Source organism: Macrotis lagotis, chromosome 1 (genome assembly GCF_037893015.1).
Source record: "Macrotis lagotis isolate mMagLag1 chromosome 1, bilby.v1.9.chrom.fasta, whole genome shotgun sequence".
NCBI lineage: Eukaryota > Metazoa > Chordata > Mammalia > Peramelemorphia > Peramelidae > Macrotis > Macrotis lagotis.
In genome coordinates this window covers 602158098-602302276 of record NC_133658.1, presented here as the reverse complement: position 1 = coordinate 602302276, position 144179 = coordinate 602158098, and the positions used below count along the sequence as shown (strand labels likewise).

At 33.4% G+C, this 144179-nt stretch overlaps 1 long non-coding RNA gene and 1 pseudogene across 1 annotated transcript; one reads left to right on the top strand and one right to left on the bottom strand.

Moving 5' to 3' along the window:
* Positions 1-39101: 39101 nt before the first annotated feature.
* On the bottom strand, positions 39102-130406 carry LOC141521847 (uncharacterized). The gene is made up of 3 exons (XR_012478071.1): positions 130322-130406; positions 44752-44838; positions 39102-41529 (listed from the first exon to the last, which is right to left on the bottom strand). It is a non-coding gene; the product is annotated as an uncharacterized LOC141521847 (long non-coding RNA).
* Positions 108224-119720, top strand: LOC141508374 (ubiquitin-conjugating enzyme E2 N-like; annotated as a pseudogene).
* Positions 130407-144179: the final 13773 nt, after the last annotated feature.

Genomic DNA, 144179 nt, shown 5'->3' with positions numbered 1-144179 from the left:
TGGAATACTATAGAAAGAGAGGGAGATAGTATACTTAGAGGGACTAAGCATAAAAATATCATGAAGAGCTATGCTGTGCTTGATGTTGTGGCTAAAACTGAAGGGAGTATACTTGGGGAGGGGGTCTATAAATAGCTCATGAAATGATTTGGCTTTGCATGATGCATGAGTTCATGAGGATGTATAACTTCATGAGGATCCATGGAGAGTACCTGAAAAGGGGATAAGGTATAAAGTCATTATAATTTGATGTGACTCATGACACTTGAGAAATGTATTTCTAATGTGAGAGAAGAGGAGAGCATACATTATGACTATGAGGCAATTCTGCTTATGAATCAAGCAAGCATTCAATCAATCAACATTTGAGACTAGTACTTCTATCAGGTCAGTTAAAAGAAGTATATTTTGATAAAGGGGATGTAAGCACAAGAAAGGGTTAAAAAATTAAAAACATGATAAGAAAGATTATACTAGGAGAAGGCTAGGCATTAAAATAACACTAAGTAAAAAGTAAAAAAATCTATTACAAAAGAAAGAAAGAAGGAACAATATGAACACTGAGTAAATTCTATATCTATTTGGTCTAGAAAGGGAATAATTTACATTCCCAATAGGGTTTAAAAATCTATACTACCATACAGGGAAAGAGAAAGTAAAGGAAAGAAGGAACTTATAAAAGGGAAGATAAAGGTATAAGTGAAAGCAAACTTAAAGGCAAAATTTTAAAGAAAAGTTAAAGGGGAAAGGGAGAAAAACATAAGTAAGGTGGCATAAGAGGAAAGGAGAGGAAAAAATACAAATTAGGAAAGTTAACATGGAGGGGAAATAAAGAATTAGTAATCTTAACTGTAGATGTAAATGGAATGAACTCTCCCATAAAACAGAAGCAGATAGCAGAATGCACTAAAAAACAGAATCCTAAAATATGTTGTTTGTAAGAAATATGTTTGAAGAAAGTAAAAGAAGGTAAAAGGCTGGAGCAAAGTTTATCAGGCTTCAGCAGATGAAAAAAAAAAAACAGGGGTAGAAATCCTGATCTCAGATAAAGAAAAAAAGCAAAAATGGTCTCATTAAAGGGGAAAAGGAAGGAAACTAGATCTTCTTAAAAAGCACTATAGATGGGGCAGCTAGGTGGTGTAGTGTATCGACCACCAACCCTGGATTCATGAGGACCTGAGTTCAATTCTGGCCTCAGACACTTAATAATAGCCTAACTGTGTGACCTTGGACAAGTCACTTAACCCCATTGTCATAAGTAAATAAAAAATAAAAATAAAATAAAAAGCACTATAGGCAATGAAGTCATATCATGATTAAACATATTTGCACCTAATGGTATAGCACCCAAATTCTTAGATTGAATTCTTAGATAAATTGAATAAATTGCAAGGAGATAGAGAAAGCAAAACTCAACTCCCCTCTCTCAGAACTAAATAAATCTAATCACAAAATAAAGAAGGAAGGTAAAAATATGAAAAAAAAATCTTAGAAACCTCAGATATGACAGACTTCTGCAGAAAACTAAATGGGGATACAAAAGAATATACATTTTCCTCTGCAGTACATGACACCTATACAAAAATTGACTCAGAACAAGGGCATAAAAAAACATAATCAAAAGGAGAAAGGTAGAAATAATAAATGCATACTTTTTAGATCATGATGCAATAAAAATTACACATAATAAAGAATCTTGGAAAGAAACATGAAAAACTAATTGGAAACTAAATAGCTTCAATTTACAGAATGAATGGATCAAACAGCAATTCAAAGAAATAATCAATCATCTCATCCAAGAAAATAACCAGGAGACAGTTCATCAAAATTTTTGGGATACAGCCAAAGCAGTTTTTAGGGGAAATTGTATATCTCTAAATGCTTATATGAAGGAGTGAAAGATGAGATAAATGAATTGGGTATGCCACTTAAAAAACTAGAAAAAGAACAAATTAAAGATCCCCCAATAAAATACCAAATGTAGAACTTAAGAAAATCAAAGGAGAAATTATAAAATAGAAAGCAAGAAAATTTTTGGTCAAATAAACAAAACTGAGTTGGTTTTATGAAAAAAAATAATAAAATAGATAAATCTTTATTTAATCTGATTTTTAAAAAAGAAAGAAGAAAACCAAATCACTAGTATCAAAAATGCAAACACCAATGAGGAGGAAATTAAAAACATAATTTGGAACTATTTTGCCCAAGTATTTGCCCTAAATTTGATAACCTGTATGAAATAAATGAACATTTAAAAAATTCTAACTACCCCAAATTAACAGAGGAAATAAAATACTTAACCTCATTTCAGAAAAAAAAAAAATTAAAGAAACCATCAATAAACTCCGAAGAAAAAGTCTCAGGTACAGTTAGATTAATGTTCTCTCAGACATTTAAGGAACAGTTAATTCCAATTCCACATAAACTATTTTTAAAAAAATAGAAGGAAGAATTCTTCCAAATTCCTTTTATGATACCAATATGATGATAATACCTAAACCAAGAAGCTCAAAACACACAAAGACAATTTTAGACTGATCTCCCTAATGAATATTGATGCTAGAATCTTAAATAAAGTTTTAGTAAAGAGATTACAGTAAATCATTACTGGAATAATACAGCATGAACAGGCAAGATTTATACCAGGTAAGCAAAGATGGTTCAGCATTAGTAAAACACTCAACATAATTGAATAAATCAATAACAAAACCAACAAAATTCATATGATTATCTTAATAGATGCTGAAAAATAATGTTTAACATTTTCAGATTATTCTCTGATGAGAAATTAGGATTAGAGAAAAGAAAGGAAAGCATGGTACTAGATGGAAAAACATGAGACTTTTTGAAAAAGTGAACATGGTATGCATTCAGATTCCATAGTTTGTTGGGGGAGGGGTTTGGGGGGGTTGATTTTCTAATCTGTAAACATGTTAAACACAAATGTATATGTATAATGCGCACCAGATTGTTTGCCTCTGAGAGGAGGGAGTAGGAAGGGAGGATGGAAGGAAGCTATGTAAAATAAATATGCATATGCATGTCAATGAATGTTTACAAAAACTATTGTAACATGTAATCAGAAAAATAAAATAAAATGAAGTATTGTTTAGGAAAAAAAGAAAGGCTTCGAGGCAATTAGGTGCTCTAGAGTCAGGAGGACCTAAGTTAAAAGCTGGCTTCAGACTCTTAATAATTGCCTAACTGTATGATCTTGGGCAATCACTCTTAAACCCATTGCCTTAAATAAATTAATAAAAACTTAAAAAAGAAAGGCTTTATTCAGAATATTTTATTTATCTTGAAGAGAGGGATTAAATGTGACAGTGTGATTATGTATTTAGAGCATTGGAATATATATAGAGAGCAAAGACACAGAGATGGAAAATGGAGTATCATATTTGAAGGAAAAAATAAAACCAATGTGGCTGCAACATATAGTGAAGGAAGAGGAAAAATATGAAATGAAACTGCAGATATAGGTTACTCTTAGCCAATAAAATATAAAACTTAAAAAAAGATGAGTTTATCATTTACCCCAGAGGAAAAGGGGAATTAATGGACCTTATTGAGTAGGGGAGTCACATGGTCAGATCTGGGTTTAAAGGAAAAAAAAATCTTTGAGAGTAATGAGGAATGATTTGAGGAAGGGAGATTAGTCCATAATTGCAATAAACTAGGTGATGGGTCATTAGAGTCATAAGGTTTTAGCCATATGAATGGGAAGAAGAGATTAGATGTTGTAAAGATATAAAAAATAAATTTGGAACAGATTGGACATGTGGGATGAAGATTTCAAGATAATGCTGAGGATTTGAAATTGGAAACCCAGATTGATGGTGATGCCTTCAACAGAAATATAGGAGATTAGAGGAGGCAATTTGGGGAGGGGGATAATAAAGTTTTTGATACATTGAATTTAAGATATTTATTATGCTGTTATTGAGTGCTTCATTATGAAATAACTGTACTAACGTAGCTGCAAAAAAGTGCCATTTCTGAATATCTGGAGTTTAATATGAATAGATAACATAGAGGGAAATGGCCAATGAAAAAGGCTAAAGTACCAGTGATGGTGAGTAAAACTATAGGATAGTCAAACACACACCCTTTTCAGAAGCAAAGGTTATTCCTATAGCAAGAGTTGGAAAGCAATGGAGAGTAGGTTGCATGAGGGTAGATATACAGCAGCAAGATGATGAAATGATGAAATAATGAGAAACACTGCATGAAGACTTGATATGACAGAAGTTTCTTAAAATTGTTACATTATGTACATTTTCATGTAAAAAGATGTTATAGAAAAAATAAAATAATATAACAAAAAGTAAAAATTAACTATCACTTAACATACAGGAAAAGAACTTGTTATTTATGTGGGGAAACAGGCTATATCAGACTGCTGACTTAGAAAAAAATAGAATTACTGAAAAGCTAGAAGAAAGAATAATACTGGGAAAGCTAGGTTGTGTAATTTCAGTCATAATCCTGAATATTTTCATAAGTAATTGATAAAAAAATAATATAAATGATAAAGAGATAAAAAACTGATTATAATCATGTCAGAGTACTCTAAGCAAGGTAAATACATTTCCATTACAAAAAGACCAAATGAACTGCAGAAGTGTTAGTGTTAAAATTCATTTTTTAAAAATTAAAAGCAAACATATAAAAGAGAAAAAAATGTTCAACAACTTCTGATTCATCAAATTAATCATAATATAATTGAGGGAGATAAATACTAAAGGGATTCATCACTGGTATCAGGGAGACCCAGGGAAATCAAATGGAATAAAGATTTCCTATGTATTACTATGTTGCTCTGTGTGAATCATAATGATCTGGTGGTGACAAGTCAGAAGATCAGACAGTATCCTAAATGAAATCCATAACAAATAAATAGAATTTCATTTATCCATTTCTGCAAACCAAATACATGAAGAGTATCTGTTGTTAAGATCATGATTCAAAGTTTTCATTAAAAGAGTTACTAGGACTTTAACCAAAGTTGCAAAAATCATAGGAACTTCATAAAATTTGTGTCATTTTTGTGGACTGGAATAAACTCTTACTTTCCCACCACATCTCAGTCTCCAGGAAAAACAACACTACATTGTTGTCAAGGATTTCCATAAAAACCGACACTGACACACATACACACACACACACATAATTTGTTGAATTGAATGAAAGTGAAAGGAACATATCATTTTCATTCAGTTCTTCTAAAACTGTTTTCTCTTGATGTAGGGTTATGAGTTAATTGTGTGTGTTTGTGTGTGTGTGTGTGTATTCCTTAAAAATGACTACTATAGATAAGAGGTTTTGGTGAATGTTTAGGGACATAAATAATTACATATTTACCAAGATAATTAAGAAAATAAAATGTATTTATCTCCTTTTTTCCAATAAGGAAATTTGGAAGTTTGGTGAAAGGATACCAAGATGGTTTATACTTTCTAACAGGACAATGCTTTCTTCTACATACTCTGTAGAAAAGAGTTGACTTCTACTGAAACTGAAATGATTTTATCATGTTCCCACCTGTAAGACTGTAATCATTATGGAGATGTTTTAAGTCTCTTTCTATTAAATACAAAAATTTATCTTCAGCACACAACCCTCCTTCAACTCACAAAATTTGCAACAGGAGAAAGTAGAAAATATATCAGAACAAAAAAACCTTACTTTTTAGGTTTACAGAACATGGCCCCTAGGGGTCTAATTCAATTCAATACACATTTGTTAAGTACTTATTATATGCAAGACACTGAGCTAAGTACAGGGAATACAAAGAAAAAAAAATTTAAAAATCCAGTCCTTGCCCAAAAGGAGTTTACAATATAATGGAAGAAGATAAGCAAAAGCTAGAAAACTGCAGAGGGGAAAAGTTTGGAATTCTGGTTTTTGTGCCTCCTGGAGGTCTAACCAAACAGAAATAAACATGGAAATGAGAGAAAGGGTGGAAAGTCCAGGTCCCTGCCCTATATAAAGGAAAGCATAGGGGGAAGGGGGGATTTAGTGCCCTACTCTCCTGACCTCTAATTAGAAAGGACACTGAGGGAATTGGGAATGTGCAGTTTCAAAGAATTGAAATTATACAGTATGATGAAGAAGAAGATAACCTTATCCTGGGAGAGGAATCTTGTTTGTAGTTCCAATCCAGAACTGCAGATGGAAAGTGAAGGGTGAGCTATTTAGGAAGTAGTGAAAAACTACACTAAAAGTAACTGAAGATAGAAGCATTTATCTAAGTAATTAAGTCAAAGAAACTTCAATTTGGGAGGGTACTAGGAGGGAAAGCATATAATTTTCATCATGTTGGGTCCAGATTTCTTGTTTTCATTTTTTTGCATTTACTGAAGAATTGCTCATTTTATCTGTGGAATATTTCATTTATTCAATAAGTCAAAGTGAAAGAAAAAAGAGATAAAACAACATACTCATTCCTCTGACTTGCAATGAACATTTAACTCATACTTTCCAAATTATAATAAATTTTGTCTTTACTTAATATAAGAAGATAATATACAAAAATTGAGTATTATAAAACATACATTCTAAACAAAACTTTTGATATTTCCAAATTTATTAAGGAGAGGATGACATGAGGGACATAAATAATTGCATATTTATCAAGATAATTAAGAAAAGAAAATGTATTTATCTCCTTTTTTTCCAATAACCTTATACATACTAAAATAGGGAAATCTGACACATGATAGTGTGCCAAAGAAAACTCAATCATGAATGAATATAAAGAATTTCTTAAATGAGAAAATAGCATTGAATTTGCATTAAACCTAGGACCATGGAATTAATCAATGAGGCAGAGAGAACACTGATTGGGCCAGAGAGAGAAGGCTGACCTCAAAGGAAGCTCCAACACAGGTTTTATAGTCTTGCTATTTATGGGACACTGAGGGCAAAAGGAGGATTCCCCAGGGAAGCTTGGAGGGATTTGCATTAACTGATTCTGAGTGGGATGAGCAGAACCAGAAAAACAGTGTACACCATAACAGCAACAAGAGAAGGACAATCAACCTTGATGGACTCGCTCATTCCATCAGTGCAAAAGTCAGGGACAATTTGGGGCTGTCTGCAATGGAGAACCATCTGTATCTAGAGAAATAACTGTGGAGTTTGATCAAAAACCAAGGACTATTAACTTTAATTTAGAAAATAAAACTGATATTGTCTGATCTTGCCATCTCTTATACTTTATGTTTCTTCCTTAAGGATATGATTTCTCTCTCACCACATTCAATTTGGATCAATGTAAACCATGGAAACAATGTAAAGATTGGCAAATTGCCTTTGGGGAGGGAGGGAAGTAAGATTGGGGGAAAATTGTAAAACTCAAATTAATAAAATCTTTAACAGTTAAAAAAATATAATGGAGCGGCTAGGTGGCACTATGGATAGAGCATTGACCCTGGAGTCAGTAGTACCTGAGTTTAAATTCGGCCTTAGACATTTAATAATTACCTGTGTGGCCTTGGGCAAGCCACTTAACCCCATTGCCTTGCAAAAACTGAAAGAAAAAAAAAGGAGAATCCTCTTCAGCTTACATGATCGGAATCAGGTAGAGGGTTGAATACTGAGGAGATCAGTATATAAATTTTATATTAAACAATGAAATAATGGGAATAAAACTACATCTCAAGATGTAAATTTAACATTGAACAAAATTTAACAGCATTTTAAGATAATGGAATTTTGTTTCTGTTGCTTTCATAATTCTCTGCATGATAAACATCCCACAATGCACTGATAAGGGAAGAAATTCAATGTAGGTTATATTTGTATAGTCATAATAAGATTTGTGGTGAAAAAAAAATAGACCAAAAAAACTCAAGAAAAATAAAGTTTAAAAAAAAGTATAAACACACTGCATTTGGTACTATTAGCTCTTTCTCTGGAATTGGATAAAATTTTTTATTTAAGTCCAGTGTTGTTGGATCATTATATTGCTGGGAATAGCTGTCATTCATAGTTAATGTTTTTAATATTGCTGATACTTTTTACATAGCACATTTCATTTTGTATCAGCTTATGTATTTCTAGGTTTTTCTGGAATAATATTCCATTATATTCCAAATAGATCACATTTTCACATGGCACAAACTTTTCAGTCATGCAATGAATAGTTGCTTTTCCTTTTTTAAAATCTCTTTTGGAATACAGACCATGTAGGGATTGCACTAAATCACAGGGTATGCAGGTTTTATAGCTCTTTTGGCAAAATTTCAAATTGTTCTACAAAACAATTGATTCAGTTCACAACTTCACCCACAATGTATTAATTTCTTATTTTCTCTACTCTCCAACTTGTCATTTTCTTTTTTTCTGTCCTGTCAGTCAATCTATTAAATATGAAATAGTAATTCAGAATTGTTTTAATTTAATTCTCCAATCAATTGAGAGTCATGGCATTTTTACATGGGTATAGATAGGTTGTTCATATCTTTTGGTCCCTTGTCAAATAGGGAATGGCAACCGTTTTTAGAAATCTGACTCAATTTTCTCTATATTTGAGAAATTAAGTCTTTATAAGGGAAATTTGCTTCATTTTTTTCTGTTACTAATTAACTATTTCCTTTCATTCTTTTCCCCATTGCCTATTCTATTTACTTTCTCCTTTCATCCCTTCACCAATCTGGACTCTCTCCCACTTCTCTTATTACTCTACCATACTTCTTTCCTGTAGGGTAAAATAGATTTCCACTTCTATCTGAGTGTGTTTATTAGTCACTATTTGAGGTTATTCTGATGACAAAAAAGGGTTTACTCATTCACTCTCACCTCCCCTGTCTTTTCCTTCCCTGTAAAAGTTTTTTCTTACCACTTTTATTTTTAAGGTTTTTGCAAGTCAATGGGGTTAAGTGGCTTGCCCAAGGGCTACACAACTAGGTAATTATTAAGTGTCTGAGGGCAGATTTGAACTAAGATACTCCTGACTCTGGGGCTGGTGCTTTTCCACTGTGCCACCTAGCCACCCCTCTTACCTCTTTTACATGAGATAATTTATTGTAGTCTATCTCTAGACCTTCCACCCTTTCACTTCTTTCTTTGTTATTTTAAATACCATCCCTTCATATTCAACTCACATCTGTACCCTATAACTATATGGTTGGTTCTTGTCCTTCATTATTGAAGAAGACCAAAATGACATCACTATGTTTGAGACAAATTATGGTGTGTCCTACTTTGGCTGATCAGATTGGTAATCCATGTGAAAACCTGAAGTGGGTACTCTAAACTTTTGTATGTCATGTTTCCTTTGAGATACTTCAATTCTGCCTTACTCATAGAGTGCAGCTCCCTCACAAATGAGGGCATGCCATGCAGGGTGGTCCTGTGCCAGGGTCTCCCATGCTGTCAAATCAATTCTAAAGTTTTTCAATGAGACCTTCTGGGTATCATAGTATCACTTCTTCTGACTCCTGTGTGAGCATTTGCCCTGTGCAAGTTCTCCATAAAATAGTTTTATTGTCTTTTTTTTTTTTTGGCAAGTGTACATCTGTCATTCTAACAACATGCCCAGCCTATCATAGTCTCACTCTCTGTAGTAATGTTGGAATGCTAAGCAGTTTAGCTTGAGAAAGGGCCTCACTGTCTGGTATCTTCTCCTGCCAAGTGATCTTCAGAATCTTTCTAAGACAATTTAAATGGAAGTGATTCAGTTTCTTGACATGGTGCTGGTAGACTATCCAGGTATCACAGGCATATAGCAATGGGTTCAGTACACCAGTACTGTAGACCTTCAGTTTGGTAGTCTAATACCTCTTCTCTTCCATTCTTTCTTTTGGAGCCTCCTAAATACTGAGCTAGCTCTGGCAGTGCAAGTGTCAAGCTCATTGTCAATGTGTTCCTCATTGGAAAGGACACTGCCAAGGTAAGTGAACTTAGTCCATAGTATTCAAAACTTCTCATTTGCTGAAATCGATTGTTCTACATATGGATGGTGTGGTGCTAGCTGATAGAGCAGTTGGGTTTTCTTGGTTTAAATGCTAGACCAAAATTAGCACAAACAGCAGAGAATCAATCCAGCTCAGCTTCAGAGGCTGCATTGAGTACACAGTCATCTGCAAACAGAAGATCATGCACCAATACTCCCTCCACTTTGGTCTTGGCTTATAGCTTTTACAAGTTGAAGAATTTGCCATCAGTGTAATAACTGACCTTGAGACCATGTTCATTCTCAGTGAAGGCATTTGATAACATGGCTGAAAACATAATGCTATAAAGTATGGGACCAAGGACACATTCTGTTTCACTGTATTGGTGACCAGCAAATCTCGAGAGCATTGTCCACTATCCAGAACCTGGGCATGCATACTGTCATGAAAGTGATGTACAATACTGGTAAACTTCTCCAGGAAAGGAAATTTTGACTTCATTTTCCATAAGCCCTCATAACTGATGATATGAAAGGTCTTTTTCCAATTCATAAACATTGTACATAAACTGCTCTGTTCTTCGCATTTTTCCTGGAATTGTCAGGCAGCTAATATTGACTGTTCCTCAACCTTTACCACCTTTACCGAAGCTACACTGGCTCTAAGGGAGGTGACCATCTTCCAGGAGAATGATCATATTCAACTCCCATCTGTACCTTATATCTATATCTGCTTCTTCTAACTGCCCTAATAATGAGAAAGTTCTTATGAGTTATCAGTATAATCTTCCCTTTCAGGAATGTAAATAGTTTAACCTTATTAAGTCTTGTGATATCCTTTTCCTGTTTATATTTTTAATGTTTCTCCTGAGTGTTGTATTTGAAGATCGAATACTCTGGTCAGTTCTAGTCTTTTTCATGAGAAAAATTTGAAAGTTCCCCTATTTAATTGCATATTTATCCCCCCCAAAACAAAACCTATGCTAATTTTTGCTAGGTAGGATATTTTTGATTGTAATATAAGATCTTTTGTCTTTCAGAATATCATTATTGCAAGCCCTTCAATCTTTTTAATATAGAAACTTCTAAATTCTCTACTATCCTTACTGTGGTTCCAAAATACTTAATTTCTTTCTGGCTGCTTGTAATATATTCTCCTTGACTTGGGAGTGCAGAAATTTGACTCTAATATTCCTGGGAATTTTAATTTTAGTATTTTCAAGAGTTCTTTCTATTTCTATTTTAGCCAGAGTTCAAGAATATCAGATCAATTTTCCATGATAATTTCTTGAAATATGATGTCTGGGTTCTTTTATTTTTTTACCATGGCTTTCAGGCAATCCAAAATTTTTTAAATTATTTCTCAGATATATGTATATATATATATATATATATATATATATATACATATATATATATATATATATACACACACACATATATATATTTTAGAGAGGAGTTATTTTCAAATGAGATATTTCTACATTCTCTTCATTTTTTGTTATATTACTGTTTCTTGAGTTCTCAAAAAGTTTTTAACTTCTATTTTTTTTCAATTTTTTTATAATTTATCTATTTTTTTTCATTCATTTATATCTCCAAGTTTCAAAATTGTCTTCTACCCTCCCTGCCTGCCCCCCCTCCCCTCAGCAGGGAACAGTCAGGGTAGCATTTTATATACATATTTTGTTAAACATGTTTACAAATTAGCAAATTTCAGCATGAGAAATTAGTATTAAGGGAAAGAGATATATGAAATAACTTTTTATTAAAGTGTGCATCAAATTCAGAATTTTTTTTATTTGTGTATGTTTTGTTTTGTTTTGTTTTTCTCCCTCTGCATAGGGATAATAAAGTCCATAGCCAGTCTAATACAGTTTTCCTAACTCTGGACTGCTGAGAGGAGCTGCTTCCTTCAAGGTTGTTCAGCTCATAATGTTGCTGATGTGTACATTGATCTCTTGGTTCTACTCCCCTCACTTAGCATCAGATCACTTAATTTATTCTATGCTCTTCTAGAGTCCAACCTTTTATGGTTTCTTATAGAACAATAGTAATCCATAGTATTCATGTACATAACTTCTTTAGCTATTCCCCAATTGATGGGCATCCCCTCAACTTTCAGTTCTTTGCCACTACAAAAAGAGCTTCTATGAATATTTTGGAACATGATGGCCTTTTCCCATTTTCATAATTTCTTCTGGACATAGATCTAGATTTTGAATTGCTGGGTCCAAGGGTATAAGAAGTTTTATTTCTCAACTCTAATTTTAAAAGAAGTATTTTCTTCATTGAGGTTTTTCCATTTGGTCAATTTAACAAAGTTTTATTTTTTTCTTCAATGAATTCTTGTGTTTCTTTTTTTTTTTAATTTGGTCAATTCTGCTTTTTTTTCATTTGATCAATTCTCCTTTTCTATTTGATCAGTTCTTCTCTTCTACTCCTTTACTTTCTGTACTCTTTATTATTTGGCCTAATCTATTTTTTAAGGTATTATTTTCTTCAGTAATTTTTATGTCTCCTATAACAAGCTATTGTCTCGTTTTTCATGATTTTCTTGTATCACTCTCATTTCTCTTCCCAATTTTTCCTCTAGCTTTCTTACTTGATTTTCTAAATCCTTTTTGAACTCTTCCATGACCTGAGAACAATTCATATTTTTTTGGAGTCTTTGGATGTAGGAACTTTGACTTTATTATCTTATTCTGAGTATATGCTTTCATTTTCCTTGTCACCTTGGTAATTTCCTTTAGTCAGGATATTTTTCTGTTGTTTGCTCACTTCCCAGCCTATCAGTTGACTTTTAGCTCTTTGCTAAAATAGACTCTGCTTCCAGCACGGAAGACATACTGTACCATGCTTCTGAAGTTTTGTACAGCTGTCTTCACAAATACAGAAAGTTTTCAGTTCTTTCAGGGTGGTTTGAGTTAAAGAGAGGTGTGTTTACTACTCTCCTGGCATGACTTATGGTTTGTGAGTGACCACAGTCACCCTTTTAAAATACCTTGGAACTTTGTAGAATATCCCTGCTCCTCATGTGACTAAGGTAGTGGAGTTCCTGTCTCAGTGCTAGCAAAGAGACCCCCATAATATCCTTTTAATCTATTCTTCAAAACATAGTTTCTTCAGTTGATCCATTCACTCCAAAACCCTCTTCCTTGTTTGCTTGGTTGCAGTCTATGCTGAACTGTGAGCCTCTTTCCCCTGGTGATACCAATCTTTCTTATTGATCTTCCAAGTTGTTTCTGGAGTCTGTGGGCTGAAAGGTCTAAAAGTAGTTACTGTACTTTTGATTCAGTCATCCCAAGACATAATCCTTGCTTGGCCTAGTCTGTGCTCTTCTCTCACCCTGGTTCAGTAGACTTCCATTCAATCTTCCAAGTTGTCTTACGCTAGAAAATTGTTTCACTTCATCTTTTTATGAGGTCTCCTGCTCTAGAATTTGCCATTATTTAATAATATGTCGAGGAATTTCAAGGGAGAGCTCAGGCGTGTTCCTACCCTTGCTCCCTTGGTATATCTTTACATTTTGTTTAATATTTTTCCTAATGTCAGTAACATTACAATTTGTATTTTTGAAGTTTAAATTTGATTTTAATAAAGTCTTATTTTACAAAGAAAAACAAATAACTTTCTAGTTAATATACATTATAGTTATGACATTATTTATGTAATGTTCATGAAATATATTAGTAAAATTATATAGTAGTAGATTTATAAGTGCTATATAAAATCAGATCTTGTGATCATATATATGTACCTATATTAGGTCAATAGGCATCACCTGCTGATATTTATAAGAATTAAACATATTGTGCCTATAAGCAATAAAGTAAGCCACTTGGGGCATATCTTATAAATTCTGTTCCAATTCCCATATGACAATACATAGTCCCAAATGCATCATAGTGCTTAGGGAAGAAACCTTATAAACTAATTATATTATCATAGTGACAAAGAACAAGACTGAAATTCTTATAGGATTTTTGAGGTTATCAGATAAGCATAGGAATTTTAGGGCCACTGAAAGATGAACGAATTCACACATTCACTTTGGGATGTTAAAACTGCTCAGGATGTTAATTATTAGTAGATATTAAGTAGTAATTAGTAAATTAGTAAATAATAAATAAAAATAGTAAATTATTACAAATACATAGATTAAAACTCCTAGAAAAGCAATAACCACTTCAAGAATGGGCTAGGCAAAGTTTGAGTGAGTGAGACAAGGGGCGGGGGGGGGGGAGAATGAGAGAGAGAGAGAGAGAGAGAGAGAGAGAGAGAGAGAGAGAGAGAGAGAGAGAGAGAGAGAGAGAGAATATTTTAAGAAGAGAAATAGGGGTGGCTAGGTGGCACAGTGGATAAAGCACCGGCCCTGGAGTCAGGAGTACTTGGGTTCAAATCCAGGCTCAGACACCTAATAATTACCTAGCTGTGTGGCCTTGGGCAACCCACTTAACCCCACTTGCCTTGCAAAAACATGAAAAAAAAGAAATAAAGACTCAATCTTGCTTCACGTAGTGATTTGGTAGAAAAGCTAAAATTTCAGGCTTGTAGAATACATTCTGCACATGGCATACAATGCTAAAATTTTAACAACCAGCTTTTTCAAATAAATACACACACACGCACAAATCTATTTTAATTTTGATCTACATTTTTAAATTTTTCTCCATGTTCTTAAGTCTATACAATCTGGGGGGGGGGAATATCTGAGTTCTGATTTCTAGCACTTAGCTATTTCTGAGGGCTAAAAACTCACTCTGAATTTTAACAATCAGCTCTCCTGAACTGGATAGATCTGGCTTCAGGACACTCCTAATTCCATTGGCTTTGAAAGAAGAACTATGTTCTTTCCAAGGCCAATCTTCCCCATAGCATGAATACCATCAAGGGAAGCATTAGGGAAACAGGACTTTCATTTCACTTCGAGGTATGTATTTACACCTTGTTTTCCTGACATCTTTTATTTATAACTAAGCATAGTGAAGCACCATCTTGGGAAGATTGTCATCAAGCCTGGGATTTATAGCAACAAGTACTGACAAAGCAGCTGCTGAATTAGCAGGCTTATTTCCCAGGGAGGGTTGGCTCAGTGGATTTACACAGAAGACATGTTTTCTATTCTCTTGCTTTGGGGTTACTGTGTGTCTCAGGGGTCAGTGTATAATCTTCGATTTGGTTTGAGTAAATGGAATCCAGGGAAGAATGTATAGGAAGGTGGGGACTAGGGATTTCCTAAGGAAGGAAATCAAAGCAAAACTTTGTCAAAGTCTGTTCTTAGTACCCCTTCCTCTTTCAGTACCACTTTCTTCACTTATGCAACTTCACTTGCACAAGATCTTTGATATAATCTCTTCCCTTTTCATTATAAAGTCCAACAAGAATTTGGCTCAACCAATTCAGAGGAACCTAATAAACTCATTTAAATTCATTGTAAAGTACTTAATGGCATAATTTATATTTTGTTTTGTTTTGTTTTGAAGGGGAAGGTGTCTACATATATTTAAGAGAAAATTGAAGACTGTGATACCTATCTTAACTATGAGAATGTTCTGAAATTTCTGGAGTCCTTGATAAGGAGGATGTAGGATTGGAAATTGTTTGATGAATGAACTGGTTTGGGACAAAGGATGGTTTGTATCAAGTACTGACCAGGGATTTGAAGATGTCTTTTATGTGTTGTTAAAATTGCTATATTCCTACAGGTACCTATCCTTCAAATGATCTCTGACAAGACACATTCTAATCTGTTGCTATGATCTGATCCAATTCTAAGTTCAAATATTGACTTATAAAACTACATTACTATATTGAATTTGTTTGCTTAGAACCCATTTCTGCTCTGATTGTAGTTCCCCCATACTCTATCTGCTTTAAGTTCAGACTCCAACCTAATCATTCCATTCCCTGAGGAAGAATGGAACTAAGAGTCAGGCAGTATTTTTTCCTGTTGCTAGTAATTCAGTTTGGTTCCTACCTTGTATCTACCTATTAAACAGGGAAACACAGTCAAATATATTAGTTTAATTTTTGATATGTCTCTAGTTTGAGTGATGTTGAGGTATCCATGGAGAATTGTACCTTTGCAGAACAACAAAGTTCTATGTCTCTTTCAGTGGAGTTTATCCTTTCTGAATATGCTAGTATAGAGTACAATCTAAAGAAGACAGTTTAGCTTTGACAATTCTGACTATGTATGGAATCATTTGGACCTCCTATATTCAAAAGGTTAAAGAAATTCTTCTTTTTGTTTTGGGAGCCCCTGTTCATTATCAGGGGCCCCATAAAGTTCAAAGTATTCTGGGTTTAACCTTTGAATGGGAGGTCATAGATGATTTCATGCACAGTCAGAATTGTCAAAGCTAAACTTCCATCTCTAAACTAGAGTCAGTGCTTTTATATTCATAAAGGATAAACTTCCCCCTAAAAAAACAGAACTTTGCTATTCTTTTCCTCCAGTCAAAATATTATTGTTTAATCATTCATTTGCAGAGCCAAAGGAGAAAGTATCATTAGTTCCCTTCAAACCCAGACTAGCCCATAGCTTTGCAAAACTCTTTTTTAAACTTCCCCCTCTTCTTTCAGCATTTACTCCAATTTTAGCTTCCTTTTGTGTATTATTGTGCATGATTTTTTTGTTTGCATACGATTGTGTATTCAACACAAACTTTAAAACTGAGATGAAGCAAAGTACAAATACATTTTCTGCTGCTTGTGCTTAATTTTGACTTAACACTAAGAAAACACAGGTGCTCTACCAACCAGTAGACACCATCCATATGTGGAACCAATGGCCATAGGAAATGGTGGAATTCTGAATACTATGGATTAGATCACTTGTCTTGACAATGTTAATGAACTTCATACACCCATTGGCAGAGATAGATCATTGTTTGCTCCAAGGGAGAGTGTGAGAGAGAAAAGGTATTAGATTGTCTAACAAACTGAAGGTCTACAGGACTGTTGTGCTCATCTCATTATTATATGTCTGTGAAACCTGGATAGTATACCAGTGCCTTGCCAGGAAACTGAATTACTTCTGTTTGAATTACCTTGGGAAGATTCTCAAGATCACCTGGCATAATTAGGGACCAGACACTGAAGTCCTTTCTCAAACAAAACTGCCAAACATTCAAACTCTACTGTAGGAAGTACAAATCTGATGGGCTGGTCTGTAGTTCAATTGTCGAATATACATTTGCCTATAAGTCCATTTTATGAAGAACTAATTCAAAGCAAGGGCTCACATGATGGTCCAAAGAAGCACTACAAGGACAAACTGATTGTGTGATATGGGTGAAGAGGGCAAAGAACCACCTGGCAGGGCATAGTCACATCAAAGAAGGCTCTATGAACAAAGCAGAATTGAAATAGTTCAGAAGAAACATGAGATGCAAGAATTTAGGGACTCCATCCCAAATATTCACATGGAGTATTTTTGTTTGACCTATTTAGAACATTTCTAACTAAAATTGGTCTGCATGCTACAGTTAGACACAATGTATATTGATTCTAACCTAGTATATCAATCTGCTTCTCTTTGAGAACAAAGGAGAGCAAATAACCAAACATTCTTCCCCTGACTAGTAAAAGAAATTTTCTATGGCAGGGATTTTTTTTTATTTTACTTAGATTTTCATTCTCTACATTTAGTACAGTGCCTGGAACATAATAAATCCTTCATAAATGCTAATTATATATCATCTAGCTACTTTACTTCAGTGATATTGTGTTGCCCAGTCAAACAGATTTGAAAATATGAAATAATCACTTACTAGAGCTATGACAGATCATTTGTGCACCAAAGGGATACGTCCTGTGACTATCTAGGACTCAGAATTGATGATAATTCATTCAGAAGAAACTGTTGGGAAAGTCTTAAATCAGGGGTTTGGTGATGATATAGCAGCTGATTAGACTGGAAATTCTCCTCTCTCAAAGCCCCTGACTGGTATGCAATTTCTAGATTATAGAAAACTAATCACTTAAATATCAGTAGTATGAAAAATGAGAGAAATAATTACTTCTCTCTTATATTAACAACCCACTAATATTGGGGGGATACAAGTTTCCCCACTCCCTTCTTATTTTCTCATTCTCTACTAGGTCAAATCATCTTGTGAAGAACAGGTCTGGTGATGAGACTGAATTTGACTTTCTATTCAATCTTCATCAGGACTTCAGCCATTGAAGGCAAGCTTAAGTAGAAGGAGAACCCTTTATCTAGATTGCATAAAATAGACAGTAATATACATAAATAGAAATAACATTGACAAAATCAAAGTCACATACTCCAGTTTCTCATTAGAATAGCTTCAAATCTTATTATAATATTCATTCTCTCATTAATTGTTAAATAATCAGAGATAATTGCTGCTTGTAAGAAATAATACTGCTTCCAAGGGCGCATAAGCATTGAGAAGTATACATAATTCCATTTTGGTTTACAAGGGAAAACCATATTACCATCCTTTTATTAAATATTCACTAGTAATAATTAATAAAATGATTAACTATCCAGAAATTATCTCTCAAACTTTTTATACATCACAGAAATACTAAATCATTGGATGAGGTCAATGGTAAGCAAATCATTAATGATTTTTCAGCCAAGTGACTAGGGGTTATCTCTCATGAGTTATCACTAAATATATCTAGAGTTGGAGAACTATTCACCCTTGATGATTGTCTAGGATGTTTCTAAATTCATTGAATACACTGCTATCTAGATCCAAAGTACGTTTGTTAAAATATTTAAACTTTATAGTCAAGATCATGTTACTTTCTTTCTTTCCTCCCCCCTCCTTCTCTCTCTCTCTCTCTCTCTCTCTCTCTCTCTCTCTCTCTCTCTCTCTTTCTTTTTCTTTCTTCCTTTCTCATTTTTTGCTGTTTTTAGGATCTTGGAATTGGCAAAAAATGGCTGTAAGCACCTATAGAAATGCCAAAAGTGGAGACCAAAAAAGTCACTTTGGATTCCCATTTACATTTAGGTAGCTTTCCTATAACTACAGTAATAATATTTCATTTTGATCTTATAAGCAAAAGGAGTGGTTTGTTCACTCAGGCAAGGAATTTTTCTGGAGCATCAGCAAATTAATTCCTCAATTGTGTAAGAATACCTAGTATTTATATACTTCTTTAAGATTTACATGGGGGCGGCTAGGTGGCGCAGTGGATGGAGCACTGGCCCTGGTACCTCAGTTCAAATCCGGCATCTGACACTTAATAATTACCAATCTGTGTGGCCTTGGGCAAGCCACTTATCCCCATTTGCCTTACCAAAAAAACCTAAAAAAATATTTAAAAAGTATTTTATATATGTAAACTCAAGTGATCTCCATAATGGGGAGACAGGTGCTATTATTATTATAATTGTTATTCCCCTTTTACAGATGAGAATTTGAGACACAGTTAAGTGATTTGCTAATTTAATAAGTATCTGAAATATAATTTACTTCTTAGATTTTGATTTCTATGTATTTTGGGGTATCTATATTGCTATTATTCTTCCTGTGCTGTAATTGCTCTTTTATTAAGTTTAATGGTTTTTCTCTCTTTCCCCGCCATTTATTCTCAAAAGGACCATCATGGGAGCACTTGCTAAGTTGATTCTCCAAATGTGGCAAATATGTGACACTCAAACAATATGGTCCTCCCATTGGAGTTGCTTTCTCTGTAATATTAATTAAAATATTATATATATGAATATGCATGTATGTATGCATATATGTGTTTGTTTGTATGTATGCATATATATATATATATAATACATATATCTATGTATGTTGATGGTAAGAAGGAAATCAGACATTGGGTAGGTCTACTTGCTCATATAGATGACGTGATAATAGATTAGAAAAAAGAAAACAAAACTATTTTTATCTTATTTTGCTTCCATTATATCTTTGAAGGAGAATGATCTTTAGACTGAAAAAAGGTTAGAAAACAAATTTGTAAAAAACTGGAGAGTACTGTAGATTAAGATTAATGAAAAGATGCAAATAGGACAATGAACAGCTTTCAATGACTTCAAGACACTTGATCTGAAAGTACTAAAATCAATGATCCTGAAAAAATTGTACATGCATATGATTGCTGAGACTATATTTCTAACCTTGAAAAGATCATAACCGGTGATTTCTAAAAATAGAATAATGTTCTAAAAACAATACATGAGCTTGACTTTAATTCGGGCAAAATTCTGGAGCTTATCATTAAAAAAGATGATTTGTGTGCATTTAGAAAGGGAAGCAGTGATCTTCAAGAGCCTGAGAAGCATCATTACTGTCAAGATTGTCTAAACTTATTTCTGCCTGTGAAGGGCTACCAGACTATTAGATAGAAGACTGATGGAGACACAGTATAACCGAATTTCATCAGAAAATCTGAAAACCACTTTCATTCTCTCCTGGCAGGAAAGAAGGAGAGATATAGGTTAGATACAGTGGGGTAATTTGAAATTGGTGGAATAAAGAGACCCAAAAGAATAGTGATTAATTAATATGTCAATATCAATTTGGAAGAAATTCTCCAGGCATACACTTCAATGATCTGTCTCATTAATTGATTTAATGATAATTTAATCCTTCAGAAGGCAGAGGAACCAATAAGAGGAGCTGTTACTCTGGTTTGATTTCTCAGTGACAATAAGAAACTTGATGAGGGATCACATTGTCTAGAATTCTGCTAAAGGATTTGGTCAAGAAGCCTGGAAATATCCAAGTAAAACTGAAGATTAAAAAGAAACAATTATATGTAGGATGAACTTATGAACTTTCCTGAAAAGGGTAACAGTAGAAATATACCAGAAATCCTTTGAGCAACTTAGATTTTGATAATAATAATTAAAATATTATCTAGAATTTATCTTACAGAGATTATGTATCAATCACTGTACTAAACACTTTACAAATATTTTCTCATTTGATCATTCAAAAAATCTAAAAGTTACTTGCTACCGTTATCCTAATTTGGGGTTTGAGTAAAATGAGTTAAACTAAAGTTAACTGACTTGGTCAAAGTCATATAGATAATAACGTCTGAGACCGAATTTGAACTTGTTTTCCTTATCCCAGTACCCTCTATGCATGACCTAACAAATGAAGGAAATAAAATAAGGAAATAGAGGATGAATTTTAAAATTCTGCCATAATGCTCTAAGGAAATTGTTGTGAATGTTAATCAGAATGAGCAGAAACTAGCAGTATTAAAGGAAAAAAATTGTAGTTGTTCTGTTTTTAGGTTGTAGGAAAGAGAAGGATTGAGAAATCAAAGTATCACTGCTCGCATGACAATGCATGATGTGCAAAGGGCAGATCTACTTAACTCTTATTTAGTTTCCATTTCTCATGCAAGAAGAAGGAATTTTTCAATAGGATGGCTAGAAAAATGTATGCATTATAACAGGAAGGATAGAAATATAAGATAAAAAAAGAGATATTAACAGATCACCAGCTGTCCTTAATTATTTTGCATCATGAGGTCTTAAGTAACTAAAAGAAAACAGTATAGAATTTGATTGCTGAGCCACTTCCAATAATCTGGTAAAGAGAAAGCGAGAGAGAGAGAGAGAGAGAGAGAGAGAGAGAGAGAGAGAGAGAGAGAGGGAGAGAGAGAAATGGACAGAGAGACAAACAGACAGAGAGACAAACAGAGACAGAGACTGAGATGGAGAGACAGATGGGCAGAGACAGAGATATACCAAAAAAAAAAGAGAAAATGACAGTGAAAAAGATAAACAGAGTAACCAGAGAAAGAATGTTATAAAAACTACAAGCCACGCCATTAAATTTGAGTGTATTCACGTCAAAATTTTTAAATGGAATTTTTAATACACATACTACAAAGGAAGTAGTATTCAAAAATAATCATTTTGTATTCAATGATGTAGGTTGTCACAGACTTTTTTCTTCTTATGCAGATTTTTTCTGCAAATGCTTTCATATCATTATTTTCTTCTGAGTTTTTGTCATGCTTCTCTATCATCATCCTTTTTTAATAAAAAAAGTATTACTAGGCATACATATTTATGTTTTGGCAAATCATTTGATAAAATCTCTCAGGTGATTACTATGGAAACCATGGAGTGATGAGGGTCAGATGTTAGTAAAACTAAGTGAGTTTGGAACTGACTGAATGACCAGATCTAAAGATGAATATTATTGGCTCAATTTTAACTTGAAGGAAATAATCATTAGAATTTCCCAAGAATGCAAGGTTTGTTCTGTACTGCTTAATATTTTTATCAATGACTTGGACAAAGGCATGGATAATATATATTTATGAAATATGCAGATTACAGTAGTAGTTAACTTTGATTTGTCATTTTAAAGTTTGCAAAGCATTCAAAATTTCATCTCATTTGATGCCCACAACAACCCTGTGAGTTAGGTACTATTCGTAAACTATTTCTGCTCAAAGATGAAGAAATGAATGCCGAGAGGCAAAATTACTTGTCTAGGGCAAATATTATTCATATGTCTGAAATAGGATTTGAACTCATATATAATGCTCTATCCACTTTTCCTCAGGTATTTATACTATACAAAGGGCATATGAAACTATAAAATAACTATGGCTGTTGACTGGTTAAGATGTAAACACAAAATGTTAAACTACTATAAGGGAATAGACAAAGGAAAGAAAAATTTTGATGAAGTGATGAGATAGAAAAAGCACTTCATTATAAGGCATGACCAGTATTCTTATAGGGTGAAAATGGAGAGAAGTTAGCTTCTGGGGGTTAACATGAAATTAAAGACACTGGGATGTTTGGGCCAGTTTGGACTGTTTTAGAACATATTGAAAAATAGCACTGAATTTGACAGGAAACTTGAATTCAAGTCTTGAATCTTCTATTTGGGAGCATGTGTGGTCTTGTGTCATAAACTTTACTCCTGTGAATCTCAGTTTTATTTGTTTTGGAATTTTTTTTCATGGCTAAAATGCTAGTGGTGAAATACAAGATTTTCAAGATCCCTCTGATATGAGATTTCAATATCCTAATCTGTCTAGCTTTTAGCAAAGATTTTCTGGGTGTTTGTATTTTCATATATTATGAAACTTTGAAATAAAAACCCCCAAATTTCCTGTGAGATATGCTTATTTGATATGACACATGTTTTAAGTAAGAATTATCATAAAACTCTTCAAAGCATCAAATTTTTTAGGCCAGTATAATTAGATCTTAATCAGACAAAAGTCTTTAAGAGAGCTATGCTTTATAGGAATTAAATCAAAGTGAAGAAATGGGATATTTTCTATTGTGGGAATCACCTAGGTTGATGGAAAAAAGTGTGACTTTATTAATCATTTACTTTTTGGTAACATTTTGGTTTTTACAAACCATGTATATGTCTCATGAAATATTAGACTGATTATTTCAAGAATCATATGTACATAAATTCCTCAGTCTTCCATTCATGATGCTTGGCCACATGTTCAAGGAAATTTGGAATGGGATGTGAACAGAAGATATGAAGATTTAGTATTGACAGGATAGTAGGGAGGGGACCAAGAGGGCAAGAGAAACGATGAGATATAGTAATCAAGGAGAATGACTATTAGGGAAGCTAAAATCTCCCTCTAACTCTTGAAGAAGACAAGGATCCATCTAGATTCAGTGTGTTTGAGACACCCCAGAAGAATGAAATTCTTCCTATTCAAAACAAGTCTTTCTGAGAATGGGATGTAATGAACAATGCTTCAACTCACTAGAGTAGAGATGAGGAGAAACTTGGCAGTTTCTAAATAATTCTGAATCTAAATAATTCTCTGAAAACTAAATTATTCTTGCAATAAGCTCAATAATTATCTTACATGCTCCATATTTCTACCTTCATCCAAATTATTACTGCTCCAAACATGAAGAAGATATTACTGAACATTAGGCTTTAATGTCCTTAGATTTATAAGCAAAGGAAGCTACCTATTCCTGTAATTACTAATAAAACAAATTTATTTCATCCATTTATTTCTTGGCATTATATTAAGAAAATTCAAAAGGAAATTATTTCAAAAGAAACTTTCATTAAAAAATAATTCACTTAAATATTAACCCTTATTCCTATACATCTTATTTTCAATCAAAAACATAGAAATCTAAGAGAACACCCAAAACACAAACTCTCTCTCTCCTCCCCATTTCTCTTTCTTTTATTTTGCAAGGCAATAGGTTTAAGTGACTTTCCCAAGGTCACACAGCTAGTCAATTATTAAGTGCCTGAGGTCATATTTGAACTCAGGTCCTCCTAACTCCAGGGCTGATGCTCTATCCACTGCACCACCTAGCTGCCCCTAACTTTCTCTAAAGCAGGTTTTTATAAAGCATTGGAGCCTGAACACATGAAAGAAGAGAGGAAGAAGTACACTACTATTTGAAAAATATGTAATGCTGTATAGAAGGAAACAGTGAATCAAAAGGAGTGAAATTAGGCAGAATGGAAATCAACTACAAATGGTTCTCAAAGTTTTCCTTCATCAATATCACAAAGAATTTTCTTTTGTCACCATCTTGAGCAGATCTGTGTCAGCCCCAGAACTAAAGAAAATCAACCAAAGAGAGGAGAATGTAGTACATAGGGTTAAGAAAAATTAATATATAATGGCATCTTGGAGTCTTCCTGTAGCAGTGTCCCTACAGGTCACTCTCAAACCTTGAAGGTCATAGGTATCATAATACTTTCATGACCTGAGAAGGAAGCAGGTCTGAGGAAGGAAACCAAAAGCCTTTCTTCTAAATAATAAAAAGGCTATTGTTATACAAACATATTTTTCAAGAAGTAAAAAAAAAAGAAAAGAATCTTCAGAGTGACAAATAAATACAAATATCTGACAGGTAGTTGAATGAATAATAAAAGAGCAGTTTAAATCAACTTATTTTGCAGCCAAGTAAATTGAGCTACTCCTTGCCCCCAAAGAAATTGTGGTACAGTGGTTAAAGTTCTGGTACTGGATTCAGGAAATCCTGCCTTCAAATCAGACCTCAGAAACTCCCAGGTGTGTAACCCTAGGCAAGTCACTTAACCTATGCTTGCCTTACATTCCAGTAAAGTGCTAAGGGCACTGCATCTCATATAGTGCTATATAAACATTAGCACTTATTATTAAGTTATAATGGGAAATCTCTGAGATTCCATAATAATACCAATAGAAAAATGAAGTAAAGATATCAAATAAGTTCTTAAGGAAGATATCAACAATTCTTTCAATACTATAGGAACTAAATACCTTTATACCATACCTTTATTATGACTTTAAACAAATTCTAGATCATCAGAATTCACAAAATGTGTAAAGCAATTTTCCAGCCCAAGACAACTTAGAAAGACAGAAGGAAAGAATTGTTACACTAGCATGAAACAGGAGCACAGTCCAGTAGCAAAGGTAGCAGTGAAGACCAGGTTCCACCAAACTAGGAGTATGCCTTGGAATGGTAGAATCAGTGGCAGTTTCCACACCTATAAGCTAATGTATACTAAAGACAAGTTAGAAGGCCAGCAGGGTGGGAGTTGAGTCCAATCCAACAAGGCTGAAGGTGACAGCACAAACTAAGCCTCAGCAAATCAGATACAAAGAAATGTGTTGTGTACAAAACATGAGTAATATTGTGAGATGATCAGCTGTGAATGACTTAACTATTCTCAGCAATACAATACCCCAAGACAACTCTGAAGAACCTTTGGTGAAAAATGATATCTATCCCCAGGTAAAGATCTGATGGTGTTTGATTATAAACCGGAGACATTTTTATTTTATTTTTCTTGAGATATTTTCAGTTTTTTAACAATATGACTAGTATGGAAATATTTTGCATGATTAAAGATGTTTAATCTATTTCAAATTGCTTTCTTTCTCAGTGGGGGATGGTTGGAAGGAAAGAGAAGAGGAAAGAATTCAGAACTAAAAGTATTAAAAATGAATATTTAAAATTGTTTTTACAGGTAACTAGGGAAAAATAAAAAAAATAAATAAAAACTGTCACTTTACATCTCTGGGTATTCATTTCCTCAAATATTTAACAATAGTGGTTGTATTATTTTGAATACCCTTTTGGTTCTATATTTCTGATTTATAGATAATTAATGAGACAAAAGCATAAAGGAAGTTGTAGTATTACTAGATGTCAAATTGTACATTTAAATAATGGCCACCAAACCTATTTGGCAATAGATTTTAAAAACAGTAATGTAAATCAGTAGAATAGACCTGATAAGCGCAAGATAAAAGTAATAAAATATAGTGCAATGTCTGATAAACCAAATAACATAAATTACAAAACAAAAGACTGTCTTTTTGAAGAGAAATAGCAGAAGAAATAGAAACATCTTTGTAGAAATTAAATATAACTTTGCATTATTAATTGTGTATTATAATGAGTTCAAAATGAATATTCAGTCTGAATGTGAAAGGTTACATCATTAAATGACAATAAAAATGAAACAAAACAGAACATTAATGACTATAGCTGGGGGGGATTCTTAATCAAACAAGAAATAGAGATAATGAATTTTTTAACAGAGCATATTTGAGTAAATTGGATTAAAAATATTTTCATGGACAAAATTGTCAATGAAAAAGTTAGGAAGTAGGAGGAATCAATTAGGAAAGTTATTTGCATCAAATGTCCATGACAAGTCAAGACAAAACCCAATATATGTGTGTGGAAACCAACCCAACTATTTATACTAAATGAGTTTTTTTTTTAATTTATTGTCAAGAAATATAAATTTTAAAAAACTATAAACTATAAATATGCATACATGTTTCAAATAATTAATTACAAGAGAAAAATAAATTAAAGCAACTCTGAAATTTTACTTCATAGCATTTAGATTAAGAAAAGATGATGGAAAAAATGAAACAGTTGATATTGGACTATCCTGAGGTGGACAGACATACTATTATACTTTTATATTATATTTATTTCAAATTTTACTTTTTTAATTCCAAATTCTCTACTTTCCTTAAACCCTCTCCCACTTATTGTAAAGGAAAGAAACAGAAAATCCATTATTCAATAAAAGTTCAGAAAAATAGATTACCTTGTTAGTCATGTTATTGGAAAATAAAGTGGAAGAAAGAAAGAAGAAAAGAAAGGAAGGAAAAAAGAAAGAGAAGGAAAGGAAATAAGGAGGAAAAGAAGGATGGAGGGAAGAAGTAAAGGAAGGAGGGAAGGAAGAAAGGGAAAGAGGATGGAAGGAAGGAGGAGTGGAGAGAAGGAAGACAGGAAAAGGAAGGCAAGAGGAAAGGAAGGAAAGAAGGAAGGAAGGAAGGAAGGAAGGAAGGAAGGAAGGAAGGAAGGAAGGAAGGAAGGAAGGAGGGAAGGTGGGAAGGAGAGAAGAAGGGAAGTAGGAAGGAAGGAGGAAGGAAGGAAAGTTCTGCAAAGTACATTCTGAGACCATTAGTTCTCTATCTGGGGAGAAGTATAGCATTTTAACCATATAAGCTTTTTAGAGTTGTAGTGAATCACTGTATTAGTCAAAATTATGAAGTCTTTCACAATTGATTATCCTTAAAATATTTTTGTTTTGCCTTATAAATTATTCTCATTATGCTCAATTCATTTGCATCAATTCATGTGAGTTGACTCAGGTTTTTTTTGAAACCATCACTTCTTATAACAGAATTGTATTCCATGAAATTTATATACCATAACTTATTACGCCATTCCCAATTTACAGGCATCCCCTCAATTTCCAATTCTTTGCTACCACAAAAAGAGTTGCTATAATTTTGTGCTTGAGTATGTGTGTACATGTATATCTGTGTATATGGGTCCTTTTTCTTTTCTCTTGATGTCATTAAGGTATAATTCTAGTTTTGTTATTACTAGATCAAAGGGTAAACATATATTTATAGTTCTTTGGACATTGTTTCAAATTATCCTCCAGAATGGCTTCTTTTGAACCTTAGGTCTGAATGACAAATTTCCTATACAGCTTTTGTATTTTCATCAGGAATGAGTGAAATTCCTCTATTTCATCAAATATTCCTTTCCCTTCCCTATAGAATGCATGTTTGTAATTTTAGCCACTGTGCCTCCTCCAGAAAATCATAATCCAAATCCTCCAATCCTTAATAGTGTTAGATACAAAATTTCCTATAATCATGACTATACCTCTGTAGCATTATTTTTTGCCTTATTTTCTCCCTGACCTAGGACATTTGTATATTGACAATAATGTTTCTGGCAGTTTTCATTTAGGAATTTTTTAAGGATATTATTTGTATATTTTTCACTTTCTATTTTACACCCTCATTTCCAAGATATCTGGACAATTTTGTTTATTGAAATATGATATCTTTGCTCTTTTTAAAAAAATCAGGACTATTAGATATTTTTATTATTTCTAATTATTCTTTCTTCAAAGTATCTACCAGATCAGTTTTTCCCTATAAAATAATTTATATTTTCTTCTATTTTTTTAAAAAGTCTTTCATTTTGTTTTATTATTTATTAATGTCTCATTAGGTCATAAACTTTCACTTGACCAATTATAATTATTAAGGATTTAGTTTTTTAAGTGCATTTTTACTATTTACCCAACATTCATTCATTTAAATAAATATTCTTTATTTGAGTAAATATTTTTTCAATAGCATTACATCTATTTTCTTTTAAAATTTTGAGTTTGAAATTCTCTCCTGCCCCATCCCCCATTCTATTGAGAAAGCTAGCAATGTGATATTGATTATATGTATATAGGCATGTAAATTTATTCATATAATATCCATGTTGAAAAGAATACACACACACACACACACACACACACACACACACACACACACACACACATACATACACAAGGAAAACAGAAGCTTAAAAAAAACTGTAGGCTTCAATCTGAAACCAGTATTTATCAGTTCTCTCTGGAGGTATATGGCATTTTTTTCATCATAAGTTATTGAAATTGTCTTGAATTATTGTCTTGATCACAGTAGTGATCTTTCAAAAGTCTTTCACATTTCATCATCTGCACAATGTTACTATTATCATGTACAATGCACTCCTAGTCCTGCTCATTTTACTTTGCATAAATTCATCATTTCTTATAGCAATATAGTATTCCATCATAATCATATACCACAACTTGTTTAGCCATTCCCCAGTTGAAGGACATCTTCTCAACTTTCAATTCTTTGCCAAAAAAAAAAGAGGGCTATAAATATTTTTGAACAAAGTTTTCTTTGAACTTTTTGGCACTCATATCTAATAGCAGTATTGGGTCAAAAGATATGTACTGTTTGATAAGCTTTTTGAACATATTTCAAAATTGTTCTATAGGATGGTTATACTTTGTTCACAATTCCACCAAAGTATATTAAAGTTCCAATTTTTCCACAAATGCTCCAGTATTTGTCATTTTCCTTTTATTGTGTTAATCAATTTGATAGGTAGTTGGTACTTAAGTTGTTTTAATTTGCATTTCTCTCATCAATAGTGACTTCAAGTAGTTTTTCATGTGACTATTGGTCTTTCTATTGAAAAATCACCTCTTTTTACTGAAGAATGGCTCATTTTTGATAAATTTGATAAAAATAATCCAACATTTGACAAACACAGATTTCAAAGCTTGATAAAAGAAATTGATAATGCATAAAACTGTCAATAGGTGAAATATAGAGTATGACTTGACACTTTAAAATGGTTTTTGAGTGATATAGGGAGAATTTGGCAAAAAAGTACTGACTTCACACAGCCATATTCCTCTGTAATAGCTACACTATCATTGGAGATGGTTGTTTCTCAAACAATATTGTACATTAATTTGAAATTATGAAAGGAAAATGACAATTATCTATTACATTTGACTAGTGATTCCACTTCAAGAAATATTCCCAAGAAAGACAAAGGAAAAGAAATTCATGACATTAAAAAATTCTCATAGTAGCACTACCAGTCATCAAAAAGAACTTACAAACAACAGGTATGTTTCAAAATAATTGTTATATTTTTGTAATAGAATATTGATATCTAATAATAAACAATTTATATGATAATTTCCCAAGAAAGATGGAAAGATTTGTATAATAATAAATATGTGTCGGTTTCATTTGTTGACATATATTTAACCAAAATAGACCCTAATAATTGCTTTAATTTTGGGACACATGCATACATTTCATTTTTATAAAGTCAATTTTTTTATCTTTCCTTTTAAAATAAAATTAACCAACAATTTCTTTTTTATATTTTACGCAACCAGATCCTAGTCTATTTATTAGTTCAATTTTTTCATCTTCTATTTTATTAATCTATCTTCATTTTTAGGAATTCAATTTCAATTTTTAATTGAGGATTGTTTTGTTATTTTCCTGCTTTTTAGTTACATGCTTACTTCATTGATCTGCTTTTTCTTTCTTTTGGTGATATAAGCATTTTGAGATATAAAGTATTGATTTGGCTGCATGCCCCAAATCTTGTTATGCTTTTTCATCATTATCACAATCTTAAATGAAATTATCAATAGCTTCTATGATTTTGTTTTTTGACCAACTCTTTCTTTATGATTGGATTATTCAATTTTCAATTTATTTTTAATCAATGCTTCCAAGGAAATTTGTTGAATTATCATTATGATATGGTCTGAAAAGTATGCATTTAATATTTCTACCTTTCTGCTCTTGCTTGTGAGGTTTTTATACTCTCATATATAGTCAATTTTTGTGAAAATGCCATAAAAAATTGAGGAAAAAGATTATTTTCTATTTCCAGTTTTCTTTAGAAGTCCATTATGGGGGCGGCTAGGTGGCGTAGTGGATAAAGCACCAGCCTTGGAGTCAGGAGTACCTGGGTTCAAATCCGGTCTCAGACACTTAATAATTAACTAGCTGTGTGGCCTTGGGCAAGCCACTTAACCCCATTTGCCTTGGAAAAACCTAAAAAACAAAACCAAACAGAAAGAAGTCCATTATGCCTAACTAATCTAAAATTCTATTCATATGATTATATTCATCTTATTCTAAGAGGGATAAATTGTATTTGCCCCTTAAGTATAATTTTACTGTTATCCTCTTTAATTCATTTAACTTTTCATTTAAGACTTTGGACACTGGCTTTTGGTGCATATGTTTTTATTGATATTAGTTCATTGTCTATTGTACAATTTGGTAAAAACTAATTTTCCCTGATAATCTCATTTAAATATTCCTTTTTATTTCTGTTTTCTCTGAGGTCATGATTGCTACCTCTGTCTTTTTAACTTCAGGTAAACCATAAACAGACTCTGCTCCAGCACCTCATTTTAACTGATTCTTTTTTTTTGTAAAAAATTATTGTTGGAATCTGATTTCTTAACCACTTTTGTATCATCTTTCATTTTATAGTTGATTACAGCTCCTCTATATTCATAGTTGTGATCGTTAGCTCATTATTTAACTCCTTTTATTGCTTTTGTTTAAATTTTACTTGATCTTTTTATACATTGTACCTCACCAAAGTTTGCTTTTCTTGAAACTAATGCCTCTCTTAAATTTCATTCTGTCTTATTCCATCTTTCTCCCAGACCCTTGCTTTTATAATTTTGGGTGGAGTAAGATGGATTTCTCTTTCTAAGTTTGTATATTTATTCTTCCTTCTTTCAATCAGTTCAGATGAAAGTGATATTCAAGCATATCCTACTCTCCCCTTTTTACCTTCCAATGCAAAAAATTCTTGTATGTCTGTGTGTGTGTGTGTGTGTGTGTGTGAGAGAGAGAGAGAGAGAGAGAGAGAGAGAGAGAGAGAATGTTCCCCTCTTTTTCTCCTTCCCTCATTTTCTAGTATATCATTCTTTCACAACCTTTTATTTTTTCTTCTGAGATCCTCCCAACATTGTAAACTCCTTGACTTTGGCAAAACTTGACTCTACATTCAGATTCTAACAGTTATTTCTCTAGTATTGAACAGCATCACTCATCATAAGTTCTGCAAAATTGGCTTGCATAATTGTATTGCTGAGTTTAGCTAACTAATGCATACTAGATCATGATACAATATTGCTTTTATCATGTACACAGTTTTCTAATTCTACTTATTTCAATTTGCATGATTTCATATAAATTTTTCCATTGCCCCCCCCCCCCCGGAAGGATCCTACTCATCATTTCTTAAAGCATGATAGTATTCCATTACAACTTTGTACTACAGTTTGCTCATCCCCTCAATGGACATTCCCTCAATTTCCAATTCTTTGCCATCAAAAAAAACTGATATAAATATTTGTATACACATAGGTCCTTTTGCTTTAAAAAAATCTCTTTAGGATTCAGATCTGTTCGAGATATTGTTTGTTCAGGGGATATACATGGTTTTTATAACCTTGGGCATAATTCCAAATTGCTCTCCAGAATAGTTGAATCAGCATGCAACTTCACCAATAGTACATTAGTGTTTTAATTGCTCCACACAGTATCCAAGTTGTCATTTTCCTTTTTCTTCATATTAGTCAAACTGAAATGTGTGAGGTGGCAGTATAGAGTTGTTTCGATTTGTATTTCTCTCATCAATAGCTATTTAGGGCATTTTATAGGATTATAAATGGCTTTGATTATTTTGTTTGAAAACTGCCAGTTTATAACCTTTGCCCATTTAGAAATTGAAGAATTATTTCTCTCTCTCTCTCCATCTCTCTCTCTCTACACACACACACACACACACACACACACACACACACACACACACACACACAAACAGAAACACACACATATAGAAATTATTTCTACAAATTTGACTACTTTCCTCTACATTTGAGAAATGAAGTATTTATCGCACAGAAAGTAAAGTCTCAAACTTTTTTTGTGCTAGGACTGGAATCTGGTTCCTGGCTTATCACATGCCTATAATGTTGCCTATAACAGTTTACTCCTTCCTTTAAGTAGTCCTGAATTTCCACTTGTCTATGGCATTGCTACACAACCATTTCTTCCCTTCATTAGGGTAGCCCATCTGTTGCACCAGCATTCTCAAGACTTGAATTTAATCTTTCAAGTTGAAACTGGGACCTTCCCTGCTGACCTCCTGCAATACTGGCTTGCTGGGCCTTAACCTGAGCTGTGCTTTTGACTAAGAGCCTCCTTCTGCTGGAGGTTCCCACCTCTGCTGGGCTGTATTTCCCTTTTATTCAGGTTAGGCTGAACTTTACTAAAGTTCCTCCATGATATCTTGAGCTGAGTACTCATTTCATTTGTTTTACTTTAGGAACTGTGCAGAGACATCATTTAATTTTCTGGTCTATTCTGTTTTTTTAAGATTATGAGTCATATTTTACAATGTCAAATACTTTCTTAACTCTAGTCTTCTAGACAGGAATTGTAGTATATGAAATTACTGGAATACTATTATTTTATAAGAGATGATGAGTGAAACACTTAGTAAAAAAAACAACAACTTAAAAGACTTACATGAGCTGATATATAGTGAAATGTGCTGTGTACAAATTAGCAGCAATATTGTAATAGGATCAGTTATGAGTGATTTAGTTATTCTCAGTATATTCCAAGACAACTCTGAAGGACTTACAATAAAAAAATATTATCCATCCCCAGAGAAAGACTGATGGTATCTGAATATAACTTGAAGAATATGTCTTTTTTTATGTTCTTTATTTTTCTTGAGTGTTTTTTTCCTTCTAGTCCATATTTTCTTTCACAACTTTTCTGTTCTGGAAATGTTTTTCATGACTACACATTTCAGCCTATATCAAATTGTTTGCCTTCTCAATGAGGTGAGATGTGGGTAAAGAAGAGAGAGAGAGAGAGTTTAGAATTCAAAACTTTAAAAGAGAATATTAAAAATCACTTTTTCATGTATCTGGAAAAAAATAAAAATTTTAGAAATAATAAAAATTTAACTATAAAATTCATTTATTTTAGGAATTTTAGTTTGACTTTTAGGCAATCTATATTTTCTTTAATTTTTTTTCTGTAAGTACATTCATATCATTATTTTCTTCTGAGTTTTTGTCTTGAGCTTCTCTATCATCATCCTAACTTTTTATGGTCAGGTTCTTGTTTTGGTTCTTTGCTCATTTTTTCAGTCTATTTCCTGACTAAGAAAGTTATGTTAGATTAAAGCTCTTCTTACCTCTGGATAGTGGGGAGATCTCACTATCCAGAGCTTAACACTTTTTTGTCCTTCTGTTTATACAACTATTTCTGTGGGGTGTGTAAGTTTTGGGTGATTTCAAGTTGGTAAGATTTGGGATCATATGGGAATTCTGGTCATTGATCTTCTGATACTTATTCAGGAAGCACTGGTCTTCCCTTGGGACTGCAAGTGACAGTACTCCTCTCTGCCATGGAACTTCTAACAGGAACTATGACATCAGATGCTGCAGCTATGTTTGTCACTACTAACACCTCCAAGGAACACAATTGGTATTTGGGAGCTGTGAACCAGTTACCACCCAGGGTCACAGATTTCTGTTTCCAACCTTCTAAGTTGTTCTGGGCTTGAAAAATGTTTCATCCCATTCCTTTGCTGATTTTACAATTCCAGAATTTGATTTGTTGTGTGATTTTAAAATTATTTGGGCAATATAAGGAGAGTTCAGCTAGGGCATACCCAATATTCCATTTTCTTTATTCTACCTAGATTAATCATAGGAATGTATAGAAAATGAACTTATTATATCCAAAGAAAAGATACTTATGATATCTACAGCAATGTTACTGAATACATAACTAAATTGAACAGGATGATGAATCAATCAAATCTAAGCAAATAAACAACCAATTATGTTCCTTGACAGAAACATTTCTTCCACCTCCCAGCAAAAATCAGAGAAAATTATTTGGGAAGAAAACTACAAACTTTATTAGACATGTAACTATATTGGTCAGTTCACTTAACTTTTTGTTTTTTATTTGCTACATGAGACAAATAAATGGAAGTGTTATAGCCCTTTTTCTTTCAATTTATTTATTTATTTTCAGCCATATGCACGTGTAAATTTTTAAGTTGCAAAATCTCCTTCTTCCCTCCCTTCACACTCCTCTCCCCTCAGTGGTGAATAGTCAGGTTGGTATTGTACATACATATTTTTGATAAGCATGTTTTCAGATTAGTTATTTTCAGTATGAAGAATTAAGATGAAGGGAAAGAGATACATGAGAGAAAACTTTTATAAAGTGTTCATCTGATTCTGATAAGTTTTATTATGCTTTGTTTTGTTTTGATTTTCTTCCTCTGGATGGCGATAACATTGTTCATAGCTGGTCTAATACAGATGTCCTAGCTCTCTGAACTACTGAGAGGAGCTGCTTCCATCCAGGTTGCTCATCTCACAGTGTTGTTAATGGGTACATTGTTCTTTTGGTTCTACACCCTTCGCTCAGCACCAGATCCTAGAAGTCATTCCCTGCTTCTTTAGAGTCCAACTATTTGCAATTTCTTATGAAACAATATTTCATAGTATTTATGTGCTATAACATGTTTAATCATTCTCCAATTGATGGACATCTTCTTAATTTCCATTTCTTTGCTACTACAAAAAAGGGCTGCTATGAATATTTTGGAACATGTAGGACTTTTTCCTTTTTTTATAATTTCTTCTGGATATGGACCTAGAATTGGAATTTCTGGGTCAAAGAGTAAGAATCACTTTATTGTTTTTTGGGCAGAGTTCTATATTGATCTCCAGAAAGGTTGGATCCATTCACAACTCCACCAACAATGCATCAAAGTCCCAATCCTCCCACAATCTCTATATTATTGATCAGTTTCCCTTTTTCTCATCTTGGACAATCAGATAGGTGTGAAGTGATACTTCATTGTTGCTTTAATTTGTATTTGAAAACTGTCTTATTCATATCCTTTGACCATTTTTCAGTTTGGGAATGACTTGTAAATTTGTTGCAATTCTCTATTTTAGAAATGAGACCTTTATCAGCACTCCTAATTGTGAAGATTGTTTCCCAGCTTCCTGCTTTCCTTCCAATTTTGGCAGCACTGATTCAATTAATGCAATTTTTTTAAATTTAATAAAGTAAAAATCATTCATTTTGCAGTTTATAATGTGCTTTTAATTCCTGCTTGGTTATAAATTCATCCCCTTTCCATAGATCTGTAAGACAGAATATTTCTTGGTCTATTAATTTATCTGTGGTATCACTCTTTTTGTCTAAATCTTATACCCATTTTGACCTTATTTTGGTCTGGAGTGTGAGGTAAGGATCTATGCCTTGTTTTTGTCATACTATTTTCCAGTTTTCCCCAACAATTTTTGTCAAATAGTGAATTCTTATTCCAGAAGCTAATGTCTTCAGGTTTGCCAAATAGTAGATTGCAGAAGTCATTTGTTGCAACTTCTTTTGAAACTATCCTAATCCATTATCTCTTACCCAGTACTAGGCACTTTTGATGACTACTGCTTTATAATATAATTTTAGATCTGTAGAGCTAGGCAACATTCCTTTAATTTTACATCAGTTCCCTTGCTATTCTTGACCTTTTGTTGCTCCAGATGAATTTTGTTACTATTTTTTCTAGCTTGTGAAAGAAGTTATTTAGTAGTTTGATTGGTGTAGTACTGAATAAATAATTTAATTTGGATAGAATTATCATGTTTATTATATTAACTTGACCTAACTTTGAGCGTTTGACATTTTTCCAGTTATTTAGATGTGACTTTATTTGGGTGAGAAGTGCTATGTTAAGAGTGTTCAGACAGTTCCTGGGTTTGTCTTGGGAGGTAGATTCCCAAGTATTTAATGTTGTCTATAGTTATTTTAAATGGAATTTCTCTTCCTTTGTAGCTTGTTGTTTATATATAGAATTGCTGATATTTTTATGGGTTTATTTTATATCCTGCCTCTTTGATGAATTTGTTAGTTGTTTTAAGAAATGTTTAAGATTATTTTATCAGATTCCCTAAGTATAATATCATACCATCTGCAAAGCATGAAAGCTTTGCTTCTTCATTGCCAATTCTGATTCCTTCGATTTATTTTTCTTCTCTTATGGCTACAGCTACCATTTCTAATATTATATTGGATACTAATGGTGATAATGGGCATCCTGGTTTCACCCCTGATTTTATTGGAAATGCTCTGAGTTTATTCCCATTAAATATAATATTTGTTGATGATTTTATATGGAGAATATTTGTTATTTTAAGGAATACTCCATTTATTCCTAAACTTTCTAGAGTTTTTAATAGCATTAGAGGTTGCATTTTATCAAATGCTTTTTCATCATTTATTCAGATAATAATTTGATTCTGTCAGTTTTGCTATTGATATGTTTAATCATATTGAGTGTTTTCCTAATGTTTAACTACCCATGCCTACCTGGTATAAAACCTACATAATCATGGTATATTATCCTAGTAATAACATGTTGTTGTACTGTTGCTAAAATTTTATTTAAGGTTTTTGCCTCAATATTTATATATATATATATATATATATATATATATATATATATATATATATAATTTTCTTTGTTTATATTGATTCTTCCTTGTTTAGGTATCAGCACCATATTGGTCATAAAAGGAGCTTGACAGAACTCTTTCCTCTCCTATTTTTAAAAATAGTTCATGTGGAATAAGAATTAATTGCTTCTTAAATGTTTGCTAGAATTCACTTGTAAGTCCATCTGGAACTGGAGACTTTTTCTTCAATTACTTTTCCTGAAATGTGGTTCTTTAAGTAATTTATTTCCTCTTATGTTAATCTGGACAGTTTGCATTTTGCAAATAGTCATCCATCTCACTCAGGTTATCCAATTTATTAGCATACAGTTTGGAAAAAGTATTTCTGAATTATCTCTTTAACTTCCTCCTCATTGGTGTTTAGTTTACTCTTTCCATTGTTGATACTGATAATATGATTATCTTCTTTCTTTTTTTATCAGATTAATCAAAGGTTTGATTATTTTATCAGCTTCTTCATAAAATGAACTCTTAGTTTTATTTATGAGATCAATGATTTTCTTTCTTTCAATTTTGTTAAACTCTCCCTTGATTTTCAGGATATCTAATTTGGTATTTAATTGGGCATCTTTAATTTTCTTTTTTAGTTGCATGCCTAATTCATTGGTCTTCTCTTTCTCTACTTTATTCATATAGACATTTTGAGGTATAAAGTTTCCCTAAAAACTGCCTTGGATGCATAGCATAAATTTTGGTATGATGTCTCATTATTATCATCATTTTCTGAATATTATTATTGATTATTTCTATTATTTGCTATTTGATAAAGTAATTTAATTTCGAATTAGTTCTTGGTTTAACTTTCCATGACCCTTTACGAAATATAATTTTTATTGTATCATCATCATCTGAGAAGTGAGTCTATTATTTCTGCCTTTCTACATTTGATTCTAAGGTTGTCGTGTCCTGGTACATGGTCAATTTTGGTATAGGTGCCATATACTGCTGAGAAAAAGGTGTATTTTTTCTATCCCCATTAAGTTTTCTCCAGAGATCTATCATATCTGGTTTCGAAGATTTTAATCATAAGATTTCATTCACCTTCTTAACTTCATTCTTGTTTATTTTGTTATTAGATTTATGTAGTTCTGAGAGAGGGAGATTGAGGTCTCCTATTATTAAAGTTTTATCTCCTTGTAATTCACTTAGATTTTCCTCTAGAAATTCAGATGCTGTACCACTAAGTGCATACATGTTTAGTAATGATATAGTTTCATTATTAATGGTAACTTTTAAGATGTAGTTTCCTTCCTTATCCCTTTTAATGAAATTGATTTTTACTTTTATTTTATCTGAGATTAAGATCACTACAACTGAATATTTTTCCTTCAGCTAAGGCATAATATATTTTACTCCAGCCTTATATCTTTACCTCTGTGTATCTCTCTGCTTCAAATGTCTCTTGAAGGATTCTGGTTTTTAATCCATTCTGCTATCTGTTTGTGTCTTATGGGTCAGTTCATCCCATTCACTTTAAGTTAAGATTAATAATTCTTGTAATTCTCTCTGTGCTCTTTTTCCATTTATATTTTTCCTCTCCTTTTCTCTTATTTCTTCTCACTAAAATTCTACTAACTCTACCCTTTGATTTTTCTTTTTAAAAATTTAACTTTCAGTTTATTTTCACTCATACCTTTCCTCTCCTTTTATCAGTCCCTTCTCTTATTTTTTCCTTTCCCAGTCCCCCCCTTCCCTAAAGATTGTTAGATTTTTTGAACCCAAGTGGAAATGTATCTCATTCCCTATCTGGGATAAATATATTGAATAGAATTTACTCCAGATTCACATTCTCCCTTCTTTGCCTCTAAAATTATACATCTTTATACCTCTTTAACTTGATGTTATTTATTGCTCTCATACTATTAATCAGGTATCATCAATCAATTTCATTATTGATTGTTTTTAAGCTAATATTGTTATTAAGGTATCATCAAAGATTGTTTGCTTGATTGCTTGATAAGTAGCATTGTCTCAAATTATATCAAATTATAATGATAATCATTTCTACCTTACCCCCCCCTTTACAGGTATCCTCCAAGTACCCACAATCCTCCTCATGAGCCAAAATATCATCAAAGTCATATCATTTCTTGAATTATTTGTGCCCCTGCCCCCAGGCCTACTTTCTCTCACACTTTATCTCCCCCCTCTCCACTCAGGTTATTTAACCCCTTTAAGTTAAGTCAAACCCTGATCTAATTAACTGCAAGAATCAAAGATCTCTAAGTAGTGGGAGTCACTGGAGGTCTCACCTGAGAACTTTACAAATGATTGTAAATTACAGAGACACTGACTCAGGTCCTTGAAGTTTATGATGCTTCATTGGAGTAAGTGCTAAGCACAGTAGAATTAAAGTAGATCGAAGAATAATGTGACAGAAGTTTAAAGTTAACACCACTGCTTTTTTTTCTGGACTTTTTGTCTGAAACATAGTGTTGTCATCATGGACCTCTTCAGTTGAGAGATAAATCCCAACTATATGCATATCCTCTAAGTCCATTCTCTTGCATTTTATCTGACCTTTTAATTATCCTTAGACAAATAAAGATCTAAAGAATTAGAAGTGTTATATTTTCCTTTCCATGGTTGTCCAATTTAATGATCTTGACCAACATTTGTTTTGTTTTATCTTTCCCTTTTCATTTATGTTTTTATGCAACTATTGAGCTATGTATTTAGAAATTGAATTCTCTATTCAGTGCTGGTCTTTGTGTCAGAAAATTCAGGAGTTCTCTATTTCATTGAATGTCCATCTTTTCCCCTGAAAGTATATGTTGAATTTTGAAGTATAGTACATTTTGGGTTATAATCTCAGGTCCTATGCTCTCTGATGTATGGTATTCCAGGGCTTCCTATGTTTTAATGTTGAGGCTGATAGATCCTGTGCTTTCTTTGTATTTGAACTGGTTTTTTTTTTTTTTTTTTGCTGCTTGAAATATTCCCCCCTTTATTTGAGAGTTCTAGAATTTGACTATAACACTTGGAGTTTTGATCCTGTGGTCTCTATCTGGAAGGGTTCTATGGATTCTTTCAAGGATTATATTGTTTTATTGCTCTAGTATGTTTGGACAGCTTTCCTTTATAATTTCCTGCATGATGTTTTCCAGGTTCTTCTTTTGTTCTAGGCTTTCTAGTAGTCTGATTATTCATTAGATTGTCTCTTCTGGATCTATTTTCCTGATCATTCATTTTCCCTAAAAGGTACTTTAAATTTCCTTCATTTTTTTCAGCCTTTTATTTTATTTGATGGGATTTTGTAGTTTTATAGATTCATTGCCCTCTATTTGTTCAATTCTAATATTTGGGATTTTATTTTTCTTCAATTAGCTTTTGTGTTTACATTTCCTGTTGATTATTTTTACTTTTAATGGAGTTGATTCCTTTGGTAAATTTTTCATAATTTTCTTGCATGACTCTTTTATCCATTTTTATTCTTCCTCTATTCTTTGGTTTTTAAATTCTTTTTTAAGCTCTTCAATGACCTTTTGTATCTGAGTCCAATTTATAGACTGTTTTGATACTTCCCTTATGATTAATTTTTCACTGATTTCTTGTTCAAACATGGCATTGTTCTCATCTTTGATTGTAAAGTAGTTTTCTGCAGTCAGTACTCTTTTAGGTTTTCTGCTCATCTTTGTTGTTTTAGCTCTGCTCCTGGGTATAGGGAGTATATATCCAAGCTATTTTTTACTGGGCTTTGGATCTGATCCCTGGCTTGTTGTTGGCCAAGATGTTGCCTATGTAATACAGGCCTTGTCTTTGCAAATGTTTGTTTCTTCCTTTATATCCAGATTCTGACTTAGCTGTAGTTTGTTCCCGACCCAGTCCTGTCTTTTAACCTGGTGTTCCTAGGGTTCAAACTTTGTTTGGGGTTGGGATCCTTCTGGCTGGCTTTCTATCTAACTTCCAGGACCTCTGCTATTGTCAGGCTTTTGGGACATGGATTTCACCGTGACTAAGAGCCTCCTGCTGGCTTTCCCCGCTCTCCCACTTCCTTGGTTTTATTTCCCCTTTCCCCCAAAGAGACAGACACACTAAAGATCCTCCACAATATCTTCTCTTGAAAACTTCTTTGAATCTTCTCTTTTTCTTGGTGGCATCTGTAGCTTGAATGTCAGAGTACAGACTTCATCTATCTTTGGTAGGGAAAATCTCTGGGAGCAGGTTAGCTTCATGCCATCATCTTTGCTCTGGAAGTCTCTTATAGTCCTTTTTAGAGAAATATTTGATTTAATTAGAAAACCATCATTAAAACATTTTAATCCTTTAAAAATTTATTTATTTGATTTTGAATTTCATAACTTTTCCCCTAATCTCACTTCCTTCCCCCCACCCTCCACAGAAGGCAGTCTGATAGTATTTCCATTGTTTTCATGCTATACATTGATCACAACTGAATGCATTGAGAGAGAGAGAGAGAGTATATCCTTAAGAAAAAAAACACATAAGAAATAGCAAAATGACATAAGATACCTTTTTAAAAAAATATATAAATTAAAGGCAATAGTCTTTGGTCTTTGTTTAAACTACACAATTCTTTCTTTGGATATAGATGGTATTCTCCATCACAGATACCCTAAAATTGTCCCTGATTGTTGCACTGATGAAATGAGCAAGTCGATTAAGGTTGATCATCACCCCCATATAGCTGTTAGGGTATACAATAAAACATTTTAATTTTGAAAGTGTCATTTAAATATTTTAAGATTCAAAGTCTTTGTCATTTTAATGGAAATATGGACAATTTTATGGTTAATACAATTGATTGTGTGGATATGTAAAAATATGTCACTATAAATGTCTCCTAGAGTTTCTATGGATATTTTAGAGATAGTGATTCCTTGTTCTGTACACAGTGCAAGTCTTATCAGGATGTTACAGATAATGTTTGGGGTTTCCTTGGCAATCCACATTCATGAAACTATAAAGATTAATGCCCCTTTAGGCTAAAGGAAGGATATATGAAAAGATAGGTTCTTTAGTCTGTTTGTACATGACTGATAGCAGAATTGTCCTCAGGGCATTCTTGAATATATGAATAGATATTTGTCTTTTTCTTAAAGTCAAGAATCTTCTTCCCAGGTTTTCATTAGAGTCTTTATAAGGTTGCTTTGGTTTACAAATCAAAGAACAAGTTTTCCAAACCCATCTACTTTGAAATCAAATAAATAATCATATTTATTTCATTCCCAAGTTTATGGATAATAAAGGCCAAATAAATGCAACTGAAGAAAGCAAACAGTCAATGTAATTCAGAGATGTCAGCTCCAAAGGCAGTGCAATGTTTCATTATAAGAATTTACAAATAAATAGAAATAAAAAGAATAAGTCAGTTAAAGAGATTCCCTTTGCTATTGATGGACTGACAGTACTTGCCATGAAATAACCCTCTCTTGATTAAAGCTTAGTGAAAATGGAATGGCTCAAATGATGGTATGTTAATTAGCTTGCTTTATTGGTGAGAGTGCATTTGTTTTTCATAGTCTCATAGAAAATTCTTGGGGCGGCTAGGTGGTGTAGTGGATAAAACACCGGCCTTGGAGTCAGGAGTACCTGGGTTCAAATCCGGTGTCAGACACTTCATAATTAACTAGCTGTGTGGCCTTGGGCAAGCCACTTAACCCCACTTGCCTTGCAAAAAAAAAACCTAAAAAAAAAAGAAAATTCTTTCAGATTTTGTAGAAATTGAACATCAGCAGCAAGAGGAGGCAGTTACTGAGTTTCAAATCTCCTCTGCATTGTGAGTTAACATAGATTTCTTATATAAAGGACAAGTCAGATCCACTTATATTTAAATAATTGCATCAATAGCTTGGAATATTTGTAAGCATACTTTACTACTACCCAATATCATCCAGGTGAGTCTTAGATGCATTTTACTATTTAAAAAAACAACAGAGAAGATAAATAATGCAAATTCTTATGGAAAATGACCCTTTGAATGAAAGTCATAGACTACTGACCTTAATCTTAATAACTGAAATTGTGCTAAAATGTCACTGATTAAATGAGAGTAGGTGAAATACAAAATTGATAAAGAAATAGAGAGAAAAAAGCAGATACTCTAAGATGTGGGAAGAACTGAATTCAAATCTTTCTTCAAATGTTTTCTGTGTGATTCTGAACAATTCATTTAATATCACAGTCTCATTTTTATCAGTTCTAAAACGAAGACATAGGACTCAATGACCTCAATGATTCCTTCCAGTTTTAAATCTATGAGACCATGACAAAAAAAAGTTTTTAAGATGAGATGGGAAAAGAAAAGGAAAATATACCACATATGAAATAGGATTTAAAAATATGAAATGTTTGTTTTAATTTTAAATATATATGCAATTCTTAGTTTTAAAAATAATGTATAATTTCTGATTTTATGATATTTCTCTGAAATGTAATGTATCTTTTCCTGCCATTATTCATATTTATATCCCCGACAGTGTTTAATGACATATGGATTATTACATGGAATAATGTAGACAATGAGACAATATTATAATTACTTTAGCTGACAAATTAAACCCCTAAGACTAAAGTGATAGTTTTTAAAAGTGTGGATCTTTATTTTCCCTTGCTTTTCTTCAGAAACACTTAGCTGCTATTTACTCCAAAAGTAATGATTTTGTCAGTGAATGATTAATCTTTTTAGTATCAATGATTAACTTTTCAAACTTAATGGACTTGCTCATTCCATCAGTGCAATAATCAGGAACAATTTTAAGGTATCTGGGAGGAGAATACCATGTGTATCCAGAGAAAGAACTGTGGATTTAAACAAAGACCAAAGACTATTGCCTCAATTTTTAAAATCCCTTTTCTTTATTTATTTAAAGCAATGGGATTAAATGTTTTGCCAAAGGTAACACAGATGATTATTATTAAGTGTCTGAGGCTGGATTTGAACTCATGTCCTCCTGATTCCAGGGCCAGTGTTCTATCGACTGCACCACCTTGCTGCCCCCCTTCAATTAAAAAAAGGAGATTGCCTTATCTACAACAAAATTTTGCTATCTCTAATATCTCTAATATTTTATTTTTTCCTCAAGGATATTGATTCTTCTCTCAGCATGTGCAATTTTTTAGCAATGTATAGCATGGAAACAAGGTAAAGATTATCAGACTACCTTCTATGGGGTGTGGGAGGAGGGAAGAGGGAGAGAAGGGAGGGTCAGCAAAAAACTGCAAAATTCAAAACCTTACAAGAAAGATAGGTAGAAATTACTATTGTATATAATTGGAAAACAAATAAAATAATTTTTATAATTAAAAAAATCAATGATGATCTTTTCTGAGGTTCTGGAGGGAAAGAATCATGATATAAAGGATTTGGTAGCATTCATTTATGTGATCTAATTGTTTGTTTAAAATGTGCCAGTTCACCAAATGTGCATCAGGACATGTGCATATAATTCAAATGCCCTTGCTACTTACCTCTGTTAAATGTTCTCAAAAGGGAACACCTGATCTGGATGATGAATCATATTGTCCGGAGCATTTCCCATGGGATTCTGAGAAAACCTAGTTAAACAAAAAGCAAACAAAACACAACACCTATTTCTTGTTCATGAATTTGAGTGTTAGGCAGGGCATCAGTGGCCACTTTACCAAGGCTATAACATGAAATGACTTCCAGGTACAGCATGATATATTGTTCCACAATTGTTCATTCAGCATATCCCTGAATATAACAAGAAAGTAAAGCCAATTACCTCTTGAATCAACCCATTATACCATGAGATAGTTCTGTTAGGATGCATTTAATTTTTTAAATTGCTTTCATTTACTCCTTCCTGGTTATTCCCTATTGAGTCGATACTGAATTATTCTAATCCCTCCATCACATGAATTTCCTCTCCAAGTCATTAAAGATAGCTGTCATATACCTCATCTCCCCCCCCAAAAAAAAAATCTTTTTTCTAGACTAAGGTTAAATAAGCCCATTTCCTTCAACAAATTCTCATGTGATTGTGTGCATGTCAGAACTACTTGAGACTATTGCTGTCTTTCCAAACAAGTAAGGCACTTCCACCACGTAAAACACTGGCCTCCACCTAGCTTTCCTTTTTATCAAATACTTTGCCATGTGTGAGTATATTAGAACACTAACTGAAATACACTTTGCTTCAGAATTTGTATTCTTATTTCTGGTATCTTGATCCAAATCATCTGTCTACTTGAATTTTGGTTCTTTGGCTTACTCTATCAATAAATAAATATTTATTCATCAATCTCTAAATAAGGTACAAAGTGGTCTAGTGAATTACCCTGGAAACTATAAAAGATCTGTGTTTAAATCATTCCTCTCACACTTTTTGACTTTATGATTTTTAGTGACAAACAAGTCATTTAACTACTCAGTTTTCTTGGCAGTACTCAGACACTATACATTAAAAATAATGCAGCTATATGAAATAGTGCTACTTACAACCCAACAGGAAAGAGAAATCTGAGCATGCTCTAAGGACTGGGCATTCTCCTCATAGCCCTATTACATATATACATGTATATATATATATATGTATATATGTATTACACATATAATTTATATAAATTGCATATGAAATTATTAGCATTATTAGACACATAAAATATATCTCTCAAGAGAAAAATATGTTAAATTTGTCATTAGCAGCTTGGGAGTTTATAGAAGACTTCAGAATGATGTGGTATTGAACTGAACTTTGAAAGAAACTAAGAGTTCTAAGAGTCAAGTTCAAAGAGGTGAACAGTGAAGCTATTCCGGACAAGAAGATTATATGCCCTGGGCAAAGCCTAGTGATAAGAGATGAAATACTATTGAAGAGAAACAGAAAGGAGGTCAATTAACTTGAATGTGCAATATGTGAAGAGGACTTATGCATGGAAGGTATAGAATGGTAGGTTAGAGACAGGTTTTGAAGGACTTTAAGTATCCAAAAGTTTAAAATTTATCCTAGGGGACAAAAAGTCAGAGTAGAACAAGGAAATGGTATGGTCAGACCTCGCCTTTAGGAATATTTCTTTGGCAACTATGTGAAGAGCAAAAGGGAGAGGGGAGAGACAGGATAGAGTCCTAACAGAAGGATGATGAAATGATCCATCAAGAGATGATAAGATGTAAACTGGTTATATAAGTGTGTGTGTGTGTGTGTGTGTGTGTGTGTGTGTGTGTGTGTGTGTGCATATGTATGTGTATCCATATTCCTTCAGGGTGAGGGAATGGGGAAGGGGAAAAAATATAAAAAGTGCACAGCAGGGAACAAAAATAAACCTACAATCCATTCTTATGTTTTGCTATATGCAACACAATTTTTTAAAATTTCTTTTCCTCTTTTGATTTAAGTTTAAAATAAACTTAAAAGCAAACAAGCAATCAAAAAAAAGGACCATAAATGATGTAATGGTAATGTGAGGAAACTGCAGATAAGAATGTGAGAGTTGCTGTTGAAATAATTTTTACAAGACTTGCCAGTCAATTCTAAATGAACAGAGGGGTAGAGCAGGAGAAGTGAAGGAAAGTAAGAAATCTTGAATTATCCTAATATTGCCAACTTGAGAAACTAGAAGAACGGTGTTGCCCTTAATAGAAAAATATAATTCAGGATAAGGGATGACAATCTCTGATATTTAACCCCCTTATCTAATATTTTACCTTCTAAGATTTCTGCTTTCCTAGCTTTCATGATTTTTGGAAATTTATGCATAGACCTTGTCTTGTATAGACAAGTACAAATTTTGCAAAATTTGAAGTCATTAGAATGAGGGAAAAGAAATCTGCTTCAAGGTAGTAAAATATATGTAATATTTTACTGTCAACCATTTTATGCAAAAAAATCACTTTATATAGAAAATGTAAAAATATATTCCATATTATGTTATTTGTTCTTGCCTTGTCCCATATAGAGCTTTAAGTATTTAATCAAAACATTTCACTGCCAGTATATTTATAAATACAAGACATTCTAGCTTACTAGATACTCCAAACAGTGAGTACCTCAAATCAATATCAACTGGTGTTCGTATGAGTCACTTGCCAATGTAAACAACTGAATTCCAAACGTAAAATTCTATTTACTTTTCCTGAACATTCTGGGGGAAAGAACTATTGAAAGTATTTATCTTATTTAATATTATAATTATAGAAATGATTCTAAGGGAAGTTACTGAAGAAACATTTCCAATCAACCTAATCAGAATTATTCTTTCTCTCTTGTCTGTAAGTTATATTTTCCTCTTTATTTTATGTTGGATATGGGAATTGAACAAATGTTCTTGAAACAATGCAAGCAGATTTCTACAAAAAAAAGTTAGACTACTAGAAAGAACAGGAATTTGAAGTCAGAAGGATGTTAGAATCCTAAATCAGGTACATTTCAGCTATATAACCTTGAAAGAGAAGTTACTTTGCCTATCAGGGCAATAGTTATATCGCCTAGTACATGAAGGGATTAAAATAAATGATCTCTAAGGTCCCCTATAGCTTAAAAGGTTAAAAATCCAGTGAATCCCATATCCCCAGAATGCTTCTGGTTATTATATTATTGCCCATTTTTATAAACATTACCACACTCCCCTATCTCCCTCTAGCTACTGTATAAGTAAGCATTTTCCCCTTAATTCAGATAAAGTGAGGTCAGAGTTAAACATCTTTGTTGTCAACTAAAGAGAAATACTAAAATAAAGGGGGAAACAAGGTAAAATACATAGGATATTAAAATTATATAGGAACACCAAAGGCATTTTATTTAACCCATCTCAAACCAGGCTGAGAGGTTGGTTTGACCTGTACCCTCATCACCCTCATTATTTCCTGATACTTTCTATGTTTGCTTTTTATTTCTTATTGAAATTTACTAGGCAAGTAATGTGCAACTATTAAAAAGTCAGTCCACATCATTTGTATAAATGTACAGTTATGGGAGCCAAATTGGTAGCCTGAAGCTAGGAAACTCCCGAGGTTTTTCTGACCCAACTTTAAATGAAACATCACACCTTAAATCAACAGATTCTGCTTAAAAAAAAAAAAAAAGAGTGAAACAGATTGTCATCTCAAGGTATCATGGAGAATCTGAAGTAAAGGTCTGTCTCTTCTGGGATAAAGGGGAGGTATAGCAAAGTATATGCACAAGATTGGGAAAGCCAGCAGGAAGCTCTTAGTCATGGTACAACTCAGGTCCTTGCTCAGCAAGCCAGCTTGAAAGCAGGTCATCAGGAAGGCTCTCATCCTCAGACAAAGACTGAGCCTGAAATATTGGGGCAAAAGACAGGACTAGGTTCAATAAAAACACTACAAAAGCAAAGTCTTGACATAAAAGAGAAAACAAATGCCTGCCTAGGCAATGCCTAGATTGCATATGCAACACTTTGGAAAGAGATAAACCAGGAACCAGTTTCTAGCCCCAGCACAAAATGTTTGGAAGTATAACCCCTAAAGTAGAGCTCAACTATCAAAATGAGCAAAAATAAAAAATAAAAAAGAGTACTAACCATAGAAAGCTTCTAACCCAGAAGAAGAAAACAATGTCAAATTGCCTATATGTGAAGTCACAAAGGAGTTTATGAATTAACCTCAAATCCAAAACATCTTGTAAGAGCTCAAAAGCATTTTAAAAACCAAGAAGAGAGGACGAAGAAAAATGGAAACAAAGAAATGAGAGCCATGCAGGAGAATTATGAAAAATTGACTGATCTCCTTTAAAAGTAAAAATTACCAATTAGAATAAGAATGTCACTCATCAAAAAGTGCAGTCCACCAACTGGAAAAGAAATGTATTTCATGGAAAAGTAAAATTATCCAGCTGAATAAGGAAAACAACTCTTTTAAAAGTAAAATTAAATAACTGGACAAAGAAACCCAAAAATTAATTGTAGAAAATAGAAGCCTAAAAATGAGAATTGGACAAATGGAAACTGACTTTTTGAGACAGAAAGATTCCATCACATAAAGACATTAGCTTCTGGGAAAAGAATTCATTATTTGACAAAAATTGTTGGGAAAACTAGAAAATAGTATGGCAAAAACTAGGTATAGATCCACATGCCACACCCTATACCAAATAAGGTCAAAATGGGTACAGGATTTAGACATAAAGGGCAATACCATTATTTCTTATAATAAGAATAAGACTTAATAGACTAGGAAATACTCTGTGAGATCTATGGAAAAGAGACAAATATATGGAGACCAACAAGAAATAGAGTGAATTATAAAATGCAAAATGAATAATTTTGACTATATTAAATTAAAAAGTTTTCCCATCAATAAAATCCATGCTACCAAAATTAAAAGGAAAACAGAAACCCAGGAAACAATCTTCACAACTAGGACTTCTGATAATGGTCTCATTTCTAAAATATAAGAGAATTGAATTAAATTTATAAGGTTGTAAATCATTTCCCAATCGATAAATGGTCAAAGGATATGAATATTTTTCATTTGAAGAAATTAAATCTATATATAATCATATAGAAAAAATGCTCCAAATAATTATTGAATAGAGAAAGGCAAATTAAAATAACTATGAGGTATCACCTCACAACTATCAGATTGGCTAAGATGACAAAAAGGAAAAATGATCAATGTTGGAGAGGTTGTGGAAGGAATGGGACATTAATGCATTGCTGGTGGAGTTGTGAACAGATCCAATCATTTGGGAGAGCAATATGAAATTATGCCCAAAGAACAATAAAAATGTTTACTCCCTTTGACCTAGAAATTCCAATTCTAGACCTATGTCCAGAAGAAATTTTAAAAAATGGGAAAAAATCAAATGTTCCAAAATATTCATAGCAGTTGTTTTTGTAATGGCAAAATATTGGAAATTGAGAGGATCCCCCTCAATTGAAGAATGGCTAAATAGGTTATGGTACATGAATACTATGGAATATTATCTATAAGAAATGGTAAATGGGCGTACTCTAGAGAAACATGGAATGACTTACAGGATCTGAGGCTGAGTGAAAGGAGCAGAAGCAAGTAAACAATCTACACATTAACAACAACATTGTGAGATGATCAATCTTGACGGAAGCAGTTTAGAGAGCTAGTACACAGCATTAGACTGGCTATAGACAATATTATCCCTAACCAGAGAAAGAAAAAGAAAGCAAAAAAAAATTCAGAATCTTCAGAATCTGATTAACACTTTATAAAAATTATCTCTTATGTATCTCCTTTGATCCTAATTCCTCATACTGAAAATGACAAATCTGTAAATATGTTTGTACAATGTTAACCTGACTGCTGCTGAAGGAAAGAGTGTGAGAAGGAAATTTTGTAACTTAAAATATACATATGTATATGGATGAATGTTGAAAAAACTTTCATAACAAGTATTTAGAAAAATAAAATACCAATTTAAAAAAAATTCCCTCAAACAAACCAAAAGACTGAAAAAAATAGAAGAAAATACAAAATACCTTTTTGGAAAAAGAATTGACCTGGAATATAGATCCAGTAGAAATAATTTATGAATTATTAGTCTGCCTGAAAATCTCAATCAAAAGAGAGCCTTAAAATATCTTTCAAGAAATTACATCTAATATATCTAATATATCAAGAAACTATATCTATATCCTAGAACAAGAAGATTTTTTAAAAAGCCCTTAAAAGAATACATCTATCATCTCCAAAATGAGACCCAGAATAAGAATTCCAAGCAATATTATGGCCAAATTTCAGAGTTTTCAGCTAAAGGAAAAAACAAGCAGTCAAAAAGAAGGAATTTTAATATCAAGGAACCACAATCAACTTCAACATTAAAGCATCAGAGGACCTGGAATGCAATAGTCCTGAGCCCAAAGGACCTCAGATTACAACTGAGAATCAACTACTTTGAAAAATTAAGCATATTATTTTAGGTTAAAAGTTGGATTTTTGATGAAATAGAGGACTTCTTAAATTATCTGATAGACCAGAACTCAACAGAATATTTGATCATCAAATACAAGATGCCAGAGATGCAGAAAAAAGAGAATGGAAAGGGGAAAAAATATTTTTCAAGAACATTAAACTGTATACATCCCTACAAGGGAAGATGGTACTTGTAACTCTTGAGAATTGTATTTCTCTTAGGAGAGTTAAAAGAAGTCTATTTAAAGAGATGATGTGGGTGTAGGAAGTCGATTACAGTTGAGCTTTATTCAATAATTTACTAGGGTTGAATATAGTTGGAGAGATTGTGCTTAGATTATATGGGTAAAATGGATTATGAAGTGATGTTGCATAAGAGGGTTATATCTCTGTTGGGACAGAGGGGAATAGTGTACATAGAGGGTCTATATATAATTAAATCATAATATGATCTTTAGTTAACAAAGGCTGTATTACAATGGGGATAGAGGGTAGGAACATACTGATACTTTAGTTAACAAGTGTTGTAGTACAATAGGGTCAGAGGGAGAGAATATTAAATGTTAAATTAAAGGGGCTGGGCATAAGTAGATAATGAAGTGATTTTCACTTATTCCATTCAATATTTACTGAGTGTTATAGTACTATAAGGACAGAAGAAGAGAGAATATTTAGACGGACTGGATACAAATGGGAAAGGAAGGGATTTTACTTTACTTAATACTTCAGCTACAATTAGAAGGAGCATACTTAAAGAAAGATATAAATGGTTCCTGAAGTTAGTCAATTTTACATGTTACTATTTCATGAGAATTGTATATGTATAGAGGTACTTGAAAAGGGGATGTGGTATAAATTGATTTAATTTGTTATTCTTAATTATTCTTGAGAAGTATATTTCAAATGGGACAGAACAAGGGAGTGTACTTGCACAGAGTCTATGAGGAAATGTTGCTTATCAATTAATCAATCAACCCTTGAGAAATGTAATTTTATCAGGATGACAAAAGGGGAATGTTTTGAAAGAGGAGTTGTAGGTAGGAGAGAGGTAAAAATGATAAAGACATTAAAAATAAGAATTATTCTAGGAGAAGGTTAGGCATTAGAGGATAAATAACACCACATGAAGAGGCAGAAAGACCTCTTGGATTAGAAAGATAGAATAGAGGATGTGATTACTGAGTACATCTTACACTAAACAGATTTGGCCCAAATTAGAAGCAGCTGTATATAGGAATGGAATCTTAGAAAACTTAGATATGATAGACTTCTGGAGAAAATTGAATGGAGATAGAAAGGAATATAACTTTTTTCTCCACAATACATGGCATCTATACCAAAACTGACCATGTAATAGGGCATAAAATCCTCACAATCAAATGCAGAGAGGTAGATGTATTAAATGATCATGATATGATAAAAAGAATGTGTAATAAAGGGCCATTGAAAGATAAACAAGAAATTAATTGGTAACTAAACAACAATTTTAAACAAGTCATACAAATAATCAACAATTTCATCCAAGAAAATGACAACAATAAAACAAGATACCAAAATAATGGGATGCAATCAAAGCAGTTTTTAGGGGTAATTTTATCTCTAAATGCTTATATGAATAAAATAATGAAAGAGGAGATGAATGAATTGAGCATGCAACTAAAAAAGCTAGAAAAAAATGAATTAAAAATCCCTAATTAACTACCAATTTACAAATTCTGAAAATGAAAGGAGCAATTAATAAAATTAAAGTAAATCCAATGAACTACAAACTAAACTGAGTTGGTTTTGAGATAATCAATAAAGAAGATAAACCTTTAGTTATTCTGATTTTAAAAAAAGAAAAAATTAATTTGACAAAAAAATGAAAAGGGGAGTTCACTACCAATGAGGAGAAAGTTAAAGGAATAATTCAGAGTTATTTCCCCAACTGTATTCCAAGAAATTTGAGCATCTTTATGATTCCAACATGGTCCTAATACCTAAATCAGGAACAACCAAAACAGACAAATAAAATTATAGACCAATCTTCCTAATGATCACAGATGCAAAAATTTTGAATAAAATTTAAGCAAAGAGATTACAAGTTATTACTAGCTACACCATGATCAGTAGAGTTTATACTAGGTAGAATGGAGTGGTTCAATATTAGAAAAACATTCACTTAATTGACTATTTTAATAACAAAATTAAAAGGAAACATATGATTATGTCAATCGATACTGAAAAAGCCTTCAACACATTAAAACAAACATTCTTGTCAAAAAGACTAGAGAGTATAGGAATAAATGGAATTTTCCTTAAAATAATGAGCAAGATTTATCTAAAACCATCAGCAAGTAATTTATATAATGGGGATAAATTAGGAGACTTTCAAGTAAGATCAGGGGTCAAACGAGGATGCCTATTATCACAGTTACTATTCAATATAATATTTGAAATGTTAGGTTTAGCAATAAGAGAAGTAAAAGAAATTAAAGCAATTAGGATTGGGAATGAAGAAGAAAAACTTTCACTCTTTGCAGATGATATGATGGCATATTTAGAGAACCTTAGGAAATGAACTTAAAAACAACTTGAAATAATTAGCATCTTCAGCAAAGGAGTAGGTTATAAAATAAGCCCACAAAAATTATCAGCATCTCCACAATATAAACAATAAAGGCAAAAGACAAAGACCAAAAAATAGAAAAGAAATGCCATTGAAAATAACTGTAGGTAACATAAAATACTTAGGAATATACCTCCTAAGGCAAACCCAGAAAATTTATGGAAACAATTACAAAAGGTTTTTCATACAAATAATATCAGATCTAAACAGTAGGGAAAATGTCAATTTCTCATGGTCAAACTAATATAATAAAAGTGACAATTCTACACAAATTAAATAACTTATTCAGTGGCATACCATTCAAATTCCAAAAACTAGAGCTAGAAAAAATAACAACAAAGGTCAATATTACCAATGGAATTGATGAAAAATTTTGTGAAGGAAGATAGTCTAACAGTACCAGATCTAAAATTATAATATAAAGTGACAGTTTTCAAAACCAGTTAATAAATGGATTAATGGACCAGTGGATTAGATTAGGTATAAAAGAAGCACCAGTAATATAGGCTATAGTAATCTACTGTTTGACAAATCCAATGATACTAGTTTCTGGGATAAGAGTTCACTATTCAACAAAATCTGCTGGGGAAACTGGAAGATAATATAGCAAAAGTTAGGTATAGGCTCACATCTCATATTGTATACTAAAATAAGGTCAAAATGGGCACAAGATTTAGACATTATAATACAATTGATCAATTAAAAGAACAAATAATTATCTATCAGACATATTGAGAGGGGAGAAATTTATGACCAAACAAGAAATAGAACAATATTGTAAATTACAAAATGGATGATTTTGGCTCTATTAAAATATTCTTAAACCAATAAATGCAATGCATCCAAGATTAAAAGGAAAGCAGAAAGCTGGGGAACAATTTCCACAGTTAGTGTTTCTGAATATTTCTAAAATAGAGAACTGAATCAAATTAATAAGATCACAAATCATTCTTCAGTTGATAAATGGTTAATGGATATGAATAGGCAGTTTTCAGATGAAGAATTAAAATCTATCCATAGTCATGCTCTGAATCACTGTTTTTTAGATTGTTTTGTTTTTTTTTTGCAAGGCAATGGGGTTAAGTGGCTTTGCCTGAGGCCAAGCGGCTAGGTAATTATTAAGTGTCTAAGACCGAATTTGAACCCAGGTACTCCTGACTCCAGAGTCGGTGCTTTATCCACTATGCCACCTAGCCGCCCCTCTGAATCACTATTGACTAGAGAAATACAAATTAGAAACAAGTATGAGATGCTCATCTCACACTTCTCAAATCAACTAAGATAAGAAAAAAGAAAAATGGTAAATGTTGGAGAGGATGCAGGAAAATTGGAACAGTAATGCTCTATTGTTGGGATTGTGAACTTATCTAGCCATTCTGGAAAGCAATCTGGAACTATACCCAAAGACCGATAAAATTGTTTATACCCTTTGCTCCAGCAATGGAACAAATCTCACATGTTCAAAAATATTAATATTTGGAAATTGAGGAGGATGCACATCAATTGGGGAATGACTGAACAAGTTATAGTATATGAATATTAGGGAGTATTACTGTTTTATAAGAAATCATGAGCAGTCAAACTTGAGAAACGTGAAAAAATTTACATAAACTGATGCTAAGTGAAGTGAGCATAATCAAGAGAATATCTTACATATTAACAAAAAACATTGTGAGTTGATCAACTATGTTGGTTACGGTTCCTGTCAGTACTACAGAGATCTAGGAAAACTCTGAGATAATGTCTAAGGACAGTACCATTCATATCCAGAGGGAAAAAACATGTCTGAGTGCAGAGTAAATCATGCTATTTTCACTTTTTAAAAAAATTTCTTTTATGTTTTTCTTTCTTTTTTATGTTCTTTTTTCTTTCCTTAAAGTTTTAATTCCTCTTTCACAACAAGATTAATATAGAAATATGTTAAACGCAAATGTACATGTAGAACTTTTACCAGATTGTTAGTCATTTGAGGAAGAGGGAGGGAAGGACAATGTGGAACTCATAAATTTACAAATGGATGAAAATTGAAAAGCTACCATTGTATGTAATTAGAAAAACAAAATTAATTTTTTTTAAAAAAAGAATGTCCAGTTATCTAACAACTTTAATCAGGGAAAGAAAATTTTAGTCAAAAGGTATTTTTAAACATTGATTTTGATGACCTAGACAGTTTTGCTAAGTGGGAGGAACACAAAGAAAGATAAATTTCAAGGTATTTCCATTCTAATGAGTGAAACATGTAAATATGTAGATAATAAAAATTATATGCAGAGTAAATGTTAGGTAATCTCAGAGGAAAAATCAGAGAAACCACAAATAGCCACCTAGAGAAAGTAGAGTTTACGGTAAGTCTTCAAGGAATTCAGGATTAAAAAGGAAGAACCTTCTAGGCATGTGGGAACAGAAAATGGAGCATCTGTATGAGGAACAAGTATAGCTAGATTGCAAAATCCAAATAGAGTCCAAAAAAAAAAAAGAGTAAAGACTACAGAAACTGAAAAGAGGTTAGGTCATGAAAAACTTTAAATTGCAAAAGGATTATACATTTAAGTCTTGTCATAATAGGCAGTCACTAGAGACCAGAAGTTTGTTTCTTTGTGTGTGTGTGTGTGTGTGTGTGTGTGTGTGTGTGTGTGTGTGTGTTGGGCCGGGGGCCATCATCAGAGCAATGTTCTAGGAAAATGACTTTATTACAGTTGATTGAATTACAGTTAGACTTATGGCAGGTAGATCAATTAGAAAGTTAGTGTTATGATCCAAATAAGAAATGATGAATGTCATTAATATATGAAATTTGCATGATTAGAGAACAGAAGATGAATAGGAGAGATTTGTGAAAGTAGAAACAGCATGATTTAAGTATAGAATAGATTGATGAATCAGTGGAAGAGCATTGGGTAATAAGACAGAAAGAACTGAGTTCAAATGCATCCTCAGAATCTTACTACTTGTGAGAGCTTCTAAAAGTCATTTAACCTATTTGCTACAGATTTTTCAACCATAAAATGGGGATAATAGCAACACCTACCTTCCAGATTTGTTGTGAGACTCAAATGAGATAATATTTGTAAAACAATAAGCACAGTCTGTCATAAAGTATTCTTTAAATACTTCTGTTCTTCTCTTCCACCCCCTTCTTGTCCTCTTCCTTTTCCTCTTTGTTCTTTTGGTTTTCCTCTTTTTCTTCTCCTCCTCCTCCTTCTCTGACTGTATAGCATTGATATACTACAGAATACCATTAAGAAAATGACTTATGAAGAAAATCTTCAAGCTAGAGTTTTCTTATAAAATTTTATAGAGATAAGGAAAGAAGATACATGTTTTTGTGACCAATGATGTTAGTAGCCACCTCATTTTAAAACAATATATTTAACTAAAGTTTATATTTTAATAAATAAAATTTTATTTTATTGCCCTTCTATTACCCAACATTAAAAGAAAATATCTCCCTGGAACAAATAGTTGTAATAAAACAAAGCAAATTTCCACATTGACCATATCCAAAAATATATGTACATCATCCTGCATTTTGAGCATATCACTTATTTATTAGGAGGTGGGTAACATTATTCACCATCTAGATCCTCTGGAATCATGGCTAGTCATTGCATTGATTAGTATCTTTCTAAATTGTTTTTGATATATTGTTTAATACAAATTATTGCCTTCATTGCCATCCTTTTAATTTCTACCTATTTACTATTACAGAGAATAACTGCTAAAAAATTTATATACACAAGGATCCTTTAAATATTTAAAGTATCTTTGGAGTATAGGTCTAATGGATATTTTTGGGCCAGATGATAAACACAATTTGTGATTTTAGAGAAAAAGTTCCATTTTTTCTGGAATGTAAAAATCAATTCAAAATTCCACTCATATATATTTTGTTTGTATTTTGAAGCTGTAGAAATGATAAAGTTTATATGTGTTATCTTTCATGGAAATATTAAAATAAAAGTGTGGAGAGGTATAATAATGTAAAAAAATAGCAGCAGACTAGAAATTTAGAAAGCTTGAATTTAAGTCATGGCTCTATTTCTACCCTGGATACACTAACTCACCTCTTTGGATCTCAATTTCTTCAGCTGTAATTTGAGAAGACTTGGTTAGAAGAGCTCTAATCTAATTGCATTATTTGATCATATGAAAATATAAAATAGTCATATTTCAATAATTGGGAAACAAGTGTATTATGCATAATAGACTTGCTTATAACATTATTATTGTAGTTAAATTTAAATTTAAAAGTATAGTTTTCTCAAAAGATAATTGCAAATTTGCTAATTGAACTGAATGTAATTTTTATCGCCTTTGTTAAAAATGAAACCACAAGTTACTGAAATTTAAGGAATCTATCATCTCTTTCTTTTTGCCTGATTATGAAGAGTAAGGGGGAAAATATGAACAGAAAAAGCAGCTAACAACATATGTTTTTCTTTGAATTTAATGCCTTTGATGGTGTCAAGCAAATATTATGGAATATTTATTTTAAGAAAATTGACTATAAAAGGCAACACTACAGAAGAAATATCTTTAAGTGTAATTTTGCTATGTGGAGCTTTTAAAAATCAAATTTCAAAAGTAGTTCACAAGTTAAGACCCTGGATCTTCCTTTTTTGCTTCTGTGAAAATGTCAAAATGAACTGGAGTTAAAAAAAAAAAAAAAGAAAAACACATTGAATTTGCATTTGAGATTTTTTACAATTCTGTACTCCTTTTCCTTAGCATATAGTGCCTATAGCTAGAGAAATTACCACCTGAAAGCTGAACTCTAAATTTCTGAAACTGAAGAAAGCTGCATTATTAATTTCCTGTAGTTCCTGTTCTAATTCCCTAATGCTCAAGATTCTGTTCTCATCTTCTTTTTTCCTTCCCTTTCTACTTTTATACCTTCAACACGTTTAGGTACTCCATCTATTACCTCATAAAACTATGCTTCTACCTTTGACAATCATCCCTTCTAAACTTCCATTTTCAGATGCTTCCTGCAAATTAAACCTAGATGTTCAAGGAAAACCCCCAAATTCATCTCATCCAAAACTATACTTGTTATCTTTTCTATTCAAACTTTCCTCTTTGTTTCTTTGAGTGATGTTACCACCATTACTAATATTGACATTTCTACCTGAAATGACTCTTTTTATCCATGTACTTACTCATTACATTTGCTGAAATGTTACCTAGTCTCCAACCAAATAGGTTCTTAAGGTATGTCTCTTGTGTAATATAATTTTCCCACATAAATTTGTATCAAATATCTTATATGCAACAAAGAACGTGTAAAAGGAGGTTCTTTAAGATAAATAATCAATTAACTTGCATGTTACCTTCCTTTAACTCCCTGACTCTATTTATGGTTATTTGTTGGATATTAAATTCACACTCCTCCCAATCAAACTCCTTCTGCTGGATTCAACTTCTATTATTATTCTTATGTATCAATCTCATGGTCAAGCAATACAATAAAATTAGGGAAAACATGGAAAATCAAAATTAGTCCCCAAATAGAAGAAATTGTAGCACTTCTCAATTTCTCCTAGCCCCAAATGTGAAGTATCATTTTGCTCATTCATGAATATTAAGGGAAGAGATCAATAATTTTGTTTGATTAGCATTGACTTTATCTTTTCCAACTGCCATGAGCATAGATTGGATGTGAAGCTATTCTTAGGTAGGGAACTAGGATAGAAAACAGAAACTGTTAGAGAAAGAAAGGATAGGGTACAGGCAGAGAAGGTGATAACTATCCTTCTGGCCATGAAGTTTTGTTTTCTGTGTATTGTACTTTTCTGCTTATCTCAATTTGCAAGACAGAAATGATTACCAACCAAAATGTATCTTCTACCTTGCAGAACCAAGGGAAGCTTTCCTCATCATGTCTGGAAACAAGAATGAAAATCATACATATAAGTAAGATTATACTAGTTACCCTCTCCCAAAGTTACCATAGTTCTGTCTTTTACTCCTTTCTCTTTTAATATTGATAGGCAATGTTTTTCATTGTCCTGAAACATTTTTTTTGCAGGCACTCAAATTGGACCATTCTATTATTAAAAAAAAACCAAATGAAAATGCCCCAGTACTGCCTAAGAACCATCTGAAACTTGGATTTCCACCCCAATATACAAAGACAGGTACTATATGTGAATTCTGGAGATTAATTAAACTAGTAATAAAGGGAAACTTTTCTTAAATATAAAAATATAAGAAATTTAAAGAAATATAAAAATAAAGTTTTGCTTATACAGAAGTGAAGCAAGCACTTTGATTCATCCCTATTGTTTGTAAAAGATGTTTCCATGCTATTCTGTTCAGCAACTATTCTATTCTCCAATTCTTTAGGTGCCCCTTATTTCTAATCCTTAAAGAGTATGTATAGAGAGTATCCAATAGTAAGATTTTGGAGAGATGGGTGTGTAGGATAATAATCAGGATGCTTTCTCTAATTTCCTGAGTACAGATTCTAGAAAACTAAGATTCCACTATTACTTTAGACACATACTGACTGCCTTATTTTGGGCAAGCCACTAAGCTTCTCAGTGCACCACATAATTTTCCAGGATTTTACATTACAGCTGAATTGATGATTAACCTTGCTAGAAGCAGTTTCCTGACCTGCCACCCCAGGAAGCACCAAGCACAACTTGGAAGATCATCAAGGAGACCTCTACCAGTCTGAGTGTGAAGTCTAAGCACATGTGGCTCTACTTGAGGCAACTGCAGCCCTCAGCTCAACCCAGATCCCAGGAAGCAAAAGCAGGCTTGTGGGGTCTCCCAGCAGGAACCACCTGGCAGCTGCTCCCTGATTACTCACCCCATGAAAGGCAAGAGAGTAGAGGGAGATTCTCTAGGTCTCTCCTCTGTCCCTGGGACAGGACTCTGGGGCTTTGTCCATCTTCAAACCCTGGTCACAGTCTGGCCTCTATAGAGCAGGGCCCTTCCTCACAGCCCCGGGAAAGAGGGGAGATCTTATGCTCATTCACAGACCAGGAAAGTAGTCAGATCCTCCCAAAAGACCCCAAAGGAACTGAGATCCTTGTGGGATATCCCAATAATATACAAAATTCCAAACCAGGCACAGACTGGGGAAATGAATAAACAGAAAAAAGAATGGTACCTCACCATAGACAATTACTTTGATCCCATGGAGGACCAAAATACACAATCAGAAAATGAAAAAGTCCAATATAGAAGTTGGGCTAAGGTTATGACAGAGTTCACAAAATATTTTTGAAAACAAATTAAGGAAGGTAGAAGAAAAATTGGGACGAGAAATGAGAGAGATGCAGGAAAAAACATGAAAGAGAAGTCAGCAGCTTAGTCAAGGAGATCCAAAAAAATGCTGAAGAAAATAGCATGGCTAGGTGGGGCAGTGGGTAAAGCACTGGCCCTGGAGTCAGGAGTACCTGGATTCAAATCCAGTCTCAGACACCTAATTACCTAGAAGTGTGGCCTTGGGCAAGCCACTTAACCCCATTTGCCTTGCAAAAAAAAAAAAAACAACTAAAAAAAACAGTTTAGATCAATTAGATAAAACAATTCAAAAAGTTAATGAGGAGAAGAATGTTTTAAAAAATCAGAAATGGCCAGATGGAAAAGGAGGTAAGAAAACTCTCTGAGGAAAACAAATTCTTCAAATGTTGAATGGAGCTAAAGGAAACTGATGATTTTGTGAGGAATCAAGACTCAATAATTCAACAACAAAATAATGAAAAACTAGAAGAAAATGTGAAACATCTCACTAAAAAAGCAACTGATCTGGAAAACAGATCCAGAAAAGATAATTTAAAAATTATTGGGGTACCTCAAAGTCATGATCAGGAAAAGAGCCTTGACTTCATTTTTAAAGAATTTCTGTAGGAAAATTGCCCTGATATCTAAGAAGCAGAGGGTAATACAGAAATTGAGAGAATCCCCCAATCTCCCCTGGAAAGACATCCCAAAAAAACCAACCCCCAGGAATATTATAGCCAAGTTCCAGGACTGACAAGTCAAAGAGAAAATATTACAAGCAGCCAGAAGGATACAATGTAAATATCGTGGAGCTACAATCAGGATTACACAGGATTTAGCAACAACTACATTAAGGGCTTGTAGGACTTGGAATATAATATTACTGAAGGCAAAAGAGCTTGGTATGTAAGCGATAATCAACTACCCAGCAAAACTGAACATTCTCTTCCCTAGATGGACTTTCAGTAAAACAAGGGAATTTCAGATGCTCTTGTTGAATTGACCAGAGCTGACCAGAGCTGAACAGAAAGTTTGATCTTGAAAAATGGCAGCAAGGATGGTTCCTGTTTCTGTTTCTTCCTCTCCTCCCAGAGTCAGGAGTAGCATCTCCTCCACACCGCTACCCCTCCCACTCCCACTACCCCTTCCCAGGGCACTTACTATGGAAGCAGTGGTGGCTAGAGTTGAGCTGCTGGAGCCCTCCTCCCCTCCCTCAATGGGTATAACAGTATCTATGGGTGACAGAATAGTGAGGAACATTTGTATGAAGTGTTTAATGCTGTAAGTGACAGAAAGATATAAGGAAAAGGAAATTTCCAAACAATTCTTCTGTACCTGGAACAATTTGCCAGATTTAGAGAAAAGAACCTATTAGATGTAACTAACTCCATAACTCTGGAGTCCTACCCACAGCATTACAGATGGATCTAAAGGGAAAGATGATGAATAACCACAGTCTTTTCAAGGGAACTGTACAAGTTCACTAAACTTCATGACATATATAGTTTCTTTAATTCTTCTTTCTAATGGCTTCTGTACCATTTATAGGCAAGATATTTTAGTTTTGGGGGATCTTGAAGAGGAAAAGAATGAAATCAGGAAGAAGGAGGAGCAGAAAATTTTTTTATTTAACATATTTTTGGGAAAACTTGGACCTCAATGACCAATCTACTTTAATGCTTCATTGTGATGTGGAGATGACCCAGGATTCTTGAAGGCTGTGTGTAAACATATCATAAACTTTGGTGGTTCTACCAAGCCTGAAAGACTTTGAATATGACCTTGACTACAAACTATCTATCCTCTTTTAGTTTAATGAAGTCCATGAATCAGCAAAAGGATTAGTGAATTGTGAAAATTTGTGGCTCCTTTAGTTGTCCTTAGAGTAACTTTTTCATGTCTTGGTGTTTTAAAAATGTATCTGTTTTTGTCTTAAGTAATTCATCACAATAATCTATTCATTTAATTGTACTTTAGTAGTGATATTAAATCTTTACATTTATTTTTCACTTTACCATTTAAGAAGAACTTTGTGTTGTGAAAACAGTTCTAATGAGATTGATAGTATGAGTGAGTATTCTTATTCCCAATTAACTGAAGAAACAGACTTATGAGATGAACCTAATATTCTCACAATACTATTATGCCTCTGGAGTGGTGAAATAGAAAGAAGTGAGAGCAGTGAGCAATAAAACTTAAATTCCAGTTCTGAATCTACCACAAATTAGCTAATATAATCTAGAATGCAAAAAGAAAATTTCATATCTTGCATATCATTTCCTTTTTTGTAAAGTGAAGAGATTGGACTAAATGATTGCTATCCTTTCCAGTTATATAATTATGTGACTTGAAAGGTTCAGAATAAAACAACTTTGAGTTATTTTCTCATACCCATCAAAATGGCAAAAATAATTATAAGAAATAAAACTAAATGTTGGAGGTGTTATCATTCCTGCATGGGAAGATGATAGTGATAATAATCATATGAACTTTCTGATTTAATAGAGCAGTTAGAAGATTTTCTAGCCAAGACAGATGGAGCAAGCTGAATTTGAAGGTATAATATATTTTAAAAATGGAGTCAATGGGTGAAATGGAAATGTACTGGGAGTAAGAGAAAGGAGAGGGAGAATAGACTAAAATATTACATGTAAAAGAGTCACGAAATAGTTTTTGCCATGGTATGGAGGGAGGGAATGTGAGAGGGAATTAGGGAGCCTTCATTCTCATAGGAAATGGCTCAGAGAGGAAATAGCATACACACTCAATAGGGTATAGAAATCTAGAAGAAAAGGGAGAGAAGGGGGGCAGGCAGAGGGGAAGGGTGATATGGGTGATAAAGAAGAGGGTAGATCATAGGAGAGTATAGTGAGATATAATGCATGTTTTTCCTTTTTACAAGGTGGTGGGATTTGGTAGCCTATCTGAGACCATGTGGCTGGGTGATTGCTGGGTCTCTGGGATGAGATGTAGGCTTGGGGCCTCTTGGCCCCAGGGCCAGTGCTTTGTCAGGTGTGCCATTCAGCTGGACCAGAGCACATATTTTGAAGAGGGACAGAGTGAAAGGAGAGAAAATATAATAAATGGTAGTAGGGAGGAATGGATGAAGGGAATTACAATCAGCAATAGCAACTGTGGAAAAATATAGAAGTAACTTCTATGATGGACTTATGATAAAGATTGTGATCGACCTGAGACAAAGCTGATGGTATCAGAACACAGACTGAATTTCCTCTTTCTTTCACTTTATTTCTCATGAAGTTTTGTATTTGTATAATATTTTATATTTGTATAATATATATTGGAATGTATATATGTATATATATATGTATATATAATATATATTGTATAATATATAATATATTTGTATAATATTTTAGTAATGTATAAATAAATTAAAGAAAATTTAAAAAATAAAAAGGAAATTTGAATTATATTATTTCTAAAAAACATTCTGGTACAGCATTCTATAGCATTCTGTATCTCCAAGTAAAGATTTTTTGAGCTTTAGGACCTCTTTCTCAGCAAGTATATTCATTAAACTCAAGGGCTTAACTTGTAGGCTCCTAATTAGATCATATTCAATTATTTTAGATAATATTCTAATTATTTACAATATTGTTGAATCACAAACAAATCTACTAAGATTCTAAACAAAAAACTGATAGTGATCATGTTCTATTTCTTCCTAGAATTGCAGACCATAGATACAGTTATAACTGTTCAATCATAACTCATTCCAAAATCAAAGCAATCCACAGTGATATAAAAAATTGCTCTAAATCTTTACTGATTAGAGAAATGCAAATTTAAGCAACTCCAAGGTATCACCTCATACCTCTCAGACTGGCCAATATGACCAAAAAAGACAATGATCATTGTTGGAAGGGAAATCTGGAGCACTAATACATTGTTGGAGGAGCTGTGAACAGGTCCAGTCCTTCTGGAGAGCAATTTGGAATTATATCCAAAGGGCAATTAAAATGTGCAGACCCTAAATATTTCATGTACAAGAGTCAAGAAATAGCTTTTGCAATGGTATGGAAGGGGGGAAAGGTGAGGGGGAATGAGGGAGCCTTCAATTATTTTAGTTAATTTTCGAGATCATGAAAAAGGGTTAAAACATCACTTGTACTATATTCATAGCAGCTCTGGTTGTGTTGGTAAAGAAGTGGAAATTAAGTGAATGTCCATCAATTGGGGAATGGCTGAACAAATTGTGGTATATGTATGTTACGTAACACTATTTTTCTATTAGAAACCAGGAAGGATGTGAATTTAGAGAAGCCTGGAAGGATTCGCATGAACTGATGCTGCGCAAGATGAGCAGAACTAGAAGAACATTGTACACCCTAACAGCAACATGGGGGTGATGACCAACCTTCATGGACTTGCTCATTTCATCAGTGCAACAGTCAGGGGCAATTTCAGGCTATCTGTGAGGAAGAATACCAACTGTATCTAAAGAAAGAATTGTGGAGTTTAAACAAAGACCAATGACTATTACCTTAATTTTTTTTAAAAAAGTTACCCTATCATGTAATTTTGCTATCCTTTATATTTTATTTTTTCATTAAGGATATGATTTCTCTCTCAATACATTCAATTTTGATCAATGTATAGCATGGAAACAATGTAAAGACTATCAGACTGCTTTCTGTGGGGGGGAGGGAAATGAAATTGAGGGAAAAATTGTAAAATTAAAAAAAATACAAAATACTCATTCCAAGAATACATAATTGTTAGTGTGATTATTTTTAATAGTAATGTTGAAAAACAAAATAAAGCATCAAATCCAGGAATGTTTTGTTGCTTCTTCCCCTATTCTTAGACTGTCCATCCTCATACTATAAACATATCTGCTTCTAGAACCAGCCTTCTGTCTCTGCTTTACAATTATGATCATTCTCCCATATAGCTAAGTTCATTAGAATTATCTCTTGAATTATGAAAAAAATCTTTTCATGAGGATCAAATAAGTACTTTAATAAGGAAAGTAAAATTATTTCAAACTATACTTTTTTGGGCCCAAATTCTGTTTTTATTACTTCCAGGTTATCAGCTATCTAATAGAGGTTACAGAATAATTAACCTCTTGTAAAGGGAAGTATAATTTTTTATTCCCTTAAAGTCATATAAGGATTTATAAATTAATGACTCAGAATTTCAGGGATGTGAGTATTTCTATATATGCCTTCATAGATAGCTTTGTATGTTACTGTATCCCCCAAATTTATGAGTCTATGACTGCCAATCTCTTGATAATAGATTTTTAGTTAGCTCAGGTGTTCTCTAGTAACTATTTTCTATCTCTGGGCCAATGACTTAAGCCTGTCAGAGTCCTTCCTATTGGTATAACCACTGGCAAATCTAAGTCACTTTCAAGCAATGATGAAATATCAAATTTGGACATTAGCTGAGCTTCATAAACTCCACAATCACCACTATCATCATCATTATCATCAAAACTGCCAGTATGAAATAATATATGTAAATGTTTGCCCATTTAAAAAGTTTGACTGGTTATTTAATTTACAAAGATAAAAGTAATTCTCTTTTCTGCTCTAAGTACTGGCTTAAATCAGATGAACACCAATAAATAAAGATTAATTAAACAACATAACAGTAAAAGAATGATTACCACCACCAAACCACTTAGTAGTCAGTAGCAAGAGCTACAAATTAATGTACTGTCATGTAAGAGAATAGGCAAAAGGTGGGGGATGCAAAGTTCATAAAGTCATCTTAGCTAGAATAAAGAAAAGTTGATTGATTCAATTGGCACATGTTAGGGAAAAAACTGAAATCAAGTGCCAGAAAAAGTAAGATTATTAAGACAGTGCATATATGTTAAGCACATTTCTGGAAAAGGTTAGATCAAAAGGATATTAACAAGTAAGAAGATGAGGCTGAACCCAATGCAGTGATTTTTTATGATGATAGAGTGATCTTTTCATTATCTTCCTCTAGAAGTTCCAGAGACTTCCCTTTGTTTCTTGAATGAAATATAAACCACTCCCTTAGATGATCTAGTCTATTTTTGCCCCTTGTGAATTAATTCTCATTGCTTCTTCTTATAAATTCTAACCCACAGGCTCATATAAAGCATTGGATTGTCTGCCATAATGTTTTTGGATAGAAAAAGGTCCCATTTGTCTAGAATATTCTCTCTTCTCACATATGCCACCTAGGATACCTAGGTTACTTCTAAGTTAAGATCAATAACAACCCTCTTTCAAGAAATATTTACTTATTCATCCTAATTCTCCACGTGGATCACTTTGCATATTTACTTATGCATAGAGAGAATATAAATTTCTCTACTTAAATATAAGATCCAGGAGAATTTTCGAGTCTTTTGTGATTCTTCATAACTTAGTATAATGTCCTTCATATAGTGAGTTATTAATAAATACTTGCTTGATTGATAATCATGGTATGGTGGTAGTTATGCCAGCAAAGTACAAATAATGATAAGTACTACCAGTTACAAGACTTTCAAGAATCATTAATGGATAGCTTTTCTTTAGAAGATCAGTCAATTCAAGTTTATGGAAGTTTATTACCTGGTTATTGATCACTAGTTAATTTTTTCTAGCCTTTGTCAACTATTAAACTATCTTCTCTAAGGTAGACAATTATGATGTGCTGGTGTTGGTAGTATTATTATTTATAAAATCATATAAAATTAAGAATTAAATTGAGGCTGTATAGGAAGTTAGAATGAAATGGAAGACATAAGGCCATCCTTGGTTTCAAAAATAACTAGCATGAAATTGTTCTAATATATATATAAGCTTGAGACAGCTAGGTGGTGCAGTGGATAGAGAACTGTTCCTGGAGTCAGGAGGACCTGAGTTCAAATCCAGTCTCATCCACTTAATAATTGCCTAGCTGTGTGAACTTGAGCAAGTCACTTAACCCAATTGCCTTAAATAAAGCTCTCAAATGAGAGCTGTTGATTATTATCAATGGTGGGAGTTTCTATATCAAGTGTCCTTAACACTAATAAAATCAGTATCACATATATAAAACATAGAGATATGTATGGATCCATATAAACACATAATGACATTATGTGTGTGCAGAGATCTATACATACACATGCATATAAATGAAAATAAGAAGACTAGGAAAGAGAGACTACCTCAGAGATGCCAACAATGACAATTTTACTAAAGTATGAAAGAAAAACAGAGAGATAAAGTAGAACCCTTTTTACTTTTCTTCCTACTGCTGGATTTTCTCTTTTATCCATACATAGCCCATTAACATCCTGCTAATTTGAATTCTAGGATTAATTATAAACTCATTATTATTGATGCACTCAAATATAAAGGGTAAAAAAAAATTAGGGATCTTGCAACTTATTTCCTTTCTTTTCCACAAGATTGTCTTGCTATAAAGTAGATTTGATTTTTATGTCAGGTGAAATATACAAGTTCTGACTTCTTATTGGTATGTAACAGAACAAACTAGGGACAATAATGATGGATAAGACAAAAATTGCTATGACTTACAGCTGGGCAGAAGAGAATGAAAATACTCTCCTGAGGTGTGTATAAATACCATGCCTTCCATCAGCCAGAATTGCTTGTGTTCATCATTAAACAGTCAAATTGACAGCAGGGAAAGAAAAGAAGAATAGTTTTAGCAAATAGTTTCAAATTTAGAGAAATATTTAATTTTTAAATCATTAAATTGAAATATTATTTGTTAAAATATACACACACAAACAATAATATCCCATTATTGTATACATCTGCACTCACCTACCTGCTACATTGAATAGCAGAGGACCATGCTGAGTGAGAAATGAAAATCAACTTGCTTTGGCTAATGATTCGTGGAGATAAATGCTGGAGTTTGTCAAGTCCTGGCCCTGTCAGTAATGTAGAAGAATAGCAGACTATCTTTTGCAATGTTACTTATAGTTTTAATGGGATAAGCAAAAGAAATTGAATTCCAGATGCTTTAAGATTCAGCTTCACTGATGAAATTCTGCTCAGAGGAAGAAACTTGGCAACTGGAATTTAAGAGATAAGTGAACTTTGCATAATCAAAGTTAAATATTAATTGTAGCCATGCAGCAAAAGGCAGATAATGCAAGCAAAATATATTAACATAATTAAATGAACTCTAATGGATATTTAGTTCAAACTTGAATTCTTAGATCAAGCAAATGGAATTCCAAAAGTGACTAACTGAACACAAACCTGGTACATATTAATTTTATAATAATTAATTCCTGCCTAGAGTACTAATTTGTATTTGTATTAATTCTGTGCAGTCAAAATATCTCATTACCAATAATGGACTGAAATACCTGATGGTATGAAATGAGAGTTTACCTTTCTCATATAATTTTCTCATGTACACACAAATCTGTCTCTCTCTCTCTCTCTCTCTCTCTCTCTCTCTCTCTCTCTATATATATATATATATATATATATATATATATATATATATATATATGTATATATATATGTGTGTGTGTGTGTGTGTGTGTATAAACAGACACATAAAGGCATACATATAAACATACATGCTTTATACATTATATATAGCATTATGTTTGTACAATTATATTTTCATTTGAAATAGACAAAAACTTCCTTAAGATAGATTTGTTTATTTAGATCAGGGAGTTTACCAAAATGTTTTTACTGGCATAGTGGAGAGCAATGAACTGGAAATCAGACTGGTTTTACTCTTTATATGCCTCCATGAAAGTCCAATTTTGATTCCTTGCCCCTAAATGCAAGTTACTTTATATTCTTTAAGGATACACCAGGAGATCACATTGTGACTCTGTCAAATATTTGAAAACCTGTTGAGCTAATTTAAAAGAGCTTCATCACCAAATTGGTCATAGGTTGATTAATTGGGGGACACAATAGTGCATCATGACTACCTACTAATTTGCTTCAAGGTTTTAATCAATGCTAGTCATGGGAATGTCATCAATTAAATTACAAATCACCAAGATGAAGGATGTGATTCACTAGCTATTAGCCCCTGGACAACCTATGTCACCTCTCTGGACCTCCACTTCCTCAAGTTCCAACTCCATTAGACTATTGTCCTACATTTATTCTTCTTTTCACTGCTAAACTCCAAGAAAGATTATATTGCACTTGCTGTGATTATCACCTTATCACCCATTCACTATTCAAACTACTGAAATCTCTCTTCCATCATTACTCCATTGAAAATGACCTTTCTAAATCCATACGTCACCTTTTGACTGACAAATATTTATTTGGTCTCAGCACTTTTGACTTGTCTACAGCTTTTGATACTGCTGACCAGTTCCTTCTGAGCTTCTTGATATGCTTTATTCTACTGCTACCTTAACACTAGACCCTCTTGCATATACTACTTACACACTGTTGTTTGTTATTTTTGGTTAGGTTTTTATTATAATTTTTTGGTATTATAATAATCCAAATGACGAAAATACGTGATATCTCAACCTTTTCCTTTCTAAAATATTTACATTGTTGATTATCTCCTCCTTAATTTTTTCCATTTATATGATACTAATCAGTCTTTTCCTTTTTATCATTTTCCTTTCCTTCTTCTCAAATGATAATATTCCCTGACTATTTCCAATTGTCTTCTTTTGCTATATTATCTCTTTGTGAAATGATGCACCTGTGTGAAATAGGCTCACCTATTAATTATATGGTATGTGGCTATTTACATTGATTTATTTTTCTGTCTCTCTGTCTCTGTCTCTCTGTTTCTATTTCTGTCTCTCTGTGTCTATCTCTCTGTCTCTCCATCTCTATCTCTGTCTGACTCATTCTCTCTCTCTCTCTCTCTCTCTCTCTCTCTCTCTCTCTCTCTCTCTCTCTCTCTCTCTCTCTCTTTCTCTCTCTGAATGTATGTTTAGTAACCTGAGGTAAAATGGAGGTTTTGACTGAGTATGATGCCACTTTAAAATGTGGTTCTTTGTCTAAACATACTGAGCTCTCCACTTTTAGTCTTGAAGCTTCACAACTGCTGATTTATGTTTATGGATCTTGATTATCTTTCTGCACCTCCTTTGCTTGGTGCTCTCCTATTTTTAATAGCCTTAGATTGTTCCTATGAGATGGTTATTTTTCAAAGCACTAATTTACAAATGACCTGCTGCTACCAGCAACTATAGTTGCAAGCTTATCTAAGTCATTGGAAGTCATGACTAGTATTAGTGTTCACCAACTCAAATGTCTGGGGTCACTTCACTAAACAATGGTCTCTGAGCTAAGCCAAGACAAGTGTCTATGACTGTTGTCATTTCTATTGCAAATGTCAACATTTTTCTTGCCTCAAGTCAGCTGTGCCATGGTCCCACATACTACATACTTCTGAATTATGGGTTTGTTACCTTCTTCCTAAACTATTTGGGTTATTACTATGTTATTCAAATTATGAAACATTGATGGAACTATCCAATGAGGGATCACTCCTCTTAGATCAAGCACATACTGTACTCTGCCTATGGCTAATATTGATTTTCCACCTTCCTTTCCCACCAGAAGCTCAGAGCATTTTTCCCTTCTCACTTGAAAACCAACAGGAAAGAGGAAGAGATTTAATTCAGTCAAACCTTTTTGTATGAGTATTCGGTCCTGACTCAACCCCCATTTAAAAGATTTTCACCAAGGTAACTAGAAACAGAATATAGCTACACGTGCTCCTGCCTAAGAAAGATAACATCATTGCATTTTTCCAGGAGGTTCATCAAGGCTCCAGGTGGTTTGGCAACAAACAAAACAGCATGAACAAACTCAACACCTTGAGCTTTATTGGCCAGTCTCTCACTGCATTTACATCTGATAGGTCTTATTACAATCCCCTTAATGTTCATATCAATCAGTGGAGACCATTAACCAGCTTTCACTGTTGATTCACTTTCTTTTTGTTACATGGGTTAAAAATGCACTAAGAAAATCTTCAGAGACTGGTTTTGAGCAAAATGAAGGTTTTTTATTTGCTTTTCTAGAGAAAAGGAAAGACTCACAATTGCACATCAAATAGTGAGAGTTTGAGCTGTGCCTTAAAGGACAGTCAAGGAAGATTATATGCCCTAACACAATCCCCACCCCCTTCCCTAGGCCCCTACCCTTCAAATCATTGGCTGAGTTTTTTAAGGTTATATTCTATTCGTGAAAATCTACCCCAGAAACAAAGAATGAAAGGTTTTCATAAAATATTACCTCACTTTCCAGATGATGAGAATAACAAGAAAAAAAATTCAATTGCCTTCCTATCTATAACTATCTAAAATGAAGTAATGTTTAAGACTAGTAAAAATAGTCTTATCATAAAACAAGTGACACACAAACTTCTTTTTTGGAATGCAAGGTCTTCCTAGGAATAGTCCAATAACATGTTCCAAAATATTAGTATCACATCTTTTTATATTAGCAAAGAATTAGAAATTGAGGGGATGCCCTTTAATTCTGGAATGGCCAAATGGAAAAACAAGTTATGGTACATGAATACTATAGAATACTATTCTAGTAAAAAAAATCATAAGTGGTCAGGCCTCTTGAGAAGCATGGAATGCCTTACGGGATCTGATGCTGAGTGAAGGAAGTAGAATCAAGAGAACAATGTACACATCAACATTATGGAAGCAACTTCTCTCAGCAGTCTAGAAAGCTAAGACAACTATATTTAACTGACTATAGACTATATTATCTCCATCCAGAGGAAGAAAAACAAAACAAAACACGCAGAAAAAAACACTGCTTCCAAATCTGATGAACACTTTATTAAAATTATCTCTTATGTATTTCTTTCCTTTAATCCTAATTCCTCATGCTGAAAATTACTAATTTGTAAACATGTTTATCAACATATGTACGTAAAATGCTAACCTGACTGCAACTGTTCCCTGCTGAGGGTATGGGGCTGGGGTGGGAAAAAAAGGGTGGAGGGAAATTTTTTAACTTGGAAATATGCATATGCATATGGATGAAAATGAATTAATTTATAAAAAGGAATATTCTAATGATAATAATAGTTTTTTTCCTCAATATTTTTTAACTCTGATAAGATTTCACTTGAAATATTAACCTTGTGAGGGTTTTACTGGGAATATTTCACACATTGTTAATTCCAAAATGTACCCCAAAAGAGTTTCTGAGATCTCTGTACCAGAATACTTCACTGTACTGTCATACCAAAAGATCTAACCCTTCACACTCCCTTAGTTTTCACACCTTGAAGCTTTAGTCTCAATATATTTGTAGGAAATATTAGTTTCCCAACTAATCCTTCTCCACTGATAACCAATGTTGAGAAAATGTAATGCTCTGTAGCAGATATAAGCCTAATCAGTGACTATCTCATTTGTGCAAGTCAGAAACAGTCTAACATTTTGATTCAATTAGCAAACTCCCTCCTCACCTCTTCCAAATTCCTAGCTTAACCTCATTATAAAAGGAAATTGTATTTTTTGTGGAGGCCTTACACTTGCCATAAACACAAGAAAACTTGGAAATAAGGCATTCATAAATCATAAATTATATTGTGCAAAAAATTATAAAATATCTAACAAATATCTATTGATTCTCTAGTATATGAATATAACTATGTAAAATGTCAAATAAATATGACATAAAGTCCCTAAATTTAAGAGGGAGATCTTAATAGTTAGCAAAGTCTGCCCATTGGTTGACTGAATTCTACTACCCCAATCAATAGTCAAATATCCATTAAATAGAATAGCTTTAGAAAGCTGCAAAAGCACATTTATAAAAAAATAAAAATTTAAAGAATATAATATTTAAGTGTGTTATCTCTATCACTTGATTTTTATTGGCTTAGTATATTTCTTTTTCAACTGAGAATCATCGATTTAGTACTGAAAGATACTTCAAAGACCATAAGGTCACTGAGTGACTTTCCCTGGATCATGCAATTATTAGGTTTCCTAGGGGGAAATTGAACTCAAATTGTCCTAATACTAGGTTAAGTAATATATCCATTGTTCCATGCTGTCTCTCCTTGCATAAGAGTAATACTTATAGTACTATTACTGCTAATGATGATAATAATAGAATATATGTATATAGTGCTTGAATTTAGAAAATATATTTTTGCCTCATATTAGCCTAACTTTATAAAATAGATAGTAAATGTATCCTTCTGTGGTCTTTAAAGATCAGGAAACTGATTCGGAGATATTAAGGTTCATTTGATTTGTCCAAGGTAACAAAGCTAGTCAATCTAAGAGATGAGATTCCAATCCAGTTTACACTTGATTCCATGGTCATTTTATTTCTATTTCATCATTTACATGGTTGTGATTCTATGTTATTTACGGTCTTGATATCAAGTTGAAAAAGTAACAAGACCAAAAATTGTATGATTTGCTTAGCTCAACAAAGCAGATTCTCAAAGCATAGACTAGGATATAGTATATAGATCATTCAAAGATTAATTTAAGATCAGTTAAGATGACCCTTCTCCTCAAGAAAACCTTAATTTCATTCAGAAGCATAGAATTAGAAGTGGAAGAAATATCATATGTTTATCCCTCATTTTACACATGAGATAACTTGTATATGTTAAATGAGTTTTCTGAAGTCACATATGTATTATCCATATCAGGTGAGTCTGAACCCAGGGTCTCTGAAGACAGAATCTATGCTCTTTCCCTTGCACCATGCTGCTTTGGTATAGCAATCAATATAGATGAGTTGAATTGAATGCCAACTAAGCACCTAGATTTGTGGTGAATGATAGAAATTTTTCAGACATACTTCTTGATCTTAAAGAGCTTATATTTGGAGAAGGAAGATTAGATGCTAAAAAAGGAGAGGGATATAGAAGATAAATCAAGTAGAACATTATGTAAGACAAATAATGCCATAAAGGTAAGAGGATTTTAATAGAGTGCCAAGCATTTTGAGGTAAAACAAAAAAAATTAAATTAAAAACAAGTCCCTGACTCATTGGAAGTGATTGAACTTTAGTCAGTAAGACTTGGGTAAATAGTGAAGGGGTGGGAAAGATTTAAAACAGAGGTGTTTTCTATATCAAATATACAAGATGAATGTGGAATTATGAATATGTTGTAATGTAAATTTGAGTGAAAAATAAAACACTTCAGCTACTTAGAACTAAAAGTTTCCTTTCCTTTAATTTAATTAGACTCATTGAATAGAATCTTAGAGTTGGATATTTCCTATGGGATATCTACCACACACTTATCTACTTGAGAAATTTCCACTATTCCCAAAAGCAATGAAACTGTTCATACTCTTTGACTCAGCAATTCCAATTCAAGGTCTATATCCATAAGAAATTATAAAAATAAAAAAAGGAGAAGTCCTACATGTTCCAAAATTTTCATAGCAGCCCTTTCTGTATTGGCAAAGAATTAGAAATTGAGGAGATGCTCATCAATTGGGAAATGACTAAATAAGGAATGGTACATGAATACTATAGAATACTATTTTTCTATAAGAAACCATAAATGGTCACACCCTTGAGAAGCATGGAATGACTTATAGCATCTGATGCTGAGTGAAGGGAGTAGAACCAAGAGAACAATGTACACATGAACAAAAACATTATGAGATAAACAACCTGGATGGAATCAGCTCCTCTCAGCAGTTCAGAGAGCTAAAACAACTATATTACACCTGCTATGAACTATAGAGAAAGAAAAACAAAACAAAATAAACAAAACAAAACAAAATAAAATACACACAATAAAAAACCCAACCCTTCAGAATCTGATGAAAACTTTATAAAAATTATCTTTTATGTATCTCCCTTAATCCTAATTCCTCATAAAGAAATAACTAATCTCTAAAAAGTGTGGAAGGAATTTTTGTAACTTGAAAATATGCATGTGCAAATGGATGAAAATAAATTTAAAAATAAAGTTATTTTCAGGGAAATCTTTTGTTTTTTTAGATTTTGCAAGGCATATGGGGTTAAGTGGCTTGCCCAAGGCCACATGGCTAGGTAATTATTAAGTGTCTGAGGTGGGATTTGAACCCAGGTACTCCTGACTCCAAGGCCAATGCTCTATTCATTGTGCCACCCAGCTGTCCCTCAAGGAAATCTTAAAAAAAATACTCAATAAAATTTCTATGAGGTGGTCATCCAACCTCTACATTAACACTTTAAGTGACAAGACATTCACTATTTTGCAAGGCAAATGTAAATGTTAAGAAGTTCTTGCTTAGGGGTAGTTAGGTAGTGCAATGGATAAATCACTCACCAGCCCAGGAGCCAGGAGGCTCTGAGTTCAAATCCAGCCTCAGACACTTAATAATTACTTAGCTCTGTGACCTTGGGCAAGTCATTTAATCCCATTGCCTTGCAAAAAGCCAAGAAAAAAATTCTTATTTAAACTGAGCCAAAATCAGCCTCCTATAATTTCCATCTCTTAATTCTAGTTCTGTTTTATCATGCTGCTCCAAGAAACTTATTCCCACTTGCATACAGTATCACATCATATACAACTAGGTCCCGATTAATGTGAATAATTAATCTCCTGAAGTACCTCCTTTTAAATTCATACTATTCAAAATGATAACTATGTAAAATACGATAGTTTGTTTCACACCAATGGAAATATGCTTTGCAAATTGGAATTATGCAACCACTTCAGGGGGTTCATTACTCATATTAATCGGGACTAATCTGTTTTAAAATAACTTAAATACTCCTAATCTCTCCCACTATTACCCATGTTTCTCTAAGCTTTAATTCTACTCTACTTTGCCTGTGTAAGCAAATCAAAGAATATTTAACTTTGAGATACAGTTATATAGGAATTTCAATAACATTGACCTTCTGTTTGACCACTGCAAATGAAAATCTAAATGTACAATCTTCTTTAGATGTATATTTATAAGAAGCAAGCATTTTGTTTGACAGGCATTTTTTTCATGAGGGTTGAACTGTCCAAGAGAAAAAGATCAACAGCATTCCTCTAGATCATTTTCCTCTAAATAATGCATATAAACTTGTCTTTATTTTAGCTTCAAGTAATCACAAATCCTATTTCTTAGTTTTTGTTAATTTAAATGCAGCAAACTGGAGCAGTTCGGTAAATCTGATACTAATAAGATGACACATTGCATACAAATGAACCATTTCCATTTGTATCATTATGTTGCTACCTAAACACAGAACAATAGATAGAAGAATGAATCAATATATATTGATGATTGCAAATCCCCAATCTAAGATACCCTTGGCTTTGTTCAAATGCTTCTGCATTCTGCCAGATATAAATTAATGACTTCAACTTTTCTATGCAGAAGCTAGTTTATACAGTGCTAGAACTTTTAGAGTTTTAGCTCTGAATATCAAAGGATGGTATGAAAAAATAAGAAACTGCACCCCAACTATGTTTTATGTGGGAATGATGAAAAGGTTCCTGGTCAACCTTACAATATTAAACATGACTCTTCTTTCATTGAAGACCTCTCTGTCTGGAAGGAATGGCAACCTCTATTTCCATACGGAAATGATTGATTACTTCTTTTTGATGCATGATTGAGGCTGAGTTTAAAAAGTAATACTTATGGCAATGGGGGTAGGGTCAATTGAATGAGCAAAAGCAATTGTGTATCTGACCTTAAATCTGGAATTGAGGGGGGCCTTAAAATTAGAGGAGTCTGGGACAACTAGATGGTGTAGTGAATAGAATCAGGAGGACCTGAATTCAAATTTGACCTCAGACACAATAATTACCTAGCTTTGTGACCTTGGGCAAGTCACTTAACTGCAATGTCTTGTAAAAAAATAAATAACTTTTTTTTTTTATGAGAGGAGTCTCTCTACAATCAGAGAACCAGAGAAAATGAGGGTGGGTCATGACATATACATATGTGCATGCTTATACATAAATATACATATATAGCAGGTTCAGATCTTGGGAGGAGGATGTGGATCCTACATTCACAATGCCAGTCAGCAGTTCCTCCAACCCCAGAGACAACAGATGTGGCAAAGCAGTGTTAGAGGCTTTCTTCCTAAAAATTGTAACTGTAAAAAGACAGTGAATGAATGACAAAAGGACTTCTGAAGAAGAGAGAAGATCATTTGGGAATCCATATAAGTTCTGAAGGTAATGGAAGATCTCACAAAGAAGAGAGGAAGAGAGCCATCTAAATTCTGAAGCCAAGCTGCTTGGAGTAAAGAGGAACAATTGGAGATTCTTCCATAGAGTGTGAGCAATCAAAATTATAGGTCTTATAAATTTTAAAATATTAGTTCTAGGGATTTAATGTGGATGTTACTGTACCAGAACTTAGGACAATATCTTCAGAGCTAAGCACAGTCACTGAATAAAATTTTACTTTCTTACTGCTAGTAAGAGTCAGAATAGAAGAACAGAATTTGAACTCAAGACCAAATTGTTCCAAGTCCAACACTCTAACACTAAGTCATATTTAAGGCAACAAGGTAGCATTGTGGATTGAGTGTTGAGCCTGGAGTCAGGAAGACATGTCCAAATCTTGCCTCAGACCCTGGGCAAGTCAGTTAACCTTGGTCTGCCTTGATTTCATCTAAACATATTCCATAGAGTAATTGTGAAAATCAAAATGAAACAGTATTTGTAACTGCTTTGCACAGTTCCTAGTACATAGTAGACAATTTATAAATGCTTATTTCTTACCTTCCTTTCAATTCTAACCCTACCCGCTTCCCTCTTTTTTTAACTTTTCTTTTATTGATTTTGTTATTCAAAAAAAGCATGTAAAACATGTTAATCTGAAGACCATTCCTGGGAGAGTTTTGCTTCAGTGAATTAAATTGAAAAGCAAAACTTGACAAGAAAAGTCTTAAAAAGAAGACAAAAACCAATTCCTTCAGTGGTGAGCAATAGAAATTTTTTTTCAACAATGGCCCATTTCACACCACAAGGAAGGCAAAAGATCCTCACTCAGTTCATAATTTTTTTGATTACACATCATTTTATGTAAAAGGAAGCATTGACCCAAATCTTCCTTATGTTGCTTCTTGTTTGATTTTCCATTTTTCTTCTTGTCTCAAAGGGTTTTGTCTCTGCTGAGGTTATCAGGGTCTTTGGAATTCAGGCTGGACTGAAATTGTTCTTTAATCATTGGACTTCAGCCACAGATCCATCTATAGATAAAGTCCTCTCAGATTGTTCTAACCCAATCTGTCATTTCATTTCCCTTAACTTTTACTTCATTTTTCCTTGAGCCCCCCAAAACTAACTTCACATTGCTTTTTATTTAAAACATATTTTTTGGTGCCAGGGCTGGGATTTTCTTAATTTAAGAAATTTGCCAGTAAGAAAACTTTACTTATTCAAAAATAAATATCTTACCTATCTCCCCTACAACTAATATTGGGTATCTCAGAAACTGAAGAACAAACGGTTAAGTCATTAACCCAGTTAGAAAGTATCTTAGGTTAAATTCAAACTCAGGTCTTCCTGACTCTAGAAGTTTAAGCAGCCTAAGACTGGCACTGATTTCTGGGATCATGTTGTATTTTAAAAGTTGTCTCTAAGACTTATTGAAAATTATTCTTATATTTCTCTCATATCTTCTATTGTTAACTAGCTATTTAGTAGGACAGGCTGATTTATAAAACAAATACGAAACTCTTGAAATCAGTCCCTTATTCCATTGATAGTAGTTCTTTTCTTTGCTCTTCCCTTCAATTAATCTCTAATTGGATGCTCAGCTTTTCGTTTTGCCTTTGCAAATAATGGCAATTAGGGAGTGAAGCTAGGAAAGATCACCGAACTTTTATTCAGGAAGACCTAAATTCAAATTCTGCCTCAGATACTTGACTACTTGTTTGACTTTGGACAAATCACTTAATTGTTAGTCTTGTGACTATGAAATGAGGATAACAGTTACTACCTACCTCCAAGGATTGTGAAAATAAGAGATTATATTTGTAAAGCCATCTGCCAATTTTAAAGTGATATATACATACTAGAGATTATCATTAATTTTAATATTAATATCCATTAGGTCTTATAGAGAATCTAGTCTGCAATTCTCTTGAATGTTAAATAATTATTTTCAGACAACCAGGTGGTGCAGTGGGTAGACCACCGCCCTGGAGTCAGGAGGACCTGAGTTCAAATTTGACCTCAGACACTTAATAATTGCCTAACTGTGTGACCCTGGACAAGTCCCTTAACCTTCTTGCCTTAAATAAATAAAAAAAATTTAAAAATAATTATTTTCTTTCCATGTTTTTTTTATCAAATGAAGCCTAAAACTTTTTTGATTTCTTTACATGTTGGAGTGAGTTCCTATTTTTTGTTTTTCCAAATGTTACTTCTTGAAAGAAGAGGGAAAATCACTAGAGTTTAGTTCCTGGTATTTCTCAGAGAGAAGTTAAGTTTAAGTAAAACCCTTATCTCAAGGTCTTTTCCCCCTGAAACAATGTTTATTTATAAAGAGAAATAATGAGCAATGTTTATTTATAAGTAATAGAAGACATTATGTAAATTGCCATCAAGGAAATAAACTTTTCCATTTCCTAAGTAAAAGCCCCAGGAGGAGTTGATGCCAAGAGAAGGAACTGGCCCCAGGTCTGCCTCAGAGCTGGCACCTGGTGGGAGGAATAGGAAATGCTTCCATTGATTTGTCTCAAAGGTCTACTAAGCTATTATTCCTTTGTTAACTTATTTCTCCCACTTATTCCCAATTAAATTAAAATTATTTTCATCTTAAAATATCATTTACTTCTTTTCACATTTTGGATCTATGCTCCTGCAAAGCCTTCTTTATGATAAAAATCCAGTTCCTTTTTCCATGTATTCCTCCTAAACTTTAATTGAGCAATGCATAATCCCATGATATTTTCAACCCCTCATAAGAAAAGGAAGATTATATAGGAATTTATTTTTACTGTATGAGAACATATACTTAATAGTTTAATTGTAAATCCAGGGAAGCTACTCTGATTTCCATTAATTAAGATAGAGAAAGGATTAGACTGATAATGACCTTTATAATCAATGTAACAAGACTAGCCTCCTGATCAACTCCTGTAAATAAGAGATGAAGAATGACCTGTTCAGTCTTTAATAGAAGTAAAATTCCAAGTACAAATTGATGTCAGTTCATATAGTCACAATTATTTAGCTGGGTCAATCCAAATCCTCTCATTATGCAGTTCAGTTATATGAAACAAGCATTTACCAACCACTTACTGATATGTAAAGCATTAGAGATACAAGGTCAAGACTTCTACTGTTCTTAACCTAAAAAATGTCCATAGTTTACCATACATGCAAAAGGAAAATAAAAATACATATAAAATTATTCAAATAAATTTCATGGAAAGAACTCTAATAAATAGAAGGACCAGGATATGTGGACTGTGAAGGAAGACTGGAATTCTAAGACACCATAGTGAAAAGGAATAACAGGAGTACTATCTGAATTTTAAAAAGGCATTGTTCTTTAATTTTGAAGAGGAGGAGGACATTAAGGAGGTAATGTCATGACAAACAAATGAATTGAATTTGAGTGAGGAGGTGCTGTGCTAAGTCACCAGCCTCACTTTCTCCTCCAGAGCCATCTGGGTCCTGTGGCCAGATATAAATAAGGATGACTGAAGACAGCCCTGAATGTCGAATTCAGGGTTAAGTGACTTGCCCATGGTCACACAATTAGTAAGAGTCAAGTGTCTCAGGCCAGATTTGAATTCCCATCTTCCTGAAATCAAGGCCAGTCCTCTATCCACTGCACCACCAACCTGCCCTGAATAAAGGCATGGTGGTCACCTGAATTATCTAGTTCTCTAATGATTCAAGGAAACTAATTTATTTTAAATAAAGTTTATTGAAATCTTTTGCTGTTGTTTTTATATTGCCAAAATATCCACCAAAATTCTATGCTCTCTCTCTGCCAGAGAACTATAAAGAGAAAAAATAAAAGGGGGGGGGGGGAAATGCAAATATCAATAAATTAACCAAAAAATGAAAGTCTTAAAAGAGGTTCAAAGAAGCCATGCAACAAACATGCACCTCCCACTTCTCCAAGGAGGTGAAGTGGAGATATACATTATATCTTTTCTTTGGAATCATGCTTTTTCTTTGTAATATTTATTTTGCAATCCTTTTCTCAGTCACATTGTTGTATTCATTATGTATACTTGATTCTACCCACTTCACTCAATATCCACTCATGTCAATTCTTTCCATGTTTCTTTAAATTTAATCACTTCTGTTGGCACAGTAATATTCCATTATATTAATATGCCATGGTTTGTTTAGCTATCAAGAGATGGACCTTTACTTTTTTTGAGTTCCTATACTATTGAAGTACTGCTATAAATGCTTTGATGAATAAAGGATTTTTATTTATATTGCCAGCCTCTTTGACTATAAAACTAGCAATGAAATCTCTGAGTCAATGATCATGGACAGTTTAGTCACTTGCATCATTCCAAATTATTCTCCAAGATAACTGTATGGATTGACATTTATCAACAAGCACTTGAGATGGTATTTGAATACAAGTTTTACTGATTCTCAAGCTTAGTATTTTATGCATTCTGCCACATAATTAAAATTCTGACTATTCTGTAGCATAATGTTATCCAGTATCATATGTAAATTCACCCAGGTAGATTATTAGGAAAAATTTTAAAAGCCTAAACAGAAACAAAAGGTAAAAAAATACCAAGGATTATGCAGGTCTCGGCAGGATCAACCTAAAGGATCAAAGTGTCTGGACTATGATATTCTGGAGGGAAAAGAAACCTTGATTACAACAAAGAATCAAGTGTCAAACAAAACTGAGTATTCCCTTTCAAGAGAAAAGATGCATATTCAGGTAAATAGGTGACTTTTAATCAAAGTAGAACAGAAAATATGATCTTCACACAAGAGATTCATGAGATACAAAAAAAGATAAACAGGAAAAGGAGTGCTATTACACAAGATTGAACTGGATGAATCCCTACATTGGAGGATGAAACTTATAACACTTGAGACCTGTATATTTATTAGAGGGAGCATTCTTAATAGTAATGGAGATAAGTTGATTGTGATGAGATGATAAATAAAAAAAAAATTAAGACACTAAAAAAAGGGTATTATATTGGGATGCCAGGAAGGGCAGAGCAGAATGGGGTAAATTACATCACATGAAGAGGTACAAAGGGCTTATTACATAGTAGAGTGAAAGAAGGGATGTGGGAACACAGACTATTCTAACGGACCACCACCTGGACAGTCTCAGGAGCTGGCAAGCCACCCTAAGAGATAAGGTGCTGGAGTCCTTGGAAGCTGGACATTCTGCCCCACAGACCAAGGGCACTAGACACAGCTGTGTTTTATCACCTCCTCCCTAACATACCCCCTTATCTTGTAACGCAAGATGCTGTACGTACCCCACTTGTACACTCCCATTCCCTCATTATTATTTGTTCTACCCCGGAAGACCTAACACTATATGTGCTAAGCAGCAATAAAACTGAGCTGGAGGCATAAGGCAGTGGTGGCTTGACTCCTTATTCTCAGCTCCCCTCTGATAGGGAGGTCATTACTGTGGGCCCCAAGGTGAAGCAAGCCACAACAAAGGGAAATGGTTAGAATTGCTGGAATTTTATTTTGATCAGATTTGATTCAAAGATGGAATAGTATATACACTCAGTTGGGTTAAGACAGTTATCTTATCCTACAGAGAATTAGGAAGGGAAAGGAAGCAAAGGGAAGGAAGAAAATAATAGGGAGGATAGAAGGGAAGGTAAAATGAGGAGGGGAAAGGAGAAAGGAAATGGAGGGGGAGCTGACAGAAGGGAGGAAAGATTGATAAAATGGCAATCAGAAGCAAAAAAATGGTGAGGAAAGATATAGTAAAAAGAGAAAAAAGGTACAAATGAAGGGAAGATAGGATGGAGGTTAAGACAGAGTTAATAATTATAACTGTGAACATTAATGGAATGAACACTCCAATAAGACAAAAGCAGATAGCAGAGTGGATTAAAAACACAGGACTCTACAATATATTGTTTACAAGAAAAAATATTTGAAGCAAAGAAATGCACACAGAATAAAGGTAAAAGTCTGTAGTGGAACAAATTATGCTTTAGGTAACATGAAAAAAGTAGGGGTAGCAATCTTATCTTGGATAAAGCAAAAGCAAAATAGATCTCATTAAAAGGGATGAAAAAGCAAACTATATCTTCCTGGAAGGTACCATAGATGAATAAGTAAGATCAATTTGAATCATATAGGCACCAAGTGATTTGGCATGTAAATTCTTAGAGAAGATAAATGAATTACAGGAATACAGGAATATCAACACTATACATCCCTCTCTCAGAATTAGATAAATCTCACTACAAAATAAACAATAAGAAAACTAAGAAAGAATAGAATTTTAGAAAAAGTTAGATATGATGGACTTCTGGAGTAAATATAGTGGGATACAAAAGAATATTCCTTTACTTTTCAGTGAGACATGGCACCTACAAAAATTGAACACATTTTAGAGCATAAAATTCTCACAAATGCAAAAAAACAGAAATTTAAAATGTATTCTTTTTAGATCATGATACAATGAAAACCAGACAGCTAGTTGGTGCAGTGGATGAAGCACTAATCTTAGAGTCAGGGAGACCTGAGTTCAAATCCAGCCTCAGTAACTTAATAATTGCCTAACTGGGATGGCTAGGTGGTGCTGGGCAGCTAGGTGGTGCAGGGGGGGCAGCTAGGTGACACAGTGGATAGAGCACCAGCCCTGGAGTCAGGAGTAACTGAGCTCAAATACGGTCTCAGACATTTAATAATTACCTAGCTACATGGCTTTGGGCAAGCCACTTAACCCCATTGCCTTGCAAAAACTAAAAATAATAATGATGATGATAATAATAATAATAATAATAATAACAATTGCCTACTTATGTGACCTTGGGCAAGTCACTTAAACCCATTGCCTTAAATAAATAAAAATTAAAAATTAAAAAAATTGATACAACAAAAATCACATGTATTAAAGGGCAATGAAAAGATAGACTGAGTGGGTCGAACAACAAATCATAGAAATACTCAAACATTTCTAATGACAATAGTAAGACAACAATATTGTTTTACTTCTGATTACCTTTTTCTCAATCTTCCCTCCCTTCTATTAGCTCTCCTCCATTTCCTTTCTCCTTTCCCCTCCTCATTTGACCCTTCCTTCTCTACTCCCTTCTATCATTCCCTTCCTTCCCTTTCCTCCTTCCCCCTCCTAATTCTCTGTAGTGAAAGATAAATGTCAACCCAACTGAGTGTATATACTATTCCTTCTTTGAACCATATCTGATCAAAATAAGATTCAAGCAATTCCAAGCATTTCCCTTCTTTCACTCTACTATGTAATAAGTCCTTTGTGATGTCCTTTATGTTATTCTACTTGCCCTTCCTCACAACACAGTATAATCCCCTTTTTTAATGTCTTAATTTTGTAATATGATAATATAAGACAAAATATCAAGTTGAATACAATCAAGGAAATTTTTAAAAGAAATTTTACATTCTATAAATCTTTACATAAATAAAATAGGACAGAGGAGATAAATGAATTGGGTATGTAACTAAAAAAAGTTAGAAAAAAACAAATTTAAAATCCTCAATTAAATAACAAACTAGAAATTATGAATATCAAAAGAGAGATTAAATTAATGTAAGAAAAAAATGAATGAATAAATAAAACAAAGTTGATTTTACAAAAAATAATAAAGTAGATAAAACTTTGGTTAGTTTAATTAATGAAAAGAAGGGAGGGTGGCTAGGTGGTGCAATGGATAGAGCACCGGCCCTGGAGTCAGGAATACCTGAGTTCAAATCCGACCTCAGACACTTAATAATTACCTAGCTGTGTGGCCTTGGGCAAGCCACTTAACCCCACTGCCTTGCAAAAAACCCAAACTCAATAAATAAATAAATGAATGAATGAATGAATAAACAAACAAACAAAAATTAAATGAATGAATGAATGAATAGATAAATAAATAGATAGATAAATGAATGAATGAATGAATGAATGAATAGATAAATAAATAATAAATAAAAAGAAGGAAGAAAAACAAATTAACCATATCGGAAATGAAAAGAGTGAATTCACCACCAATGAGGAAGAAATTAAAAAGAGTAATTAAAGTTATTTTGCCTAACTATAAATATATATAAAAATTGCCCAGATTAAGAGGAAATAAAATACTTAAATAACCCTATTTGAGAAAATGAAATTGAACAAGTCATCAAACAACTCCCTAAGAAAAAAATCTACAAGAGCAGATTGACTTGCAAATATATTCTACTAAACTCTTAAGGAATAATTAATTCTAATTCTATATAAACTCTTTGACAAAAATAGACAAAGAGTTCTGACAAATTCTTTTTATGACACCAATATGGTGCTAATAGTTAAGCCAGAAAGAGCCAAAACCAACAAAAAAATTATAGACCTATCTCCCTAATTTACACTGAAGAAAAAATATTAAGTGGAATATTAGAAAAAAACTTACAGCAAGATTCCTTAAATAATATAATCTGGATGGATTTATACCATGAATGCGCAGTTGGTCCATTACTAGGAAAACAATCAGCATAATTGACCAATCAAATTACAAAGCTAACATAAATCATATGATTAGCTCAATAGATGACAAAAAACTTTTTGAAATAATACAAGTCCCATACCTATTAAAAATACTAGATAGTATAGGAATAAATGAATTTTTTCCTTAAAATGACAAGCATTATTTATCTTAAAACCATAAGCAAACATTATATATATATATATATATATATATATATATATATATATATATATATATATGAAATATATGCATATGGGTTGAACTTGAAGTATACCCAGTATGATCAAGCATGAAACAAAGATGCCTGTTATCACTACTTCTATTTAGTGTCACATTGGAAATTTTAGCTTTAGCAATAAGATAAGAAAAAACAATTGAAGAAATTAAAATAGGCAATAAGGAAACAAAATATTCACTCTTTGCAGGTGATATGGTGGTATAATTAGAGAATTCTGGGAAATCATTTAAAAAATACTAGAAACATTTAATACCCTGAGAAATATATCAGGATATAAAATAAACGATTTAAATCATCAGCATTTTCATATATAATATCAACAAAGAACAGCAGCGTGACATGGAAAACTAAATTTCATTTGAAATAACTATAGATAATATGAAATGTTTGAGAATCTACCTGCCAAGACAAAGTTAGAAACTATATGAAAACAATTACAAAACATTTACATCCAAATAAAATCAGATCTTAATAATTGAACAAACTGATAGACTGAGTTAATATAATAAAAATGAAAAAATATATTCAATGTTATACCAATCAAACCACCAAAAATTATTATTTAGAACTAAAAAAAGTAGTAACATAATTCATCTGGATAAAGGTCATGGCTATCGTGATAATTAATGAAAAAAACTACAAAGGAAGGGTGCCTATCCATATCAGATCTAAAAATTATATTAAAAGCAGCAGTCATCAAACTGTTTAGTACTGTCTAAGAAATAAGAGTAGTAGATCAGTGGAAAAGATTAGGTATAAAAGAAACAGTAGTAAATGACTATAGTAATATACTCTTTGATAAACTCAAATTCTCCAGTTTTTGGATTTAGAACCCAGTATTTATTTGCCAACAAATGCTGGAAAAACTTGAAGATGATGTGACAGAAACTAGGCATAGACCAACATCTTACACCCTATACCAAGATAAGGTCAAAATGGGTACAGGATGTAGACATAAAAGGTGATATCATAAGTCAGTTAGGAGAACAAGGAAAAGTTTATCTGTCAAATCTTTGGAAAAAGGAGAACTTTATGATTAAAGGAGAGTTAGAGAATATTTTAAAATGAAAAATGGACCATTTTGATTATATTAAATTAAAAATGCACGAATAAAACTTATATAAGCAAAATTAGAAGCAATGCAATAAGTTGGGAAACAATTTTTTACAACTAGTATTTCTGATAAAGAAGTCATTTCTAAAATACATAGAGAACTGAGTCAAATTTATCACAATTGAAATAGTGAATAGGCAATTCTCAGGTGAAAAAATAAAAGTTATCAATAGTCATATAAAAAATTTCTCTGAATCATTATCAGTTAGAGAAATTCAAATTAAAACAACTCTGAGGCATCACCTCAAATGTATCAGATTTGTCAATATGACAAAAAAAATAATCAAGGTTGGAGGGGATGTAAAAAAACTGAGACCTTAATACATTGTTGGTGGAGTTTTGAATTGATCCAGTCTTTCTGGAGAGCAATTTGGAACTATGCCTAAAGGCAATAAAATTGTATATTGTTTAATCCAACAATACCACTCCACAGTCCATATACCAAAGGATAATAAAAAATGGGAAAATACTGATATCTACAAAAATATTTTAGCAGGTCATTGTTAAATGGCAGAGAATTTGAAATTGTAGAGGTGTCCATTAATTCAGAAATGACTGAATAAATTGTGGTATATGAATATGATGGAATTTTGTCTGAATGCAGACAAAAGTATACTATTTTTCATTCTTTAAAATGGTCTTATATTTTGTATTTTTTTAGGGTTTTTTTGCAAGGCAATGGGGTTAAGTGGCTTGCCCAAGACCACTCAGCTAGGTAATTATTTTTTTTTTAGGTTTTTGCAAGGCAAACGGGGTTAAGTGGCTTGCCCAAGGCCACACAGCTACGTAATCATTAAGTGGCTGAGACCGGATTTGGACGCAGGTACTCCTGACTCCAGGTCCGGTGCTTTATACACTGTGCCACCTAGCTGCCCCACAGCTAGGTAATTATTAAGTGTCTGAGGCCAGATTTGAACTCAGGTACTCCTGACTCCAGGGCCAGTGCTCTAGCCATCCTATATTTGTACTTTTTCCCTCTTATGTTTTTCCCCTTTTGTCCTTTTTCTTCTTTCATGACATTACTAATATGTAAATATGTTTCATATAGTTATACATGCATAACCTTTATCAGATTACTCACTATCAAGGGGAGGGGAATGAGAAGGGAGAGAGGGAGAAAAATGTGGAAATCAAAATCTTACAAGAAATGAATTATGAAAATTATCTTTCTATGCAATTGAAATAAAAAATTTAAAAAGAATACAACTTTCCAAGTCCAAGGTAAAGGGTTTTTAGTCATCTATATCAAAGGAAGAAAACTTCAGATCATCAGCACTAACATTTTATTAGCACTTTTAAGAGGGAAAATGAAGATAGAACACATGCTCTTAAGAAGATTATAATCTTATTGAGAAGATAGTAATAAAAGTTCACAATTTATAGTACTTTGAGCCTCACAGTCATTTTCTCAAACTCATCTTGAGAAGGAGGTGATATGAGTTGTGTTGTCCCTCTTTCACAAATAGAAATATTAAGGTTCAGAGTTTTTGGTATTCTCCAGAGCCACATGACCTATTACTGGGAGATTCAGTTTCAATAGGTCAATCTTACTTTAAATAATACTATTGTTTTCCCCTAAACAGTATCCAATTAAAGAAAACTCCAACTTCTAAGTCATTCAACAGTAAGACTATAAGGATGCAAGAAATGAATGATAATTGATTTTAAGGATGATCTGGGACTTGAAGTAGCCCTTTCACGATAACAGTTAAATGATTGGTACAAGGAAGTCAGACATTGTAGTCTGACTGAGGAAAGTAACAGGAAAGAAAGTTGGCAAAGTATAGTGAAGTTAGTGCATATAAACATTTAAATGCCAGGAAAAGGGGTGGTGATTAGAAGCAATAGGAATAGGGAAACACTGAAGGTTCTTGAGGAGAATGACATAAATTAAATGATAATTCTTTGGAAAGGAAAAAATAATTTACTCATCCTGAATACTACAGGGTAGATAATCAGTTGAAAATAATTTTCAAGTATAAGTGGTAACACCAATTCACATGGACATAACCAAATTCAAACCACTTCACTTTTCTTGGTCTTTTTCCTCATCTGTAAATTAGGCATAATGATAGGTATTTTAGCTACTTCAAAGGGTTGTTGAAACGAAAGCACTTTTTATACCTTAAAGTTTTATATAATAAAAATATAGAGTGGATAGAGTGCCAAGTATGAAATAAGGAAAACTCATCTTTCTTAGTTCAGATCTGACTTCAAAAACTTACTAGCTATGTAACTATGGACAAGTCACTTAGTTTCATGTGCCTTAGTTTTCTCATCTGTTAAATGATCTAGAGAAGGAAATGGCAAACCGCTACAGTATCTTTGCCAATAAAATCGCATATAGGGTAATAAAGAGTTAGAAATAACTAAAAACAACTGAATATAAAAATAAGTTCAAGGAACTTCATCAGAGGACAGAAAAGTTACTAACCTCTTCTCATTACACAAAAATTGCCAATAAATGCTCTCCAAATAAAAAATTTTTTCTGGTGTTAATACTATACCACATTACTTAAAAATGATAACAAAGACTAATATATAATCTAAATAGTCAATCTGGGTGTACCTAAAGGACATGGTATAGCTGTCCCACATCCCAAGATAATGTGAAAGGTAACTATAATATGACTGCTGCCATTGGTTCTACAAAACCTGTGATAAGTTTTGATGTCCTATCAAATCTCCAATTTATAAAAGACAGATGACATCATTCTTTGGCAATAGTGTATCCTTGTCATAATTTCATTCAAATTAAACTGTTCTTTCTTATATAAGAAAAAGGTCTTGCTTCTGAGATCATTGAATATCAATATCTTGCTTTCTAATTGACATTGAAGGCTTGGGGAGTGCTAATTAAAAAGAGTTCATGATGATGATATTTGTCCTTCATTCTTGAAGAAGACCATGACATCATGGAGATGAGACGATGATAAGCACATGACATGAATTTGGGTGAGGGGTTGCTGTGCTAAGTCACAGGCTCTCTTTCTCCTACAGAATCAAGTGAATCCAGTGTCCAGATAGTAATTAGGACAAATGGAGATAGCCCTAGATGTGAGGCAATCAGGATTAAGCGACTTTCCCAGTCACAGAGCTAGTAAATGTAAAGTGTCTGAGGCCACATTCAAACTCCAGTCCTCCTGACTATAAGTCCAGCACTCTATCCACTGTGCCATCCAGCTGTCCATCATCATCATCATCATCTTTGTCAGAGTATCATTGAAATTAAGTTGCTTTTGCTTACATAACAAAAAGACCTTGATTCTGACATCACTAATTATCAAAGTCTTGATTATCAAAAATGTTGAAGGCTTGGGGAATGCTATTTAAGACTACATGGAGCACACATCAAGGACAGTCTCTGTACTCAAATCATCTTCTGATCAACTTGACCTTAGAACACTAGTCTAAGATGTAGAATTCTATGCTGTAAAGAGGTTTGCACTGAACAGTATCTTATAATTAGCACAATAATGACATATTTAGGAAAGAATAGTAGACAGATTTATTTTCAAGGTCAGTAGCCTATCTTCTGTAAGTGGGGAAATCATTATAAATGATAACAATTATCATTATAATGACCATGTAAAACTACTAAAAACTTACAGTAAAATGTATCACAAAGTTTATAAGAGGTAGGGGAGGAATAGTTAGCTATTTAGCTCTTAATAGATTACCTAAGAGATTTAAAATGACTATCATTTACTTCAAAGAAAATTATTGTTATTATTAAAACCCAAAAAGTTAAAAATAAGCTTAATGCTTTGTACAGTATCTGGCACATATAAGTTAGTGGAAATACCATGATCATAAGAACAACTAAATTCAAATATCTTTAAACTGTGTAAAAATGAGAAAGTTGCTTTGACTCTCTGAGCTTCATCAGTTAAAATAAACATAATCATACTTGAATGGAATACCTCAGAGTTACTGTGAGGGAAGAAAAAAGACACCTCAGGCTAAATTTAAATATAGCCATCATGTAATCAATATGGGCATTTCTTTTTAAAACACAAATTACAAATCATTAATGTTTTAATTTCTTATACTTCGTATCTACATTCTTCCATACTTTGTAGAAGAAGACAAAGAATGATTTATAAACCTAAAAATATTTTAGAAATGAGAGTTTAAGTTGTAATTTTCCTTCAAATACTTCCATATTCAGCTTGTTTTATGTCCTTTTCTTCTTGACCTATTAGTGGCACAAGATTTTGAAAAATGTTGGTATTTGATTAAAGTTTATGCTTTAATTAACACAGATTTATGCCAAAATTATTATATTGTATTATTTTATTATATTGTAGTCTGAATATCTGTGCAAGTCAGTTCTGAGATGTAAAATACACATACATAAATGAATAAATCCATGGGCATCCATACCCACAGAAATAATTATTTTATATAGTAAGAGAGAACTCAGATAAGGAAGGATTTCTTACTGTGGTCTGAGATGGTAAGAAAAGGGTTTGGGGAGAGGATATTTAGGTTTTGATGGATAGATGAATGGGTCCACAAGCATGTATTAACTGGCTTCTATTTGCAGGGAACTGTGCTAAGTAAATGACATACAAAAAAAGGCAAAAGACAGGCTAATTTATTCTCAGGCAGTTACCAATCTGATGGAGCAAACAACATAAAATAACAATGTATAGGCAAGATTAATACAGATAGATGGATAGATAGATTGATTGATTGATGACTAGATGGATGGATAGATGGATAAATGTAGTAATAGATACAGTAGATAATGCAGTAATAGATACAATAGATAAAATACAATAGATAGACATAATATATAAAATACAATAGATAAAAATTTTACAGAGGAAAGATGTTAACAAAAAAGAGCAAAACCCATTCACCTTAGGAAGAATGGAATGAGATATTTTTGGAAGATCATAAAGTTGAACAGTATGAGTAGAATGGCAACAGAATCATAGATATAAGCTTGCTTTCTAATATCATATATATCTGCTCTCTTCAGGTTATTACATCTAAGGAGCAGTGAATTATGAGGACTTTTATGGAATATTTAAGATTTATGGAAAGTTTTTCAAAATATCCCAATTTTCTGCAGTCTGTGATTTCATAATACATGACCTACTCATCTATATTTCTTACTAAGATATATTTCATTATTATTGCTATTATTGGAAAAATTGTAAAACAAAATTCATTATATCCTAGACACAAGAGTTAAATAAATTAATTACTAAATTTTTTGTGTATCACAATCAAGGAATGTCATAATGTGGTCTTTACTTGATACCATGATTTAGTTCCCCCTCCACACATACTTTTCATCTTCTAATGATTATTTCAATCAAAGTCTCCTGCCAAGCAATAACTTATCCCATAACCTAGGAATACATTGATGTGGTATCCCCCCAGCAGAATGTTTTACTGCAACCAAATTCATTGAATCAATTCTCAAAGTTTTCACTAACCAGTCCCCAGATTGGGGTCAGCCTGATTGACAATCAATTGGTCTTATTTTTTGTGAGATGTTGGAAATTATAGAGTCTATTATCAATTGAGGCAACGTAGAGGCAAGGCATGGGGAGAGAATGCAGAAGAATTCAGTTGGAACTCTTGATCACCCATTATCTAGTTTTGTGAATTTTCGCATCACATAACTTCTCTTTACAACAATTTGTTCATATGTAAAATAAATGATATTAGACAAAATTGAACTTTCTGTTTATTTCAGCATAGGAGCTCATATTTCCAAAATAGTTTGAATGGAAACTTACCTGGCTTGTTATTAATGCTAAAACAAATATCTCATGACAGTACACCTCTCCAAAATAAAATTTTCTTGATTAATTTTTATGTTAATGCAGGTCACATTTGAACAAGTCAATTTCAGAAAGCCTAAGACAATTTTGTTCAAGTGTGATAGGGGTAGCTAGATAGAACAGTGGACAGAGCACTGGCCCTGGAGTCAGGAGGACCTGAGTTCAAATTTAACCTCAGACACTTAATAATTACTTAGCTGTGTGACCTTGGGCAAGTCACCTAACCCCATTGCCTTGTTTAAAAAAAATTGGTATGTTAGACAATGTTCTTCCGTGAATTGTAAAATTTGTATATTTCATTTTTTTCAATTAATTATTTATAAATGATGAATTCAAAAAATCATATAGATTCCCCTATAGCTTCAAAGGAGAAAAAGAGAATACAGATGGTTGTAAACCCTTGTAGTAAGGCCAGTATTTTCATTTTCATTAATCTATCAGAATAATGACCTTGGAGCTATGCTTTCATGTCTTCTAGGAAGGTTATAAAGGGATGTGTCTTAAATCTTCAGGTGCTTGGATGAAGAAGAGTCAATAAACAGTTATGTATGGCATCCTTGACATAGCTGGATATTGAAAAGTTACGATCAAATATTCTCAAATATCTTTGCCTTGGATCTGTGTTTTCATCAATGAAAAGGAGTTCTCAGTAACAGAAGTTTTTCTAGCAGTGCTGATTATCAATTCATTTGTAATGTAAAGTCCTGGGGAATTATCTGGTGAACTGAGAAACTTAGTGGCTTGCCCAAAATAAGGTAGTCAGTATGTGTCTAAAGTAAAGTGGAATCTTAGCTTTCTAGAATATGTACTCAGGAAATTAGAGAAAGCATCCTGATTATTATCCTATACACCTATCACGCCAAAATCTTACTATTGGACATTCCCTGTACATAGTCTTTAAGTATTAGAAACAAGGGGCACCTGAAGAATTGGAGAATAGAATAGTTGCTGAATAGAACAGCATGGAAACATTTTTCACAAATAATAGGGATGAATTAAAGTGCTGACTTCAGTTCTGTGTAAGCAAAACTCTTTTTTTTTTATATTTCTGTATTAGTAAAGCGTTTCTTATTTCATTTTGCTACATTTTCCAAATGACATGCAACAGTAAAGAGTTAGATGTATGACCAGTAATTGCCCTCCTCAGTCTTGCCGTGTCTCTTTTTCAGAGATAGTCACTTAAAGGGTCAGTTTTGAGCAATTAATAAGATATGCAACTAGGCAGGTCAAGAGAAGTAGGGATATTTAGAGAGGGAAAATGCTATGGATCATGGCCAGGGGGCATTTTTTAAAAGAAAAGGTGACTGCAGCTATGGTAAAACCAGAAGTTGAAAACTAGGCCAGAGTTAAGTTTATTAGACTAGACTAAAGGATATAGACAATATTTAATGGTTGAATAAGCAAGGCAGATGTCAAAGAAGAGAAGTGATCAGGCTGGGGGAATTTGTACAACTGTCTAAACTAAGTAGTTGGTCAAAGACAATACCACAGACTGAAAACACAAGCAGAGCTAAAGAATCAATTTCCATTCTCTATGAATAGTTTCTAAAATAATTCTCAAGGTTTTCTAATTGTGTCAGCTCCATCATGAACATTCTAATTTTCTTTGATTGTGGTTAGCTGATCTTCCTACCTTGGTCCTTTAAAGTTCTATTTCTACTTCCCCAAGTCAGGGGCTGAGAGGTTAGAGTCCAAAGGAAATGCTTCTATTTTCATTGATGGTGAGAGTAGATCATTATAGAGACAATGACAAATCTGTTCCACTTTCCATCTATTTGTCATTCTTCCAGATTCCTATTAGGATGGTGTGGCATAGTTTGGACTCAAACAGACTTTCTACATACTTTTCACTTTTCCTGATTTTTCCATTTAATTTTTTTTCCAAATAAGAAGCATTTGCTCATACAAAAAGAAGAAAAGAAAAATGCTTGTAACAAAAGCATTTAAACAAAATAAATCCCCACATTGGTGATGTTCAGAAATGTGTCATATTACACACATTTAATCCATCTGTTCTGCTATAAGGAGATATGAATCCTTCTTCACTAGACTATTAGAATCATCATTGACCATCATGTTAATTAAAATTCTTATGTAAAATGTGTTTGTTTTTATGATGTTGGTGTTATAGTACAGACTATTCTCCTGATTCTGCTTATTTCATACTGCATAAGTTTACAAAAGTCTCAGATTTTTCTCTGAAACTATTCCTTTTATGATTTCTTAGTGTATAGTAGTGATCCATTACATAATTTATTTAAACATTCCCGAAATGTTAAACACCCTATTAGTTTCCAGTTTTTTTTTTTCGCTACTACACAGAGAATCACTATAAATATTCTGAACATATATAAACTTTTTATTTTCCTATGACTTCTTTGGGGTATTTGCCTAGTGGTGGAATTGCTGGGTCAAATGGTATGTACAATTTACTAACTATGGAAACATAATCACAAATTCCTTTACAGAATATCTGCACAAAATCACACTCCAGCAACAGTTCAATGATGGGATTTATTTCCCTTTATTTTCCTATTTGCTCATTTGAAGACTATGAGATGAAACTTCAGAGTTGCTTGAAATTACCCTTCCTTACTTATAAATAATATGGGTTTTTCCTATGAGCTGATAACTTGAATTTCTTCTCTTGAAAATTGCCTTTTCATAACTTTTTTGAATATATCAATGGAGAAGTACCCCTACTAATAAATTTATATCAGTTCCTTATTTATCACAAAAATTCGACTTTTGTTTAAGAAAGTTGTGATTTTTTTCTTTAGTTATATTCACCTTTTAATCTGAATTTTACTGAAGTTTGTGACATAAAAACATAATTTTTTATGTCATTAAAATTGTGAATTTCATCATTTTTGACCTTCTCTTTCCCTTATTAGGGTACAATCTTTTCTTCCATCCCTTGTTCAGAAAGTTAATTTATTATTTGTGCCTCTAATTTGTCTATGATAGGTCATTTATGTCTAAGCTATATATATCCATTTTGAGCTGATTTTTTAAAATAGTATAATATGTTGTCAAAACCCAATTTCTGCCAGACTGTTTCTTAGCTTTCCTAGTATTTTTGAGCAGTAAATAATGGAATCTTATTCTATTATCCAGGGTGTCTACACATTAGAGTCTTTTATGTGTTTTCATTTACTATTTATTTAATCTGTTCCAATCACTGAGGTATTTATTTCTTGTCCTATACCACATTTAAGATCTGGTACTTCTATCTCCCTTTCTTTTCCAATTTTTAAAAAATATTATTTCCCTTCATCCTTGACATTTAATTTTTCTGGAAGAATTTTGTTATTCATTTTGTAGGACTATAAAGTAATACTCTGGTAGATTGGTACAGCACTGAATTTGTAAACCAACTTAGGCAGTAATGTTATTTTTATTGCTTTTCACTGTTTTATGAAGCAATACTGCTCACAATCTTTCCTATCCTCTTTCTTGAGGTTTTTTTTTTTGGTTTGTCTTTGCAAGGCAATGGGGTTAAGTGACTTGCCCAAGGTCACACAGTTAGGTAATTATTAAGTGTTTGAGTCTGGATTTGGACTCAGGTCCTCCTGACTTCAGGGCCCGTGTGCTCTGTCCATTATGCTCCTAGCCACCCTTACTTGATGTTTAAAAAAAATGATTGTTCATTTTAAATTGGTATTTAGAATATGAGCAAAAGTGGAAAAATAATAGTTATCCTGTTTATCTCACAGGGTTCTTTAAGCTACACATCACATGAATTAAGACAAAATAGTGACTGTGAAATGCTGTGTAAAATATGAAACATTATACAAATGTAAACATTATACATTCTTTTATGTCATTAGATTTAATTGAACCATCATTCATTAAGCATCTACTACGTGCCAGGTATTGTGATTGGGGATGGTTTAAGTGGATCAATACATGTAATTTTATGTTATAACAAATTTCAATTCAGAGATGTGCAGGATCCCTGTTGTCAATTCTTAAATTTTTAGTGTAAACACTTGTGCCTTAGAAACAAGCAAACGCTAAAAATTAGGGCTTGATTTATTATTTTATTATTGTCTCAGACTTACAAAAGTGTTGGAGATAATGTTAATGATGTATATTAAACCTGAAAGTGTATCATCTGTACTTTTTTTCTCCCTGATAGCCAGTTGTTAAAAATTTACCAACACAATCCTGCTTCTACTGGGGGATTGAAAATGGTCTCTGTCAATGATGATTTATAATTTTTCTATTTGTTATAGTCTTGGAAAATTGTCTGGAGAACTGTAGTATTATCTTAAACAAAATCATATAATTTATATTTTTTAGGGAATGGACTTGTACTCAGGACTTCCTGACTGATATATTCTTGTTCCACCCTACTATGTTGCCACTAAGGGGAAAGGGATGCAAGGACAAAGATAATAATATTCCTTGTCTTGAAATAGACATTATTTTTTAAGGTAATCTTGCATTATTTTTAAAGGAAAGATAAATACATAGATTTTTAAATTACATGTGGAATATGTACAAAACTAATTTTTAGAGAAAATTCTAAAAAGTGTGGAATTCAGGAAAGGCCTCATATTGAAGATCCTACCTATGTTGAGCTTTGAATGAACTAGGGATTCTGAAAGGTAGAGATGATGATGAAAGACTTTAGAGGAATGGTGGATATCCTATCAAAGAAACAGAGTTGAGAGATGGTATGAGCAATATAGCAAATAAATAGATTTTTCCTGAAAAATGAAGTGCATTAGGCAGAGTAAAGTGAAATCAGACTGGAAAGATGGGTTAAATAGATAGACAGAAATTTCTATATTTACTTTTAGAGAAAATGGGGAAACATTAATTCTCTTTGAGTAGGAGTTGAACGAGTTCCAACTTAATCTTTAGGAATATCAATTTTGTAGCTATATGAATGATAAATTAGAGATGAAATGGTAATAATTTTATTATCATTTGGTCATCAGAAATGAAAAGTTAGTAGGTCTTTAATGAATACTAATTATGTACTTAGCCTACTTGCTAGAGGGAGTGGGAAATAACATCTCACCTTGGTGAGGATCCTTCCATGGGATTAATATACCTTATTAAATACACCTCACATTATTTCACCACCATGAACACTTGACTAAATTTAGACTATTCTCACTGCTCCTAAAATATGTCATATCAAATTCTTTCTCCACACATTTGATCGCCAATGCCTCTCCAATAATTTCTTCTTCTCTGTTTTCTCCATACTCAAACTTGTCCATACTTTATGACCCAGTTTAACTTTGAATTCAAATTCAGTTATGTTCTTGGAATCATATCTTTACATTGATCTCTTCCTCTTTTGAATTTTAAACACACTTACCATTTCTATTATATATATCAAAAGGGAAACTTTAACCATACATATGTATTTCATATTTCTGTTTCACTCATATATATATATATATATATATATATATATATATATATATAAAACTATATGAGGAAAAAATGATTGCATTTGATACTTTTATAGTTGGTTTAGCATTTTATTTTTCCCAGATACAGGTAAAAATAAATTTTAACATTCATTTTTAAAATTTGAGTTCCAAATTCACTCCCTTCTTTCTGCCCCATCCTTCTCATTGAGAAAGCAAATAATTCAATAGGAGTTGTAGTCATGCAAAACATATTTCCATACTCTCATGTTGTGAGAGAAAACAGAAAAAAAACTCAAGAAAAATTAAATTTCGAAAAGTATGCTTCAATCTATATTCAAACAGAATCAGACCATTCTCTGAGGATAAATAGTGTTTTTCATCATAAGTCCTTCAGAATTGTCTAGGATTGTATACTGCTGAGAATAGCTAAATTATGCACAGTTGATCATCTTACAATATTTCTGTTACTTTGTACACAGCATATTTCACTTTGTATCAAATCCTGTAAGTCTTTACAGGTTTTTTTCCTGAAAGCATTCTGCTCATCATTTTTATAGCAGGTTAATATTCTATCTCAGCAACATATCACAATGTTATCATCATAATTGATGATCATTCCCTCAATTTCCAAATTTTTATCACTATAAAAGAACATCAAAAATGTATTGTCAGGGCGGCTAGGTGGTGCAGTGGATAAAGCACCAGCCCTCAAGTCAGGAATACCTGGGTTCAAATACAGTCTCAGACACTTAATAATCACCTAGCTGTATGGCCTTGGACAAGCCACTGAACCCCATTTGCCTTGCAAAAATCTAAAAAAAAATGTATTCTCTAATTTTCCCCACATCCCCTCTAATATTTATCATTTTTGTTTTCTGTCCTATTAGTCAATCTAATTGATATGAGGAAATAACATTGCTTTAATTTGCTTTTCTCCAATCTGTAGTGATTTAGAGCATTTTTTCCATATGGCTATTGATAGCTTTGATTACTTCATCTGAAAACTTCATATTTTTGATCATTTATTATTTGGGGAATGAATCTTAGTTTTATGAATTTGACTCATTTCTCTATAAGTTTAAGAAATGAAGTCTTTATCAGAGAAACTTTCTTTGAAGTTTTTCGTTTATGATTGCTCATTATATTTCCCTTCATCCTACCATCCTACTTTCCCTGTTTACTCTATTCTTTCTCTCAACCTATCCCACCTTAGGTCTTTTGCTTCTGCCTACCATCTTCTCCAGTGTGTCCTCCCTTCTATCACCACCCCTTTATTTTATCCCCTTTCCCTCCTACTTTCCTGTAGGCTAATATAGATTTCTATACCCAAGAATCAATTCTGATGAGAATAAGGTTCACTCATTACTCCTCACCATTCCCATCCCCTCCGCTGTAAAAGCTTTTTACTTGCCTCTTCTGTGTGAGAATATTTAACTCATCTGCTTCTCCATTTTCCTTTATCTCAGTGCAATTCTCTTTCACTCCTTGATTCTATTTGTTTAGATATAATTTCTTCATATTTAACTCAATCTATGCCCTCTGTGTATATATTCTCCTAATTGCCCTAATAAGGAGGAAGCTTTTGAGTTACAAGAGTCATCTTCCTATGTAAGAATGTAAAAAGTTTAACATTATTAAGTCCCTTATGATTTCTCTTTACCTTGCTATGCTTTTCCTGTCATGTATTTAAAAGTCAAATTTTTTTCAGCTCTTCTCTTTTCATCAAGGATACTTGAAAATCCTCTATTTCATTGAATATTCAATAATTTTCTCATGAAAGATTACAGCTTTTCTCAGTGATTCTTATATTATCCTACTATGACTTGAATAGTTTCTTTCTTGCTGCTTGCAATATTTTCTCTTTGATCTGATAACAAGTATAAGAAATAGATTAATGGGCCTCCAATATTACTATTTCTAATTTGTTGTGACTATTTAAAGTCTAAGATTGCTCTTTAAATTCATGTAATAAAAATTAACTGAGAATTCCTCCTCAAAAACAGATTTACAAAACTGGTAAAGTCAGGGTGGCATGAGGGTTATAATTTGAGATCAAAATTATTTGATTCAATTTTACACATTAAAAAAGCAGCTTTTGGGGTTGAACATATTGTTGCTAGATATTGGAATGACATTGGCTCTGCCCTCTAGAGTCTGCAGTGAGGGAAGAGAGATTTGACAGAGATCTGCATGAGAGGTACAGCATAATATATGAGATCCCAGGAAAGAGTTTCTAAGCTTTATAATTCATAAAGTTCTTTTCATGTATTATCTCAATTGATATTAACAATAATTTTGTTAAAGTAGAAGTCATTATTCCCATTTTATTGATCAGGAAACTGACTTTTAAAGAGATGAAAAGTCTATTTCCATGGTTATACAACTAACAGTGTTAGGATGACATATTTATTGCCCAGATCTTTCCTGACATGAAATCCTTTATCTACCATCCTACAGTATCATACATTGGGCATATAATAAGTATTCAGTGTTAGGTTTGTATTTATTTTATGTAGATATATCCACTATATCATGAAAGGAATCCATTGTCTGATTCCATGACCACAAGGATCCCATGCATATGTGTGTGTGTGTATATATGTATATATATATATATATGCATATATTTAAATATATACTATTTAGGGTGGCTAGGTGATACAGTAGATGGAACACTGGTCTTGGAGTCAGGAGGACAGGAATTCAAATCTAGCCTCAGATACTTCACTGTTATTAGTTATGTGACCTTGAGCAAGTCACTTAACCCTGATTGACTTGCATCCAAGGTCATCTCCAATTGTCCTAATTCATGTCTGGTCACTGGACCCAGTTGTCTTTGGAGGAGAAAGTGAGTTAGGTGACTTAGCACAGCACCCTTTCACTCCAATTCAGTTTACGTGCTTGTCATGGCATCACCTCCCCGGTGTCAAGGTCTTCAAAAATGAAGGACAAACATTATTATATGTTTATTTATAGATTTAGCTATTGATATAGGTATTGGTGTAAATATAAATATAGATGATATAGATAGTGGGAGAGAGAGAGAGAGAGAGAGAGAGAGAGAGAGAGAGAGAGGAGAGAGAGCATTCTACATTTAATTCTGATGAATACTGAAGTATCTTCCCATTCTGAGATTGTGAGATATTTGTGACTATGGAGTCAATGAGAAAACTTGCTTGAAGTGTTGTAACTGGAAATACTAGGAAGTAAGGCTGTTTAAGGAGGGTACACCCAATCCAGGAGGACATGGAATACTTTGTAGAGGAGTTTGTATTTGACAAAATAGGCAATAAGAAATTATTGTAGGCTTTTCAACAGAGTAGTGGCTAGAAATAGATGGTCTTTTAGCATGATTGGGCTAGCATGGATGTTCAGTATAGATTAGATAATGAGTGGTTCAATTTGGCAGGAGGGATGTTGCAGTAATTCAGATATGAGGTATAGCTTCTTCAAACACATCTACCCAGAAATTGTTTATAGGTTTAAACATTAACTGAATGAAAATATAGAAGCTCACAAGTAGGAAATGATAGAGAAACTTGTTACCCTGAACCACACTTAAAAGGATATACATCAGCCTTTCATATCCATATTCCATTTAGTGACTGCTCACTAGATGCAATGAAGTGTAGATGACATAGCTAAGTAATAAGGCAGGATGGGTCATAAGCTCATTTGGGGGGTGATTATTGTATGCCTCAGGTGGTATAATAAGGCACAATAGCTGAAGGCTCAGGAACTTAAACTACCTGAAAAGTGTCATAATTTCCCCAAACTGCCTTGCCTGTCATGTTTCACTGCTATTTTGAAATGGAATTTATAAATTAAAAATAAAGTGAAAAGGCAGGGTTCTGCATTATGGACACAGGCTTGACATTAATAGCATCCAAGAAGAACCTTTCATTAGCCTATGCTCAGATTTCTAAAACCAGGGTTGTAGGGATTATTGAAAATTACATATTGAAAAGCAGATGTAATATTTTCAGAGGAAAAAGTAATTCAATGTGCCTCAAATGTTTACTAACATATTTCTAATTTGTGTTAAAGTGTAAGTTTATTCTTTAAGTCAGTTTATTCAAAATAATCTTGGAATTCCCACAGCCATTTTCCTCAAAAACAAACCAATAAGACTGTTAAAGACAGTAAAATACAGAGTGGGATAATGGTCATTATTTGAGGACAAAATTATTCAGTTCAATTTAACACATTAGTAAAGCACCAAATGTGGCCTAAACATTTTGATATTAGATATTGGAAAAATATTTCATTTGCCCTCACATTTTGCAGTGGGAGAGGGGAGATATGATAGATAAAAACATAACTAACACTAAACCATGCAGAAGTATATGAGAGGTACAACATGAAATATGAGTCCATGAACTTTTGTAACTTATAATTGTATTCCTTTGTAAACCTATGCATTTTATGTTACATAATTAAAAGCATCATTCTAACCTTAGGCTTCATGGGTCTTAATTCATGATCCACTACCCCACCCCCAAAATAAAAGGTTTAGAGTTCCAGTCCTTTAGAAAGAGGTCCTTACCAACTGGGGAGATGAGGAAAAACTTTCTAAATTGAGTTATCCTTTACAGATGCACAGGATTAGGTGGCCTTGTCTGTTCATTGTCTCCAAAAGACATCATATTCATTTCTGGGGTTTTTACCTTCATAAAAGTATTTTCTTTAACTCAGTGACATGACAAACCTTTTTTTAAAAAAGTCATTCATTTTTATTTTTTCTGGTTACATGTAAAAGCAACTTTCAAAATTCATTTTTAAAACCTTGTGTTTAGCAGCAGCTAACTGGCACGGTGGTTAGAGTACTGACCCTGAAGTCAGGAGGACCAGAGTTCAAATTTGGCCTCAGACATTTGAGACTTGCTAACTGTTTGCTCTTGGGTAAAGTCACTTAACCACGCCATGAGAAAGAAAAACAGAACAAAAAAAACCAAATCCCTCAAATAACATGAGTTCCAAATTCTCTCCCTTTTTTTCACCACATCCTAATCCATCATTAAGAAAGAAAGCAATTGGGGCAGCTAGGTGGTGCAGTGGATAGAGCACCAGCGCTGGAGTCAGGAGTACCTGAGTTCAAATGTGGCCTCAGACACTTAATAATTACCTAGATGTGGGGCCTTGGGCAAGCCACTTAACCCCGTTTGCCTTGCAAAATTCTAAAAAAAAAAAAAAAAAAAGCAATTGATCTAGATTATAAATATCTAGTCAGGCAAAATATTTCCAGAATAGTCATGTCCTAAAAGAAAACATAGACCTTCTCCCCCTCCAGAAAAGAAACTTCAAGAAAAATAAAGTTTAAAAAGATTGCTTCAATCTGTATTCAGACCCACCAACTCTTTCTTTGTTTCTCTTTATTATAAGTCCTTCAGAGTTGTCTTGGTCCTATATTTCAGAGAAAAATTAAATCATTCATAGCTGATATCCTAAAATTTTTTTATTACTTTGCACATAGTTCATTTCACTTTGCATCAGTTCATCTAAGTTTTTCCAGGTTTTTCTGAGAGCATACTGCTCATCATCTCTTATTACACAATAGTATTCTATCACAATCACCCACCACAATTTCTGCAACCATTCACCAGCTGATGGGCATCCCCTCAATGTCTAATTACTTGACATCAGAAAAGAGCTGCTATAAATATCTTTTAACATATAAATCCTTTTCCTTTTTGTTATTCATCTTTTTTTGGAATACAGACTTAATAGTGGCATTGCTACATCAATTTAGTTATAGTGTTATAGCTCTTTGAGCAGAGTTCCAAATTGGTCTACAGAATAGTTGGATCAGTTCATTACTCCACAAATAGAACATTGATGTCTTGCTTTTCCTACATCCCCTCCAAAATTTGCCTTTTCATTTTTCTGTCCTATTAGACAAAGTGTAAGGAAGTACCTCAGACTTGTTTTAATTTGCATTTCTACTATGTAGTGAGATAGACCATATTAATATGATTATAAGTAGCATTAAACAACCTCATTTGAAAACTGTTCATATCTTTTGATCACTTATCAATTGGGGAATGGCTCTTATTTTTATATTTTTATTCAGTTCCTTATCAAACCTTTATTTTTTCCCAAACATTGTACTAAGTACTAGAGATACAAAGAACAGAAAGTAAAACAAAACAAGAAAAGAGCCAAATAATTAAACTCCCACTGCCTTCACAAAGGTCATTTTTTTTTTTTTGCAAAGGCAAACAGGGTTAAGTAGCTTGCCCAAGGCCACACAGCTAGGTAATTTTTAAGTGTCTGAGACCCGATTTGAACCCAGGTACTCCTGACTCCAGGGCCAGTGCTTTATCCACTATGCCACCTAGCCGTCCCCAGAGGTCACTTTTTAATATGCATTGTGCAATATAAATAACTGTTGATGCAAATTATATAGAGCATAGGTTGGAAAGTATTTTGAGTTAAGGAAAGGAAGAAAATTTGGAAAGAATGGGAAACGTCTAGTGTAAATATGAACTTGGATTCTCTTAAAAAATAAAAGTTATTTTATTTTCAACTAAAAAACATTTCTTTTATCTTACATTCATCTCCATCCCCACGTGAAAGGTAACAATAAAAAGAGCAAAAACAGTATTTGAATAAGACTGAGTATGTGCTAGGCACTTTAAAAATAGCTTTTCATTTGATTCTCACAGAACCTTGGGTTATTGTTATTGTTATTATTACATTACAGATGAGGAAATTGAGAGAAATAGAGTTTAAGAGACTTGCATGGGGTCTCAGAGCTGTCAAGAGTCTGAAGCTGGATCTAAGCACAGATTTCATTCAGTTTAAGCCCAGAGCTCCAACTACTATACTACCTAGTTGCCCCTAAAGGAGATGGGGGAAATAGCTTCCAAAAAAAAGAGTATTGGCCAGAGCAAAGACATAAAGACAGGAGATGGAGTGTTGTGTTTGAGAAATTTCAAGTAGCCTAGTGTAGCTGAATATTATATTTGTAGGGAACCAATAGCAGCTAGGTGGCAAAGTGGATAGAGTGTAGGACCTAGAGCCAAGAAAACTAATTCAAATCCAACCTCAGACCCTTCCTACCTATGTGATCCTGGGCAAATCATGTAGTCTGGTCTGCCTCAGTTTCCTCATCTGTAAAATGAGCTGGAGAAGAAAAACCCATCCATTTAGGATTTTTTGCCAAGAAAATATAAAATGAGCCCATAAAGAGTTGAATACCATTGAAATGAATGAACAAGAAAAACAAATATAGGGAAGTAAAAGGTATAATGACAAGAAGGAGAAAGTGAATATGTTAGAGTTTTAAGTTGTAAAAATCTTGATTTATTTCCATATATCTAAATTTCACATAGCATTTAAGATTTAGAACAATGTCTATGTTCTCCATGAAACTTCTTTAAGACTATGCCAGACCCACTTGAGCTTTTCTACTTGGTCTGCTGTTGTTTAAGTTAGCACTTAATGATATATTTTCCTCATCCGTTAAAATTCTATTCTGAGGGAATGTTGAGTGTTATAAATATTCAAGTAAAATACAGAAATCCTGGTAAGGAATAACCCATCCACTTCCAGGAAAGAACTTATAAATAAAACTATGCATATGGCTATATATATATATATATACATATATACATATATATGTACATATATGTCAAATGGTATACTTCTCTAGTGTGGGCTAGATAGAGAGAATAGGAGAGAGAGCTTAGAATTAAAATGTAACAAGAAAAAAATTAAATTAATTTTTTAAAAAATTATATTCTGAGGTCAAATTGGACATAGAGATAACTCTGCTTTCCTGAAGGCTAGCATAAAACAAAAACCTGAGCTCAGCCTAATTATCCTGATTACTGGAACACTATAGTCATCATCAACAGGTTACCTTTTTGATATTTTGAGATATAGTATGGGCATGTAAAATGGTAGTCAATTGGAAGTATCCTTTTCAAAAGTTAAAATGTCCTGCTTGAAGATCACTTCTAAATACATAGTCCAGGGATGGAGTACATTAGAAATCATGAAATCATGGAATTTACAGCCAAAAGAGTCTTTTGAGATCTTGTAACTGAACCTACAAATTTTATAAAAGAAAAAATTTAGACCCAGAGAGTTGAAATGATTGACTCAATATCACATGGATTGTAATGGCTGAGCTAATATAAGAATGCAGATCTTTTCACTTTGAAGCAAATGCTTTTCTCACTAAATCATTAAAAAGTCAGTGAGAAGGAACTATATTACTAAGTTAGGAGAAGTTATGAGAGAGAATTAACTACCATGATGAAAGGATTAAGCAAGGTTCAAAGAATAAAGGTCAGGCAAATAAGAGCAGAGAAGGTTGTCTATATACATGAAATGACTGAGAATTTAATTTAGCTGACCTGGACCCAGTTAACAGCCCTTCAACTATAATGTAAAAGGAATATTTACCAGTCCAACTATGTACAAAGAGAGCTATCAGACTATAAATTATTTTCAGTCTAGTAAATCACGGGAATCTTGTGAAGATTTTTCTATCCTTGTTGGTAAAGGATTGAAGAAGGTGCCTAATGCAATCTTAATTGCTTCATGTGTATCGTCATTTCTTTCAAACCATAGAATAGACTCCCGAAAAACAGGCACCATAGTGTTTCTTCTTTTGTCTTCTCCATGTCTAGTGAAAACTATGTCATAAACTAACCACATTACCTCAGCAAATAGCTTAACCTCCTTAGGTTCATAGGGACGTTCATTTATTTCTCCTTTATATAAGACCTTTTTAATATAATTTTTAACTCATTATGAGTCTATGGAAGCCTGTTGATCCATTTCAATGATTAGAATGGAATATCAAACCAAGATGTCTTAATATATTATTTATATAGAATTAAATCTGAATGTCACTAAGGTGGCATGTGTATATTTCAGTTGGACTTGCTAGGTAGACAATGGCAACAACAGGATCTGTTAAAGACAAACATAATTCCATTTGACTTGGAAAAAGGAACCAGCTTTGCTGATTAAGTCCACCTGCTGCTGTATTCAAAGACACAGAGTCTGTTGGTCTGTGGTAGAGGGAACATTAAACAGTATAGAATGGAATAGAAGCTAGGGATATCACTTGATTCTTATGTCATGCGATAGAGACTGGACATGTTATTTCTTGGTAAAGAGAGTTCCCGGGTGACAAAATTGCTATCACTAAAGATTGGCATCTTTTCTGCAGTTTTTATTCTTAGACAGTTAATAATAATCATCGGCAGTATCATTACAGGTATTAGGATAAGCACTTTACAAATATTGTATCAGTCTTTACAACAACTCTGAAGATAGATGCTATTATTATCCTCATTTTACAGATGAGAAAACTGAAGTACACATAAGTCCCAGTAGCTAGATAGCAAGCCAGCAGGGAGGACCCCAACCCCAAACAAAGTCTGAACCCTGAAAACACCAGGTAAAAGAGGACTGAGTAGAGAATAAATCACTGCTAAGTCAGAACTTATACATAAAAGAGGAAAAAAAAAACCTCCTCATAGGCAACATCTTGGCCAAGGATAAGTCAGACCCCAGCCACAGCAAAAAAAAAAAAAAAAGCTTGGATCTATACTCCCTATATCCCAGTATCCCAGGAGCATAAATAAAACAACAAAAATGAGCAAAAAATTCATTTGACTGAAGTCACATAGCTAGCAAGTGATTGAGATCACATTGGAGCTCAAGTTTTCTTGACTTCAAATCCAGGATTCTATTCACTCTATTTATAGTTGGCCTAAAGAAATGAAATGTTAAATGACTTGCCGATGAAATAGTAAATGTCAGAGGCAAAATTTGAAATCAGGTCTTTCTATGTCAAGGTTGACTCTATCCGATCTATTTATTTCTCATATATGAGAGGATGATTAAAAGGTTCTTTCTGCATGTCCCTTATGAGCTACCTCCTGTGCAACTCCAAATGCCATGGCAGTTAGGAACTGACAATCTTCTTTATTAAGAATTCTCTAAGAATTAATAACATTACGTAGTAACGATAGAGGGAGAATGATGACACTGATAGAGTAAGAGTAGCACTACATACTAGCTAAATAATTATTACATTGTATTATTTGAGCATCAAGGGGGAAAAGCCCTTCTGGCTCATATTACCTTCCCCACTGACCCTTTTAATGAAGCTGAAATCTTACATTTTGCTCACCCATCTGAGTTATAGTTAAAGAATGTTGGAACCAGAATGTTATTAATAGAATAAAGCTCAGAAGTTGTTTACTATCATTCTTACTCCTAAAGTACTGAAGGTCCTTCAAAAAAAAGGCCCTCTAAGACAGATGAATTCTATCAAAGCAAATTGATGTGATTTACTGGAAAGTGGATGGCAGAACCCATTCCCCTACTAGTCCCCACATGTCTGCCACTTTATGACCTTGGGTAAATAATTTCCTTTTTCTGATGCTGTTTCCCTCATTTGTAAGACAAGAGAGTTGATAGCTTCTATCTCATACTTTATCAGTCTGAAATTCCATGAAATCAATTAGTATTTATCAAACATTGATTGTTCAGTGCTTTCGATGAGCTTATAGATTATTTAGGGAAGCAAGACTTACTGAAATAAAAGGGAAAATAATAAAATAGGATTAAACATAACAGTTTAAAAAATAAGAGATTGAAATGTGACTAGGAAGTATGTGTCGGAATATCTAAATGAGTGGTAAGGACAATACCTAGCTCAAGATGCTAGTTTTATAGTTCTAAAGCACCAAAGAAATCATCTAATTTAACGTTTTCAATTTTAGATGAGAAATCTGAGGTCAAGTGAGGTAAAGTATCTTATTCAAGATCACAGAGCATCAGAGGAAAGAATTAAACCCAGATCTCTTACTTCAGTTAAACGCTGAGGAGTAAGAAAGGAACAATCACTTCAAACAGTGAATTCTTGATAAAGGAGATATAAAACCAACAGAACTTCAGTTCTTCATTATGAATTAATAAATATTTAGTTTTCCCCCTTAAGACTCTGAAGATACTAGACAGAAGTGAACTATAGCCTATCTCAATTTTTTCAAAGCACCTTGTCTGGAGTTTTCTCCTTTGTTCATGCCACATTCAATTATATACTTATTTCTATGTATCAATAGTACTTCAAGAGAAATTCAGAAAGTTAACATTTTATTAAGCATTATGTACCAGGCACTATGCTAAGTATCTGAAACACAGTTCATTCACTGTCTTATTTTAGAAATCAGGATATTATTTTCCAGTCCAATGACACTTTCCTGTATCACTCACAGGACCTTAAATGTTATATATACCAATTATTTCAGTATTGGAAGATAAACTACATCTGAACCATTCATCTTGGTGAAGTGAGATTGATGGCCCCCTACTATGTCCCTCAAATTTGATTATTAACTGTTAATTTTATTGTTCTATTCTTTCCAATCTAAAAGTCAAATATTTTTAGTAAAAAAAAAGTAAAACAAAAACTGAAATATAAACTGAACAACTCTATTTCCTCTTTGTTACCCATTAAAAATTGTTATATTTCATTCCTCTGAGCAGGAGTTCATTAATGTCTGTCCTTCATTTTTGAAGAAGATCACAGCATCATTGAGGTGATGCTATGATATGCATGTGAATTGGATTTTGAATGAGGGGTGCTGAGCTAAGTCATCAGCCTCACTTTCTCCTCAAGAACCATCTGGGTCCAGTGACCACATATGAAGCAGAATGCCTGGAGACAGCCCAATCAGGGTTAAATGACTTGCCCAAGGTCACACAGCTAATAGATGGCAAGTGTTTGAGGCCACATTTGAACTCCCATCCTCCTGAATCCAAGGCCAGTGCTCTATCCATTGTGCCACCTAGCCATCCCATCGAAAATCATGGGAGTGGGAGATGTGGAATTTTAGTAGCTGAGAAATCTACTCTCCCAAAATTTAGACTGGATATTAAACTATACTATATTTTGTTATATTTTGTCACTGATTTTAAAATACATTAATTACCACCCTCTCAAGAATCCTTACATTTACTCCCTAGTAACCAGGTCCTCCTTGTTTTGGAAACACAAATCTACAATAAAAATTTCTTTGATTGTCCCTTCACTTTTTGAAGGATGAAAAAAAAATAAAGAAGTGAAGAAAAGAAATTATTTCTTTATCTGACTTAGGGAGAGAGTTCCAGTGGATGTCTGATAATTGAAGCCTACATTAACTACCATATCATGTCCCCATACTGGACATCTTACTCCTCAACTATTTCCTTTCTTTCCCAGAAGTCTGTAGTAATCTCCAAACACAAAGTCATTTCAATGTGTACTTTCATTCATCTTCACCTACACTTTTACTACCATGACCCTCCTTAATTCCTGAATTTCTATACAGGTTATATCTTCTTAATGTACAATGCTACTCTGTCTTCTCATTTACACTTGCTATTTCTTTTAAATGTGGCATATTCTTTCAAAGTCAATGTCACCCAACTATATTACAGTAGTGACTGTGATGTCAAATTTTTCCTTTGAATAAGCATCCCAAGTTCCCTTTGCTTGTTATCTAGTTTGGGCATTCCTATAATGAAAGCTAATAAAATAGGTTTTTTTGACAGTTTCTTTCTGGTACTTTTTTTCTGTACATTTCTGGTTATAGCTACTATCATTATTCTTCCTTCTTGAATTAGAGCATAAAACTTATGCTCTCTGGACTGATGAATATACATAAGCACTTTTTGCCCTCTTATTTTTTAGTAAAAGACATTTTGATTAAACTTAAAGGACTCAAAGAAAATATATTCTTATTGATCCTAGTTAGGTATCATTCTATCCTGAGCAGAAGCATATAATTCCTATATATTCCATCTAATGTATTTTCTTATTCTGTGTATGTATGTATTAGCATATACTTGTTTCCCCTAAAGGAACCTAACTAATCCAAAAAAGCAAGAGGGAGAGAGAAATTCAGTTTTTAAGTGAAATGGTATTAGACAAAAGGTTTTTGTGACAGAGAATAAGATCAGTAGGTGGGAAATGTCAAGAAGAAATCTTACCTCTACCCCATTCTCATTTTGTAAAAGACTAATTATGCTCAAAAGTATTTTTAAATCATACTTTAAAATAATATAAAAATTGAATTTCCTAACAAGGTAGTTTAAGTCATTCTACAAGAATTTTTCCCCTAGAAATCTATTTATGTTCCAAAAAGATGTTTCTCATTAATTGTTGCTATTGTTAAATGCTATTATTAATCATTGATATGTGTTTTCTGGGATAACTAGATATTTTCTGGGATGACTGGAATTTGAATTTTTATCCCCCCTTCTTTAAATTTGTCAACCCAGATTTATTTTATTTTTAAATAAATTATATTGTGTCCTTAGAGAATTAGATAAGGAATTTAAAAGGGGTTATTTAGCAGATACTGACCATAACAGGGATGACAAATTAGATTTCCTTCTGTGAATTCAAATCACTTGTTCTTTCTATGATGATAAAATTTTGGACAATATATTTTTCCCTCTCTACTTTAGACCAAGGAAAATGAAATATCTCATTATCCTGGATATTGTGTAAAACAGCAAAAGCAACTGGTAGAGTGAGAATGAACCTGTTATTCTGGAAGAGATGATTGGCTTCTCTCTGGAGCCCTCATTTAGGATAATTTCCAAGTCGTTTTACAAAGAAGTATCAACTCCAAAGAAGACTCATCAAATAAGTATTAAGCACCTATCATGTGCACTTCAGTTTTTGAACTGATGAGGATATAAGAAATATGAAAAAGCCCCTCTTCACAAGGGCTATGTTCTAATATAACCATGGATTACTATGATATAAAGTAGGGAATGACAGGAGGAAAAGAGAAATGAGACAGTGAACTCTGAAAGTATTTGAGAAGAGAAAGCAGATAGTATTTCCATCTTAATGATATCTATGAAATTATTCCATGGCACATCAACTGAATCTTAAAGGAAGACAGAATTTTCTTTTCTTTACTAAATTTTATTTTTAATTTATGGAATACAAAACCTTTCCAGAACATAGTACATTTTTTAAAGATGAAAATGAAAAAAAGTTATTCCCTTTCAAATATTCATCTAAATTATCATCTAAATTTTTTTCTTCTGCCCCAATCCTAGAGATGGCGATTAGATACAAAGGTGTATGTATGTGTATGTGTATGTGTATGTGTATGCCTGTATATTTATTATTCTATATCTGCTTCTATTTATCTGTTCTTTCTCTAGATGCAGATAGCATTTTTCATATATCCCACACATTAATTTGAGTGTTTATAATAGTTAAAATAACTTATTCATCCAAACAATATTGCTATCACCATATAAAATGTTCTCTTGGTTCTGTACATTTTGCTTTTTATCTCATGCAAACTTTTCCATGTTTTTTCCTAAAGTAATTGGGCTCACCATTTCTTATAGTATGGTGGTATTCCATCACAATCATATATCACATATTCTACCATTCCCTAATTGAAGACCAGGATTTTTATAATGAGAATCAATAGGAAAAGTACTCTATAGTCTTTGGGAATGATTTTGAAAAATACATAGAAATGAGAAACATCTTGTCAAGTTTGGAAAATAGAAAAGTCATTCAATTTGCCTGTATTGAGAAGTGAAGGAGTTAAACTGTGGGATGGGGTAGGGGCGGTTATAGAGAAATAGTAGCATGCCTTAAATATTAAGGTAGAGACAAAGGAGAGCTGCTGGTGTTCTCTGATAACAGGAGTGACAAATCAGACCTCTGATTTAGGAATATTATTTTGGAGACTGTTTGGATATTATTTGGAGAAATATTAAAGAGGAAAAAAGACTGATATAGTAGGACCAGTTAGTAAAAGCTTCCATTCTTGTTTGGATCCAGATGAAAGATGTGCCCTTCAGGTTAGGCAAATCATAGACTAAGAGTGATCTGAATAATATAAACTATAGATTTTTATCAGGCGTTCAGTTTGGACATAATTTCATTTTATAATGGAGAGACCATTTTCCATTTACCTTTGATTTTTTAGAGTTGTATACTTGTTATTTTTTGTGTATTTCTCTTTCAATTTGGACAATGTATTTCTATGTTCTAGATTAGAGTATGGCAAGTGGTATAAGAAATGAAGGAGCAGGTGCTAGAAATGAATGGCAAAAACATTGAGGAAATACAAAAATAGAAAAACACAATGTGGGATTAGTTACAAATTTCTCTTAGCAGACTCAGGGATGAATTAAGTAAGAGAGGTATGGTATCTTGAGCCAGAAAGGTGTGAAATAGTTAATAAAGGAGGAAGTCATTAGTTCAAAAACCACAATCAATTATTAAATGTTTATTAAACACCTACTATTGCCAGATGCTATGGATTAACTGTGCATGGAAGCTAAGCTGGAAGGATGCTGATATAATTCAATAAGACCTAAAGACATCAAGAATCCTTTGCAGAAGAGGTCGAGAATTGAACCAGAACACCAACCCAATCTTCCAATTCTTCTTAGAAAGTGTCCTTCCAACTCTGTCTCCTATGTTTTGTTATCTTTGAATCTAATAGAAAGAAAGAATCTTCAGATGATTCAGTTACAATTTACAGAAAAAGGTTGATAATATGTTAAAAGATTTTATAATGAATCCCTTCCTTTTACATCAGACAGAGGCACTACAACATGAAAGAAATGAAATGATTTGCCCAGGTCAATTAGTACAGAAGTCAGGTCTCTTGGATTTCAATATAGTGTTCTTTGCATTGCATCAAGTTTGCTATATAGATAGAAATCCAGAAATCCAGAAATAGATATATAACTATATAGAGAGATATAGATATAGAGATAGAAATTTATGTATAGATACAGATAGAAATATATTGATACTACTTCCTCTCTACAATCAAGGGAACTGAAAGTTGCAAGTATAATAGAATACAACCATTTACTTCTTCAATAGAATTCAAATAATATTTACTGTAAATTTTAGAAAGGGAGGCTATATGTCTTTGTGCTATAATCTTTCCTCTTCTTTACAAATTATTCACCAAAGACTATCATTTTATGACTCCACCATAGCTTATAAGGAAAGGCTATGAAGTCAGTAAGAATTGAGCAATTATATATATACCACAGAAACATACATATTTATCTGTAGGATTTGAAATGCCTAGGTGGGGGATGGAGTCAAGGAGCCAGAGGAGGTACAATTTAAATCCCAAAAGAGATACAAAAATAACATCTTGAAAGCATCTCACCACAGTTAGGAATAGTGAGTGCCCCAAGAATACATTATTATTATTATTATTATTATTATTATTATTATTATTATTATTATTATTATTACTATTGTGGTGGTGGTGGTGGTGGTGGTGGAGCTGCTGCTGCTGCTGCTGCTGCTGCTGCTGCTGCTGCTGGTGGTAGTGGTGGTTGTGGTTATTGTTGTTAATTTTAAATTCATACCATGGATTAATCATTTGGAAGTTTGGAACAAAAATGGAAACATAAGCACAGCTTGAAGTCCCATCTTTTCCCAGAAACCTTCTGTTACTATCGGTGTCAAAAACTCCCATCAATGAAATCCCATGCTATGTATACATGTGTGTGATATGCCACAGACATATTATCAACTTCTCATTTATAATAATGAACAGAATCATTCTCTAGAAATTTCTATGTATATAAACTATCTCCCTAATCAGATCTTCATTTCCAAAAGTGGCAGAAGGTGAAGGTTTGGGAAGAAAGAAGAGCCTTATGCTCATCCCAAACCTTCACCTTCTACAACATGATAAAAACTTTGTGTATATGTGGATGTATATATATATATATATATATATATATATATATATATATATGTATATATATGAATATATATGAATATATATGTATGTGTGTATACATTGTGTATATGTGTATAGACATATATGCATATATAAATAATAGGTTTAGATAGGTATATAGATATGCACTTTTTGAAGTTCAAAGAACTCCAAACTCCATGTCAAGCACAGGAATACTTTATTCAATGTATGCAAAATCTCATCAAAGCAATTCTTCTAGGAATATTCACTACAGGATCTGCCAACTATGCCCCTTTAAAATTAGTTTGAATTCTTGTGCTTTAGAATTTAGACTTTCCCACTGTTATTGTTCATTCTTCCTTTTCTGATCAGATGTTGCCTGGATGATTTTCTTTTACATCACTTTTTATAATCATTTGTATTGTGCCTTTGAACTCTCCAGGATCTTTTGGGTCATTTTTATTTAAAATTCTTCAAAGTTTGTGGTGTTTTCTTTTTTGTTGTTGCCTTTTTTTTGCAAAGCAATGGTGTTAAGTGACTTGCCCAAGGTCTCATAGCTACGTAATTATTAAATGTCTGAGGCCAAATTTGGAGTCAGGTCCTCCTGATTCCAGGGCCATTGCGCTATCCACTGCACCACCTAGATGCTTCATGTTTTCTTATTATATTCATGTAATCATTTAATCTTGTGGAATAAATATAAAGTATTAAGGATTTATTGTCTGTAAGTAACCTCTTTGGGTCTCAGTTTCTTCAAATATAAAATTTGTTGTCATTCAGTGGCCTTTGTTAGTCCATTTGGGATTTTCTTGAAAAAGTTACTAAAGAATAACTAGATGGTACAGTGGAAAAAGTACCAGCCTTGGAGTCAGGTGGATCTGAGTTCAAATTTGACCTCAGACCTACTTGTGTGACCTTGAGCAAGTCACTTAACCCAATTGGTTGCAAAAAAAAAAAACAAAAAAAGAAAAAGATACTGAAGTAGTTTACTATTTTCTTCATAAGTTCATTTTAAAGAGGAAAGTGAGGCAAACAAATTTAAGTGACTTGACCAGAGTTACATAGTAAGAGTCTGAGGCCAGATTTGAACTATCCACTGAGCCACCTAATTACCCTTCATTATACTTTCACTATACATATAAAGCATGGTATGGTATGTCATATTCATTTAATATCCTAGATTATTTTTGTTGCTACAACATCCTAGTTAGAGGAGAACTGAAGTTGGAATCCAGCTTCAGACACTTAACACTTACTAGCTGTGACCTTGGGAAAATCACTTAACCTTGTCTCTCCTCCAGGGTCATTTCCAGTCATCCTAATTCATATCTGGCCACTTGGTCCATATGATGCCAGAGGAGAAAGTGGGACAGGTGGCTTAGCATAGTGCTCCCTCATTTAAATCTAATTCATGTGTTTCTCATGGTATGACCTCTCTGATGTCATGGTCTTCTTTGAAAATGAAGGATGGGGGCATCTAGGTGGTGCAGTAGATAGAGCACCGGGCCTGGAGTCAGGAGTACCTGAGTTCAAATCCAAACTCAGACACTTAATAATTACCTAGCTGTGTGGCCTTGGGCAAGCCACTTAACCCCATTGCCTTGCAAAAACTAAAAAAACAATGAATGATAAAAATATCTCTCAGAATAACAATAACAATAATAATAATAATAATAATAATAATAATAATAATGACTCACCATTCATTCCAACCAGCAGTCATACTCAGATTTTTCAATGAGAGGGGGGAAAATGTTTAGGGCCCCCACTTTCCATCTATAAAGTACTTAACTAGAAATGATTGAAGACATCCAAAACTTCCTATAACATATCTGACAATGAAAATGAAAACTAAAAATGCCATATAGCTACCCCTCATTCACCCAACCAAATAGGAGGTCTATGATGACTGCCTCACATTAATGAAATAAAAATAAAATACTGATATCAGTGATCATAAAGTCTGCCTGTTGTTGAACACTTGAGTTTGGATTCTCTAAATAATAATATGTGTTGAAGAGGTTAGCCCACCAGGCAGGTAGGTTGATGCTCCATTAAAGGTATGCAATTTGTTATTCTGTGCTTCTGTGTTAGACTTCTCTTTAACTCATTTAAAAGGCAGATTTGAGGCAAGATCTCTGTGGGAAACATCCAGACTCCAGGTTACCTAATGTTCATTGTAAGTCTCAGCAGAAGACACTTTGCATGCAAAAGCATTGCTCATCAAGCCTACAATTAAGGGATCGATTCTTTCTGTGCATGCACAAAAAACCAAGAATTATTAATTACTGATTAATAGGTAGCAAGATTAAGTTGGACACCAAGAGACACTAAATGTCCAACTCCCTTCTCTTATCCATTTTTCACTACCAGAGCTGATGGAAGAATGGAGAAGATGAATGATTCTGCATGATTCTGCAGAGATGCTTCTTTTCTCCTAACCATAGTCCTTTTGATGCATTCTCCGGTCATGTGAGACTCTTTGAGGTTTAATAGCTCTCAATAAATGTCAACTCATTTCTAGCATGTTAGTCCAGCTGACCTTGCTGTGTGTATGAGCCAGAGCACAGAACCCAAGGGGGTCATAGATGCCCTGGCCCTTTCATCTCCTCTGATAAGATGCTTTTGTTTTCATTTCACCATGTTGTACCAAGAAGCCCTTAAGGAGAATAGGCAGGTAGAAAGCATTAGGAGATTTCCAGAGTTTCCTCTGATTGGGAACAGAAATGACTTGTGAATGCTTGAAGAAAACCCAGGTTTTCTACCTCCTTTTTAAAAATTTCTTTTGCAGTGATATAAGCATGCTTGAGGGATGTTTTACAAGACACTGATCTATATTTCCTAGTTCTGAGTTTCTGAGAGGCAAAGGAGTCCCAATTATTTCCTTTAGGCAGGTCCTTGCCTTTGAAAATTTGGGAACTATCCAACATAGGTTTTCTTTTAAAATTTAAATAAAAATAGTAATTATATTATTTATCATTGTTATTATTATTATTAACAGCAATAATTATAATAATTACCCTTCAAGTATCAATTTAGGCTTCATTCCATAGCAGAAAGAAGACTGAATTTATAGACATATGATTTTGAATTCTAACTATGCTAACAAGGTAACCTATATTATTCTGGACTGGTCATTTTTTTTCTAGGCTTCATTTCCTAATCTGTAAGAAGAAAATTTGAAAAATGTGATTTCTAGGGGCCTGTCCCCTTCTAAATTCTATTATCATGATAATAATTCTATGCAACAATATTCTACTTTATAGCTTGCAAAAGATTTTTCTCACAACCACCCTGTGAATTAAGAAGTAAAAGCAAAAATGAGACTCTGAGGCTGAATTCTGGGTCAGACAAAATAACCAGGCTGACTGGCAGGATTATTAAGGAAGCCCAGTGTTTGCTGGAAGAAATAGTTCCTTGGATAAAAGTAGCACTAGATGAAAGCAAAACATATTATTTTCATGTGGTCATTGCAGGCCCACAGGATTCCCTCTTTGAGGTAAACTTGAACTATTTCTTCCAGAAGAATATCCAATGGCTGCTCCTAAAGTACATTTCATGACAAAAATTTATCACCCTAATATAAATAGTTGGAAGAAATATGTTTAAATATTTGGAAAAATAAATGGTCTCCAGTGTTGCAGATCTGAACAGTGCTGCTCTCAATCCAAACTTTGTTAAATGCTCCCAATTCAGATAATCCATTAGTAAATAATGTAACCAAGCAGTGGAAGACCAATGAAGTCCAAACCTTAGAAAGAGACAGAGCAAGGACTAGGCTATATGCCATGATAATATTTAAATTCAATCTCAGAATCAAGTATGCATCACTACTCCTGTTCTGCAAGATCTCTTCCTTTTTACTGTGCATTTAATGAACACAGTCTTAAAAACCCAGATCATCTTCAGCTCTTTGGTGATTAAATGAATATTAGTCTTGTTTTGATTCACTGTTGTAAAGCAAGGTGGGCAGAGGCTAAAAGCATTATCTGGATTGTTGTGACATTGTTTAAAAGCAGTGGTCCAACTCTGCTTTTATTCATTTTTCCCATCCTGGTTTAAGTTTCAGCATTGTAAATGAAAGTAATTACCAGACAGATGCAGGAGTGGTTTTTACTTCCTTTTTTGTGTGCTCCTTTTCCTTTTTTATGGTGATGATAACTGCATTGGTTAAAGCAGCTAATCCATTGTACTTTAGAACAAGTGCTCTAGCCAAGTCGGACTCTTAGATGCTATAGATGGACAAGATTTTTTGAACAAAAATGGGAACATTGGGGCAGCTAGGTGGTGCAGTGGATAAGAGCACTGGCCTTGTAGTCAGGAGTACCTGAGTTCAAATCCGACCTCAGACACTTAATAATTACTTAGCTGTGTGGCCTTGGGCAAGCCACTTAGCCCTATTGCCTTGAAAAATCTAAAAAAAAAAAATGGGAACATTAACTTCATAGCTCCATTAATGTTGCTATTTTGCTGACCCATGTACAAATCTCCCTTCAAGAAAATATTGTGCATTTTTGTATGACTTGTCTGGAAACTTTGGGTAAATCTTCTGCATCAGTAAAATATTTTTTGTTATTCTGAAAAAAAGAAGTAAAAGCATCATCATCAGTCATTCTCATTTTATATATGAAGAATATATAGTTTAAGAGACTTAAATAGTTTAAGAAAACCATTAAGTGCATTATTCATTCAGAAAAAGAATCTTGAATCTAAACTTTCTGATTCCAAGTGCAGTATTCTTTCCACTACATGCTGCGTTCAAAGCCATTACTCCACAGTAAGGTTCCAGAGTTGCTCAGTAGTCAACAGTCTGAAAGAGATGTGTTCAAGCATAATAGGCCTAAAGATATCACTAGCTTTTAACTTTAAGGTGTTTAAAGTTATATGTGTCCCCTAGATCAAATTACTCCTAGGGAAACACAACTAAAGGCTATAAGTCCCTGACATATCCATCTACATGATATCTTTGAACAATGGGTAGACATTTATTTTGAGCAGAGTTAACAAAATAATTATACCTGTGCTTTTGGAATTTCAGTTTAATAGCTAGATGAACATTGCATTGATCAATAGAAACAGGGAGAATAATCAGAAAACGACTATAGTGCATGAAAGGAAGATCTACAATAGGATGATTATAGCATGAGTGCAAAGAGGATGAATATGAAAAATGAAGAAAAGAGAATTTCACAATACAATTAACCTTGCCACAATGGGAATTTCCCCCATCAAAGTTTATATATGGGATCAAGATAAGAAATTAAATGAGAACTTTTAAGGAGGTTTGTGAAAGCCATAGATGATACACAAAGGTCGGCAGATAGAGAGAAAATGTTTAGAAACTCTGAAATGCATAAAACTTATGCATAGTTGTTGTGGCTTGCTTCACCTTGAGGCCCACAGTGACAACCTCCCTCCCGGAGGGTAGCTGAGAAAAAGGAGTCAAACCACCACTTTCTTATGCCTCCAGCTCAAATTTATTACTGCTTGGCTTCTACATATACTGTTAGGTCTTCCCGGGTAGAACAAAGAGAATGAGGTAATGGGGGGAAAACAAGTGGGGTGTACGTGCAGTGTCTTGCATTACAGGATAAGGGGGTACATTAGGGGGGAGGTGGTAAAACACAGCTGTGTCTTGTGCTTGTGCCCTCGGGCTGTGGGGCTGAATGTCCAGCTCCCAAGAAATCCAGCGCACCTTATCACTCAGGGCGGCATGCCAGCTCCTGAGACTGTCCAGGTGGCCATCCATCAGAATAACCTGTGTTCCCATATGTAGTATTGTATATTATTAACCCAAATTTTATAATAAAATACTATAAGCACACCATAAAAAAGGAATTCAGATTTCTCTGATTTGGGGGGGGACAAAAAATTGTATGTGAATTTTCTGGATCATGGGGTCATACCCCTAACCCCCCACCATAATGTTGAAGAGATAACTGTACTTGACAACAATATTTGACTTGGTATAAAGGAGGATGGTGGGGGGAGGGGAGGCAGTGAAAATGCAGAGGTGAGGATTAACTTATAGATTTTAAATCTAGTTGCCTGGAAGAAAGGAGGTGTCCTCAACAGAAATAGGAAAATTAGAGAGTAGAGTAGTATTAAAAGTTTATACAAGCTGAATTTAAGATGCCTGTAGATTATCTAGATAGAGATGTCAAATAGTCATTTAGAACTTCAGGTCTAGAGCTCAAGAGAAAGGTGAGACCCGGGTATGCAGTGATAAAGTTGTCTCTTTAGATTTGAAAGCTGAATCCATGGAAGTGATATCACTAAATCACATAAAACAAAGAAAGATGATCCAGGACAAAACACTGAATTTTACCAACTTAGGTAGGATGTGATGATGAGAATGCAAAGGGACCCCAGTGGATACAAAGGAAATCATGAGAGAACCATGGAAATTAAAACTCTTGAAGGAAAAAGTAATCAAAAGGAAGGGATTGTCATTGGTGGTGATGGGGGGGGGGATGAACTACAGCTAAGTCAAGAAGAATAACATCTGAGAAAAGGCCTTTGGTTATTACAATAATGAGATCACTGATTACCTTGGCGAAAGCAGTTTTAATCAAATGGGGAAGATGGGAGCAAGATTGCCAAGCATATAATATAACTAGGAGGTGTAAATGGACAGGAAACAAGTACAAACTACTTTTCCCAAAAGTTTGGCTATGTAATGGAGAAGAGTTAAAGTAAGGCAATTTAAGGGCATGGTAAACAATTATTCCAAGGATAGGGAAGAATCGGGCATCAGGGAAGGAGCTAATGGATATGCAGTGAATGAATATGATAAAGACATAATTAGAAAGCAAGAGCCCAGAGGAATCACAAGAAGATGGAATGAGGGACACAAGAGGATGCTTTTCATTAGGAGAAGGAAAACCACATATTCTTGGACTGGAGCAAAGGAGAGGATAAAGGATGTTGTACAAATGGCTTGAAATGTGAAGAGGAGCTCATAACATCTAGTCTCTTTTTTATTTCAATGAAGAATAAGAGGAAGTTCTCTGATGAAAGGGAGGGAAGAGGTTCTAGAGGATTCTTACAAGAAAGGATAAAGTTTGGAATAGTTGACTTTGTGGATTAGCCAGAAGAGGAGCAAGATAAAGAATAAGAAAAAATAAAAGGATTGAGAATACAGCAATGAGGGCCAAATTGAATCTGAAAAGCAAAAATTTAAGTGACTTCCATTAGTATCATTGTAGGACTTCCTTCTCTGATGTTCAATAATAGTACACAAATGAAGAAAAGCTAGATGGTAGCAATAATACAGATATAAAGGTTAGAAAAGAGGGGATTAATCTATCAGAAAAGATAATGTGACAGAAAAGGAAAATAACAAATGATGAATGGGATAGTAAGAACTGGGACACTAATGCATTTGTGGTGACATTATTAAATGATCCTTCCTTTGGAAAGCAATTTGGAACTATACCTAAAGGATTGTAAAACTGTGCATACTCTTTGAACTAGCAATATTACTTTTATTAGATCTGAATTCCAATGAAGTTGAAGAAAAAAGAAGAGGTTCTTTATGTACAAAATGTATTTATAAAAGCTCTTTTTGGGGGCAGCTAGGTGGCTCAGTGGGTAGAGCACTGGCCCTGGAGTCAGGAGTACCTGGGTTCAAATCCAGTCTCAGACACTTAATAATTACCTAGCTGTGTGGCCTTGGGCAAGCCACTTTACCCCATTTGCCTTGCAAAAATCTTTAAAAAAAAAAAGGTTAATTTTTATGGTGGAAAATTTTGGTACATGATAATGATGGAATATAGAAAATGTGCTATAGAAAATGATATGGTTGATTTCAGAAAAACTTGGGAAGATTATGTGAACTGATTCAAATTGAATATGAACAGATACCAGGAGATCATTGTACACAGTAACAGAAGTATTGCGGTGATGACAGACTGTTAATGACTTAGCTATTCTCAGCAATATAATGATCCAAGACAATTCTGAGAAAGAACTGATGGAGTATGAATGCATATTGAAAATTACTTTTTTGACTGCATTTTTCTTATTTGTCATTTTGCAATATGACTAATATGGAATTGTTTTGTATGATTGCACATGTATAATCTATAACAAAGTTTCTCTCTTTTCTTTTTTTTTTAAATATTAAATTTTCCAACTACATAGAAAGGTAGTTTGCAACATTGATTTTTAAGGCTTTGAGTTTCACATTTTTCTTCCTCCTTCCCTCCTTTCCCCTCTCCCTTAGAAAAGAGTAATATAATATGGGTTAACATGTACAACCATGTTAAACACATTTCCATATTAATCATGTTGTGAAAGAAGAATCAGAACAAAAAGGAACAAAACATGAGAGGGAAAAGAAAAATATGAAACATTTGTAATTGACAAGAGTAAACTTTGTTCTTCATTAAGCCTCTATACTTCTTTCTTTGAATGTGGATGGATTTTTTCCATCACAAGTTCTCTAGAATTGTCTTTGATTATGGTACTGCTGAGAAGAAAAAGTCCATCATAGTTGATCATCACACAGTGTTGCTTTTAATATGTTCAATGGTCTTCTGGTTATGCTCACTTCACTCAGGATCAATTCATATAGATCTTTCCAAGCTTTTCTGAAGTTCATCCACTCATGATTTCTTTTTTTAATTTAGTAATTTATTTAGTATCATCCATTTGTAAATACATATTTGCAAGTTACAAAATTTCCCTCCACCCTCCACCCAGGAGGGACTACTCAGGTTAACATTTTACACACATATATTGTCAAACATATTCATAAATTAGTAATTTTTGGCATGAGGAATTAGGATTAAGGGGAAAAATAAATAAGAGATAATTTTATAAAGTGTTAATCAGATTTGGAAGGTTTTTTTTTTTCTGTGTTCTGTTTTGTTTTGTTTTTCTTCCTCTGATTGGGGGTAATGTAATCCATAACCAGTCAAATACAGTTGTCCTAGCTCTCTGGACTGTCTAGAGGAGTTGCTTGCATCAAGGTTTTTTATCTCATAAATCGTTTATTTGTACATTGTTCTCTTGGCTCTGCTCACTTCTCTCAGCTTCAATTCACATAGGTCTTTACAGGCTTTTCTGAAGTCTACCCACACATGATTCTTTCTGAACAATAATGTTCCATCACATACAAATACCACAGTTTTTCATCCATCCCAATTTATGGATATTCCCTCAATTTCCAATTCTTTGCTGCTACAAAATGAGCTGCTATAGATTTTTGAACATACGGGGTTTTTTTTTAACCTTTTCTTATAATCTTTTTGGAATGTAGATCGAGTAATGCTAAAATGCTCTCCTAAAAAGGTTTGGGTTAGTTCACAATAGTTCTCTTTTCAAGAAATGGGGAGGGGAAAAGAAGAAAGGCAATTGGAATTCAAAAATCATAAAAAAGAATTAAAAATTGTTTTTAAATGTAATTGAGAAAAATTAAATTAAATTAAAACATTCTTTAAAAAAATGTGCAACCATGATGGTCTTCTTCATTTCAGCAGTACAATAATCAAAGATAATTTTAAAAGACTTGTGATAAAAAATACCATCCATATCAAAGAAGGAACTGTGGAGTTTGAGTGAAGATAAAAGCTTATTACCGTCAATTTTTGAAATTTGTCTTATGTATTATCTCTTTTTATCTTTCTAATGTTTTCTTTCTTCCATTTGGATCTGATTCTTCTTTCACAACATTTTCAATATCAATTTATGGTTAGAATCTCTATAAATATATCAAATTGCTTTCTATCTGAGGCAGAGAGGAAGAAAAGGAGGGAAGGAGAAAAATTGTAAAACAATACCTTGAAAAAAAAATTGGTAAAAACTACCATTGCATGTAGTTGAAAAAGAAAACAAATAAAATATTTTAAAAAAAGAAATTCCTTTAACCCAACAATTCCAATTCTAGGTCTATATTCAGAAGAAATTATAAAAAAAAAAAAAGGAAAAAATCCTACATGTTCCAAAATATTCATAGCAGCTCTTTCTGTAGTGGCAAAGAATTGGAAATTGAGGAGGTGCCCATCAATTGGGGAATGGCTAAACAAGTTATGGTGCATGAATACTATGGAATGTTGCTGTTCTATAAGAAACCATAAATGGTCTGACTCTAGAGAAGCATGGAATGACTTACTGAGATCTGAAACAGAGTGAAGGGAGCAGAATCAAGAAAACAATGTACACAATAATAACAACGTTGTGAGATAAACTTTTTTAATGGAAGCAGCTCCTCTCAACAGTTCAGAGAGCTTGGACAACTGTATATTCCCAACCAGGGAAAGAAAAACAAAATAAAACACACACACACACACACACACACACACACCCTTCAGAATCTGAAGAACATTTTATAAAAATTATCTCTTATGTATCTCTTTCCCTTGATCTTAATTCCTCATAACAAAAATTACTAATCTGTAAAAATGTTTATTAAAATATGTATGTACAATGTTAACCTGACTGTTTGCTGTTGAGGGTTGGGAATGAGAAGAGAGGGTGAAAGGAAATCTGTAGCTTAAAAATATATGTGTGCATATGGATAAAAATAAATTTTTAAAAAGCAGAGAAAAAAAGAAATGTGCAAATTGCTATATGACAAGAAAGCTAGTTATTCAAGGATCAAAGAAAGAATACAATTCAATTAGGTGATTTGTTAAGTGGTGTGAAGATTTTAAAGGAAAGAAAGTAAGGCATCAATAAGTGTCCTTTAAAGATTTTCTTATTTTTATCGGTGCGATAAAGATAACTCTACAGCTATTCATTATGTACTTAGTGGCATCCACACAGCCCTTTCTCTGTGTATATTTATGTTCATAATTTAAAATGTGACAGAGTCCACACTAAAATAGGAGTGGAAAATATACAACCTGTGACAATTATGTGATAAATTGCTACATCTATTATTTTTAATTTTTAGTAATGGAGTTAAATGACTTATCCAGGGTCACACAACTATGCAATTATTAAATGTGTATGCGGCAGGATTTGAAGTCAGGTCTTCCTGACTCCAGGGTCGGTGCTCTATCCACTGCACCACCTACCTGCCCCTACAATCTATTCTTTATTAAACTTCTTTAGGTTTATTTCAAACTGAACTAAATACTATCTTCAAGCTAAGATCATTCAACAAACATCTCCTTCTAGGCCAGGCTTGAGAACAGTTTCAGAAAAGGCAGGTAAAGACAAAAGAAAATTAGATTGAATAATAGTGTTAGGGATATTGACAGATAAGAAACACTAGAAAAAAAATTTGCACACTTTAATGATCAGAAAAATGCAAAGTAAAATGCATTTTAGTTATCACTTCACAAATAATAAATTAGCAAAAACAAAATAAAAACACAAAATTCAGTTAGTAGCATTGAGGAGAAACAAATGAAGTTATTCATTGCAAGTATGATACACCAGTAGAATAATTATAATTTATTTTTTTTTGGTTTTTGCAAGGCAATGGGGTTAAGTGACTTGCCCAAGGTCACACAGCTAGATAATTATTAAGCAAGGCTAGATTTGAAGTCAGATCCTTCTGACTCCAGGGCTGATGTTCTATCCACTGTGCCACCCATCTTCCCTTTTTGAATAATTTTAGAAAACTATTTGACTGCTCAAAGTAGAGTCATTAAAATAAGATCATCTAAGGACAAAAGAAAAGAATTAGCAAAAACAATTTTTATTTTCTCATGGTCTCTGACTCCAACCCTGGTGAAATAAGACTAAAACCTCTGGGGGATGATTTATTTTTTCTAGAGCTGGAGGAGGTCCAGTATTTTTATTCTACTCTTCCCACCTCCGGACTTCTGGCCTAGAGACTGCTCCCAACTGTCAGCTGAATTTAAGTTTCCAAATTGGTAGCTCTAGAGCAGGGATCTCCAAAATATAGCCACAGGGGGTACAGTGCAATTTTATTTGGTCCATCTTTTCATGAGTGAAAAAATAAGATAATAATTAGCAATTAGCATGGGATGTGAATTAGATTTTTAAATTCCATCACTAATAAATAATCTCATTGATGTTAATTTTCTTTGGTGTTTTTAAGCAATATTACAGACAGAATATATTACATGGAATTTTCAATCTGTGGGATGTTTTCTATCTGTAAGATGCTAGATTAGTCTGTATGCAACTACTGCCTTCACCTGTCGTATTGATGATGCACATTACCCCACTTTCTAAGAAGTTAAAAGTACCATGAATTTTCATAGTGTTTGCTAAACCTAACTAAGCTAAGACTACAAATTAACTATTATATTAGTGCTTTGTATTTTTTATTCTGGGAGTGGCCTCAAATAATTATTTTATTTTAATAAGACCCTGAGGTAAGCTAAAGTTGGACATCCCTGCTCTGGAGATAGAAGACTGCTTAATGCTTAAGCACTTTTCTAATTAACAACCTCTAATATTTATACTTATATAATAGCCACCTCCCCATAAGGTATGCATTACTATCTTTAGAAGGGTAGGAGTAGAATAAAAGTTAAATGTTTTAAATATAAGGTAATTCAGTATTTCCTGATCATTGCACAATTATTTGTATTTGCAAAAATGAATGTGCTGAAAACAGATTATCATTCCCAGGTGGCATTGTTAGTCTTTCAGAATCAGTCTTGCTATAGTGACAAATAAAAAAATGTGCAAATACTCCGAAATAAATAAATCATGGCTGCTTTGGTTCTGTGGCCAATAAACAGTACAACAATAAAGAAAACATTTTTGTTTTAAAAAACACCAACATGAGCTGACTTCAACCTGTTTTGTTTTCTACCTTTTCCTTTATAACTATTTACATGTTTTTCAATGCATAAATATCATAATAATTTTCCAGTCAATTCCTCTGAATCTCTATCAGGTTACTTGCTCTGTCCATTTATGGCGATTTACTTTTCTTTAATGTGGTGCTAATTCACATTAAATTATTGTTTCTTTTCCTTTGTTTTACTAAGCATTGTTTCATGTAGGTTCTTCTAGCTTCCTTTATATCCCTTGTATTTGTTGATCCTAGTTGGAATATAATACTGCTTTCATTATATTAGTGTACTAAAGGGAAGAAGATAAAGAGATCAAGAAAGCCAAGATTCTCCTCTTACAGATGAAGAAATTAAGATACAGAATGGTGATCTTATACAAGATCAGATATTCAAAGAGTAGCATATTTAGCATTGAAACCCAGGAATCATGACCTCCAGATCAGTGATATTTTTTCCTATAATATAACACTAATTTATTTTAAACTTCTCTATTGTGTCATGAAATTATACGGAGAAAGGAAGGAAGGAAGCAAGGAAGGAAGGGAGAGAGGGATGATGCCTGTCTTGCTGGCCAATTTATCATTTACTCATAACTAATACTTGTCTCAGAAGAATGCTGAAGTGGCAGGAGACAAAGATTGACAAATTCTTCTTTATTTTACCAAATGCCTGAGTTTAAATATCCTCTTTGTCCCTGATTAACCCCCAATTCAAGTGTCCAATTAGCAAATCAAACAAATGCTTCCCAGCCAGTGACCTCAGATGGTAAAGTTTATTTCCTCCGGCTAATACTTCTAATACAATGATAATATCATCAGTTTAGGGTTAACACAATGATCCAGGAGGTGCCACTAAGAAGATCTAGAGATCTGACCCAGAAGATTAGGCCAAAGTTCACCTTGGCAAGAGGGCTATTAGGCCATTCCCAAGCACACAATGACCTCTCTGTGAGGGAGGGAGGAAGGAAGGGAGGGAAGAAAAAGAAAGAGAAAAAGAAAAAGAAGAAAAGAAGGAAAGAAGGAAGATATGAACATTTTGATTCCATTTAAAATCACCAAGTGTAGATATCATTTAATATTATGAACTATAAATTGATCAAACAATGATTACTAATTCTCTGATTTTAAAATAATATCACAAATTAGTTCCCTCAAGATGCTCATCAGAACAGTAGAGAAGGTATAATAAACTATTTTAATCTCATTAATGTTATGTGTCTAAAGGTCTTTAAATTCAACATTTACCTAAGAAAGAATTCCTTCTATTACATTAAAAAGTAGTCATCCAGTCACCACTTGGAAGACTTCCAGTGTTAGACAGCTCTACAACTCTCTGTAGATTGCAAACACACACACACACACACACACACACACACACACACACACACACACACACACAAACACGCACAGAGATTTGAAAAATCCTGTGGGTCTCTGATCATTAGTTTTTTGTTTTTGTTTTTTTTTAATTAAACTGAATGCTTCTTACATGCCATTGAATGTGTCTGAATAAGACAGGTGCCACAGAGGATAGGGCTCTCTTCATGAGTTCAAATCTTACCTCAGATACTTATTAACCATATGACCCTGGGCAAATTACTTACTCCTGTTTGCCTTAGTATCTTTATCTATAAAATGAACTGGAAAGAGAAATGAAAAGCCACTCCAGTTTCTTTTCTAAGAAAACCCCAAATGGGGTCATAATGCAATGGATACAACTTGAAATGACAACAATTTGGGAAGACATACCTGATTTTGTACCAGAGAATGGGGACTCTAATCTCAGCTCTGCTTCTTACTCCCTGTGTGAGCTTGAGCATTTTCACTTCCCACGCTTGAGGTTTCTCATTTGAAAATAGAATGATTCCAGTTATAAATCCCATGATTCTATGCTGTGATTTGTGTATAGGAGTCCTAAACACAAAATATCCTAACCCCACCCCCAATATACACTAACATTTTAAATAAACATGTCACCAGATGATCCTGGGCTATGCCAGTAAAGTAGAGATCTTGGGAAATCTGGATAATTTATAACTAATCTGAAGAGTAACATGATATAGCTCTAGACTCAGAAAGACCCAGGTTAACCTAAGCTTTCAATTTCTACTTGTTTTACTTGGACAAAGCACAAGACCTGGGCTTCATCTGCACAGTGAAGAAACTATACTAGTTGATCTCTAAGGTCCCTTTTGGCTCTCAATCTGTGATTCAATGATCAGCTTATGTAATTTTACAGAACCAAATCACTTAACATTTAGACATCAGATGATGAGTTTATTTGGACTATGAAATGCACCATGCTATTAAATAGTGTTTGATGCCATGATGCCCTGACTATTCTAAAATGGACTTAATTTCTAGGTTTTCAAAGAGATGCTATATTGAGACCCTTGAGTTCAAATTCTGACCCTGAAGCTCACTTCTAATCCTTAGAATGTGAACTCTTGGAGGATAAGCTCTGTTTTTGCTTTCCTTACACCATCAGCACTTAATATAGTTTTCAGCACATGGTAAATAGGTAATAAATTCCTGTTGACTAACTTACTGATGATGTGACTTGAATAACTCAATTTACTTAACTTCTGTAGGTTTTAGTAGCCCCATCTGTTAAATGAGACTTAGGTCTATGGTATCTCTTAGCTATAAATTTATAATCCTTTAATATTGTAAACTTTAAATGTTCTTTACATAGAAAATATATTTAAGGGTGACCTTTACTAGTGCAAATATGCTACCTCAAAAGGAATTCATCAGTATTTGATAAATGTCTGCTAGACCAACAGGTTTGAGTCACATTGGAAATGTGTCCATTATATTTTATTTTTTAATAGTAGCACTCTGAAATGGAATGAAGCACATTTTATGATATACAATTCTTACTTTAAATGGTCATTTTTTTCAGAAGATGCTATTATAGTTGAAACAAAAATGGCAATCTGCTAGATTCTTTTAATAAACAAAAGCTATTTAACTAAACCATCAATTACAACATCATGGCAGGAAGATGGGATCAGCCATGCTGAAATAATCCAGCTGGTTTCAGATCTGTCATCACAGAATATCCATTTTCATCTCTTCCATCCCCTACAGATATTTATATGTATTTTAAATGGGATACAGAACAGCACTGATTGAAAGAAGGATTCTAACTCTTTTGATTCTGTGATTATGTGCCTTCACTGATTTCCATGTGAGTTTTAATATTAGGCTGGGCATTAGATGTTGAATTGTCTCTGTACCAGGAATATGTGAGGAAGTAAATTGTCTCCTATGACCTTTGGGAGTGGTCTGTGTTTCATTTTGGACAATTTGACATGATGAAACATAAATATATTTACCTGTTTTTATTTCTTCAATATTTCCTTTGGCCCAGGATAATGAGAATTTTAAAAAATACAGCAATTAAACAGAAGAAACAAGAATGGAACAGGGATAGCTAGATGGCACAGCTTGAATAGTGATGAACTTCCAGTCAGAAACTCTTTTTCCTCATTTTCAAATCTAGCCTCAGACACTTACCAACTGTGTAACCCTGGGGATGTCATTTAACTATTTTTAACCTTAATTTCTCATCTGTGGAACGACCTAGAGAAGGAAATGACAAACCTTTTATCTTTTTTTTCTAGGAAAATGCTACAAGGGGTCATGAAGAATTAGACAGCTGGACCACCACCCCCAAATTCCTGAAAGCAGATTTTCTGTAGACATTATGGAAGGATCAATGAGCTTCATTCATCTAGAACCTTCAGAATGGAACACTGTGAGTCAGAAGGCCCTATTCAGTTCAAGGGCCAGCAGGAGAAGAGATTACTATAATGTGAGGCACCTGACTTGGTGAAGAGGCTAGCTTATGAGGAAACTTTTCTGAGCAATGTAGACTAAGCACCTTCTTTGCAATTTAAGCTGTTAGAGTTGCCTAGAACTACTTATTTGCCCAAGTTCTCACTGACAAAGCTTTCATGGCTCCAAGATCAGTGCTCTATCTACTTCTCCATACTGCTTCTCAACCATTTCTTTTATTTAATGCTTTTAACTACTTTTCCCTGGTTTATTATTAGAGGTGTTATATTCCTTTGCAAGTTAATATTAGAAACTTATCGTGTAAAACTAGGGCAGGTAATTCACACAGTGGATAAAGTGATGAATCAACTATCAGAAAAATCCATATACAAATCATACTTGAAACAATTACTTAAGTTATATGACTCTGAACCTGGGCAAGTTGCTAATGTCTTTTTTTCCCCTGTTTCATTGATTGTAAAATGGTGATAACAAATAAGATATTATTTGTAAAACACTTATCACAGTTCCTGGTAAAACAGTAAGTGCCTAATAAGTATCTATTTTCTTCTTTCCTTCCTATAAAAATGAGGGAGTAGAAGGGAAAGAAAAAGCAGATTCAAATGCCAGAAGAGCTATGACCACTCCCCTGAATGGCTGAGATAAATACAATACTATGGAGGGATCTAAGAAACTGTGATTATCAGGAATAGTGGGAGTGCCTTTGAAGTACAAAAGTATCTGAAAAGATGTGATCTGTGCTGTAGGATTCTCCCTTTAATTTTCAATTAATGACAATACTTATGTATTCCCCCTGTGCTAAATAGTTAAAGGATGGACTGGGTACAATCTTGAGAGTCTCCAGTGATGGGATTCAAATAAATTAACAACTGATTCTCTGTGCTAAAGAAAATTTTAGGTATAAAAAATATATACTGAAAAGTGGTTTAATACTTCATGCATTTAATACTCAAATAAGAATAATAAAAGATATACACGAAACTTGATTATGTTATATCACTCACAGTAGGCAAATGTATCCTTATGGAGGGAAAGCAGCCATGTGACTAGAGAAGGCAATGTTGGAGCATATGCCTAATCAAACTCATTTTACCTTTTCTCTTTTTTTCTTCCATGGCTTCCGAAATGGGCGATAAAATAACACTTGAAATCTATATTTTTATTGATTCATTGTGTCCCAGTTCCCTATTAATTTCACCATTCAGGGCACCAGTGCACTCATAACATCTCAGGGTAATTTTGGGTATAGCACAAAGCAAAAACAAGTGACAACTTGTCACTTCTTGGTTGTTTGGCACTTTGTCTCTTTATGTTATATGTTTATTTATTGAAATTACAAAAGCTAGGGAATTAAAATTTATTTCATCAAAGTATAATGAGTTTTAAGAAATGAATAATTAAATATTATAAGCATAGTTCTGTCAATTTTTTTCACCTATGGAGGGAATGAACATGATGACTACAGGCACTTAGAGAATGCTTTCGTGTAGAAGAATGGTAAAAAAGTAAAATTTAAATTTGCAATTTCTACATTATTTGGCTGCCCAGATGCCCACCTTAGAGAGAACCCTCATTACAAGTGCCATTTTAAAAACCAGTTCACCGAACTCAGCATAAAATTAGGTATCAGTTCTGCCAAACTAGTGCAAACTGACTGAATCTCACTACCAAGTCTTTATAAAAATGTTATCAATGTCTTATGATGCAAAAAGCACCCCCCCCAAGGGCAGCAGAGTCTACCTCCTGTCTCTCAAAAGTTTCTCAGATACTTCTCAAGCATTAGGTTTAAAAGGATACAAGACAGAAAAAGTAATAAAAACAGAAATGGGCTATATTTGAGTATTTAAAGAAACTTGGAAACTCTCTCCTATTAAGTTGTATTCCTTTCCCAAAGCTTTAGTTAAAGAATTTATAAAATCACAATATCAATGACTGAAGTCTCTATGTTATGTGCTGTTATTATGGATCATGATGTGATTTCCATGTTTTTTAGTTGTTTGCCTCCTTCTCTCAGGGGATCCAAAGTTAATAAGTTAGAAACCAAAGGGGGCGGCTAGGTGGCATAGTGGATAAAGCACTGGCCCTGGAGTCAGGAGTACCTGGGTTCAAATCTGGTCTCAGACACTTAATTACCTAGCTGTGTGGCCTTGGGCAAGCCACTTAACCGGTTTGCCTTGCAAAAAACTAAAAAAAAAAGTATAAATCAAACAGTCAATACACTTTTTTTTTAATTAAATATTTCACTGTGCTAAGCACTACGGGAAAAAAATATGGACAAAAACTGCACATTTTAATGACCTCTCAGTCTCTGGTGAATCCATAAGGTTAGCACCAGTTTTCTCATTCCAGAGTTTTGTTATTCAGTAATGTGGGATCATCTTTGCTCTGGTCCATTCCCAATTTCACTGTCACACTTTCCAGGAGATTTCTAACTCAAGGGTGACCCTTACTTACATGGTATTTCAAGAGGCTTCTTTCTATATAATTGCTGAACTGAAGGTTCCATTCTCAGTTTTTCCATGTATTTATCCAGGAAACAAGGTTGAATTTACTTGAGTTCTACATGTTTATCTCCTCTCCAACTGCCGTTTCCAAACTTTCATGAAGATTCCATATTTTAGTTTAAACTAAATTGGGGTGAAGGTGTACATTGTGGTGGGGTGGGGGAGGGGAGGGTTAAAATTCTTTAGATTTCCCAACTAGATTAGAAAGAACTCTGCATCCTTTCACTTTTATTTCCAACATAATTTAGTTACACGGTAATTATTTGAAGAATGGAGAATTATGCCAGTAAAATTAGTACATGCCTTGGGCCATGACCCAAAAATGTTTCTATTCCCACAGCAATAAAGTTTCCTTTTCTTAGGTTAGGTCAATTTACACACAAAATAAAAAGCAATTATGTGTTTATGTATGTGTGTATGTGTATACATGTTTATATATGTACATACACATACATATTTGTGTAATTAATTTGTTAATTACTTGGAAATACCAAAATTTTATGATAGAGTACTCAGGTTCAATTAATGATTCTTTTATTGTTACATGTATGAGCTTATGCAAGTTACTTTTCTTCTCTGGGTCTCAATTACTTCATCTGAAAAAATGAAGACTTTAGGCTGTGATGATCTCTAAGATCCCTCTCAGCTTTAAATCTATGATCTAAGAATCTACGAATGCTACTATTTCTTTTTAAATTATCAAATTGTTAAAAGCTATGAATTGTGGTGTACCAAAATTTGTCTGCTCCTTCTTTCCCCTTAACTTCATTCTCCTCTAATTTCTTCATCATTGCAAAAAGTGCATGCTAATTATTGTATTGTCTTGCAAGATTACTCTTCCCCATAATGTTCTTCTTCCCTAGGGATACCTAGCAACTATCAGGGTTTAACTCTAGGGCCAACTTCTATTCTACTCTCTTTCCTACCTAATATCTTAAATCTTTAGTGCTCTTTTTCTTTTCCACTTTTAACTTATCTAATCAAATAACAATATTTTTAGAGCATTGGCTTTGTCCTAGGCATTAGCTAAGTAAGCATTAGGGATACATTAAAAAAAATAACTTGTCCTTAAGGACTTAATATTCTAATGTGGGTGATAATATGTTATTTAATAGCTTAAAACTATACTGACTTCTGGAAAGCTTTAAATATACAAAATAATACGTATATGATTAATACAAAGCAAATAGCAAAAAGAGCTCCTAGTGAAAAATGCAGCTTGATCTGAATTGTGAAAAACAAGTCAAGAAATCAAAGGACAGTGACAGAGGAAAGACATTCTTGTTGGAGGGGTGGGGGACTATGTGGGAAGAAGGAAGGGGAGAGTCAATATGAAGGCACAGTAACTGGAGATGAAACTTGCATGTGATGAATAGCAGGTAAAACGGGATTGCTGAACCATAGAGTATATATGAAAGGGAATGAAGTGTCAAAAGATTGGAAAGATAGGAAGGGAATAGTTTATAAAAAGCTTTAAATGTCAAACAGAAGAGTTTTATATTTTCTTTGTATATATTTTACTCCAGCATATCTGTGTTCATGTTGTTTCTTCCAGTACAATAAAAAAATTTCTTGAAATCAAGAGTTGTTTCATTTTTCTCTTTGTATTTACAACATTTAGTTCAGGGTTTGGCAAAAAGAGAAGATTAATAAATGTTTATTAAATGAAGGAATGGGGAACAAATGAAACAGGAAGGACAGAATACTTTGTTAGCTTGAGAAACAGTATGGCAAAGTGGCAAGAAGACTGGATTCAGAGAGTCTAGATTTAAAGCCTAATACTTCCAGTTACTAGTTGTTTGATCCTGGGCAAAACATTTAATCTGAGCTACCATATCCTTGTCTGGAAAACTCATAAAACATCTACCTCAGAATAGATGTGAGAGAGAAAGAGAGAGAGGAGAGAGAGAGAAAATAGATGGATAGATGGATGTATACAAGGAGAAAGGGAGAGAGAGAGACAAAGAGGCAGTTTAAACTGATTGCAAACTTTAAAGAATATATAAATGCTATCTATCTTCTCCTTCACTCCCTGTTTTTTGACCCTCAATCCAATGTAGACCATATGCATCTTTCTCCCATGCATTGAACATACTAACTATACCTGCCTATGTGATTAACCATTAACCAGTATTTATTAAATGTCATATTTTTGAAGTGATGCATTTAAAAAAAGATAAATATCTACTTGGGTCTCTTTCCCTGGTATTAAAAAAAAACCATCACTAAGATTATTAAAGTGGGAGTTGTAGTAAGAAACATCAGCTGGAAGTCTGCAGCTTTGAAATGAATATTTAAAACTGTGGACACCCAAATAAACTCTAGAGTATATGTGGGAAAGTAAATGTGGCTTCTAAAAGGTGAATAGCATTCTCAGAAAGAAATAATGTGATAATTCTGGGCATGAATTTCAGACAACTTTAGGTTAAAAAGGTTGGCGCAAACTCCTTGCTGTTTTTCTCTTATATTCTGACAGAGACTAATGATTAGAAGTGAGTCTCTGAGTTTGATTATGCCGAGGCCATTTATAAAAAGATCTGTATGTCATTCTTTCAAAGCTGCTATCACAGCATAACACAGAGGTATATCATTGTACTTCTCTCAGGCTTTTCTGCATATTATGTTACTATTGAGTAAGTTTTTAGATTTAGTGCTTTAGAAGACAATTATTCTAAAGAAGTATTTTATTCCACAATTATTTCAAGGGAACTGTAGGGTCTTATGGGAAGAACCCTGGATGTGGGTTTGAAACCTGATTGTATAATTTAGTTGTTATATGACGATGGACAAGTCATACAATATATATATATAAAACAATTCAAGGGGTTATTGTGAGAAAAATTATGCACTCTCAGATTGAAGTTCTATATCCATATTAGTGGTTATTATGTAAATAGTTGATAAGCTGTTTTTAAAATCTATGTCTTTACTTTTAAAAGAAAATTCTATATAGAATTTCAAAAGTTGATTTAGTGCTCTATAGACAGTTTTAATACTCCATAGAAGGACTTAAATTTTTAAATCAAAAAGGAACCCCTCTAAGAGATACTGCTTCCTTCATTGAGTCTATATTTAGTACCCTGACTTATTATCTCAAACCTGTCTTGCCAAAATGTTTTTACCATGAAAAATAGAACATTAGACTTCTCATTTGACTAATTCATGCTTCATATTTTTTTTCATCTTCAGGAGAACAATGTTGGGGTTGATAATTCAGAGCTTTGATTACATTGGAGAATAACTAATAAAAAAATTTCATCCCTAATAGAGATCATCAATTTGTCTATAATTTATAGTTATGTAAAGTTGTCTGTGGCATGCAGAGGTTCAGAGATTAGCCTGTAGTCACATAGTACCCATGAGGCAAATGTTGAACCTAGTTCTTCCTGACTGCATGGCTAACCTTCACAATTCCATGCTCTTTCTCCATTTGTAAAATAGAATTTTGAACAACTGATCTGATGGATAGAAATGCCATGAAGATAAAGAGAATATTACACAGCAAGTGAAAAATTTTGGACAAAAAATATTTTGGAAGCAAAGCTACTACATAAATCCATGAGCCTGGGAGAATTACATGAGGGAAACCTCAGTAAAATCTTCAGTGCTGTATATAGAATGCCAAAGGGAGGAAAAACTGTGACCCATTACAATGAAGAAATGTCCAAATACTTGGAGCTTGCATGGCCATTACTCTCCAGTGCCAGATGAAACAGTGAATAAGAAGGTGCAAACCAATAGCTCCAGATAGATGACAGTGACTGATTTTATTACAAACACACCTGAATATATCTGAAAGAGTCTTATTTCCTTTAGAGTAGCTTCCTTAGATGGGAAATGATGCGCTTGCTGCAGCAATGACACTATTGCTCAGAACATATCGTGAATTCTTCTGCTGGCCTAGCCTGATGCCATCTTGCATGTGGCCCAGCAGGAGCTATCCTGCCATCTAGAGTAGGCTATTGATTTTAAGGGTTGTGTGGGGATGTACTGACAGTCCACCTGCCACAAAATGCCTAGTAACCAATTAGTGGCTGTCACAATTCTTCCTCCCATCTACCTTTAATACACAGACATAAGCACACACACACACACACACACACACACACACACACACACACACACACGCAACATTTAATTTAATTCTTTTTCCTTTATCTTTGATTGGTTGGTGTTTCTTGTCCTTTGTTATCGAAGATGACCAAAGTGACATCACTAAGTCTGAGTCAAATTACAGTGTCCGACTATGGCTGATCAGACCAATATGAATTCAGAATGTTCTACCACAGGTCAAACATAAATAATCCATGTGAACACCTGGGGTGAGTATTCTAAATTTATGTATTGTCATGTTTCCTTTGAGCGGCTTCAATTCTGCCTTCCTTATAGAGTGCAGCATCCTCACTGATGAGGGCACTCCATGCTGGGCAGTCTTGTGCCATTGTCACCCATGCTGCACAATGAATTCTAAAGTTAAGAGAGACCTTCAGGGGGTCTCAGTTTTGTTTCTTCTGATCCCCTTGTGAGCACTTACTCTGTGTAAGTTCTCCATAAAATAGTTTTTTTTTGACAAGCATAAATTTGGCATTCAGACAACATGACCAGCTCATTGTAGGTGCCCATTCTGTAGTAACATTTTAATGCTTGGCAGTTTATTTCAAGAAAGTTCCTCAGTCATTGCCCAATTGATAAATGGTCAAAGGATATGAACAGACAGTTTTCAAATGAAGAAATTACAACTATATATAATCATATGGAAAAATGCTCCAAATCACTATTGATTAGAAAAATGCAAATTAAAACAACAGTTAAGTATCATCTCACACTTATTAGATTAACCTGAAGAGAAAAAGGGGAAATGATCAATGTTGAAGAGGTTGTTGGAGGATTGGGACATTGATGCATTTCTGGTGGAATTGTGAACAAATCCATCCTTTCTGGGCAAAATGGAACTATGCCCAAAGAGCGATAAAACTGTTCATACCCTTTGACCCAGAAATTCCAATTCTACAACTATACCCAGAAGATATTGTAAAAAGTAGAAGTCCTACATGTTCCAAAATGTTCATAGCAGCTCTTTTTATAGTGCCAAAGAATTGGAATTGAGGGGATGACCAACAATTGGGGAATGGGTAAACAAATTATGGTGCATGAATATTATGGAATATTATTGTTCTAAAAGAAACAATAAATGGTCAGACTCTAGAGAAGCATGGAATGACATAAGATCTGATGCTGAATGAAAGGAGTAGAGCCAAGAGAACAATGTACATATTAATAACATTATGAGATGAACAACCTTGATGGAAGTAACTCCTCTGGACAGTCCAAAGAGTTAGGATTACTCTATTTAACTGATTATGGACTATATTATCCCCAACTAGAGGAAGAAAAACAAAATAAAACAAGACACAGAAAAAAGCAACCCTTCAGAATCAGATGAACATGTTATAAAAATTATCTTTTATGTATCTCTTTCCTTTAATCCTAATTCCTCATGCCAAATTTCAAATATTTTTATTTTATTGTTTTAGAATTTTCAAGGCAATGGGGTTAAGTGGCTTGCCCAAGGCCACATGGCTAGGATTTGAACTCAGGTACTCCTGATTCCAAGGCCAGTGCTCTATCTACTGCACCACCTAGCCGCCCCCACTGTGCCACATAACTGCCCCCAAATTTGCAAATATTTTTAACAAAATATGTATGTAAAATGTTAACCTGATTATTCCCATTGAGGGCAGGAGGATGGGAAGGGAGTGTGGAGGGAAATTTTATAACTTGGAAATATGCATGTAAAAATGGATGAAAATAAATGAATGAATGAATGGATGGATGGATGGATGGATGGATAAACAAATAAATAAATAAATAGGTAGATAAATAAATAATGGAATGAATAAATAAATAAATAAACAGATAAACAAATTAATTAATTAATGGATAAATAAATAGATAGATGAATGAATGAATGAATGAATGAATAAATAAGTGAATAGTTAGATAGATAGATGAATGAATGAATAAATGAATGAATGATGAATGAATGAAAGAATGAATGAATAAATGAATGAATAGATAGATAGATAGATAGATAGATAGATAGATAGATAGATAGATATAGATAGAGGGGAAAAGGCCCTCAGGTATCGTCAGGTGATCTTCAGAATATTCAAAGGTAATTCACATGGAAATGAGTCAATTTCTTGTCAGGTTACACAGGCACATAGCAATGAGGTCAATATAACAACTCTATAGACCTTCAGTTTTGTAGTCAGTCTAATACCTCTTCTTTTCTCACTTTCTTTTGGAGTCTCCTGAATATTGAACTAGTTCTGGTAATGTTTATATCAACCTCAAATCAATGTGCTCCTTCCTGGAAAGGACAATGTTAAGGTAAGTGAATCACAGTTCTCAGAACTTCTCCATTTGCTGTAATCTGTGGTTCCACATATCAATGTGGATATGTGGCTGGCTGATGGAGCACCTGTGTTTTTTTGGTGTTGTTAGACCAAAGTTAGCACAAACAGCAGAGAATCGATTCATACTTTGTGAAATCTCACTTCAGTGACTGCATTGATGTACAATTATTTGCAAACAAAAGATCATGCACCAACACTCCCTCCACTTTGGTCTTGGCTTGTAGCCTTTTCAAATTGAAGAATTTTTGGTAGTGTAGTAGCTGTCCTTGATGCCATGTTCATCCTCAATGATGGCATTTGAGAACTTGGATGAAAACATCATGCCAAAAAATAATAGGAGCACATTTACTGATTTCTGATTAACTATTATCATGAAGTCTAAGTAAAAATCTTTGGTTTCAGTTTGTATCTTTTCCAAGTCAGTTACCAATTAGGCTTCATTACTCCCTCATTACAATCCAGACAACAAACCAAACTTGATTCTGATTCTCTCTCTCTCTTCTCTCTCTCTCTCTCTCTCTCTCTCTGTAAAGTAGGAATCCCTTTTCCCTCTCTCTCAGGTAAGGGGGGAATCCTCTGTCTCCAATTAACCATGACCCTGTGATGGGTTGCAATACCCTCTTATCTACAACCTGAACAAGAATCTCCCATAAGTTATCCTCCTAATTTCTTTGTCTATTATGTAGAAAGATTAAGTATCTCCTATCTAATATACTGGAAGCAGAGAAAGAGTAAGAAACAAGAGTCTCCCCGTCTAACAAGAGACCTCTAGTCTACAAGACCAAATGGCAGCATTGAAAGATGAAATACTTTTATTTTGGTAATAGCTAAAGAACACTCAGGAAACCATTGACAAGATGAAAAGTTGTACAGGCTTCTGGACCATTCAGTAAGATTTCTTCTATATCTGTCTGTAAAATACACTCCATCTATCAAAGATGGGATTTTTTTGCTTATAATTTTGCCTCGGTACACAGGCCATTGAGTAACACAATTTATGACTAAAGATAAGCCCTTGCTGAAATAATTTGAAGTCTATTCCTAAGGCTCACTGGACTTTGGAGGATACCTTTTACAACCTAATCTGCAGACTGAGAGATATAGGAACTCCAGCAAGATCAGGGATAAGGGATGAAACATTCTAGTACTTTCTAGATCTTGACTCAAGACCTATCTTAGAATGAGGCTATGTTGTACCAATTTGTCAAGGTGCTCCCAGAACACTTCTCTCCAGACTGAGAGAATTTCTACAAAAGTCCACTTTTGCTCCTGATACAGAGAGGTCATGGTCCCATTGCCTATAAATCCTGGAATTAAGAAATCCACCATGTTCAGCCCTGAAAACAATTCAAGTAAGAGGAAAGGAGTCCTAACTTTCCCACTGAGAGCAAATAAGGTGACTTGAGGAATATCTGTGCATGTAAGGATGTGTGATACAGCTATTTTCTTGGGAAAAGAAGATTTTGAAGGAGGGGTGCAATGATGAGACTCTGAAATTAAAAGTCAATGAAACTACAGCTCTACCAACAACACCCTTGTCCCCTGACTTTCAGTTTGACTAGGTAATTTAGATTCATTTAAATACCAAATACTCCCAATCCAGGACCATGTTTATTCATTAGTTTTTGAAGCTTTATGAAATTTACCTTAGCCCATCTAAAGGGGCTTGTAATCTCATCCTAAACTATCCCTTATAACTGCCATAAATGAGAAAATAATTAACTACATTTTCTGCCTATAGGTTATAAGCCTTAAATGACAAAGGGCCTCACCAATTTTCAATCATAAATTGTGGTATTCAGCATTGAATATTTTTGTCTTTCATGATCTTTGAATCATATGATGTTTCCCCAAAAGTTTTATGGGTTTTTTCCCTTGACCTGTGCCCAATGCTCTAAGGTATGATCTTCATGAATGAAAGAAAATCACTCTTTTCCATAGGTAGCTAAAGTAGAATTGTTCGGCCACTAAGAATTTGAAGTCAAAAACTAAGGAAGATGGAAACTTGACTTTCCTGCTGACCCCATACTTACATCAACTTTAAGAACCCAGATTCTTGAAAAATGTCTGTTGCAAATTTCATTGACATAGACTTTCAGAATTTCAGATTATGTTAGTCCCCAGCTACTACTCCATTTCATCAATAGAAGTGTCAATACTTAAAAAGAAAAGAATACGAAAGGAAAAAAAAAGAAATGAAATCTCAGATTATAGAACCACTGTTGTATCTTAATGAAGCACACACACACACACACATACACACACACACACACACACACACACACACACACACATACACTTATACACAGACACACACACATATATATATATATATAAATATATATTTATTTATACATCTCCTGTGATAATAAATGTAAGACAACATTCTAAGAATTATATAGACATTCAAATATCTGGTGGTATTATTTTTTGCTTTTTGGTTATTGCAATGCAATGAGGTTAAGTGACTTGCCCAAGGTAATACAGGTAATTATTAAGTGTCTGAGGTCAGACTTGAACTCAGGTCCTCCTGACTCCAGAACCAATGCTCTATCCACTGCACCACCTAGCTACCCCTGTTTTAGGAGACTTTTGTATGTCATATTGCATAAATGTGAAACCAGTTTGATTGTGGTAGGAATGGTGTATAACTGTCTTTGCTAAGTATTTGGAAAATCTCTAAAGCTACTTGGAGTTTAACCTAGTGCATGAGGTGAGTGAGTGAATAAGCTTTATGTACTCTCTTATATGAAATAAATTTGAAAGCCACTTATAATAATACCTGGTTCTCTTAGGTGACTCACAGGGTGACCCTGGATGTAATTATACTGTCCAAATATGTCTATTTTAAAAGGGGTACCATTATTTTGGGTGGATAAA